This window comes from Anas platyrhynchos, chromosome 13 (assembly GCF_047663525.1).
Source record: "Anas platyrhynchos isolate ZD024472 breed Pekin duck chromosome 13, IASCAAS_PekinDuck_T2T, whole genome shotgun sequence".
In the NCBI taxonomy this organism is placed as follows: Eukaryota; Metazoa; Chordata; class Aves; order Anseriformes; family Anatidae; genus Anas; species Anas platyrhynchos.
This window is the reverse complement of record NC_092599.1, coordinates 17,082,922-17,225,176: the sequence shown is the minus strand read 5'-3', so window position 1 is coordinate 17,225,176 and position 142,255 is coordinate 17,082,922. Positions and strand designations below refer to the sequence as shown.

The following is a 142,255-nucleotide window of genomic DNA, read 5'->3' as shown; positions in this document are numbered from 1 at the left end:
CATTTTAGTTGCGCTGCTACGTGTCGGTATCAGCTTGGCTGAAGTCTGTGTTTGTTCCTACATTTGCCTGGTGCTGTGGTAACTTAATTTGTTTCCTTTATTTTAAAATAAGAACCATTGACTAAGGATGTGAATGAAAGATTTAAAAAGAATACAAACCAGAAAACAATGAACTGTTAAAAATGCTATGAACATAACTGAAGTCTTTTTTAAAAGGTGAAACCATGCCAGGGAGAAAGGTGTCTCATGAAAAGCTTTGTCTCCACCCTTCAAAATAGATTCTTTAATTATAAAAGTGGTTGCAACTCATCGTATTTTATTCTTTCCCTATCAAATATTATTGGTTGTATTATTTATACCTCATCGAGTGTTTATTTCTGATATATGTTTGAACTTGTGTTTTGTTATTTTATTGTGATGGAATTCATCTCGTGAAGAGCTATATGAAGCAAATTCCCAAGAGCCACCAAGGCATTGTGCCTAATAATGAGCCTAATGCAGAAAAGTACTGGCAACGTAATTTGACTATCAATCACTGTCATCGTTGGAGCATGTGAAGCTTGTGGCAGCTGCAAGAACAGCTGTAACCCAGGTCTATTGTCCTTGTGACCATCCCATGTATTTCTGAAGCCTATTAATGGCATTTTTAGGGCTTGAAAACTGGATGGTAGTAATATAAATCTGAATATTCTAAATGACACTGGCTCATTAGGCAGTGCTTTCTACAATAATATCTAATTTTTGAGAGTTCACTTGGCAAAAGAAAAGACATTTGGAATGGTACAAGTGTTACAGCTTTACAAATGCAAGCAGCATTTTCCCATTTAGCACAAAGAGAGAGGAAAACACTCAACAGATGTATCTAATTGCTCTTTCTACTCCATGTACTTTTTCTTCCAAATGCCTGAGGGAAGACTTTGCCTTCATGTGAGGGTGAGGCAAATAGAATATTGCCTGGCATAGAGATCAGGCCCTGAACAGATACAGATGGACCAGTGTATTCCACAGCAAGATAAAGAAGACGTAGCTTTCTGTGTATTTACCTGCTTCCACTAACTGCAATACACAATGAACAAGATCTCTGGTGTGTGTGTGTGTGTTGCACTCCCAGACTTTCTGGATTTAGAAACCACCTTCTTCCTCATTGATTTTTTATTTTCCTGTTTCCTAATTATTCCAACGGTTTTGTACCTTCTAGATTTTGAAGTATTTAAGAGAGTTCAGCCTGGAGAAAAGAAGGCTCCAGAGAGACTTTCCAATACTGAAAGGGGGGTAAAGGAAAGATGGGGAGGGACTCTGTCAAGGAGTGTAGTGATAGGACAGGGGAAACAGCTTTAAACCAAAAGAAGGGTGACTTAGATTAGACATGAGAACACAATTCTTTGCTGTAAGGGTGGTGAGGCCCTGGCTGCCCATAGGAGCTGTGGCTGTCCCATCCCTGGCAGTGCCCAAGGCCAGGCTGGATGGGGCTGGGGGCAGCCTGGGCTGGGGGCAGGGGGCCCTGCCCGTGGCAGGGGTTGGGACTGGCTGGGCTTTGGGGTCCCCTCCAACCCAAAGGGTTCTGTGGTTCTGTGATTCTATGATTCAGTGAACTGGACTTCTCCCAGGCACACGGAACATAGAGCAGTGCCTTTGTTGGATATTGGATTTGTTTATTAAAACAAACAAACAAACAAACAAAAAACCAACAAACAACTATTGAAGGTATTGGAGACATTTGAGAGGGAAGTTTCATGGGAAAAAAAAAATCCAAATTGTAGCTTTTGGGCTAATAATTATTCCATCATAAGCATCATGGTCTCAGGAGAGTTTGTAGCCCTTGTTTGCCTCCTTGCTCATGGTTATTGCATGCATTGAAGATATCTAATATATTTTAGCATTTCTTCTTTCACGTGTAAGCAACTGCTAAATCTTCTGTAGTATTTTGTGTGTGTGTGTGATGCGTAATGAACATGAAAATTCATCAGTACTACTCATTTTCTAAAGTTGCAGTCATTATAATGCAATATTTCGGCTGAGAAATTATGGCGGTTTGGATGAATATATTTTGCTTGGCAGTTGTAGGAAAGTTGAGCCATATGGAGCTCTGTTGAAAGCTGAGACAAGCTCAAGAGTTGTAGTGTTTTTTTGTTTTTTTTCTTGCCTTTCCTTTCCCTTGCCTTTCCCTTGCCTTGCCTCACCTTGCCTCAACTTGCCTCCTTCCCTTCCTTTTTTTTAAATTTATTTATTTATTTTCAATCTAATGTAGCTTCTATTTCTGTTGGGGAATTGGCCTCTCCAATTGACTTTTATACTCAAAGTGAGGGCATTACTGTCAGTATTTGCCTCTATAGAAGACGCTAATAAGCCAGTCATATACAGGTAAGGTCAGCCATGTGGTACAGTTCCTTACATGCTTTCATATCCCCCTCTGCTGAGATTACTTTTGTTGCATAATATTTGTGTTGCAATTTAGACATGTATGAAATCAACAACTGATGTCCTGTAATGTTATTGGTACTAAAATGCAGTGTAATACTATTGGCTTTCTGTAGTAACTCTGACCTATGAAATAATTAAAGTTGGTTTGAGAATTACAGGTTAGAATACTCAGTCATCTGAAGTTAGTAGTTAATTTTGAGTAGACAAATGTTTAAGGGGGGTAGCTTTCAAAACTGAAATATTTCACTTGACAGTAGCTCTAGTGAAGGTCTAAAACCACTGGAAAATCAATGTATATTATATATACGCTACTGCTGTCTGTGAGATGTATCTTAGCTTACCAGTGAGTTTAGACAAAAATAATCACAAACATGATATGAACCCTCAGCTTTGAACCAGCTATGGCTGGTTTTAGTACCTGAAAGGATGTTTGGTCGTGTGAGGCATGGGGTACGGAGTGGTTGACATGTCTACTGAAGTTGTTTAACACTTTTTGAGCAGGAGTGTAAATGGATTAGTGTGTGATATTGTGTCAGGTACTTCCTTCTATCATAAGCATCAGAAATTGTGGGAGCAGAGTTCATGGGGCCATGCGTAAAAAGCTATAAAGTTGTTTCAGGACTGGAAGCATTAATGTGAATTCATCTGTGAGTCCCAGCAAATCTCCACATTCTTGAAGGAGCTCACAAACACAAACCTGAGAAGTAATTCCAACACTGGTTGATACTTTTAATATTTTGACATGTCAAGTCTGAAGAAACAGGCTGCTGTGTTACCAGACACCTGTGAAATAAGGGAATATTTCAGAATGCATATATGCACAGGTAGTGTAAATAGTTCTTCTGATGAAGCAATGTTTGTAATGTTAACATGAATTTTATATTGTAAGGCATTGTGAATAACAGTTAAGATGACTGGGATTTAGGAGACCTGGTTTCTATTTTTCTCCCTGTTGTAATGCTTGTCTCAGTTTTCCCATTTATAAACAAAATTAAAGATGTTTGTCTCTCCTGTGGACTGGTTAAACATGGACCCCTGAATAATACAATAGAGAATTATAGCACTTCTCTCTCATGTATTTGCTGTCGTACATATTTCTTCTGTAACACGTAGCTGTGTATCTCCCCTCTTCCTCATCCTGAAGTTTGGTTTCCCCCCTTACAATGGAAGGTGTTGAACAAATGTCAAGTGATATGCAGCATATAGCAGCATATAGTTGTGTGTGGTACCCTTTTTTCCTATTTTGCTGTATTTTTGTAGTTGTTTTTCTTTATATTTAATATTTTAATAGTGAGTACTTTGAGAGGCACCTAAATACTCATTCATTCTTTTCCCTCTCCCTCCGCTGCTCTGTGCTGTGGTCAAACGGTCAAACCACTGTTTATATCTTTTTCAATGATTCATTGCACACTCTCATTTCACCCATCTAAATACCTCTTCAATAGACAGGCAATTCTCATGATGCCTTATTGCTGAGAGAATCACTTCATCAGCAGCCGTTGCTTGGAGTCAGCTGGAGTTAGCCATGCAGCACAGTGAGTTTGTGCATAGACTTGTCAGCACCTCCTGCATTGAGCACAACTCCTGATCAATACTCTCTGGCATATTTCAAAGGCTGCCTAGAGCCCTGAAATGGAGTGCTTTTTGCAGGTTTCCAGAAAACAGAACGGCCAAGGGTGATGTCATCTTTTGGCTCCAGTGTAAGGAGCTGTTAGTGTAAACAGATGAAATGTTCACAGTGCCTCGCTCTGCGTCGTGTCTGCTCTGACTTCTGCTCTGAGTTTGATTGTATAGCATAGAACCTGTGATGAGCAAGATAACAATGTCAAATACACGTTTTACTCCAGTGACATTGTGCCTATCCAGAAGTACTGGACCATCCCCATGCACTAGCATGGTGTGTGTCCACTGTGAGAAATGGAGAAACGGACTGCAGTCCAGCTGATTCTGTCATCTAGTTTTCAGTTTAATTTGCTTTACCCCTGAATAAATATGAATGCAATTATTATTTTTGAATTAAGTAATCAGAAGTAGAATCATACAAGTATACATTCTGTATCTATCATTCTTTTTAACCTACTGTAAAGCCCTAGATTTACTGAAAAACCTCTAAAATCCACAAGTTAATCTCACAAGACACCCTCCCCCCCCCAAATTTAATTTACCTTCATGTAATAATTCTGCTGTTAACTCCACTGCTATTGCTTAATTTTCAGATTTCTTTCTTTTTCATTTATTTCCCCTTGATTAAAATGTCTTTTGATTAATGTGGAACAGAAAAGCTTTGGCAGTTCAAGAACTGACATCACAAATAGTCTTTCAAATTCCAAAGCTGCCTGGGGGCAATTTTACTCCCTTGGACTTTTTTTTCTGTGGTGGATTGATGATAATGTCTGAATTTCCACATCTTTCTGCATGCACACATTCTCTTATTCTCTCTTTTTTAAAATAAGAGAGATTGTTCTGTTGTTCAGCAAGGACCTAAAACCAGACATATTTACATTTCATGCAAGAATGTGGGAAATCTGTAAGACTTCCAGGGCTCTGATCCTGCCAAAGTGTGTGTGTATATGTGTGTGTGTTTGTAGCATATTTTACAAACTCAGCTTTGCTTGTTGAAGCAGACAAAATCACCTGGACTGCATTAACTGAAGCATGGATGTATCCAAACACAATGGATTTCAGTACTAATGCTGTAATCTACTCTGATATAAAGTGCTGTACACCAAGGAATTTACAGTGATGGCAGGGAGACCTTACTGAGACTCTTCATGGAAGAAATTGATAATATTAGTCAGTGGATAGAAACTGAATCCAGATAAACACAAAATAAAAATCAGGTATGCGAATTGTTGGGTTGTATATGGGTGTAACTGGCTCGTGTACCTAGTCTGCTACACTAGAGGCCAGGTTGGTCCTGAGCTGTATTTATGCTTCACAGAATACATGAATAAATTACATCTATTTGTCAGCCAGGAGATGTTTGGGAATGTTTCTCTTGGCAATCATGCTCTGTGTTGTAAACCAATATGTTAAAATATCTGGCATATCTTTCTGTTTTATGAGAAGGATTTTAATTTTACTTGGTTGATTATTTTCTTTAAAGATTCATTTATGCCAGTGTCACAACAATATTATTAAGACAAATTAGGTTTACAACATTTCCAATTATTGAACTTTACTAGATGAATAAAGCAGCATGAAGTTATATTCCAATAACTGGCTTCCTACAGTTTTGCAGTAAAACTTAATGAACTGATCTTTCTGAAACTGCTCTGTTTTGCTTTAGGTTAGATTCATGTTGTATCAAAACTGAATTCCATTAGCAATTCCTGCCTGCCTCTAGTCTTTTTTTAGGATGCACTGATACTGCAAAGTATTTGGGGAAGGCATTTGTTTGGATAAAGGGGCATAACTTTGTACTCAGTGGAGCTCTGACAGAATACATGACCTGAGAATCTGCTCTTCATATTTATGTAAGATAGTGAAGTTTAAATTTGTTTGACTGAAGGACAAGGCTCTTGCATATCTTAAGGGGATTTTGCTTCCCTCTGCTTTTATTTTCACTTGCAGTGAAACCACCAAAATTCTACCTCGTGGGAGAGGAAACTTGGGGCTGCAAGTTGGTATGACTGGCAGAATGGTGTGGCTTTTGATTTCAAACAATGGCAGCACTGATGTCAAGAGCAGTAGTAAGCTCATTTCCTTCCTTCATCTCATATTGAATGGAGACTTTCCTGTCTTTCAGCTGGCAGCATAGTCATATTTCTAGGCCTAGTCGAAAAGGCAGTTAGTAATATCCTGGGAGTTGTGCAGCATTGATTAAAATCTCTGGTGGCTGACTGATACGACAAATAATGAGATGAAGAACGGTATATGCTAAAAGGTGCCTTTTTGTGATGACACGTTCTGTGCAACACAAACTGCCTGTTGAAAGAGCTTCAGGAGTATCCATTTCAGTGAAAAAGAGAGGTGTCAGTGTTTCGTAAGTAACCACGTTGTGTCTGATTGACCCAAACTATTGTTTTGTGCAATGCTGCGTGTGGCAGCAAAGCTTGCATCCACGGGTTATTGCTTTGACTGCTGTCCCTTCATGCTGGTTGCTGTGCTGTTGACATTAGTTTGTAAGGCTGTGTTACTGGGAGTACAATTGCCATTAAAAAAAAATGAGGCTGAGTTATCTGACTAGTTTTTTTTATTCTTTACTGAGAAGATTTTAATGCAGTGGGTAGTCTGACTAGACTTTGGTTACACCTCCAAGTACGAGGAACCATCACCCTCACCACTGTCCAGTTGCCCTTGCAGAGCAGTGTACCTGATCTGCAGGGGCAGCTGGGGAGGTAGGAGAATCACTGGGCAGGTGCACCTGCTGTGCTTGCAATGCCAAGCAGGGACCTTTTGTCATTGCCCTGTCCCCTAACTCATCACCATCGTAGTTAGGGGGAGCAGAGGAGAGAGGGTTCACTGTAGCAGGAACTGTCTGCATGCTGGTCCCCTCCTATTACCTGCTCGCAAGGCAGTAGGGGGTGATGTGCTGTTCGTGGAGCTTTTGCTGGCTGTCTAAGCCTCAGGGCTGGCTCCACCAATCTATCTCCTTCTCACACTCCCTAATGCTCGTCAGCCTCTCCACCTCCTCCTTCAGGTCAGCCATTAGGCTGAGTAAATCATTCACCTGCTCACATTTGTCACAGGTGTTACCTCTGTCACCCTGCACTGCAAGCGCCAGGCTCCGGCACTCACTGCAGCCAGAGACCTGTGCATTTGCATGTTTGTATGGGGCCTCTGCCTGGGTCTCTACATGTTTCTTGACAACTGCCTTCCTTGTACGTTAGTGTGGGGCCTCTGTCTGGGTCTTCTTGGCAATTGCCTTTCACCAGGGTGCAGCCAGGGCAGACGAGCAGGCTTGCTAGTACTCTATACCGTAGCTTTCTCGCTAAAATTATAATCTGTAAGAGGCAGAGTTCCTAGAGAAGAGGGAAAGAGAAATGGAAAAAGGAAGAGAAGATCCTCCCTGCCCCACACGAACTGCCTGCGCTAACTTCTAAGCCAGCCCTGCGTGCGCGCCCAGGTGGCTGCGCTCCGAGGGAGAGGCTGCGGAGCCCTGCGGCCGCGAAATGCCGGCGGGCAACCACTACAACCGCCCGCGCTGCTGGCTCCGCCCACGCAGCCTCAGCTCGACTCGCGAGAGGTACCGGGCTCGGCTGCTCCTCCCCCCATCGCAAAACGCGAATGGCATGGAGCCGATCAGATCGCTGTTATTGCGATACTCCCGCCAGAATGGGGCTTTGGCCCCTAAACAGACGTTCTGGGCCCTACACTTGATGTCTTACCTCGTAGCGTGAGGATTTGGAACCTAAAAAAGGAGGTGCTTTCCTCTCAAATAAGGCTTTGCATGCAAAAATGCAGCTCTGCACCTTACAGTGAAAGTGGGAGCCCTAAAAATAAGTCATTGTGCCCCGAAGATGACAGCCTGAGCCCCAAAACTGAGGGTGTAAGCAATGAAAAGGCAACCTTGGCTCCAGAGAGCAGACTCAGGGCCCTGAACAAAAGGGCTTGATCCCTAATATGGAGGCCTCGGGCCTGCAACTGGAGGTTTTAGGTGATCAGAAGAAGACTTGGGATACCAAGAGGAGGTTCTAGAGACTTAAAAGAAGTCTTTGGAGCCTACAAGGGAAACACGGGGTCCTACTAATGAGGCTTTGAACCTTTACAATGGGGAGGGATTTGAAAGGTTGTGCGGCCTGGTCCTCAATTTGAGGCTGAGGCTGAAGCTTTTGGACCCGGACCCTGGGCCATTGGAGACTCTGGCTCTCAGCCTGAACCCTAAAATGATGCTTTGTTCCCTCCAGATGGGGCTTCGGACTGTAAAAGGAGGCTTTGGACCCTACAATTGAGGCCTTGCCTCCTAGCGCATGATTTTAACCTAAAAAATGCAGGTGCTTTCCTCTCAAATACGGCTTTGCATGCAAAAAGCAAAAAAAAAAAAAAAAAAAAAAGCGGCTCTTCACCTTACAGTGAAAGTGGGAGCCCTAAAAATAAGGCATTGTGCCGTGAAGATGACAGCCTGGGCCCCAAAACTGAGGATGTAAGCAATGAAAAGGCAGCCTTGGCTCCAGAGAGCAGACTCAGGGCCCTGAACAAAAAGGCTCTGTCCCTAAAATGGAGGCCTCCGGCCTGCAATGTGAGCATTTAGGCGATCAGAAGAAGACTTGGCATGCCAGCAGGAGGTTCTAGAGCCTTACAAGAAGTCTTTGGAGCCTACAATGGAAACACGGGGTCCTACTAATGAGGCTTTGAACCTTTAAAATTGGGAGTGAGTGGGAGGGTTGTGGGACCTGGTCCTCAAAGCGAGGCTGAGCATTTGGGCCTGGAACCTGGGCTGTTGTAGTCTTTGAGTCACGGCTTGAACCCTAAAATGATGCTTTGTTACCACAAATGGGGCTTTGGCCCATAAAAGGAAGCTTTGGGCCCTGCAAATGAGTCTTTGCCTACTAGCGTAAGGATTTGGAACCTAAAAAAGAGGTGCTTTTCCTCTCAAATACGGCTTTGCACGTAAAAAAACAGCACTGCAACTCAGTGAAAGTGAGACCCCTAAAAATAAGGCATTGTGCCATGAAGCTGACAGCCTGGGCCCCAAAACTGGGGATGTAAGCAATAAAAAGGCAGCCTTGGCTCCAGAGAGCAGACTCAGGGCCCTGAACAAAAGGGCTCGGTCCCTAAAATGGAGGCCCTGGGCCTGCAAACCGAGCATTTAGGCAATCAGAAGAAGACTTGGGATGCCAAGATGAGGTTCTGGAGACTTAAAAGAAGGCTTTAGGCCTACAAGGGAAACACGGGGTCCTACTAATGAGGCTTTGAGCCTTTAAAATTGGGAGCGACTTGGAGGGTTTTGGGGCCTCGTCCTCAAGATGAGGCTGATGCTTTAAGCCTGGACCCTGCCTTTGGAGACTCTGGCTTTCGGCCTGAATCCTAAAATGACGCTTTGTTCCCTCCAAATGGGGCATTGGCCCCTGACAGGAGGCTTTGGGCCGTACAGTTGAGGCCTTGCCACCTAACATGAGAATTTGGAACCTAAAAAAAAAGCAGGCACTTTCCTCTCAAATAAAGCTTTGCACACACACACACACACACCCCCAAAACAAAACAAAACAAAAAAAAAAAAAAAGCAGCTCTTCTCTTCACCTTACAGTGAAAGTGGGAGCCCTAAAAATAAGGCATTGTGCCATGAAGATGACAGCCTGGGCCCCAAAACTGAGGGTGTAAGCAATGAAAAGGCAGATTTGGCTCCAGAGAGTAGAGTCAGGGCCTTGAACAAAAGGGCATGGTCCCTTAAATGGAGTCCCCAGACCTACAAAGCGTGAGGATTTGAAACCTTAAAATGCAAGCGCTTTCCTCTCAAATACGGCTTTGCACGTAAAAAAAAATGCAGCTCTGCAGCTTACGGTGGAAGTGGGAGCCCTATACATAAGGCTTTGAGCTGTGGAGATGACAGCCTGGGCCCCAAAACTGGGGATGTAAGCAATAAAATGGCAGCTTTGGCTCCAGAGAGCAGACTCGGGGCCCTGAATAAAAGGGCTTGGTCCCTAAAATGGAGGCCTCGGGCCTGCAAAATGAGCATTTAGGCGATCAGAAGAAGAGTTGGGATGCCAAGAGGAGGTTCTAGAACCTTAAAAGAAGGTTTTGGAGCCTACAATGGAAAACACGGGGTCCTACTAATGAAGCTTTGAACCTTTAAAATGGGGAGGAATTTGAAAGGTTGTGCGGCCTGGTCCTCAATTTGAGGCTGAGGCTGAAGCTTTGGACCCAGACCCTGGGCCATTGGAGACTCTGGCTCTCAGCCTGAACCCTAAAATGATGCTTTGTTCCCTCCAGATGGGGCTTCGGACTGTAAAAGGAGGCTTTGGACCCTACAATTGAGGCCTTGCCTCCTAGCATGAGGATATGGTACCCAAAAAAGCAGAGGCTTCCCTATCAAAGGCTTTGCAAGCAAAAATGCAGCTCTGCACCTTACGGTGAAAGTGGGAGCCTTAAAAATAAGGCATTGTGCCGTGAAGATGACAGCCTGGGCCCCAAAACTGAGGGTGTAAGCAGTAAAAAGTAAGCCTTGGCTACAGACAGCAGACTCAGGACGCTGAACAAAAGGGCTTGGTCCCTAAAACGGAGGCCTCAGGCCTGCAAACTGAATATTTAGGCGATCAGAAGAAGACGTGGGATGCAGGGAGGAAGTTGTAGATCTTTAAAAGAAGTCTTCGGAGCCTACAAAGGGAACACATGGGCCTACTAATGAGGCTTTGAACCTTTAAAATTGGAAGGGACTTGGAGGGTTGTGGGGCCTGGTACTCAAGGTGAGGCTGAGGCTGAGCCTTTGGACCTATACCATGTGCCATTGGATACACTAAATTGCGGTGTGAATCCTTAAATGATGCTTTGTTCCCTCCAAATGGGGGTTTGGGTCCTAGAATTGAGGCCTTGCCTCATAGCGTGAGGATTTGGAACATAAAAAGCAGGCGCTTTCCTCTCAATTAAGGCTTTGCATGCAAAAATGCAGCTCTGCACCTTACAGTGAAAGTGGGATCCATAAAAACAAGGCATTGTGCCCTGAAGATGACATCCTTGGCCCCCAAACTGGGGATGTAGCAATAAAAAGGCAGCTTTGGCTCCAGAGAGCAGACTCAGGGCCCTGAACAAAAGGGCTCGGTCCCTAAAAAGGAGGCCCCGGGCCTGCAAACTGAGCATTTAAGCGATCAGAAGAAGACTTGGGATGCCAAGATGAGGTTCTAGAGCCTTAAAGGAAGGTTTTGGAGCCTATAAAGGAAACATGGGGTCCTACTAATGAGGCTTTGAACCTTTAAAATCGGGAGTGAGTGGGAGGGTTTTGGGGCCTTGTCCTCAAGATGAGGCTGATGCTTTGGACCTAGACCCTGGCCGTTTGGAGACTCTGGCTCTCAGCCTGAATCCTAAAATGACGCTTTGTTCCCTCCAAATGGGGCATTGGCCCCTGACAGGAGGCTTTGGGCCCTACAGTTGAGGCCTTGCCATCTAAAATTAAAATTTGGAACCTAAAAAAAGCAGGCACTTTCCTCTCAAATAAGGCTTTGCACACACACACACACAAAAAAGAAATGCAGCTCTTCACCTTATGGTGAAAGAGAAAGTCCTAAAAATAAGACTTTGTGCCCTGACGATGACATCCTGGGCCCCAAAACTGGGGATGTAGCAATAAAAAGGCAGCCTTGGCTCCAGAGAGCAGACTCAGGGCCCCGAAAAAAAGGGCTTGGTCCCTAAAATGGAGGCCTCGGGCCTGCAAACTGAGCATTTAAGCAATCAGAAGAAGACTTGGGATGCCAAGAGGAGGTTCTAGAGCCTTAAAAGAAGTCTTTGGAGCCTACAAAGGAAACATGGGGTCCTACTAATGAGGCTTTGAACCTTTACAATGGGGAGGGATTTGAAAGGTTGTGCGGCCTGGACCTCAATTTGAGGCTGAGGCTGAAGCTTTTGGACCCGGACCCTGGGCCATTGGAGACTCTGGCTCTCAGCCTGAACCCTAAAATGATGCTTTGTTCCCTCCAGATGGGGCTTCGGACTGTAAAAGGAGGCTTTGGGCCCTACAATTGAGGCCTTGCCTCCTAGCGCATGATTTTAACCTAAAAAATGCAGGTGCTTTCCTCTCAAATACGGCTTTGCATGCAAAAAGCAAAAAAAAAAAAAAAAAAAAAAAAAACAGCTCTTCACCTTACAGTGAAAGTGGGAGCTCTAAAAATAAGGCATTGTGCCGTGAAGATGACAGCCTGGGCCCCAAAACTGAGGATGTAAGCAATGAAAAGGCAGCCTTGGCTCCAGAGAGCAGACTCAGGGCCCTGAACAAAAAGGCTCTGTCCCTAAAATGGAGGCCTCCGGCCTGCAATGTGAGCATTTAGGCGATCAGAAGAAGACTTGGCATGCCAGCAGGAGGTTCTAGAGCCTTACAAGAAGTCTTTGGAGCCTACAATGGAAACACGGGGTCCTACTAATGAGGCTTTGAACCTTTAAAATTGGGAGTGAGTGGGAGGGTTGTGGGACCTGGTCCTCAAAGCGAGGCTGAGCATTTGGGCCTGGAACCTGGGCTGTTGTAGTCTTTGAGTCACGGCTTGAACCCTAAAATGATGCTTTGTTACCACAAATGGGGCTTTGGCCCATAAAAGGAAGCTTTGGGCCCTGCAAATGAGTCTTTGCCTACTAGCGTAAGGATTTGGAACCTAAAAAAGAGGTGCTTTTCCTCTCAAATACGGCTTTGCACGTAAAAAAACAGCACTGCAACTCAGTGAAAGTGAGACCCCTAAAAATAAGGCATTGTGCCGTGAAGCTGACAGCCTGGGCCCCAAAACTGGGGATGTAAGCAATAAAAAGGCAGCCTTGGCTCCAGAGAGCAGACTCAGGGCCCTGAACAAAAGGGCTCGGTCCCTAAAATGGAGGCCCTGGGCCTGCAAACCGAGCATTTAGGCAATCAGAAGAAGACTTGGGATGCCAAGATGAGGTTCTGGAGACTTAAAAGAAGGCTTTAGGCCTACAAGGGAAACACGGGGTCCTACTAATGAGGCTTTGAGCCTTTAAAATTGGGAGCGACTTGGAGGGTTTTGGGGCCTCGTCCTCAAGATGAGGCTGATGCTTTAAGCCTGGACCCTGCCTTTGGAGACTCTGGCTTTCGGCCTGAATCCTAAAATGACGCTTTGTGCCCTCCAAATGGGGCATTGGCCCCTGACAGGAGGCTTTGGGCCGTACAGTTGAGGCCTTGCCACCTAACATGAGAATTTGGAACCTAAAAAAAAAGCAGGCACTTTCCTCTCAAATAAAGCTTTGCACACACACACACACACACACACAAAACAAAACAAAAAAAAAAAAAAAAAAAAAAGCAGCTCTTCTCTTCACCTTACAGTGAAAGTGGGAGCCCTAAAAATAAGGCATTGTGCCGTGAAGATGACAGCCTGGGCCCCAAAACTGAGGATGTAAGCAATGAAAAGGCAGCCTTGGCTCCAGAGAGCAGACTCAGGGCCCTGAACAAAAAGGCTCTGTCCCTAAAATGGAGGCCTCCGGCCTGCAACGTGAGCATTTAGGCGATCAGAAGAAGAGTTGGAATGCCAAGAGGAGGTTCTAGAGCCTTAAAAGAAGTCTTTGGAACCTACAAAGGAACCATGGGTTCCTACTAATGAGGCTTTGAACCTTTAAAATGGGGAGGGATTTGAAAGGTTGTGGGACCTGGTCCTCAATTTAAGGCTGAGGCTGAAGTTTTGGACCCGGACCCTGGGCCATTGGAGACTGGCTCTCAGCCTGAACCCTAAAATGATGCTTTGTTCCCTCCAGGTTTGGGCTTTGACCCGTAAAAGGAGGCTTTGGGCCCTACAATTGAGGCCTTGCCTCCTAGCACATGATTTTAACCTAAAAAATGCAGGTGCTTTCCTCTCAAATAAGGCTTTGCATGCAAAAAATAATAAAATAAAATAAAAAAAGCAGCTCTTCGCCTTACAGTGAAAGTGAGAGCCCTAAAAATAAGGCATTGTGCCATGAAGATGACCAAAACTGAGGGTTTAAGCAGTAAAAAGGCAGCCTTGGCTACAGAGAGCAGACTCAGGACGCTGAACAAAGGCCTTGGTCCCTAAAATGGAGGCCTCCGGCCTGCAAAATGAGCATTTAGGTGATCAGAAGAAGACTTGGGATGCCAACAGGAGGTTTTAGAGCCTTAATAGAAGACTTTGGAGCATACAAAGGAAACACGGGGGCCTACTGATGAAGCTTTGAACCTTTTAAAATTCGGAGCGGGTGGGAGGCTTGTGGGGCCTGGTCCTCAAGGACTGGCTGAAGCTTTTGACTTGGACCCTGAGCCTTTCGAGACTCTGGCTTTGGTCCATCCAAGTGGGGGTTTGGCCTCTAAACAGACGTTTTGGGTCCTACAATTGATGTCTTACCTCGTAGCATGAGGATTTGGAACCTAAAAAAGGAGGCGCTTTCCTCTCAAATAAGGCTTTGCATGCTAAAAATGCAGCTCTGCACCTTACAGTGAAAGTGGGAGCCCTAAAAATAAGGCATTGTCCCTTTAACATGACAGCCTGGGCCCCAAAACTGAGGGTGTAAGCAATGAACAGGCAGCCTTGGCTCCAGAGAGCAGACTCAGGGCCCTAAAATGGAGGCCCTGGGCCTGCAAACCGAGCATTTAGGCGATCAGAAGAAGACTTGGGATGCCAAGAGGAGGTTCTAGAGACTTAAAAGAAGTCTTTGGAGCCTACAAAGGAAACATGGGGAATGGAAACATGGGGTTCTACTAATGAGGCTTTGAGCCTTTAAAATTGGGAGTGAGTGGGAGGGTTGTGGGACCTGGTCCTCAAAGCGAGGCTGAGCATTTGGGCCTAGACCCTGGGCTTTTGGAGACTTTGGCTCTTGGCCTGAAGCCTAAAATGATTCATTGGTCTCTCCAAGTGGGGTTTTGGGCCCTAAAGGGAGTCTTTGTGCCCTAAAATTTAAACCTTTAAGTCTCTGGAATGACCTTATTTTTACCTTAAAGTTCTTGAAGCATCCTTTTAAAAAAGTTGGAGAGCAACTCTTTGCTCCATCAGATATTTTCAGGTGACATTTTAAAATGACATTTAAACTAATGGAGATGAAATTTATATTAGAGGTTATGGAGAAATTCTTTACTCAGGGTGTTGTGAGGCAATGGAACAGACTGTCCGGAGGGCCTGTGGATGCTCCATCCTTGGAGGTGTTGTATACCTGGTAAGATGAGGGAGGCCCTGAACAAACTGGTCTAGTGGGTGGCATCCCTGCCTATGGCAGGGGAGTTGGAACTAAGGGATCTTTGAGATAACTTCCAACCCAAGCCATCACAGATTCTGTGATGCTCGAGAATAAATATGTGCCTATGACTAAAGAAATATTCTCTTACTGAATAGAAAATTTGTAATAGTTCTAAGAAAGTTAATGCGGAGAAGAAATGGCCTAATCTAGAGACTTCGTATGTGATATATTCAAAAGATTAGCAATATAGTTTCAGGTGACAGGTGATAGGGTGTATGGAAACGGTCTCAAGTTGTGCCAGGGGTGGTTTTGGTTTAGTATCAGGAATATTGGATATTTTTCATGGAGGGGGTGGTCAAAGATTGGAACAGGCTGCCTGGGACAGTGGTGGTGTTCCCATTCCCAGAGGTGCTTAACAGATATGTGGGCATGGCACTAAGGGATATGGTTTAATAATGGCACTTTGTAGGTCAGGTTGGTGGTTGAACTTGGTGATCTCAAAGGTCTTTTCCAACATAGATAATTTGATGATAATTATTTTCCTATTATGACCTTATCATATGCATGTAGTCCTAATGGTCTGACTGTACTGTTTTGTACGGTACCATTCCCTTCCTTGTTTAAATGCTTTTATTTTAGTTAATTGCATTCTCAGTGGGGTCATCAGTTGCTATACCATGTGTGTATGTAAGACGTAACCAATAATCCAATGTGAGTATCTAAAAAAAAAGCTTGCTTCATTTCATGCATAAATATATCATAATTTACTATATTTCAATAAATCTATTTTCCTTGGAAATTAACAAGTGTCTTCAAGGACTTGATACTAATCTGACTGCAGGTTATGCTTGTTTCCAGCTCTCTAATGTACCCCAATCAATTTAAAGGTAAAGAGTATTTTGGTCCTTTGCCTTTAAACACTCTCCAGCAATACAGGAATCTCTTGGTGTGTCTTCTCCTTAGGGTTAATACATTTGCTACTAGGCCGTGCAGTACAATCTCTCTGAGGTGCTTAACAAGAGCTCTTTTATTCATTGTAGGAAAGATGGAAAGACCTTGTTGTTCCTGGATTGTTCTGAAGCAGCAAGAGGCATTCTGTGGGCAGTACTGCAGAAAGTGCCAAGCATCCATCTTACTTTCCAATGAAGTGCCTTAGCCAACATTATTCTTTTGTGCTAATGATATTCCACTTCGTCAGAACTACCTAACTATTGGTCACAAAGAGCCTTGTGGCTAAGAAGCTCTTTTGGGAGGCTACAGATTCATTTGAGATCAGTTTTATTCACCTTGGTGCCTTTGCAGAGCTGCAGAGGGCAGATAGTACCATTTCATTGTCCTCTTCCTTCCTCATGCCTGACTTCATGAATCCATGCCAGTAAGTGGAGTCCTGACTTTGGTCAGGCAGTCAAAGGTGAGTACTGAATGTGACTAGATTATTATAGATCCCACCAGCAATAAGTAACTTGATTGTATGCTATTAATGAGATGAATGCTTTTTGAATGAGGTGAATGCTTTATATAGCACATTTGATGATCTGTACTCGATAATCAAGTCCATTGGTGAACAGTAGTTGGCCGTGGAAGCTACATGCTGCCTGGTTGGATAAGCATTGCATTTACAGTCTCGAGGGGATTAGAACTGAAAGTAGCAATTAAATAATAATTATGAAATGTTACCTTTTGGGATGATATCTGCTTGGCTTACTTCCAGAAAAACTGTAAGTGTATTTCTCTGTGTACACTGTCATCCTTTCGGGGACAGCTGATGGAAATAAAACTGGGGCATGCAAACAAGAAACAGTCAAAAAGGTGAATGCTAATCCAATAATAATTTTGATATGTGCTCCAAGTCCTTGTACATGTAGGATCACATGCAAGCATTTGGGGTCTGATTTGACAGTAGTACCTAAAATTCATGGGTATTTGATATCTCTCCTAAAGCATCAGCCAGCTGGTATATAGTGGCAGAACAAAAAGTCCCTGCTCCATAGCAGTTGAACAGCAAGTTAAAAGAGAATCTTATTTTCCAGAGGCATCAGCTCCCACTCAGATACCTGACTGAATGGTCAGTGCTCTCTTGAGTTGACCTGCTCTGACCTTTTTTCTAGTCTCCACCGTTGCCACCATCGTTATTGATCACCACTGTTTGAAGCTGCAGATCCAAAGTGCCTCATAGTAAGTGGCAGCAGAATCTGGGCTTGATTAGTTAGCTTCCCCAATGCATCTGCACTTTCATTCACTGCTCTTGCTAGGATGAATCCTTCCTCAAAAACAAAAGAAACACCAAGCACCCCTGAACATCAGCACATTATCTGCACTGGAGAACATTCTGGGAGAACTTCTCTGCATTTTTCACTTTGCACTTTTGTCTTTCCATTTGTGAAGACACATAGTACATTACTGTACACTTTTTATCCATAAAAAAAAAAAAAAAAAAGTTTAAAAGTGTAATGTTTCTCCAGTCCATTTGTTTCTCTTAAACTGCACCAAAGTGGGTTACATTACATGACAGGTGCCCAAGTATGTTATTTACAAGTCTGTGGTTCCATTCTGGTTTTCATATTGCTTGATCCCCAAAACTGTGAGGAGCAATAGTTGCAAGCTGTTAGTGATGAAGCTCAGTTTCTGAGCACTTTCCTAGGCCAAGAGGACAAGGAAACCTGTAACACATGCTTAGCAATGATTGCAACAGCCTTGGGGATTGATTGTAGAGTATGTAGATTTTTTTTTACTAGAACAGATGCACAAATGGTATTAAGTGGCTCTACTGAGTGGCCAATTCCCTATCTGTCAGGGTCACTTCCTTGAGCACAAAATGGTTCCTCCCCTTGACTCACTTCATCCGACACACATCTGTTTAGCTTTCCACTGAGAAACTGCACATGCTCTTTCTGGAGACTGTTTTTAATGGGAGGTTTTTTAAATAGGTTGAAATCATCAGCTCTTTCACAAAGTCAGGCAAAGAATTGCTGCTTGGCCTTTTTCCAGGTAAGTACTTCAGCCCCTCAGGGCTGAGATAGAGACTGCTTTTGATCACAGGGCACTTAGGTCTACATTCGGAATAGTAGCATAAAAACAAACTCCTGTATCCAAATGGGAGTTACACTTTCAAGGGTGCATAGTGCCTTTTGATCTTCTGTAAGTCAAAAATAGCATTTTAAGATTGAATATCCTCCCCAGAAATGGTGCTTCTGGGGAAGAGTTGCTGTAGAGGAGGGGAAAATATGACCCAGAAAATGACAGCATCTGGAAAAATTCTTTCCTGGAAAGGATTAATCTTGCAACTCACGTTGTCTTTCAGATATATATATATATTTTTTTTTTTCATCTCCAATTAATAGTTAGGAATAAAGGCATGGTTCTCATTCTTGCATTACCGTATTAAGGCTTCATCTAGATAATGTTTTGTTTTAGATCTAATGGAGATTCATGGGCCCGAAATGTCATACAGAAATCACTGTTGCATTCTCTGGTGGAGTATTACCGTTGTCAGACACTAGGAAAGTAGGCATCAGTCAGCACATCCATGCCATATGTTGTAATTATTTGAATGTGCTGTGGTGTCTTGCATACTAATTTACGAGTTATCCAGAAGGGGATATTGGTGGTGGTTGGGAATTTCATAAAACAGTCTAGGATTTACCAGTTTTGAAACATGTTTGTCTTCTCTGTATGATCTCAGTGCCTGACAAGCTACAGCAGTTTTTAGAGCTAATGGGCTCTGTTTAGACACTACTAACCTCAGTAATTAGCACAGATATTTACACATACATATTTGCACAGATGCATTGCACAAATAAGGACATGAATTTTTGCCATGGGCCTTAGACTTAATGTGGAATGAGGGAGAAAACCACAAAGTAAATGATGAAGACTTCGGTCTTTTTAATTGCTGGAGCACTATGGATGCTACTCTAAAGGAAAAAGAAAGTTCCTCACTATTTTTGGTTTGCTTAGGGGCCAGAACTAATGTAAATATCATCCCCATACCAGTACTCCCAGAAGGAGAGATCCTAAAGATACAATTTTTAGACGTGTATATCAGACTTGTAGTTCTTGGAAGAATTTTTGCTTTAGGCAAAGCTTTTGGGGATGACTCATCAAATCAAGGCATTTTTGGGAAATGTAAACGCAGGTGCAGCTGAAGGGCAAAGTCACATTTGCCTGTGCTTAGGGGCCTCCTATTACAAATATGCTCCGGGGTTGTGTTCATTCACCCTCACCTTTAAAAAAAAAAAAAAAAAAAAAAGCCCAGCCCCAACACTTGGCATCACAATTTGACAATTTGCACACATTAGAGTTTATAAGAATTTAGAGAGCTGAAAATGTTGGTAGGATCAGTTTTGATTTAGCTATGGCACAAAAGCCCAGTGATGGGTGGCTTAAGGAGCCCCTAGAAAATGACTTGTCCATTGTTGTTAATATGAGCCATCCTCTTGATGTACCCTCAATCTCTGACAGAATGGTGGATCTGAAACTTATCTATGTTGCCCCTGCAGCTGTGTCCTGATTCAGTGCCTTTTTGGTACATCTCTCATCTGCGCAGATACTAAGTGTACAAAACCAGAGCTTTGCAACATGACATATTACATTAGTATGAGTTATGTATGCAAAGAGAAGAGCAGAGTTGGTGAAATGATGAAAATAAATTGAGAAGGTACAGGACAATGATGGCTATACCACTCTAGGGAAATGTTTTAACTTGAATGTTGCAACAGATACACTGTAAAGAATTGATGGCTTTGGTACTACCTTGATCTGAAGAGATAGAAGTTAGGGAATTGCTGAAGTGTGGAAATACTGTGTTCAGGTCTGTGCCCCTCACTACAAGAAAGATACTGAGTTGCTAGAGTGTGTGCAGAAAAGATCAACGGAGCTGGTGAAGGGATTAGGAAAACAATTGTTATGAGGAGCGGCTGAGGTAGAACTGGGGTTGCTTGGTCTGCAGAAGAGGAAGCTGTGGGGAGACCTCTACAACTACCTGAAAGGAGGTTGCAGTGAGGAGGGGGTTGCTCTCTTTTCCGTGGTGACAAGTGTTAGAATGTAAAGAAACGGTCTCAAGTTGCACTAGGGGAGGTTTAGATTATTAGGAAGAGTTTCTTCACAGAAAGGGTGGTTAGGCATTGGAACTGGCTGCGTGTGGGGGAAGTGGTGTAGCCCCCATCCCTTGAGGTATTTAAGAGTCATGAAGACATGGCACTAAGGGATGTGGTTTGGTGGTGAAGTTCGTAGTGTTAGGTTGATGGTTGGACTTGATGATATGAAGGGCCTTTTCCAACCCAAATAATTCAAGGATTTTAGTAGAACATGCAGGAGCAAGCAAGAAAGGCACCAGCACAACAGTGATCACTGCAAAGCTGGTAATGTTCTAGGCATCCCCTTCAACCACTTGATTTTGCTTGTTGAGTGTGAAAATCCTAGGATGGCATGAGGGCTCCATATTCCACCAAGAATAAATAAGTTAAATAAGATTGTCTGAAATGGCAAATTCAGAAAATACTGGAAAAAAAAAACCACTGAGGTCTCTGCTTGACCTCCATTGACACAAGCAGTCTGTTTAGACATTGTGGAAAAGCTTAAATCTGAGAACTTCCTGGGTTGCTACACAGAACAGAATCACCTTTAACTGTGATCTACCAAAATGGTTGCCTTTTTGGATGGAATGAAATAGTGTCTTGGTTTTGAACCAGTTTACTTCATAGGGTAGAGGCCATCTCAGTGATTTTACTCCGATCTGTGTATTCTACTCTGTGTAACTCCTTTGTTGTCAGGTAACGCCATTTTTAAATGGGCTTGTGATTCCTGAGTAGGGCAGGAGGTACCTGATGATCTAAATATTGGCATGAGAATTCAATTCACAAGGTCTGAGCAGGAAGTTTTGTTTCTAAATTCTACCATACTTACCCAATATTTTGAGCAGGAAAATGCAGGTGTACCAGCCTGATGCCAGAAGGCCCAGCCAATAGCTCAGAAATACTTTCCTGTATTTGATAGTACAGGGAAAAATAAATCCAAACTTAAGAGCTGCGCTGAAGAGAACAAGGGGAACAAGACAGCTTATCAGTAACTGTCAAGAGTACTGATAAGAGAGAGGTTCATTTCCTCCACTGAATTCCTGATGAAGCTGAGGCTGCTGTTCCTGTTCAAGGTCAGACTGAGATGAAAATGTTCTACCTTCTGATTATGACAGGCAGGAGACAAGTTAGCATGGAAAACATCACTGGCAGGAATCATCAGCGTGATGCCAAAAACCAGACCCTGGTGTTAAAAAGCAGTATCTGTAGCATGCAGTTATTTGCAATGTAGAATGTGCAGAGCCTTTGGAATTCCTCACATTTCATCCTTTGCATCCAATCTCTTTGCTACAATGTCTGCCTCACGTCTCCTTTCTTATGACAAACATGGAAGCTTTGGGGCAAATGGAAAGAGCACCTTGCAGAGAGGCTGTTTAAAGGTTTTCTTCTTTCTTAAAAAGCACTGGCAAAATACTTGCTTTACAAAGCTGAGGAACTTCATTATAAAAGGTAACATCTTCCTCAGTGTACCTGTAGGCTTAGTTGATGGTAGGTTAGTCTACTAGTGGTACGGGGTATGCGAACTGATAATAATAGTTTAATTTGTGTGCATGCTTGTGAGTTTTTCATTGCTAGCTCAGTTGCTCTATGTCCTGTTAACATAGATATGTCCATGTGAGGACTCTGAAGAGCTGTAACAGCAGCACTCTGTGTTCTGAGTCCTAGGAAGCATTTTGCTCACAGAGCTATCCTCCCTTTAAACTGCTGGAGCTGTTTAAAAAGAGCTCAGAAAGCTGTGATGTCATTTTCAAAGCGCAGCACTTCCCACTGCAAAGTTGAGCTTTGCACTATTGCAGGCAAAAAAGGCATCTCACAGAGAACACTGGTGAGACACTGGAACAGGTTGCCCAGAGAAGCAGTGGATGCCCCATCCCTTAAAATGTTCAGGTTGGATGGGGCTTTGAGTAACCTAATTGAGTGGAAACAGTTCTAGCAACCCTCTTCTAGTGGAAGATGTCCTTGCCCACAGCAGGGAGGTTGAAACTAGCTGATCCCTTCCAACCTAAACCACAAAAAGCATTCAATAACTGTAAGAATACCTCTTTCCTGTCCTCTTTCTCCAGATTTCTGACTGCTACAGAAGAACAAGCCATGATTTTTGTAGTTTTAAATATCGGAAGCGTTCTTTTTATTTGTCCCCTAGGTGAAGGAGAGATGGGCAGCATTCCTTTCTTCTGGTAAATGTCACGAGAGCTACAACAGTGTAAAAAGCAGGAAGTCAAACATGTAATGTGGAAATAGTTAGAACTCTCAATTATTTAAACTATAAATTGAAATCAAGTGGCTGCAAGCTGCTAGTTGGTTATTTTTAGATCGCTTTGATGATTTGATGATTTTAAGTCCCATCACTGCCTCCAGTATTTATCACAGCAATCTATTTTAAATTTGATCAGAGGCTGTAGAATCCTCCAGAGTTTGTTCTCATGTTATTTAGAAATTGACTGGCAAGGCAGGAGGCTGTCCATATTTTCAGTCTTGCAGCAGCAATGTGTGTAATGTCAATAGTAATTTTGGAGAAATCCCTCACTAATACCTATTTCAGTATGTGAAGGGTATTTATGATAGCAGTGAAGCTTCCATTCTTAGTGATGTGATGGTAAAAACAGTACAGATGCATTGACTGCATGCAGAATCCAAGGCTGCAACAAGTAGGTTGTAGGTACAGGAAGGAGGTTACAGAGATGAATTAATATGGCAGAGCTAACGAAGAGAAAGCAGTAAAGAATCAGACATTAAGCAAGCAGCTCAGGTAGGCAGTAGAGTCAGAAAGGAGGACGTGTCATCGATTGTAAGCCAGGCCCAAGAATTATGCTGCCAGCAGACTTCATTTTCCTGAGGTTTATGAAGAGCCAAAACTGTATAAGGTAATTGACTGAAGCTTTGGTAGAAAATCATAAGGTCTTTTTTTTTTTTTTTTGAAATGTGCTTTTAAGGGCACACTCACATTTCCTTTCTGTAATGCCTCAAGCAGGACAACAATAATATATAGATCTTTATATGAATAGCAAGTAAATAATAGCTTAACAATTTTCAGCTCCAAGTGTCAGTGATGTGACTTGAGAATCAACCCTGAGTCTTATTAAAATGAATAGAATTTGTTTTTAAATTCATGCCTTGATGTCTTTAGTTTCTGTGTTTAAGAAATCAAATTTTCAAGCTTGCTTCCACATCACTGGGCTGAAACCAAAACTTGATGCAAGTTGGATTTATTTTATGTTAATATCCTGACTTTAGAAGCCTGAAGTTTACAAAAAGCACCAGATACTGCTAGCCTCCATAAAACTGTTGTTGGCAGCACTCTTTTTCCTTTTGTGTACAGTCTAGTCGCCTGTTATAGGCTTCCATTACTTGAAAACATGATTCAGATTTTTTTGGTGGAAAATCCCCTGTGTTAGATCAAAATTCCAGAGTCATGCTCATGCATGGAGTTAGGATTTTGAAAAAAATGGGGTGGTTTACAAGGTATTCCACTGAAACAGTCATTAATTTATCTAACCCTTTTTTTCCTAAAAGCTTCAGAATAAATTGGTCAACAGGAACATTTACAATAGATTAAAATAAAACATACCAATTAGAGGCATATTATGCTAATAACATACATGTATGCTTCATAGAGCTTACATTCTAAGTGTACACTTGCGAGAGAAGTTAGCCATATTGCTGAAGATGGTCATATGCTATCGTGATGACTGCAGTGCCATACTTGAAATCTCACTTCTGCACATGAAGCCGCTGCATAGCACTCTGATTGCAGGTTATACAGGAATGGCATTCAGTTACTTCTGACAAGAAATGCAGCAGTAATGTGGTATTTTCTTCAGATGTGAAGCTGAAGTATTTTTTTCAGATGTGTGGTTCTTCTGAAGGATAAAAGGCATATGAGGTTCTTTAGTCCTGATGGACACCCTACTGCAAATCAAAGCGCGCACTCATTGCAGCCTACTGCGTGTAGTTTCAGAATTACTGCGTCTGTTTTTCTCATGTTCTGTACTTTTTCATGCAGTCTAAACTGAAATCATTGTTGCGAGTGACAGAGACCAGGGGGAGTCTGAGATCTGATAAACATAATTTAAGATTGAAATAGCACGGCGTGAAAGAGAAGACAAACACATCTTGTACAGACACTTGGGTTCTTGTTTGAGCCCTCCAAAGAAAGAAGGGGCAGGCTGCAGTTAATGTTTTTTCCTGTTAATCAGTTCACAGAACTTGTTATGTGAAATCGTGTTTTCAGCTGTACAGGATTTGTACAGAATTAAGTGCTCCTATACATGTATAAAAGTAACAACTGGGATGTAGTAATTGTCCTGGTCATCAGCAGCTTTTCTTTTCTTTCTTTCTTTCTCTCTCCTTTTTCCTTTTGCCAAGTCTTCTATTGTGTTTATTGCTCATAACTCAATTATCATCAGATAGCTTATCTATTTTTTTATTATACCTATTATTCTTTTGTAGAGACTTACTTTTACAAAATGCTTTGTTATAAATCGAGCACATTGCCTTCAGCATGCTCATCACACTTGATGTAAACCAGTGTGTATCATCACTTTTTGTGCAGCCGGACTTTAACAGGTGGGCCTTTAGGATTCAAGAAATGCTTCTGCAGTTTGTCTTGGGAAGGTGCATCCTGGAGAAATGGATGAAGGGTTTGCTCTCCTTTCACATGTAGAGGAAGAGTAGGAATGGGTGAACCATTGGTATGGATTCTCTCTGTATGTCTGACCAGAGGACCATCATGTATGCAGATCAGCAATGACCTCTAGATTAGAGGATAGGGAAAGACGTGCTTTTATTTATTTTTTTCTTCTTATATCAGTTTGATAGACGCTTAGGAATGGATTTCCTCTCTAATACAGGGTGTAATTTGTCTCTGAGCCCACTTGAATATGTTTCCTCAAATCAGTTTCTTACCACTACAGGGTCTTGGGCACTAAAGGAGTTTTGGCCTGTGTCACCCTCTACTGTGGCACATGATTGTTGATTTTCTTGAGGACTAACATACTTTGATCTAACCAGAATTCTGGCATTTAACGTAAGTTATTTTGGTGTCAGTGGCATGTGACATTTTAAAGGATGTACTAGTGAACTTTGGTGTGTCTTTATGGCAGTAGGCTCCATGAAAATCCAGTAAAACTATTATGCATAGGCAATTATTCTACTAGAAATAGCCAACAAGTTGCTATTTTTCCTGTCACGTATAGCTGCTTACTTCCTAAGCTGCCATCTAGAGGCTACCCTTTTACATGTGGCACACTCAGGCTAACACTACCCTAAGTGGCCATTTTGTCATTACCATCTGCTGAGATCCGTGTTCCAGCTAGGGAGCAGGTGCTCCAACTTTTCATTTTTGGACGTCATGGCACCTAAATAGTTGACGTGTTTGGAGAAGAATTTTTTTTTTTGCTGCTTTCACATAAATAAATTGTGTGTAATGGAAGACATGCTGGGTCCATGTTAAGGTTTGGAAAATAAATATTTAAAGAAACATTTATCAAATGACTTTACTGGATTCTGCATAGGCTTGAAAACTAGGAAAATATCCAAGACCAAAAGGGATCATTTAGTTTCCACACCTACAGCCAGGTATGCTAATGTTTGAGTAAGCATTAGGACTTGTAAAAAGAAGGATGGAAGATCATGGCTTTGGCTGTATGTTTTAGGCTGCAGATGACTAGAATGAATCTTTGGATTAATTTGGGCCAATGGCTTTAGCTTAGTTTTTAAGTGTTCAGGAAACGAGGAACTTTTTTGTGTGTTGAAGTATGGGTAGGCTGGTAGGAAAAAGACACATTTTCAGATTTTTGGTGTACATTTCTGAAGAATACAGAGAAGAAAGCTTTGGCTTAGAAAACCCAGGGGTTGAGACCAATTCATATTCCTGACTGTTGTTAACTGACTGTTGTGTTAAGACCTGTTCAGCCACATCCTTAGCTTAGGGACAAGAACACTTGTTTAGTGAGTTCCTTCAGCAGAATTTTTTTACTTCTTTATTGAGTGTTTTCCACACTTTGAAGGTCTGGAATAAAGGATGAAATGTGATCCTCCCTTTTCTTTTTCACACCAAATAGGAACTTGACATTGAATCAAATGTTATTTTCAGTTAAAATGAAAAAGGACAAAATGCAAGTGTGTTCTGATCTTAAAATAATCAATTTTTGCTGTTCAGTAGAAAGCTTACAGTTTTAATTCTATCATATGAAAATTACAGAAATCTTCATTTAACTCAGGCTGTGTTTCCATGAGAAATCTGTTTTCTTTTGTAATTTATAACACGGTACAGCAAAACCTTTTTAATTAATTGCAGATTAATTTTGAAAACAGCCGATAGTAACCTTAAAAACCTTCAGTCTTACACATGGATCATGCTTTTTTAAATGGGACTTCTTTAAGGCTGCAATTCCTAAGTGGAGAAAATAGGCTGAGCACCACAGACGTTGAGAGAAATTTCTGCATTAGATATGCAGAATTTTCCCATTTGTTTTATATAATGCTGGAATGAATTCAAAATCAACAGTATAATGTGACCTGTTGGAATAGCTTCTCTTTGATTCTTAAATAGACCAACTCCATGAAGATGAAATGCATATTTTATATAATAGAAGAATAGTAGAATATAGGATATGATTTAAAAAATATATATTTTTTTGGTCTTACTAAGAAACAGAACTGTTGTTTGAGTATTGGTTTTTAATGAGGGAAATAGGCTATGAAATTCTTTTGAAAAAAAAAATGCACCCTGTTGAGGGTAGTTAAAGGTTAAAATTCTAGAATATGAGAAACGAATATTGTGTGAGAAATAGAAAACAGTGGACTCAATGCATAAGGAGGTAAACAGTTTGTAGTCTACCTTGCCCAAGTTAGCTTCTCAATAGAATTCTAATATCTGCCATGCAAATCTGATTGAGTCACGGCCTAATTATTACACTCCAGCTGCTGTTTCTTTCTTTGAGGTCAGAATTTATTAATTTAAGAAGATTATTCCTTTAATTACCATATGTATTCTTAGAGCTTATTAGGAAGCTCTTTGCCCGTAAGTGGCATTACAGCATTTACTATGCATGTTCGAGCTCGCATAAAATGGTTATTTTTTTTGGTTTGTTTTCTGCCATATCAGATGATCTGTTTGAAGATACCTGTGTGAGCGGTGTTGACTCTGCTGCTAAGGTCATGATGTGTGTGACATCAGTGCAGTGTTGCTAAGCAGCAGTTAGTGACTTACATCTCACATTTGGTTCCTTTGATTTTGCAGTTCATATGGAGCTGACACCCTCGTGTTCGCAGCCTGGGAGCGCTGCCTTGGCACTGCGTGCTTCTCACATGAGGTCAGTAGGAACAGCCCAGTCTGTCTGGTGCACTGAGTCCTCTGCAATGGGGTGGACATGAGCAAGGGTATTCGAGCTGCTGAGATGCATATACCAGTGCAGGCTGGGGGAAAAGAAAAAAAGGTGGTAGAAGAGTAGAGAGGACCACTGTATTATCTTTTTGGTAATGTGCCAGTTAGTCTCATACACACCTATTTTAGAAACTCATTTATTTAAATCTGCATGGTCTCTGTACCCTTCTACATAAATGGCAGACAAAAAATGTACTTTTAAAGTTTCTATGCATAAGCGGAAAATGAGATTAATGTCTATATGCCCTACATGTTACATTCAGCTTTGTTTTGAATTGTATATAGTCCTCAACATTAGCTTGTTCTCTGTTTAATTCCATATGATTAAAAGGCAGCAGTTTACAAATATTAATTAAATTTTACTGTTCATCAGTGGCTAAGAATGATTCTTCTGTGACAGACGGGAAAAAAAGTACAAGCAGATTAGTGTGGCCTGTGTAGGTGGTAGATCAGTGAACATAATGCAGTTGTCCTGACTTTTTCTGGTTTTGAATTGCCACTGGCGAGTCTAGGAGCATGTGGAGATGTGCTGCCCATAGTGCCTACAGTCTGTGTGATAGCATGAGTAATGTTAACCCCTGCAGAGCAACACCTTCTAACCTGCTCCAGTGAGATCAATCTCCCTTTCACAGCCAAAGCCAAAGATTATGAATTAATCTGCTCTCCATTGATATGTTAATTCCAAGCTCATACAGTGGTGGATGTCTATCACTGCTAAGCAAGACAGGCAACAATTTCTTCTCCACAGATATCCAATCTAATAAGGAAATAGTGTACTATTAGCTCTGTAGGGGTGGACTGTGGCAAGGTACATCAGAGCCAGCCAGTCTATTTGTTATGTCTGCAATACCTCAGGATCAGCATGAAGTCACCACTGACCAAATCTCATCCAGCTTCTTTAGCTAAGCCATACGAGCCTTGAGCCGCCTCTTGTTACGCACCACAGGAACAATGTCAGTCGAATTCTCAAATGTAAATACTGCAAAGTGCAGTTTGTGAGAGGTATCCGTCCTGAAATACTACTGCTTTGGATGCTTCCTTTTCCAGTAACACTGTAGACCTGCCAGGCAGTAGATGGTTCACCAATAAGGTAGGTGAACTTTCTCATTTTGCAAGGGGCACTCAGCATGCATTTTCAGTAGTGATGGAGTGCATGACAAGGGTTCCTTTTAGATGTGAATTTCCTTTTTGTTCTTGTTTGGAGCCAAGCGGTATACATTTATTGCACTACTAGTATGCTCAAAGGGGTTTGCTTCTCTGGTACCCAAGAGTGGGCACTGAATCAGTACTACTGCATCTCTCCATAGCTCATTTAGCTAGGGAAAAATAATAATGCGTCAATTGATAAATTTATTAATGTAATATCTATATATTTGTCAAAACAGATGCTGTAGTGACACATACATTCCATATCAAAACAAAACAATTTTTGGTTTTATTGACATTTTTGGTTTTATTGAAATTATTTATATTGAAATGCTTCAATAATATCTCTTCTTAAAATATATATAGATGATAGCATGCTTTTGCTTTAAGGTGAGAGTAGATTAGGTTTCTTATTGCTATAGGTATATATAAGTGTACTTTTGCTATTGTAACTGTGATAAGGGTTTGTACAGACATGGATGTGTAGAAGTTGATGGAGCAGAGAGAGCTATCAGCTGTAGGTCTCATAGGAGGAAGTCTGTGGCAGAAATAAGAATAGACATCAGGTTTCGTGAACTCTGCTTTTTTTAATCAAGAAACCAGATTGCTCTTTTACTTTCTTAGCCTGTTTTCATGAATTTTTGGTCAGAGATGATGACCAGCAAAGACCTGCATAACTTCTGGAGTGAAAGCTTATGATGATAAAAAAAAAAAAAACAAAAACAAAAACAAACAACAAAGTCATTCCTGAGTTAAATTTCTCTTAATTTGGAAATAGTATATAAAAAATGGGCTATAAGCAAACCTACTTCTGGAATAAGTATTCATATAGGAAAGTAAGTTGATGCATTCCCAGGTGAAGACAAATGATGAATGAATGTGGTTTGGGGAAGGGGAATTAAATGCAGTGAGGTATGTGCCATAAAGGGATCATCATATGATGATCATTTAGTCTGACAAGTTGTTAACTGCTGTTTAATTCTTTGGGTAATTGAAAGTAGTATAATAAATTTCTTGCTTTTGTGTTCAACTGGATAGTTATGACTGGATTTTGTGGTCTCCTGCCTTTTTTTTTTTTGGTCAAAAAAGAAATTCTGTGTGCCATGAAAAATGGCAAAATGTGGTAGCAGATGATATAGAAGCCTTTGGTTGGGGGAGAGAGAAGGTGGGGGGGAGAAAAGGGTCAATAAGGTGAAGCTAAGGGAAAAAACAGACTAGAGTTCAGTCCAGAATGTCTGTAGACCTTTTACTTTTTTCTTTTTTTTCCGTTTGAGAAATATATTCAAAACATTTTTGAATGGCAAAGGGGTCTTGTTATGAACTTTGTAGATATTAAGAAGTTTTAACAAAAGCTGCTGTAATTAATTCTGAGATATTTTTGATATCTTTAGGAATGCTGACAAGGGTCAGCTTTCACAGATAAAGCACACATTCAGTCTGTATTTATGTTAACATAGACACTGGTGTGAAACACCAGATGCGCTCTCTCACCTCTCCTGTCATGTAACTGATGCTGACTTCATCAGATGAAGAGCGTGGGTATATCCAATCCATGCTCTGCATGCCTCAGGTGAGGATTGCTAGGAAGCAGGTTTTTAGGACAAGCTAGCTCTTTCTGTCACAGCTTACAAAACACATGTGCAGTGAGCAACACTATTAATTAGCACTTGAAAAATGAAAAAAGGTATAATAACTTGCAGGGGAAAAAAACTCTTCAGAGCTCTCAGTTCTCCATGGTAGCAGTACTTTACAAGGTAAAGCAACACTGGGGGATAGCCAATTGACGTATCTTGGCAGAAGCAGAAACTCAAAAGTAAAGTATGCAATTGGCAAGACATTGCAGTGGCCAAATAGGCCCTGGTTATTGAAAATCTACAACTGAAAGGCAAGCTCCACTTTGCTGTTTCCTGACAGTGGCTCACATGTATTTCTACCTTAAAAAGCTAAGAACTTACCAAAGATACAGGCAGACATCTGAAGACATTTGGAAGTAAATGCTTCAGGAAAATTTCCAGTATTACAGGAATTAATATATTATATATGCCAAGACTTGTCAGAGTCCAAAGCTATACAGCAAAAAGATAAAACAGAGTCAGAGACATGATGTGGAAATTGGAAGAGCATGTGAAAGTAGTAGATTGAAAGAATCCCTCGACTGAATAGCACAAGGAAAAGAAAAAGTTGTTGAACTTGTACAGCATGCCTAGGACTGAACAGCAAAAAGAGAGACATGTTGTAGAACACTTCAGCCCTTTAGGCTTTCTGCACTAGTTCTCTGAGAATTCATTTAAATGAGATTTTAATTTTTTTTTCCCCCACTGGGTTTAGAAACATGGTAGAGGAAAGATTCTTTGTTGGTTCATGGGAAGTTGATTGTCTTTTGTTTGGAGACCTAGCAGAGACCAGCAAATAAAACTAACCCTAATTTATTAGCACCTTACCTTCCTTCTTGCAGGAAAACAAGTTGTTTTATAATAACAATAATAATTTTAATATGAAGAGAGTTAATTGTTTTGGCTGTTGGAAGGTTCAAGAAACATTCTCAATTTGCATTTAGCTTTGAAGATTGCTTCTTCAATTCTAGTCTTAAAGAAGGCTTACGGTGTACAAAATGAGCCTTTTTCATAGAATCGCAGAATGGTTTGGGCTGGAAGGGTTTGGATTGGGGCATCCACAGCTTCTCTGGGCAACCTATTCCAGTGCCTCATCCCCCCCCAGATAAATAATTACTTCCTTATATCTACTCTAAATCCACTCTCTTTTAGTTTAAAACCATTCTTCTTTTCACTGCCTGTGTAAAAAGTTGCTCTCCATCTTTTTATAAGCCCCCTTTAAGTACTGAAAGGCTGCAATGAGGTCTCCCCAGAGCCTTCTCTTCTCCAAGCTGACCAGCCCCATCTCTCTCAGCCTTTCTTTGTAGCAGAGGTGCTCCAGCCCTCTGATCGTCTTCCTAGCCCTCCTGGATCTGCTCTAAGAGGTCTAACAGGTCTTTTTCTTTATCCCAACCTTATTGGACTATAATAATAATAATACTAATTAATAAAAATATCAATGTGTCTGTATTTCCTCTCTCTAAAATCCTTGCTTTGCTTAAGTCCTTAAATCATCATGGATTTAACAACTTTATCATATCATCATTATGGGCTCTCTGCAGCCCATAATGTCACATATTATCCATCAGACTTTGAGTAAGCACTGTGTATAAAATCTTTATGTAGTCCAAATCTTTATGTAGTTACAGGTGAACTTTGTACTTTGGTTTTCCAGCATCTAGAAAAACTTATGGGATGTGCATCATCTGAGAATGATTGTGTGTTTGTTTGTTTGTTTGTTTCAATTTATTTATTACTATTATTTTTACCTAAGCTCTGGCACCAGCTAATAATTCAAGGTTGCTCTAAATTACTTGCTTTGCACTCTATGGATTTGTATTTGTAAGCTAGCAGCCAGCTAAGTGGTTATTTCTCACAGTTTATTGCTGAGCAATTTTTTGTCTTTTTTGCTGTGTCAGTTCAATCCCCTAAAACTTCAGAGTGGATGTTCCAACCTGTGTCTACAGGAAAGCATTCCTCAGTTTTATGCATGTGCTTCTTTGTGTGGAGAGAAAGAGAAGGAGAGGGAGAGAATGAGAGGGAGAGAAGCTAATCCAAATACAGTTTGGCATATTTGTTTGCCTAGTAACCTAGAAAAAAATGAGCGCATTTTTGTCCGATTCTGACCTGGTGTTTTCACAGCTTAATTAGAAGTTCTCTTCCCTGTGGTTTGACAGTGGCTTCCCCTCTTGCCAGTATTCATACCAAGAGCTGATAACATGGTGGCAAACAAGACTCTGTCTGCCTGGGCTAGAAAGAGGGGTCAATTGAGTAAGTAAAGCATGGTCTGCCAAAAATATAATTTAGGCATTAGGGGAAGATTAGGTTAATGAAACCATTAGTGTCTTCATTGTTTAGAGTAAATTTGCTGGAAGAACATCTAGGATGCTGCAGTTATCTTCTGCAGTTCGTAAAGTGTTCCACTGCTCCTGAGCATAACTGACGGCTAGCACAGCCAGCGGGCTGAAGGAGCCTGGTGTAAAAAGACAGAGGCCTGACAGAAAGCTGGTGTTATGCCAGTGCACAGGGGGTGGCACCAGAGATGGCTGCAATAGCCCCTCCGGACGGATGAGGGAGGAGTGGCTGTGTGGTGGGGTTGGCACTCTGTAAATCAGGAGTAACTCTTGAAAGGACAGCGCCTGTTTTCCCAGTTGTGCTACCAGGAAAAATCCCACTGCAAGTAGCTGCTTATACCAGCTCCCAAACATTTTGATATCACAGGAGCAAGACAAAAAAACCAAAGCTGTTCAGAATAAGAGTTTGGCCTGTGAGAGCAAATGTCCCTAAGACATTAGAGGAAAATACCATTTTGCACTCAGAAAACAAGTCTTTGAGCCAGGAGCCTGATCAGTGTGATTGGCCACTGAGCAATGAGTTGTATTCATGATGAAATTGTTACATGCATGAAATGTTTTTCATTATTAAAGTGTCTCTCTTGAGATCAAGAAAATCCAGTATTGCCACACTGGATCTATTACAGAGCTGCTGCTTGAACTTGAAGGTTCCCAGCTGAGAGAGATCCTGCTGGCTGTGAAGGGAACTGTTGTGGTGCTGTAAGGAGACTCAAAGTTCATTTCTGAGAAAATCTGCAAAGGGAGCTGAGGGAAGAGTCATTTGGAAAGCTGTACTTTCTGGAGATTCCTGTTCATAGAACTCTTTTGATGCTCCGTTTTTAGCCCATTTAAAATAGTTTTTTTTCAGCATCTGACCTGAAAATCTCCCCTTGAAATCTTAGAGCTTGCTGAATTGCCAGCAGGGAACTACTTTGTATGCTTTGCATACCAGTGGCATGTTTCCTTCTCCCCCTGTGCCCAGTTTAGCAAAGTATAAAAGACAGTGGCTAACTTAGTGCTTCTTCAAATCAGACTGTGTTTCTGCTTTCAGTACATACTCATGGACTGCTGAATTGCAGAGGGAGTTGGCTGACAAAACTTGCATCAGGAGGACTTACCCCTGCTCTCCACAGCCTTAGGATCAGTGTATGAAAGAGTCAGTTGTCCTGTTTGAGTACTATCATGCATTCCTGCCAGCTTGAACTTGTCCCACTAGATTTGTGAAACGACATCTCAGAGGAATAAAGTAAAGCCTAAACCATCCGATCAATGCTGCCTGGCATACTGCTTCTGTAATTTTTGGGAGCTAGCATTGGTAGAAATTTATGACCACTGTGACTTTTATTCAAGGTTCAGAAACAAATCCACTGGTAAAATCACTTGATCTCTTTTTGAGAGGAACTGCCCACCTAGCAGCATTCAACAGTACCCACTCTGAAGTGGCTGCTTCATGGCTCATCCCCAATGCACACACAGCAGCGACATGTAGCTCTGGGTTGTTTTTTAGGGTCATGGAAGGAGAACATTTGAAAGAAAAAGAATTTAACACTCACAGTTTCTCTGAAAGGATAAAAATAGCCTTTAGAAGAGTCATGCTGGAATGTTAATGTTGGAGTATAAAGTATCAATAAATATTATGCTGTGAACATGTAAAGACTATTTTGCATAGAAGTTTCGGGAAGTGAAATGATTTATGAAGAATAAAGTTTGCATTAGCAGTTTGATGTTATAACTCAAGCAATCCATCAGAGTTTACTTTGGTCCATTTGTTTTGTACTTCCCTTGCCCAAGGCCTTGTTTCTCATTGCAGTAAAAGGTCAGCTTCCAGCACCGAGCTAAGCAAGAGTGGTACAGAAGGGAGTTCAAACACAAGGTGACACACAAACCAGAAGAATCCTGATGAGGCTTGGTATTTAAAATAAGTATATTTTAAATGTAAATAGATGTAAAACCAACATATGAACAAATTTCTCCTAGCTTTTAAAATCATCTCACTACAACTTGCATCTGGCATGTCATTTTGGGGACATCAGCAGGTTTGAATGTAAGGTATATATCAGCGTCCAACTTTCTCAGGTGTCAAAGATTTTCCTAAAACCTGAGAAGCTGTTAAAATCCTTTGTAAGCCCTCACTTCACAAATCATTTCTTAAACATAAGCAGAGGACAGTGCTAGTGGCAGCCTTTCGCAGTGTACGACACACATAGGTCATGCAACAATCAAGTCTTTGCAGCTGAGCACTGCTTGAAATGGAATAATTGAGACTGTAAAGAACATAGAGGTTGTGCTGTATGGGAAGATCATGCAGCAACTGCAGATTACGTAGCAAAGATACTGATCGGAATTATTTGTACTACTGGGTAAAGGCTGAGCCTGAATAGAAGAAAAATACGAGTAAGTCCTAAGGGGAAGCTAGTGTTGTGTAGCAATGGAAAATGTGTTTTTATTTTTTCACTGATACTGTATTAGAGTAGTGTGTGGCAAACAAACCAGCTGTGGCTGAATTTTCTGGACATGGCCAAACACAGGGGAAAATGCTTGTGTCACATTTGCTTGATTTGCAAGTGATTTTCTGCCAAATTGAATTAGAGCTTTAATGCAGCAAATAGAGCTCATTTTCACCTGTTACTGCAGCTGCCATCGTACCAACATGATGTCTTTTTGGAATGGAAAAGGCAGTTTGCTTGCGTTTTTTTTTCCCTTTTTGTGTGCCTGGATAAGTGTTGTTGACAGAGGAGGGCAGAACAAACAGGTCAAAAGAAATGAAGTGCTGTCAAGCGTCCCCATCCTGAAGCTGCCATGCTGCTGCTCAGTATTTGCTGAATTCCCAGCCCTCCTTCTCAGTCTCCCTTCAGAGTGGCACATGCCACTTTCTTCATGTCTAGTTGAGCTGGTGTAGAACTGCAGAGCCCTTCTCTTGCAGTCCTGAAAGGTTCAAACTGGGACGTGGTCAAAAAAATTTCTGCTTATGATTTTCAGTTTCCTAGAGAACGCCTACGCTCAGCACACTGCTTGTACTTCGTAATGCCACTGTGTATAAAGAAGCAATCCTTTTATATGGGTTGCTTCTTCAACTTCTTCAACTCTAAACATTTTAGCTCCTTGATGAACTTGACAATGTATACAACAGTCCTAAATAGTTTGCTTAATGTTTGCTTGTTATCCCCTTGTTTTAGTTCCCTAATATGTAGTTATCCTCATAGATTTCTGGAAGGGTTCAGCAGCGAGAAAAAAGGAAATCATTTGCTTTTGGCAGAGCTGAATAAGGACTGCTCTGTTTCTCATGCAGGGTGGAAGGCATAATTTTCCTGGGTGTTGCTCTCAAGACCACTGTTAACAGTGGTGTCTTGACCCTGTACTTTGAAAAGTCAGAGATGGTGTAAGCCAGTCCCAGTCCATCACTGACCCTGAAGAAGGAAAGCTAACACTATTACATTCATTTCTGCTTCTTACCTGATGTGTTTAGGTATCTGCTCTGAGGACTAGGTCAAAAGAGGAAAGCAAAGGCTTTATTAATGCCCTGAGGAAATAGCTAGGGCTAGCTGTGATAGCTGAACAGTTTTGCCATAAATTATGGTGAGTGTCAGCAGACCTGCAGTACCAATAAATTTACCAGCAGAAATGCATGAAGGGAAATGCAAATCAGTGCATACCTACACGTGAGCATTTTATTTTGCTTTAGCAAGCTCTTGGCTTTCTTGTTGCTCTCTAAGTATACATATACATATGTATACATAAAACCTTACAGAGTTTATTATTTAATGCATTGTAGGTACAAAATCATAATTTCTCAACAGAACCTCATCAGAGAGATTCAGAGCAAGAAACCGAAATCACTAGTTGATCGATGAATGAGGGTGAGCGGAGAAAAAACTACTGTAGAGCTCAAAAAAGAATATGGAAGGCATCAGAAGAAGTATTTGTATTAATTTTGACAAATTAATCAATATAGAAACAAATCGATCAATTAAAATATAAAAACTTATAAAAATACGTGCATGCATGACAAGGTTGAGTTCAATTTCTCTTCTACAGTTCTCTGATCTGCATATTGAGACGTGCTTGGTACTCATGATCGGTTATGTTTGTTTAAACTTAGTATGAATAACAGTCCTAAAAAGGTACTTCTGAATATTTGCAGTTGCTGTTTGGAAAGCAGCATTCCACCCAGAGAACAAGACTAATACAGTGGTATTTTAAATGACAAGCTGAACAACTCATAGGAAAAGAGGCGACAAAATAAACACACAGACCACAAACTTTAGGCTAGGAATTAGTCATCCGGATGATTTTCAGATCAGTCAAACAAACAGAAATCAACAATACTTTATGTAAGAAGAGACCGCTACAACAAGCAATCTTAAGGAGCGGTTTCCGTGACCTTGATACATACATAGATCATCTGGACTTACTCTGGAAATAAGAGATACAAATGTCTATTTGCTAAAAAAGCGATTAAAGGAAGAAGAAAAGGCCGTAAAAATCATCTAGTTTGCGACTGCCTTGTGGCTGGGTGCTCCTGCTGCCTCCATCTAGCTGCGGGTTTCAGACCTGCGGGGCTGAGCACCTCAACCTGCCCCCAGCCAGCACCTGGCAGAGTGGGGCTGCACTCGGTGCGAGCTGTCTAGAAGTAGCAGGATTTTAGTGTTGCTTAAGGGTTCAGCCTGCCCTCGTATGTACAAGTTGCAGTGAAGGAGCTGACCTTTCTGTGACACCCTTGATAGAAAATGCCATCATCTATTAACAGATGTTATTACCCAAAGTGTCATCAGTGGATGAAAGGGCAGCCCTCGCCTGTTCAGTACAACACCACTGTTGCCGAGCCTTGGCTGGGCTGTGACATGTCTTGTTGGGACATGAAAATCTCCACCTTAGAATGCCTTCTTCAGAGGAGAGCAGATTAGTGCTTGGAGCTGGTGTTGTTTTTTTACCAAATTTAGTTCCAAAGTTGTTGTTGTTGTTGTTTATTTATTGTCTTTGTGCCTGAGTCAGGATGCCAGGTTACAGGCCAAGGGAGATGTGCACGTGCTGAGAAGCTGCTTAGCAGCTCTCCATACTTTTTTCCTTTCCTTACAGTAAAATGAGAGTATGAGAAAGGAAAGAAGGGTGGGTGCTGATGCTGCCTGTGGTGGAATCTCACAGTATGGTGGAACCATGATGATTCTTCATTGTCCTGCTTGTCCAGCAGCAGAGCCTGCTGTCTCAGACACACAGGCAGCCCAAATTACAACAGGGTCTTAGAAACTGCAGGCTTCTATCTCAGCAGCCAGTGAGCATTTTGGCTGCTAATTGCCTTGGCCAGCCTTACAAGCCTTAATTATTTTTAGAGCGTTTTCACCCGCCCTGTTATTCCTCAGATACCTGAGCATTCATTTGCTAGTGAAATTTATGGTGAAATTTTTGCTTTGTCTGCATTCATTACAAAACAGCTTGTCAGGCCATAGGAGACCACGTGTTTTGTGCACACACACACAGATGGGTATTCTGTTCCTGTGTAATGCAGTAGATCCATTAATGGGTGCATCATTATAATGGAATAAGATAAAGATTATGTGGAGCCTCCCCAGAGTTAATGCTCTCACAGTTTTGTTGAAGTCAATGGGATAACTGGGTGGGTCTACAGAATGCAGAGACTGACAGATGATTTTCCTGATTATGTGAAGTAAATAAGGTTATAGACATGCATTTAAGGACCATTAGCCTTTAGTTTCTCAGCAATGTAAAGAGAATTCAAATATATCACTACTGCAGCTGTAGTAAAATGAGAATATAATTAACTTAGCTTATTAAAGGCTTAAACTTACAGATCCTGGCAGTCCTAGTCTTACCTACCAATGCACTTAGGGAACGAGCATGGCCCAGTTCTGCATCACAGGTGCCCTGGCTGTGTCTCTACACAGTCACTGGCAAGAAAGCTTTTTTTTTTTTTAAAAAAAATACTTTTTCTATTTTTCCTTCCACAGTCTTCTGGTATGGCTTGCAAGTGCCATTATCAACAGAAACATTTGTTCCTGATAGGGACAGCTGCTGCTGCACACCTCCTCGTGTCCCTGCATGTGGGTTTTTCCTGCTCCATGCTGAAGATTTTCTGCTGTGTCCTCTGCTGCTGTTTGCAGAAGTGAAAATGCAGGCGTGGTGCTTGAAAGGTTTTGTTGGTACTAATCCTCTTCTTTTTGGCTTACAGGCTTGTACCCAGGTACTTTTGATTGTTAGGACAGGTGGCTCAGATCAAATATTGCAGATTTCCCAATCCCTAATATTCCGTGATTCTGTGATTTTGAACACATTAGATGCTTTGCTAATCAAGATATGGTTAGAAAGGTCTTTACCATAGAAATAAGTAGAGAGAATGTGATTTCCTGTGAAAGTACAGGTGCCTTCCTTCAACGTTGTTATGGTGTGGAAAGTGAGATAGAAGACAGACACCTTCTGGGTTGACATCTTTGGTCCATGAAATTACTGTCTTAAGATGTCAGTAGACCTGCCGGTCTCCACTTGGATAATTTATTTCTGATGTGGTTTCTACAGAAGATGTACCTTTATAGAAAATCTTGCAGAGGTCAGCAGTAGGCAGTTGTTTTCATTGCTACCGAGAGGTCTGTATGGGAAACAGTTTCTCGAATTTATATAGAGTAGTTCAGAAAGATATCTCTCTATATTTATTGTGCTCATATGGGGGATAACTGTAAGATACACTTTCACATTCTCAAAATCTTCTTCTTGAACTTCAGTTCTTTCAGACTAAACCTATTAATCCTCTAATCACCTTAAACTAGCTCTAAAGGTCTTGTTTCTACCCTGAGTTCTTTCAGCACTTTTAAAGAGCATCCTATCAGGAGTACACAATGGATTGCACTGTTATTTTGAAAGACTGGCTGTGAAAGTGCTTTTTTTTTTTTTTCTTCTTTTTTTTTCCCTGCAAACACATCAATTTCAACCACTATGCTGTCAGAACTGAATGCTTATTTCTGTCCTCTCAGGCACGATTTGTGTTACGCTGTCATTGACTGTGCAGGTGAAACAGAATAGTGCTGTGTTGAAGAACAATGACTGCTATACAGCCAAATGTTTCTCTGGCCTGCAAGCTGAGACTGCTATCCAGAACAGGAAATAACATATATTATTTCTATGTCTGTGGGCAGAGCATCCTAAATCTTTCTCTATTCCTGCTTTCCTCATTGTATTGTACAGGAAATCAAGTATCTATTATGATTCAGTCACCCTTGTTGTGCATTTTTTTAATCCTGTGAATCGATACAAGGTGTTAATTACTCTGTTTTGATATGAGGATGCCACCATGTGACAGGATATAGAGCTGTCCTGTCATGGGGGAGTGATTGTGAATAAACTTACTGAAGTCACCTGGAGCAAGCTAATAGACATGCAAGCTAATAAAACTTGGAACTGTAAATTTGTTTAAGATTTGCATGGCAGCTAGTGCACGTCCAGAGTGGGGTTAGATGCTTGGACTTGGGCCTGATTTTTGAGGAACTTGACACCAAAGAAGAACCTGTGAGGCAAAGTAAATAGGTGCAGGCACTCACACGTCTGCTGATTTTTTTCATTTTATGGCGAAGGTGTGTGTTGATGTCCACTGGACAGTGATCCTATCCCTTCTTCTTCCTCTTTTTATTTTTTATTTATTTTTTTTGTCTTGTATTGCTTCCAGGAGTGGAGAGATTTTACAGTGAGTTGTAGGAATAGGCAAAGGTGATAGAAAATATAACATGGTCACCCCAGGCATGGGGAAGGGCTGACAGTGTAGGACACATCTGTTGTTTTGAATTCTGAAATAGTAATTGTGTCCAGTCATTGTACCATCACACACAGCCAGACCATGATACCATGGGGTATTGGTGTATTGACTGTCACTGCTGTGCTGTGTCCTCTTCTAGTCTTTCAATCAATATCTCATTCGAACATGAATGACTCAGAATCCTCAGAAGATTAGAAAATCTTTCAGTTCAATTAGAAAATTACAGTTTGAATTAGCTAAATTTGTCTTTGCTTCATTTCAGAAGTATGTTCAGGTGGCTTCAGTCAGAGGTGAAATGCTTTGACTCTTGAATCTTGTATTTGATTTGGCAGAAACTTACACTAAGTTTGATTGTTTTATACATAGTTCAGATAGCAAATATGTATAATTTGCTGCAAATGTAGCTGTTGCAATAGCAAAAGTCATTCTCTGCGCTGAATACTGTGTAGTTTAAATAGGGAAAGTAGTGAAGCAAAGTACCCCGTCTATTTTACTGATGTCCAGATGAAGCTCAGGAACAGACTCATGTGCCAATCTATTTCCAAACATGGATCCTTTTATCACTGTTGGGCTGAGAGGCCATGAAAAGTGGTCTGCTGGATGCAGCACTCCTGTAAACCAAGGCAGGTACTGAAGTACAGTACTATCTCACACTTAATGGTATATTAATGAAAGCTTGACACCATGGTAGTTCGCAGGGAAATGCTGAGCACTGAAAATAAGCTACAGACCAAAAAGGCTGGGAATGAGTATTAATAAAGGAAAGCAGAGCATGCAGTTGATCTTATACAGGTATATGTTTTTTTTTACTCTATTCAAATATATTTCCACATGTAAAGTAAGCTTATTTTTTTTTTCAAAATTTAGTTCTGTGAGATTCCGCTCAAATAATCGGATTGCATAGGAATGGAGTAGCATGTAAAAATGTTAACTTTTCAAATGAGCTGAATAGCTTAAACGAATTTTATTTTTATTATTTCCTTAAAATGTTCATAGCCTCTTTGGGTGGATAACAGGAGAGAAAAAGGAGTTCAGGTAGCATTAAGACCTTCCATTAGAAGTAAATGGCAGTGTGGAGGAGTAAAGCTTTATGGTCAAACTGTAAAGCCTTTAATAATAATAAGAAAAGTACAGAAGAGGGACTTTACATTGGTACAGAATACATAATATTCTGTGTCTGTAACCTGTCCTAGATTACCATGGCACATGCAGAATTTCATCATTCATACCAGCAATTATCCTTTGGAAGTCATTATTTATGCAGAGGAAATCTCAATACTTTTCAGCATTAAATAGGGTTCATGACCTGACCTCCTTCCTTCTGCTCCCCCCTTGTCCTCCTGATTTTATTTACGTGTGTGCTCTGAGTGGCCAAAGGTTGTGCTGCTTGCCTTAGTGCACAACGGTGAGACGAGATTTAATGCAGTGTGAAAGACATTGAGCACGGGAGAAAAGGGAGAGAGGAGAGGAAAAAGTTTATGCTCCCTACTTGTCAGCATAATTTTGCCCCTGCAGTATTTTTTTTTTTTTTTTTTTTTTTGCTGTGGACTAGGATTTAGAGCAGTGAGACAGCATGTTGCTTAGCAACTGGAGGTGAGCAACCTGTGAAGAGAAAAAAGAGCAGGGAATGAGGAGGGAACAGGAATATATACGGCCTCTATTTCAGCTGCTCATTTTCAAAACGAGACAGGAAATCTTTTGCTGAGGTTCACTTCTTCTCCTATATTTCTTTCCCCAGCCAAGTAGCACCTTCTCTGCCTTTCTTACAGAGTGGGGTGCACCTGGCTGATGTACTGTCGTGGTAAAGGGGTTCACAAACTCTAGGATCCCCATAGTGACTGCAATGCAAAAATGCACTGGAGTAAATGTTGGTTACTTTGAAAAAAGCTGTGTTGTTTGAGCTGAACTCTGAAAAGTCTGGGATGAATTGGGGTAATAAGGGAAGAAGACTCCTCCCATGAAAATATGGAATGATGTAGCTTGGAACAAGCTCTTTTAATTGCTGCAGGTGTTACAGGAGACAGAGCCTGTTGACAAAGTCCCTTATTACAATTCTGGTCTCAGGAAATTTTCTCCATCTGTCTGCTCTGTCCTGTGTTAAGAGCCATGCAGAAGGGTGATGTGTCACTGCCGGGTTCCCTGGGCAGAGGGAAAACTTCAGCTCACCTCTTACAAATTAGTTAGGGAGAAGAGCCACGGAAGGTATCTATTCCAGGCTCTTCATCATCGGATAACTTTAACTGTAGAGTCACATCTGTGACCATCCAAAACAGACTTAAAACAACACGTGTTATCTACTTACCGCTTTTTCTGTAGGTGGAAGCAGAATAACTAAGTGCAAACTGGCCTCTGATTTCCTAGAAGGCCACTGGCTTTATAAAAACCCCTGAAGAAATAGCTGTTTGGAATTCATGTCTGTGTTTAAATGCGTATGCTGAAATATTGCTCTTCTACCTTGCTACATATAAATAGGAGATGGAAAAAGAGGCTGCAAATAGTATTTGTATGCAAAACACTTCGTGCAGTCAGGTCTTGCAACAGAGTGCTGAGCAGATTAACAATTAGCTCTGGAAGTGCGTATCAGGGAATGCAAGAAGACCTAATGCTGAGATCAAAATACTTAACCAGCTCACAGAATTAGCCCCATTACTTTCTTGCCTTCTGGAAAATGTCTTGGTTTTTACTTCTGAAAAACACATTTTATTTTTTTTCCCAAGCAAGCCTGGAAAATGTAATGAGGTGTGGGCTGTTGAGGTACATGCTCCTGAGCTGAGTTACTCCAACATTCACTCCCTGTTCCCCAGAGTTTCTGCTGAGCTCCCGTTTGGGTGGGAACTGAGGAGGGGATGGTTCCTAAGGTAGATTGTCCTGGTGCCTTTGTAGATCAAATCTGCTATGAACTCACACCAAACATTGTTTCTCATGCCGAGCAAAGCTGAGACTTACTAGTGCCATGTACTTTAAACACAGATCATTGCAAAGTAAGCAGCCAGATGACTTTTGCTACCACTGGACTGCTAAGATTTAGATCCACTAAGGTAAGTAGGTTCCTAATTACTGTTGATTCCAGGAGAGGTTGAGCACCTGTGAAATTCTGGTGATCTGAGCCAAAGAACCTCCTGCTGGCAGCTCTGCAAAGGGCATGAGGAAACCTTACCTTTGTTACTGGAAACTTGGGAAATATTGTGGCTTGAATGACCCAATTTTGAACTGCTTTTTGTGCTGTTGTTCATAGAGAGGTGTTCTGGTGGGCTAGGCCTCCAGTTCTTTCTAATGGTCCAGAATGCTAAAGTTCCCATAGGTATGCAAATTCTTCGAGGTGATTCTCCTTTCAAAACCTGTGTGAATAGCTGCAAAAGTAAATACTCCCTGGGCACATCAGGTCATGAACCATCAGTAGCTGTAGAGCCAACTACTCTCTGCTACCACATGTGTAACCCGTGTCTCTCTGGAACGTGCACAAAGAGCTTTTACCTTCTGCCAGAATATGGTTCATTTATACAGTCTGTTTAAAAACTTTTCCCCACTACAAAGCACATTACCATTGCACTTAGTGGAAGCCAGACTGTAGCATGGATTTCATAGAAAATAACCTTACAAAACATCACCTAGCACCCACAAAGCAGATCCCAGGGCTTCAGTTTGAAAGGAGACTTCCCTTCCTGTCCTGTCCTGTCCCATCCAACAGAATCACAAAATGGTTGAAGTTGGAGGGACCCATGAACATCATCTGGTCCTACCACCCTGCTCGAGCAGGGCCTTCTACATCAGGTTGCCCAGGACCATGTCCAGACAGACAACTTTTCAATATCTTCATGGACAGAGACTCACAGCCTCTCTGGGAACCTGTTCCAGTGGCCGGACACCCATGCAGCCTTACTTCCCTTCCCAGTCTTGCTTGAAACACAGTGAAATGTCTGTATGTCTGTGTCTGCATCATATCATTGCTCTTCATGTGGACAGCTTGTCCAAGCAATATGAAAAAAAAAAAAAAAAAAAAAAAGGTGCTTTAAATTATATATACAAGGAGTTTCTCTGCAAATATGCATGCGGTACCCTGAGTAACCCTTTTCTTGTGATAGCCCTGGAACTACGGCAATTAAACAGGCTGTGTTTGCTTATGCTTGTATCCAGGACAGCAAAAGTGCGTGTTGTAAAAATTTCAGTTTCAGTTTGCAGCTCTTGCCAACTTTGCTAGATTCAGAGACAAGAACTCTTTCTCACTGTCATTTGCCATTTGTCTTGCTCATGAAGAGAGGTAACTCCACAAAGTTCATCACAAATTAAGGTTTTAAAATTATCAAAACTTGTCTGGGTGTTGCAAGGAAAATAATTTGGTCATTTGTTAGAAGCAAAGCAGAAACAATACCATGGAGTCAAGTATTAATAAGTATAGTCTTCATCTAAACTAAAATGTAATTTCCTAGAGAGCTTAAGGACAAGAAGGATACTGCCCATGTAACTGATTTGTAAGGGATGATAAATTCCACGTGATCAAAGACCACAGGCAGCCTTCATTTGGATATTGTAAAATTTACTGACTTACGGCTTATTTTCGTGCCTTTGATTTTAAAGCAAATTATTCTAATTTTCCTGACAACCCTTTTGTTTTAGGTAGAAACCTTAATATGACAACGTGACATGTATTTAAATAAATGACAGATTTAATTAATCCAAGATAGGTTTATGAACAGAACAGATCACACGTTTTAGTTCAAATTATTTGTTCAGTCAACTTAATCTGAAATAAGAACACTGGCAATGTCTTACTGCATCCTTTTTTTTTATTATTATTATTTTTTAAATCACAAGTCTTTTGTGTTTTATAGCCTCTTCTGCTTAGCAAATTATAAATACATTGGAAAGTAATTTCAAATCCTTCCTTACCAATCTTTTCTCCCACTCTTCCCATTTTGCCACTGATATCTTTCTTCCTCTTCAAAAAAAAGAATTCAACAAAATCTGAAACCCAGGAACGGCAATCTTTGTTTATCCCAAATAAACATTTTTCAGAAAGTCTTTCAGAGCAAAATAGAGTAAGTTTTCTTCACCTTACAAGCCTTCTGGCATGGAGTTGACAGCGTACGTACAGGAGGTTCTTTGCTGAACCTAGCCTCTAAGCAATTCAACAGCATTGTCTGGAAAGCTTGAGGACGTACCAAGGTCAAAAAAAGAATACTACCAACGAGGCTCTCCCTGTAAAAAGATGTAACTGCAGTGAAACACTTCTAAAACCTGCACAAAACCAGCATGCCTCTGAGAAAAAAATTCTGTGCTTATCTTAAATGATAACAATTGTATTATTTCAAATGAGAAAGCCATTTTAGATGAAGTACAGCATGGCCTCATCCATCTAAATCTTTAAACAATATCAGCATCAATTTTAACAAAGCTGTCTTTCTAGATAGAGCATAGAGGATATTAGCTAATATACTGAAATTGTTTATGAAAGCACACTGGTTGAATTTAAATCTATAATGGCTATATGTAAAACTGGAAAAATATCTTAACAACAAACATTAGCAACATTAATTGCTTGTGACATCTGATATCACATCACAGCTTTTTGAGAGCCCAGAGTTAACCACTGTATGCCCTTACACACAGGCTGCTTGTTGATCATATGCTGAGAGAGGGACTTAAACAAAACAGCCTCACAACTGACAAAGCAACGTATTCAGACAAAGTTCTCTAGGAATGATACAAATGCAAATAGCAAATAACACATAGAAATACGAACAGGTACAAACAGCTTTCTTCCAATCAATACTTAAACTCCTCACAGCTTTTCAGAGCTCTAACGTAGCCTCAGCTCTGAGCCCCAAAGCAGACGAATCAAACATCCAAACAAATGGCTGGCAATCACATCTCCTGTTCCACCTCTTGCATTTCTGCCTTTCCTCACGTGCAAATGTACAAATGCAATAGTCTCCCTTTTAAGTCCTTAAATTGTACCAAAATGCCAGTGGAGAATTAAATACGACTATTTTTGTATTTCCTTTGTAGTGATTTGTAAACCCAGTGGTTCCAGCCAGCGTAAACTGGGTTCTCACCTGCTGTCAAATGGGTGTCACAAAGCAGTCTTGAGGAAACAAACTGAGTGACAGAGAAGGAAAAACAGCTTGTTACTGACATCTGCCTGGCACACTGCACTGGTGCTCTGACACAGCTCTCACACAAAACACAGGAAAGTCTTGAAAGTGGAAGGAACTTGTCTCATCCTACCATTTCCCATCCTGTCTGCCAGCACCAAGGCAGAGGTGGGGCTGCCTCAGTAAAAGCTAAATGTAGTGCTCAGAACAATGCCATCCTACCCGTCCTTTCCTGGTAGCTGCAGTGGCTTCCTCTATACATCCTTGCATCAGGTCATTATAAGCCAAGTGTCTAACATAAAAGTGAACTACAGCTGTGTGAAAAAGCATGAGTGAAATCAGGGATGTCACAGTTCGACTTGCTTGTTCCATGTTTTGTTAGGAGTTCAACATTTTCAGATGTTAATAGGGTTCATGAACTTTTCACATTAATCTATGCTTTCTTGCATGTGAATTTTAACTTCAAAGCTGACTTTTATTCCAAACAGAGTGAAATTAATGGAGTTTTATCGGTTCAGCATAACAAATAACATCAAGTAGATATTTTTAATTTTTCATTGTCAAACCCAGCATGTAAAAATCTCCAGAGAGGAATGAAAAGAATTTCTGAAGAGAAGCAGGATCCCAAGTCATTGTGACCCTGCTTTGATGAGAAGAGGGATGTGCTTTAAGGAAGCAGTAAAGTAAACACTTCTGAAAGCAGATTAAATTAGTATTGCTTAGCTGTCTTGAAGGCCTTATTTCATATTTGCTCCTAAAAATGCATGCAACCTGTTTGTGCAGGTAGAAGTCTTACTTATACATTTATATTAAAAGTTGATCCTTAAGTACCCCATTAGTCTTGACCTTTCTCAGACGTGTTTCTGTTTCATATTTGTGTAGCACATTCATCTGATATAAATATGAAACACAGCAAAGTACTGTTACTGATCTGAATAACTGCAGCTCCACTAGGAAAAAAAAAATAACCAATTTAGATGAAAACAAGTCACAGCTTTTGGGAGAGAGAAAGATAGAGCCAAGATAGTAAGTGGCTGCAGATTGATGTATTAGAGTTACCACAGCATCATTTGAGCACTGGGCCAGCTTCTGTTGTAGAAATCTGTAAAGCAGATATCATTGATTTACGTAAATCAGTTGCTAATACAAAACTTCTGTTGGATAGAAACAAAGAAAAAAATGCTTAATGTTGTCTACAACAGCACTCCTGCTCTGCTCCCTAAATGGATTATGATTTTATCTTGTCCATTTGAGAAAGATGCAGCAAATTGTTTGTGTTGAGAATTCCTCCACATTTCTCAGATTCTGACGCCCAGATGCACTACTGGCACTGATCATAGTGCCTTAGCAGGTATTTTAACTCCTGCCTCTTGTCTTTGATCCAAGGCAGAGGGAAAATATACTAGAATTCCAGAATATATTTGATTTTCAAAGCAGAATTCTCCATTCCCCTCAAGAGTGTGGGATGAATGCAACTGCATATAGTAACCATCTGTAACAGGCTGGGAGAAATTATGAGAAATGGAAATTCTTCAGCCTCTGGACTTTTTTTAAACACAAGACAAAACTGACAACATGTACTCCAAGGAACCTTTTATAGTGTTTGGTTTTCGACTCCAGCTGGTTCCCAAGACCTCAATTTTGTCCCAGCTGCAAAACTCATATGACATGATTATTAGCTTGATTGGTAGGCAAAACAAGATGACTCTAAGGCAGATTAATGAAGAAAATTATGATGTTGCAGAGGCTAGTTTAACTTATTTTGTGCAAAATGGATTTGCTTGGCATCTGGAGAGGACTCTAAGTGAAAAGATCTATCCTCTCCTTACATTCCTACCCCTCGATCCCCAGACTGCTCCTGAACTTTGGTCCTGTATGGACCCATGATGCATTTTGAAATAATAAAATCCAGGCACCCTTGCTTTTCATTAGGAAGAAGCATGTAAAGGCATATCTTGGTCCTTTGTGTGCTCACTGCCGTTTGAATTTTTCATCTGTGTCCTTGGGGAGATGGCATGTCATGGTGCCCATGCTTTAGTGTGACTTAAGAAGGGAGTTGCTGAGCACAGCCTGTGATCCTCAGGGAAGATGAAGCTCGTCACGTACTGGCCCTGGCTTGCAAGCTCACAATGGGGAGAGGGAGCTGGTGTAACTGTTGCACTGTAAATCTTGTTTATGATGGGCAAATGGGAAACACGCCTTGTAAACAAAGTCAAGAATGTCCTCTTAGTGTAATTAAAATCTTAATGGTCCATTTCATGATTCATTAGTAGTCTAGATGCTATGGATCCTGATGATTTCTTCTTCAGTCTAGAATTCACTAGTGGTGAATCTTTATATGTCTGCTGACATGCTTTTACCTTTCTGCTCTCCATTTCTTCATGTGTCTTCCCATTACATCTGAATTACTATATGTGGCACCTTTCCCATAAGTTAAATTGCATTGTGTCATTCTCTTTGTTTAACCGCCTCCAGGTCTGCATTTCTTGTGGGTCTCCTGTGCCCCACATCTTGCCATCTCATGTCCATATTCCTTCATGCCATGTCCTGGGTCTCCAGTTCTGAAGGGCCCTGCTGTTGTACCAGTCTTGTGTTGCTCTACATTTCACCACTGCATTAGTCCTTAAATATTCTGATCTGTGTAGAATTGCTGCTTTTTACTGCTGCCTCTGTAAAACTGTGGTTATAGAGCACCAAGATAACAAAAGGCAGGTTATCCATAGATAAGCGTTCACTTAGAGAAAGTGCTGCCACAGCGAAACCAAGTAAACCAAAGATGTGGGCACCTCAGGAGAAGTTCAGATGGAGCATCCCTGCCAGGCCTCACCTCCGAGGCCTCGCAAACCCTGTACAAAACCTAGGGCCTGTTACCAGCAGTGGCAATACCTTAGCACAGGGCTGCCCACTTACAGAACAAGTAATGCTGTCTTATTGCTAGTGCCACAGCAGCAGTAAAAAGACACAAGTGAAAGCAAAGCACCATTTTCTTATGTGTATCAGAAAGAGACAACTCGCAAGAACACAGTCCGTGACCTGAAGGGTTTGTTTTGTAAGTATCAAATCAGATGAAGAAGAGACGAAGAAGCCTTTGGCACAGAAAGACAAAATTTCTTGCTCAAACATCCAGGCCAAAGTTTTCTTGAGGTCTCCACGCAGTTTCCTTGTTGGACTCGGCATGTTCCTGCTCTGCTCATTGATGGTGAGACCACACACGGAGTGTTCAGCCTGGTGGCACATCCCTGGCTGAACTGAGTCCTGAAAGGACATGGCTGGCAAGGATCCATCGGGTCAAGGATCTTCTGCTATTCAAAAAAGTGGAAAAGAGCACCAGTATGTACTGCCAGGAGGAGGGCAGGAGAGTGTAGCTTTTCTGTGGGGAAAGACTAATATATTCCTTACGATTTTAAGTCCAGGTATCTTTAGGAATATCATATTAGAGAAACTAAGCACTTTGATGCATTTTTTTTCAAGAGTGAATAACCCTAAAGGATTTGTACCATTGCAATGTGTATGTATGAGGAATGTGTGCACGCAAACTGCATCTGTAAAAAAGCCTCTTCAAGACCTGGCTTACAAGGAAATTGTGAAGATACATTGGTAGTTTTGCCAGTGCAAATTGTGGTCACCTTCACCAGCAGGAAGAGGGCTGAGGATTTTTTTTTTTTTCAGGTAGCTAGCTGGGCAGTTAGTTGCAGTGGCATTTGGAGTGTTGTGTGCATGTGCAGTGAGCTTAACACTGCTAACTATGAGAGTATTTTTTATCTCTACTGGACTGTGGATGTGTGTTGGGGACAAAAATGGTCTGGTAGCCATCAGATGTGGGAGATGGGATTTGCCTCTTCATTTAGAAATGAGGAGCATTATGAAATTGTTAATTAAAAAGTGCATTCTCTGTTTCTAGCACTGTCTAATAGAACACTGGGTTCCTGTGGGGATACAAAGTAGCTTAGTGGCGTTCAAAGAAATGAGGCTAAAGGAAAAATGCAGTGATTAGAAAGAGGCAGTGTTTAGTTTAGAAGTTTGCGGCAACTTTTCTTTTGACAAAGCTGAAACCTGAAAATTACCACCTGTACCAAACAGAGCTTCTGAGGGTAGAACAAGGAAAAGCAGTTCAAATGGGGCTTCAACCAAAAATTCAAGGTCAGAATTTTTCCTCTGCTAAATGACAAAGATGTGCAAAGCAGCAGCAGTCCATTTTGTGGGCAGGTGATGACAGTTAAATGCAAAAACAGTGGTGCATCATCTCTAAAAAAGAAGCTACTTGGAAAACAAGAAAGCAGTGGACTAGGAGGAAAATCTGTTCAAGGATCCTCCTGTCTAGCAGTAACACTGAGGAAATGTTTCTGATTCATATAAACAGTAGAGACCTGGAGACCATACAAAAACAATACTATTTTGTGTTTCTTCACGTCAAATTGTTTCTAATTAAAGAAGATACTACTTTGTGTTTCTTCACGTCAAATTGTTTCTAATTAAAGAAGACTGGTCTGATTCTTTTCCTTGATCCACCTTTCCTCTGAATTTTGGAAGAGGCAGCTTTGTCTCCTTGGGGTCTCAGTTGGCAGCGGAGTCAGGTTGACTGACTTGCCTGAAGTCCCTTCCTCCTCTGGGTGTGCGACAGGACGGCGTGCAGTGCCATGCAGATACCTGTGGCAGCTCAGGCTTCCTTGCTGCAGCCTTAGTGCACTGCTCTGTGGTCTTGCTTAATTTTTCTGAAATGGGAAGCTCTGCTGCTGATCCTCTTGCTGCCCTTTTGTGCTTGCACTGTTCATGGTGTGTATCTGTTGTCTTGCCATTGTCAATGATAACACACTAGTGAATATATGTGCCAGTCCACATAGCTGACTTTCTTATCTATGACACCCAAAAATAGGCCACCTCGTTGTGTTTGTAAGCATTTACAGAAGGCACTGAGACAAAAAAAGAGGGAAGATAGGAAGGAAAAAAGCAAGCAAAATTTAGTTTAATTGTTTTTAGCTGTAAATCAAGCCCATTGTGTCAATGTGTTCATTCTTTTTAACTAGTACAAATTTGAATGGAAACTGGTGAATCTTTCAGAATTCATGTAGATTTTGATAGCACCGTGATTAAATAAATATCAATGATAATGATTTATTTGATCAAAAGAATAATCATTCAATTAGAGCAAAGAAAATCCAACCAGCCATACTCTCTGTGCAATAATTCAACAGCAGAGAGAATGTTATTACTTTCCTCTTTTGTCTCACAAGTTTCTTTGTTTAGTATCTGTGAGGCACACGAATATTGGTCTTGTATTATGTTTTTTTGTTTGTTTGTTTGTTTGTTTGTTTTTTTCCCAGCTAAACACAGGTATCTTCTATATTTCTTCTAAGTGTGAATATATTCTTTGGTTGTGAATTGGAGAAATTCCTTGCTTTTGTGCTTTGTTAATCGGCGCTTCATGTGGCCTGTGCATGCCCAGAAAGCACAGCAGGAAGCTATTTCAGAGTGGTGATGACTAGCTGAGCTTGATGGTGGCAGAGGTGTTGGTGGGAGAATCAGAGAATGAGACAGGGGAAGAAAAGCAGGGAAAGTGGAGAGAGGCAACAGGTTGGCTGGGAGAGCGGGTTTCATAGCTCGTGTTTGATATTTCTGCAGAGCCAGCACAATGGCTGTGAGCTGTTCAGGTGCTATTAACGTCTTGTGACATCAACTCTGCACATCTGAAATACCAGAGCCACTACTTGGCAGCATAAATTAGTCTTTGTTTCTTGTGGCTTCACTCTCAGCTTCCTATGGAAGTTTATACCAGCTAATGTTGTTCCCCCACGCTTGTTGATTAAAAACATGGCCAAGCACTCCTATTAAAAAAAAAAATAAAAAATGTGGTAATAGCTGTAACAGCAAGCCTGGCACAGACAGAGAAAAGCATGGGAGGATCTCCAACTCCCAAACCATGTATTTTGCTACAGAGAAGAATTGCAGCTCTCCAGAAAAGACACTGCTGGTAAGAAATAAGATAGTAAGAAATGTGCCAGTGCATTAAAGGGAAAACACCTCTGATAGCATGTGGACATGCTTTTAGTGTTCGTGACAGAGCTGAGCTTTAGCTTTATGCTGTTCATTTCGGGGCTGTCTCACAGCCCCAAAGCAGCTTTATCCTAAAACAGCCTCATCTGGAGTGGGTAACTGCTTGTGCACGGTGGTGTTTCTTGTGGCTACAGCCCCCGGGGTTTCCACTGTGAGCACTGCCAACCACCAGTGCCCGGCTCTGTGCTGGGAGGCACCCGGTAACTTACTGCCCTGAGAGTCTCATGCCCAAGAAAAAATACTCAGGTGCCTTCTAACTTGCAGTTATGTTGGTTTCGGTGTAAATCAGTGGGTTCTTGTCTCATCAGCCTGGGGGCTATGGACAGAAGCAACTGAAACAGCCTGTCTGCCCAGGGTGCGGGCAGAGCAGAGCTCAGGGCTGTGCTGGCTGTTGACTGGGGCTCCAGCTGCTGTTGAAGTGTAAATACAGTATTGTCCAGACTGAATTTCTCATTTTCTTTTTATATATATATATATGTATGTATATATATATATATTCATAGAACATTATTGTGTATCAACTTTGCTTATAAAAATACCAAGTATAATCTGAATATGTTATTTCTAACACATTTTTATTATTAAGTAGAATTCTGCTTAAAAAAAAAATTGTAGAAAATCGTAGTCTCTAAAAACGGAGCCTGAGTTGATGTCTTTCAACGCAGAAAGGCTTTCTTTAGCCTGTTAACTTTTAAAATAACTTCATAGTGTTTATTTGAACATAATCTCTCTTGTGCCCCAAGGCAATTTTACTTAACATTCAGCAACAAATTAAATTTATCATGTTAAAATCATGGCCTAATCAGGTGTAGCTGGCATGTGACAGATGGAAGATAGCGTAAAGCATGCTAAAAGTCATAGTGATGTTTTTAGCATGTGTTAATATTAGTGAATATAGTTTCTTCTTTGATATGAGAACAGCATGTTTCTAGTTTATTTATTACAGTCTTTTTGACAATTTCTGGTATGGATTCTTTCTATGCTTCTGTTTCTCAGTTTCCCCATAAAGAACTCTTTATCTATCTCAAAATGTAGATATTGTCTAGTCTTACCAAATCTCCTCATGGTGTATTTTTCAGAGAGTGAATGGATAGAGTGGTTACACTAGGTGTTGGTGCTGATAGAAGTATTTTAGCTGTTGTCAAATCAGTAAGTCCAGCTATAAATCATCTTCGCTGGAGGAGACTAACATTATTCAAACAAACATGCTGCACTTGCTATCTTCTTTAGCAGAATTCCTATTGTTTTCCCAAAGCCTTTTTTCTTTTTTCCTCTCTCTTTTTTTTTTTTCTTTTTTTCTCCACATTGTGTGTATAATAATCAAGCTGTTAATAACCACTGGTAATGTGAGCAGATTGCTGAAATTTCCACTGTGCTGTGCAAGGGCCACAGGCAGAGCCATGGAGCGGCGGGGTCTCATCTTTCTGCAGTACAGCACCAGGCCCAGGTCCACTGAGTGACGCTGGCGTTGCAGGGAAGTCCTCCAGCCTGGAGCCTGGTGTGAGGTGCTGTAGGTTACCTCCGGGTAACTGGGTGTTACCCAGTATGGGTGACTAACTGAGCTCTGGTACAATCACATGTGTTGCAGTTTTTTCTCCTTTATAATTCGTGTGAATGCCAGCCAGGCCCATTAGGGCAGCGCTTTCCAGCTGGGCCTGCATGAGGGCAGCTTAACACCGGGGTCAGCTGGCCTGAGACGCGAGCCACAGGCTGTGGGCCACCCAGCTCTCCAGCACGTGCCTTTGGCAGGGATTTTAAGGGAACTGATTTTCCCTCCACTTTGGTCTTCCCTTACTCACATCAGTCACTAAAAAAATGTACACGGCTCGTTTGAAGGCTTAGCCAGTCTTGGCATTTGTACTCACGCTGACAAAACGCTGGTCCGTGCAGAGCATTGGAGGAACATTGTTCTGACAGCCCGTGGAGGTCTGTGTTCCCAAACGCTCCCGGTTAACGCAGCACGGGCTGTGCTCTGCCCCTGGCTCCCCGTGCTGCTGCCGGGCCTGTGGTGCTCCCCGCGGCCTGAGTGCCCCCAGCGCCTCGCTGCCCCCGCACCGCTTCGCCAGCAGGAGCCGCATGCAGGGGGAGAATTGTAGAATCATAGAATGGCCTGGGTTGAAAAGGACCTTAGATATCATATGGGTTCAAGTCCCCTGCTGTGGGCAGGGTTGCCAACCACTACAGCAGGCTGCCCAGAGCCGCATCCAGCCTGGCCTTGAAGGCCTTCAGGGATGGGGCATCCACAGCCTCTCTGGGCAACCTGTTCCAGTGCCTCACCACCCTCTGAGTGAAAACATTCCTCCTAATTTCTAACCTAAATCTCCCCGTCTCAGTTTAAAACCATTCCCTCTTGTCCTGTCACTATCAACACATATAAACAGGCGTTCCCCCTCCTGTTTATATGCTCCCTTCAAGTACTAGAAGGCCACAATGAGGTCTCCCCAGAGCCTTCTCTTTTCCAAGCTAAACAAGCCCAGTTCCCTCAACCTTTCTGCATAGGAGATGTGTTCCAGCCCTCTGATCATCTTAATGGCCCTCCTCTGGACCCATTCCAAGAGCTCCACATCCTTCTTGTGCTGGGGGCCCCAGGCCTGCATGCAGTGTTTCAGGTGGGGTCTCACAAGTGCAGAGGGGGACAATCGCCTCCCTCTCCCTGCTGCCCACCCCTTTTTTAATGCAGCCCAGAACATAGTTGGCTGCAAGCTTGCACTGATGGCTCGTGTCCCAGCAGGACCCCCAAGTCCTTCTCTGCAGAGCTGTTCTCAAGTTCTTCTTCTCCCAGTCTGTATAAATACCTGGGATCGCACCAGCCCAAGTGCAGCACCTTGCACTTGGCCTTGTTGAACCTCATTAGGTTCTCATGGGCCCACTTCTCCAGCCTGTCCAGGTTCCTCTGGATGGCATCCCTTCCCTCTCTTGTATCGACTGCACCATTCAGCTTGGTTTCATAAGAAGTGACTTTTGCAGGAATTATGCTAGCAACTGGTGCTAAAAGGGGGAAATAAAAATCCCTCTGAGGCAGGCCACATGCACGTGTACTCTTGACACAAAAGGGGGTCTTCGTGAAGACACTTTGAGAGTAGCACGGTGGTGTGATAGCGCTCTTGATTTTTGTTACGTTAATGTCAGCTGCTAATGAGGCTATTCCTATAGCAATCATTTATCTTGGGGAAAAAAAAAAAAAAAAGAAGAAATATTTCCTGAAAAGCCAGCAGTAAATAAAAACGAACCTCATCCACTAGTCCTAGTTTCATTGTCCTGGGGAATTTAGTTTCTTAAGATAAAGAAAATCAAAGCAGAATGTGGAAATACAAAATAAGCATGCCAGAAATCCCTGGAGAAGACAATGTGAGTTACAAAGGAAAATTATGAGCAGAAACTAAACCATCTCATAAAATATTGAGTGTTAAGTAATACGTAGTATGTAAAGAACTAAGAAAAACACTTTGAGCATATTTGTGGATGTTTTCTGTTTATAAAGAAAGTGAAAGACTTAAAAGCAGTACCCACAATGCCTCATGCTGACAGGTGAATAATTTTGAATGATTTTTATTAATTATAACTAATTTTCCAACAGCAAAAGGAGGTCAATTGATACCTTAGTATTCTCTAGACTTGCTTTGTTATACTACTTGCTTTTTTTTTTCTTTTTGTTATACTGTTTTGCTTATATTATACTAGTTAATTGCAGACCCTTGAATTTGTGCCTTTGTCTTTCACCAAAAAACCCCATACCATGTCATTAAAATAGTGATTTTGGGCCCATATCCCTGTCACAGTGCACTCTAGCTTTCTTTGTCTTAGCTTGCTCAGTCCAAAAAAACAACCAAACAACTACAATAGATTGATATAGATACTACAGATTTGTAATGAATCTTTGTTAGCTCACTTATTAGCTAACTGATAGCTTTCTCCCTTTACTTTCTCCTTTTAAAAGGAATGTTTTCTGTCATTTCTGTTGTTGCTTGAGACTGGCGGTACCATGTTCACTCTTTTACTTGATGAGTTGCTGAGTTGAACTATCTTTTCTAACGCCTCATTCTTATAACAGAGAACTTATATGGGGCTGAATATAGCCCATTTGATCAGACAAAGCATCAAATGAACACTTTTCTCCCATGTTTTTTACTGCAAGAAGAGTGGCTGCGTGTTTCAGGTTGGTTGTGGGGTGCCGGTGTATTTACAGGTGCTGCAGAAACTCTGGTATTCATGCCACTGTCCTCAGGCCCACATGGCAAACGTGGGCTCGGCTAACTTGAGGCATGGAAGAAGTAAAACACAGTGCATGCCATTGTCAGATCTTAATTACTGGCAATCTTATCCTCCTGCGCCCATTGTGCAATTAACACTCCCTGCTAAAACGTTACTCTGTAGGCCAGTAACAGCAATGAAACAACCTAGCATGGATGATGGAGCAGTTATCTGGTGAGCACAAATCCAGGTGGCTCTCTGTGAGTACAGGTGGCCCTGCAGTGACCAGCCACAGCCCTCGCCCACAAGTAAGTGTGACAGTGAAGAGTCAGCTAAGCAAGAACCTGTCTTTCTTCTCATGCTAGTTCCCAGCCTGGACTTTCTTATTTCAGCTGGGATGTTGGGCCCTATCAACCACTGGGGTCAGCTGCTGGCAGAACAATGCAGAAAGTGGAAAAGGAGGAGCAATATATTTCATCTGCCTGGCATGGGAGGGCTGAATAGAGTGTTTTTTTTAGCCAAAGCCCAAGTCCAAGGGAGAAATCTTGGAGCAGCTCCTGGCAGGCAAGTGCTGTCCCAATACAGCCTGCTAACAGCAGGAGCACCCCAGCTGGGAAAGGTCACCCCTACCGCCCCCAGACCAGGAGTGAACCTGCGGAAAGATCAGCAGTAAAGGTCATGTGTTGCTGATGTATGACAACTGGTAAAGAGCAGGTTAAAAATGTTGAGCTCTGTCACTTCTAGGGCACAGTGAGCTGCCTACGGTGTAAGCTGGTGTGGCTCTCCTGGGTTTTGATTAATTATTTTGGTCATTCATTCAGTGAAATATTTGCAGTGCAGTGCAGTGAACTGAAATGACCTAGAAATAATTCCCTAACAGAACCTGACACTCTGGCTTATATCCAGAGAGAGCTTTACTGTTCTAGTCTTAGCAAGTTATTGTTCACTGTATCTTTTATTGGTTTGCACTTATCCTTTTACTCATTACTTCATGCTCATGCTTCAATCCCAGGTTGCTTTATATACATGAGCAAATATGTAGTGACTCCATCCTTGGATGTTGTGTGTGTTGCGACAGACATTGCACTTGAAGAGCTCTGGAGGACAGAGGCACAGCCACGGCAGCAGGAATCGCAGCTGCTCTTCAACAGTCAATGCTGGCAGCAGCAGGGCCTCAGGCACGAATGTGTGCTGCTGCATCCCCCTGATGCCAAACACCCAGGTACTGCTCCAAGGGGATTGCTGCCTGGGGTTGCTGACTGGTTAAAGAAGAAACAGAACCCTTCATGTAGCCAAAATGACCCTGCCTAGGAGCCCACTCTTCTGCCCCTCCTGGCATTTTGGCCCCAGGACACGTGGTGTCTGCCTGGTTTGCCCCCCGAGATCCTCAGACATTCACCAGGAACAAGTAGTCGTGGACACGGCAAAATGTTTGTGGTGTAGTAATTTGTTTTTAAGTTGTCAGTTTTGGCCATTTTCTGCTCAGTGGTCCTTTATAATGTTTATAAACACTTCTTAGCTATTTATCTATGAAGTCAAGTAAGGCAGATATCCCAATATGACTAAAGCACCATTGCTGGCAAAACACATTAATTGTTGTCCTTGTGACATTGCCTCATGCACCGTGTCCTCCTCTTGGGCAGTGCTGGACACATTTAGCACCATCATGTACTTATGACTCACAAATAACTCACCACATTACTTCAGCCTCTTTGACATTTAAGATAGGAACTGTATATTTGCCTTATTTGCCATAATCTTAATGTGAGACCATTTACACACCCAGGAAAACAAAACAAAACAAAACAAACAAACAAATGTTAGATTGAAAAATAATATAAATTCTCCCCCACTAACTCATAAACTTTAAAATAGGGGGGCAATTTTTGAATGAATGCAGTTGCAATGTGTGCATGCACATTGGTAGGGGTTGGTAGTGGGCATTGCTGGTTCCCTCTGCTGTAACCTGGCTGATGGATGGTGGTGTTTTAAGAAGAGCTCGTGGGCTGTGGAGCTGCTAGAGCTAGTGACCTAAGTGTCTGATCAGAAAACAGAATGAAAATGCAGCAATCGAGATATGCGGCCCCCCAAAAATGAATTGGATTTTGTTCTGTGAAAATAGGAAAAAAAATAATCTCGATGTCCATAAAATGTCAGCAGAAAAGACCGGCAGGATTACTGCCTGGCCTCAACTTCTTCCCGTATAGAGGAAGATGTAAGATGTGGCAATAGTTGCATCAGCATCAGAAGAGTAATCTCTGTAGAGTGATTCAAGTTATTTTTCACTTTACCCTCTCTATTTTCTCTTTGTTTTCTGATCCACCTGGTCTCTCTCGTTCATTTTTATATTTAATTCACAACAAGAGAAGAAGTAAGGCTGACATAGACTAGGAAAAAAAAAAAGGAAAAGTTGCACGTGGGTAGAAACATGACATTCTTATCTGCTTTATTTCAAACAGCTTTCTACTCAGTTGGTGCCACTTGTCATAAAAATAATCTTGTCTGCTGCTCTTTTCATCCTTGTCATCACTTTTTTATTGATTCCTGTACTGAAGGGCTGCTTTGTCTTCCTGGAGGAGATGTGAATTACACCTGCCCCACCACAGCCGCTGTGCAGTCACTGTGGCTGGCTGGGAGAAGACCCGAAGGAGCAGCAAAGCGATGGGTGATGATCAGAAGGTGCTGCAGAAATTACTGCTGCCCATCTCTTCCACGGCAGCAGAGGGCTAAGTGGCCATGCGTAGTGTACGTACGTGCTTTTTTTTTTTTTTTTCCTTCCCATGATTTATGGCCCTGAGTAGTATGAGAAGTTGGGAAAAAAAAAGATGAAAAAAGTAGAAAGAACACAGACTCTTACACGCCTGGAGCCTTCCTTCTTGTTCTGATGAGTGACCAGTGAGACTGGTTGAGCTGTGGTAGCTTGGGTGACTTACAAGCTCCTAGGTAGCAGCTACAGCTTCAGTTAATGCTTAGCTCTGAGCTGAGCAGCCCAGGTTCGTGGGCAATAAGCCTTTCACGCTGAGCTCCTCACCAAGTCCGTCTGTTTGTAGGTAGGCATCCACCGGGCTTCTTTACTGTGCCCCTTCCCTGGAGTGGCTGGGTCGAGCTGTGGCTGTCCGGCAGGCTGAGTGCCACCCGCTGCTGCGCCTGGCTGGCTTCAGTGGTGGCTGCCAAAGGCAGGTGAAGGTGCTTGGAGCTGCTGCTGCATGCTTGCGGCCAGCCTAGGGTGAGACTGTGCACACCTGGACACGGCTGTGCCTCTGGGCTGTAGCTCCCATCCCAGCTCCTCCTCCCTGGAGAACCAGTCAACGGTGGGAGCTGCGTAATTGTAATAGTTAATTGTAATAATGCTATTGTGTCCTGGGCAGAACAGAGCAGAAATAAGCAGGCTTAAAACAAACAAAAAAAAACCCCAAGAGCGACATGGTGTTATTTTAGAATAAAAGCACATGTAGCTGAACTAATACTCCTGACGAACAAGGACATGGCTTTCTCTCAGGGCATCCTGCAGTCCTGTAGGGAAGAAGTGACCTTATTTGCATTTTTCTTGTTGAATTGCTGTCGGGATTTTTGCAGCACGGCAAGAGAAAATTCCTCCAGGAGAACATGGAAATATCACAGCACTAACGCAATATCTTTCAACCAGGTTCCTTTTCTTCAGCCATTCTTTGCCCCTTACATTGCCATCTGGACAACCACCCAGCTCTGAACAGTGCGTCTCCTTCTCTCCAATGCAACTCCTTTTTTCTTACAACATACTCTGAAATACATAAATAAACCTTAAATCTTAATGCCCATGAAATAAACCTTAAGGATGATTTAAATTTTTATCTCTATTTCAAAACCGTTGAGGTTGCTCCTTCACCCTTTTCCAGAAATAATAAACTATAATAAACTGTGGTCTTCCCTACATGCTTCTGCCCTCCCCAGCCCTTTTTTTTTTTTTTTTTTTGAAAGCAGAGCAAGGAACTTCCCTTCCCTTCTACTTGCACATTTGAGTGCTCCTTTTTCAGGGCAGCATTTTGAATTTGAAGCTTATGATTTTGGACGCTTCTATCAGGAACATTTTCAGCTCTAATCATGTTCTCTAAATTGCTCTGACTCTTTCCCAGCATGATGTCCAATTTTCTATTTAGATAATTAAATTCAGAGCATAGGAGCATTCAGCTCTTTAGCAAAGGTATTGCATTAGACCCAGATGTAAGACAAACTGCTGTGGAACTCGCATGACATAGTCTCTGATTACGTCAACTGATAGAGAGAAAAAATGACTTTTGTCGCAGTATCTCCATCTCTGTTTAGCATAATGCCCCAGCCCATTGGCTTCATCTTGGTGTCAGCAGAGGCTTAGAAATCAGTGACTTCAGGTGCTGCAGTTCACACCCCCGTGTACCAGCTGAAAGGTCCAGCAGACATGGGCATGGCTGTAATTACCCAAAGGTCCCTCTCTCCTTAGGGACAGCAGTGTTATGAGGGCTTGCAGGTGCCCAGCAAGCCCCAAAGCCCTGCCTGCCACCAGTATGGGGTCAGAGTGCTGCAGAGGGATCCACTCACAGATCACATCACTCTAAAACGTTTGACATTTAACCACTTTTATGCTTCTCTGTCTAACAGTGCCTCCAGTGTGGAGGTGTGTCTACACCAGCTGCCCTGCTTCCTCTCCTGCCTGCCTGTTGGAGTAATATATGTGATATAGATGCTAGGTCTCAATTCATCAGGTGGTTAAACACCAGCTGGAATTCCTGCCAACCACAGGGAATTTAACAAAATTAAACCTATACTCAGACTTTTCAGACTACGAGGCAAAACTGATTAAGTTTCAGAAATTAAATTCTTTTTTTTTAATGTGATTTTTTTTAGCTGCTGTTTGAGTTGGTAAAATAATATATATATATTTATTTTTATTTTTATTTTTTAAATTGTAGAGTAAGAACTTACTGACCATCTCTCTTCAGTTAGAACCAACAGTGAGTATGGGAGAGGCAGAGATGCAACTCTGAAATCAACATGATGCTGCTTGCTCTTCTGCTGCAGACCATGCATCAAGAACAGTCACCTTATACAGTAAGCTTATAATTTGTGCACATACCTACTGAGTTATAGTAATAGCATTATAGATCAATTGTACACATCACAAATATAATACAGCTCTTGATATTTAAAAATGATACCCAAAACATTTAGAACTTGCTTCACAGAAAGTAATTTAACACACGTGGGTTTTGTCCAATGAAAGACTGCATAATTCTGAATTTAATGTATAATATAACCTTTATTCTTTTTCCTCTAAACTCTTGGAAACTTACATAACAATCGTGCTTTAATTATGACACCATTTATAGACATTTAAAATGCATCTTAATTTATAAATATTTTACATTTGGTCCATAGAACAGGTTGCAATTTACTAAATAATACTGTACTCTTTTAAACAGGCTCTGTATATATTTTTGAATATGTATATATTACATATATATTTTTATATAGAGATAGATTTGCTTGGTGTTCAGATAATTCCTTATTGCAAAAAGCATATATGATCATACAATAATCTTTTCTTTCAGGGCAAGTACTACAAAAAAGATACAGCTATTCACAGTTTACACACAGTAGTTCTACAACACTATTTTGTGCTATATGATAAGTTTGTACAGCTTTTTGCTAAAGAGCAGGTCTGTCAAACATCTGTCATAATTGTTTACAATCAAACATTAAATACTGCATTTTTCTTAGAACAACATGGGACTTGATTACATTAAACAATAAAGTTGGAATTTTTATCCTTAGTCTAATGAAATTCACAATTATAATGTGCATGTATCATGTATAATGGGTGTGTAGGATGTATGTTTTTTCTCTAAATCCCAAAGACTTACAGGACTTCTGCATTTCATCTATAGACACTTAGGATGCAGCTTAGATCTCATAGTATTTTACAATTGATCTATGTATGAAACAGTTTAGAATCTACCAAACATACTCTGAGATTTTATGATGTAGTTTGAAATACAAGTGTATTATATATATTATTTCTACAATAATGTGCTTGACATTCTGAGAATAATACCTTATTGCAAGAACATGTTTGTCACCTTCAGACAAAAACAACGAAAAACCCAACATTCACAGTTAACATGTTTTTCACGTAGTAGTTCTACATAAATTGTGCTATCTAACATTGTACGTTGCACAAAAATTTGCTGAAAAGCATGTTTCATTGCACAGTTCTGTCACAGTCATTTACAATCAAACATCAAATACTGCATTTTCCGTAGTCCTTTGTGTCTGTCATATAGCTGCCAAACAAGAAATGCCATATGGGACTAACTGCATTTTCCACACAGGGCAAAACTTCCATTAGCTGAATGGGGTTTCTAGCTATGTGGCAAATGCAGATGGAGCCCAGAGTAGAAATTTTTATATTATTGAAATAGTTTTCCCTCCTGCCTTCATCACCACAAATAATATGTAAATAAAAATAAGACTGTTTTCAAAGTGCTAATGATCCATATTTTATAATTTGCTTATTTCAAACTGTTCAAGTCCTGTAATAGATTAAAAAGGACAGTTGTGAAATTAAACCCTAAATTAGAATTACAAGTATGAGCTTCAATCTTTAAGCCATTGTTTTGGCTTCTATTTTGGTGGCGATGCAATAATAGTGTAATAATAACAGCATAATAAAAGCTCAAGTACTCTGAGCTTGAATTGCAAATACTTTGCCTTTTTATTTATTTATTTATTATTTTTTTCTGGGAATATTCAAAGAGCTCTTAAGAACTGGATATTACTTCTCATTTTGCTAAAAAAGTTAGAAGTCACATTTTTGGCCTCTAACATCTGTAATTCATATAGTATTGATTCACAGAGATAGATTCTTTTTATAAGACACAGTATATATTTTCAAAAGAAATTCACAATCTTATGTGAAAGTTATCCTGAAAGGCTAAGCACAGGTAGTGTTTACAGCCATTCTATGCTGTATTACTACAAATTGCCATAAAACTTGATTTGTAGTAGGAATGTTTGTAAAGGCTGCATCTACTGTGACTAAGTTAATTGAAAGAAGTCTCTTCCCCCTCAAATGGCCTTGACCAGAACAAATTTTAAGGGCAGACTTTTTCATTGGAAATCACTTGGTTACAAAATACTTCGTTCTTTGTACAAAACAATTCCAAACTTAATTTTACTCCTGCAAAGTCAGAAATAACAGTCTTGGGATTCAGCGGTAAGAAATATTGATAAACTACTAAAAATCAGTAGCACAAAACCTCAAATAGTCGTGCTAAAAGGTAGATTAAAAAGGTCTTGCACATCAATTTACAAATTCCAAGATATGCAACTATTATTGTGAAAGGATAAAAACATTAACAGTCCGTGGATTGCCAGTGAACACAAAATACTGTCAACATCTGAGCTTGCGCAATGGTTGGATCATACCCATGGCGATTCCCTTATAGTGGAGATGACCTTTTTTCTTTTTTTTCTTTTTTTCTTTTTTTTTTCTTCCTTTTTTTTTTTTTTTTTTTTTTTTTGCCACTAGAGGTAGGTAATTATATTCTCAGACATAAATTTGTGGTCATATTCAACCTTTTTTTTTTTTTTTTTTTTTCTCCTGGAGTAGTATGGTTACTTTTGCAATATAGACATTTAGATGTAGGCTTCTTTGTTTGCAGAGTTGCTCTGTTGTGCCTGGTCCGGCCCATTTTCAGGATGACTGATGTCTTCACTTGGCTGAATCATAACTTGGATGCGCTGTTTAAAGAACAAAAGATGTGAAGCAGTCAAAAAAAAAAATGTTCCTAAACTTTGTTTTTATTTTAAGGCCACTCTAAACACTTCTCTCTAGGTATCACAGCTAAAATGAACAACTAAGTCCATCTCCCAATGGCCTAGAAAAGAAGTAAGTCTCATATACTAAAGATGTTATCAAAAACCACTACTGATATTGAGCAAAGTCACAGAACAGCCCACTCCACTCAAATAAGAAAATTTACTAATGATAGGAATGGCTGTTGATAAACAGCACAGCACATCCTGAGAATTGAACACACAAGCTAAGGCTCTCACTTAAAGCCCTTTGCTACATGGCGTTACTGGAATGGGAGCAAAAATGTACAGAAACAATTTGTCTCAGTCTCGTTCCTATGCAGAAAGCAGAGGCACAAGTATTGGATTATTTTGATTTTTTACTAGTTTATGACAGTCAAGCAGGCATAAATGGATGACAGTGTTTAATGCAATGCCTAGTGGAAAAAAATTTGGAGAGACTACAGAATGGAGTAGGAGACTAGAGACTCTGTTGCAAGCCCACAAGTCAAATGCAGAGGCTAAAAGCTTGCAGTGGGCAGCACGGACCCAGCTGGGTCTCAGAAGTGGTGGTGACCCACCCTGAGGGTCCGAAAGGGTGCGAGAGAACTGGCTGCAGCTTCTGGGAGCTACTACCTCCAGGTAAGTAGCTACCAACAGGTAAGGTAAACTTGTATTTAGGATCTTTTTATTTGTGTTTGGTCTCTCCTCATCCTTTGGGGGTCTCCAAGCTTATCTGCCTAGCTCACATTTGTACCAAGAAAGAGAGTCCAGTTTTGAATGTTAAAGCTTTTGAGTGCTGTAAGCTTCTCCTCTAATCTAATGATCATTTGCCAATACTTACAAAAATGGGACCTTAAACCACAGGAAGACCGAGATGAACTTTTGCTGTGTGGTTTTCCATAACCCTGGTCAGGGCAACAATTTTCCCTTTGCACAAAAACGTTTCCATAAGACCAAGATAAAGATACTCAAGAAGTAGGAGCCAAGAACAAGAATGTATCGGTAAGCAGGAATGTTTTGCAGGCTTCTTTGAAGCATGGCTGAATCTTTTCAATTTTGCTTAAGACAAATATTTGGATACAGGTCTGAGCAATTCACGAGGCATTACTCGTCAATTCTGCTTAAGATCATCTGTCTCTTTCAAAGATGACTCTGTCAGCTGATTTTAGAACATTCCAGAAGTTCTCACAAAATTATTTTGACACACAGTCATGGAGGAGAGAGTTTCAACTGCTGAAGATTCTGTGCATGAAGTCTCATGCACAGAATGAGATTATTGCCTGGGGAGGGAAAACTGAGGGTGCACACAGATTTTAAAAAATTAAGGAGGGCAATTGTACATAACTGTCCAGTGTTCTGGTCAATAACTTCATTAGCATTTCACACTCTTTTAGCAGCAATTCCCTGAGGATCTTAAAATGAATTTAAAATGGATTTAAGCCGTTAAGATGCCTCTCACATGGAAGAAAGGTGCCTCTCTCATACCTCCTTTTTAACAGATGGAAAAAGGAATCAGGGAGAGAGTAAGAGCAAAATTCAATGAGAAAATGGCTTCTAATGTTCTTCACTGAGTAACTATTCATAAAAATCCCTTAATTGAAGACCAAAGGAAAGTGCAGTATAATCATAAGATACGCATCCAAGATTTGATATTCACTTTTTCTCAGCTGCAATACACGGCAGCCTCTGCAACTTTGAATAGGTAAAATGTAGAATGACAGCTCAGATATTTGGTCACATTGCAGGAAGGTGCTGAACAGGGTCACTGCATAGACTCGTGGAACCCAAGAGCTACCTTAGTTCACTCCCAGGAGTTTGGCTCCAGTTCCTTAGAGCATCACCTGCCTTGATATATGACAGTATGTCTTGTGTTATTGTAAACTGCTACCTTGATTTTTAGGTCTAAGGAGCTGGGATGCAAAGTGTCTGGAACTGTCAAAACCTGGAAAAAAGACTACATTTACTGTGGGGATTGTGTTGAACTATAGACAAAGTCTTCTTGTTTCTCTGGTACGTGTTTTTGTGTTTTTCATCTTGATGCAAAATAACTGGCTAAGGTGGTGAGGCCACGGAACGGATATAACTAGAAATAACTGCCCAGCCATTTTTTGTCAGTGTGCCCAGGTTGTATAAGATTCAATGATGTAGACAGGAAAAGAAACACTTACCTGTTTTAAGGAGCCTTTCAGGGTAAGAAACATATATGCCATATAGCCTGGTATCAGCACCATAGAAGACAAAGCCATGAACCAGCCAACCCCTTGGCCCCATTTGGGGAAAACATAGCTTCCCATTGTGAGAGGAGTCATTTGGACAGCGCTGAAGATAAACACTCCCTGCAAAATACAGTAGGGGGGAAAAAAAATGTTTGGATGAGATTTCCAGAGTGTTCTATGTTCAAATATTTTTCTGGATTGACTTTAACCTCAGGCCTCCTTCCACATCCAAACACAGAGAAAAGGGTTCCTTTGCTCCCTGGTGATAAGCTACCAGGCACTAGCTTGGAGACTGGGGCCTGCAGGTCAGTCTTCCAGATGGAGGTTGCAGAAAACAGGCAAATGTCAGCACACTGCACTGACTGATTCCCTGCTTCCTTATTCTCTAGCATGCGAATCTGTAAATACCTGAATTTGTAAATACCTGAATTGTAATTCTGCAGTTGTGAAGTTGCTTGTTGGTTTACACCAAGTTTCTGTTTCCGTACAGCTCTACCGAACTGGTTAGCAACAGACTCCTGTATGAAAACTTATTATTTATTTTTTTTTAAAGCCTGGCTCTCCAGTATCTGACCTCTCTAGTATTGCCACCTAAGAGTGTTTGGCCCAAAGGCTTTGATGTTGTTTGGGAACTCCAAGCAAATGGAAATGAAGTCAGACAGAAGGGAACTTATGGTTCAGTGAGTGGCAACAGATTTGGTCTGAAAGAACTTGTCTTATGAAATTCAAAAACCACTGAGTTTTTCCAAAACAAGAGATGGGGAGATAGTTTATCTGGCAGCTTCTTACCAAAATTAATGTCTCAAGTAAACACTATATTTTCACATACATGTATATACATCTGTATCTCAGATTATTCAGATATGCTGGTGTTGGGAATACACTGGTATCAGCAGAGTCCTCAGAAAAGCTGCACAAAATTAGAGGGAAGGGGGCTATTGGGAAAGATAGGGGTTCTGGGTACTACTTCCCCAATAATACCTTCATACACGTGTGTATTGTACCACTGAACTGCAGCGCTCTGATGCTTTTTTGTGGTTAGCAAACAAATGACCTGCCAACATGGTATTCTTTAACTCTAAGTTCCCAAGGCAAACTTCTGTCTTTCATGTCCTGTGGTAATTTGGAAAATATGCTAAATTGAATCAGTAAAGAAAGAAGCTTATTCTGATCCCAGTTTCAGGCCCTGTGCAGAATATTTTCCCAAACAGGAGAAAGTAGAGTGGCAGATTTTATTAACACATCATCACCACCCATGACCTTTTATTGGACAACAAATTCTGTTCAAGACTTTAAAAGAAAGGAGAAATTTAATAGGTTTTATGTAAAGTAGTGTTATTCTCTTTATATCCCACTGAAATAAACAAAATGTATTTTTCATGCTTTCCTGAACATTTGTTTTCAGAAAAATGAAAGCCTTCATTTGAATAGAGATGAATCAAGAAACCTTCCATTTAGTACCTCTCTTTAGTGTTTGTTTTTCTATGGCCTTTGTCTACCTATATGGGAATATCAGAGAAATATCAGTGAGTGAAAGGTATTGTGTGATGTACAATTGTACCTACTTGAAAACATTTTTTATATTGCATTTGGGTTTACTACAGTCTGTGTATTAAACTTATATTTCTTTGCTTATAATTTCCAAAATGTACTGATTGGCTTAAATGGATAAAGCCTAGAATCAGTAAAAGATGGTACTGTGGTTTCCAGGACACAAAATCCTTGCAAGGTTTGCCAGAAAAAGCAGTAGCAATGTCATATAAACTAGCTAGTATATTCCACAGAACCCCATGAAAGATCTTCAGTTTATAATCCCAGTATGTTACCAGAATAGCACGTGTGAAGGAATTCTGTTTGCGAGATATGGCCATTTCTTGTGTATATGGAGAGTTTAGACTTTAGAAAGAATTGTAATTTTTATGTAAGAATACAGAAAGTGGTTAAAGTTGTGTTTCTTACAGTTTTCTGTCTGTGCCAATGAACTGAGCTTTTGACTCGTTACCATTTCCAGAGGACTAATACAAACCTTGAAATTGTACAAGAACTCTTTTCTTTGGGCACAGGCTTCCTGTAATGATACTGGGTTTTGCCTATTGCCTTTAATGATATTGCTCACATACTAAATAAGGAACAAGGTCAAGTTTAGTATGAATTTGTGGGGATGGAAATGACAATACTGTAGTACATAGTGTACCTCATTTCCTCATTTATCTCTCTTAAATCATATTATAAAAGTTTGTTTCTTACTGCCACAATGATAGGAGTAAAAAATGACCAGCAGAGTTTCCACCAGATGCAGGGTCTATATCCCACCATCTCTTGGATGTTGTCATAAAATCTATTAACACCTACATATAAAAATAAGAAACAGTAATAGAAACATATCAGACGATTGATTCAGTTGAAAGACTAATACTTTTGAGAGAGATTATCATAAATGATGAGGCATATTTGGAAGCTCTGTACAGACAACATAACATTTAACCTACTTGAATGGGAAATAAATGTGCAAACTCAGAAACTCCAAAAACAATTTGCTCTCATTTTTCTATATCATAATTAATTAAATCATTAACCAGCAAACTTATTCCCTTGCAAAGGCTGAGGAAGTCTACACATCTGAAGGTCAGATGCAATAAATCACCACTGGTATATTTCACTCTAAATCTTACTAAAATGAAAGATTTAGAATGACATTTTGCAAAGTAGACTAAAATAAATAAATAAACCCATACCAGCCTTAGCCAACAGCACAGGCTTCACTCTGTGTGGGCATATACACACACAATATACATGCAGTACTGCAAAGTACTTCTGCTTCTGCTGTCTGCCAACATTCCATCATCTTCCAAAAGGTACAGCTACTGTATTACTTATAGCTTCAAATTAGATTTCTTCATTACTTAGCTGGTGCATTTTTCCTTTCACTTTTGCTGAATTCATATACAGTACCTCTCCCTTTTATTAAAGCTGTTTCTTTCTCTTGAGTCCATTTAAAGACAGCAGAAAGACTCCAGTTATCTATCTCTGAATCAGTTTTGCAATATAAATGAAAGTTCCTTAGTAATCACAGGTGAAGGTCATTGGAAGGGCTAGCACAGAATTAAGGTCAAATATACAAATACTATGGCAAGAATAGGATCTACATTCATTTATCTTTATACCCAGACCTTGTCAGCTTCTGGCCATTTTAGGGCAATTATGCAAGACAATTGACCTCTTTCTGCAAGATCCTAGTGTGACAGAGTCATTTTTGGAAATGAAGCATTGTGAAGTCCAAGAGACCTAAGTCATTATGTCAAGAACAGCAGTACTTAAATACCTCTGAAGATCCAGCCTTTGAAGGAGGGGGGGGAAATGGGGACTGTGAGGAAGAGGCTGATGTCACCTATTTAGTGTTCCCACAACAATTTGAATCTCCTCAGTTCCAGGCTAATACATAGGGTGTTTTAAAGAGGCAGGAGTACCTTCTACACACCACCTCTGAGTTCTCAGTAGAGCTATATATATATATAAACCAAGGCTGGTTTCAATTCCTCCCTGAGATTTGCACACACAAACGAAAAAAAAAAATAGCAGATGAAGTATCATTATGATAAGCAAAACTTATCAAGGAAAAAAAAATTTTACCATAGCACCAGGATATGGAGATGCACTCAAAGAACACAAGGAACAAAAGACTCATTCCACTGGCAGAATAGTAGTCAAAAAGCTTAAACACATAGATTCCACCCTAAAATATATAAGAAGGAAGTGTTAAAATAAGTAGTAAGGACTTCAAATTCAAGACAGTTAAAATGCAAGCAACAAAGTAACCGTGGTGGATAGGTTAGGAAAATATTAATGTAAGTTAATTAAATGTCAACAGCTTAAAGTCGTATAACACTTGAGGTCAATACTGACAAAAAATAGATTACTGCTAGAATGAAATTAACTGTTTGGATTTCACTTTACTCCTTTTTGTTCAATAATTCAGTCATTTCCCTGAAATAGTTCGCAACATACCAGATCGCAGGAAGCAATGCAGAACCTCTCTAGTTACCGCTTTGTGGACTGTAAAAGGGATTGTAGAGCTGTGTATTTCTTGTCACCTGAACCATTTAGCTGCCCTCACTGCATCCACAGACTAAATAGATTATACACCTGGTAAGCTAATGTGTGCTGCCTGAAGTCTTTAGATAGTGTCAGTGACAGATCCCAGCCACTTCAGGGGTTTGCAACAATTCTGGCTGGTGTGGTGAGAGGGGGAAATAAAGCAGGTGTGGTACAACAGACGTAAGATCACATTCTTCTGCAGAACATACCTGAGTAATATTGGACAGCCCTATCAGATAAGAAACAATGCACACAACAGCAATGAAGATTTCCCTTCGATTGCGCAGTAACTTCGGAAATTCATCCACCAAAGCTGTTATGAATCCTTCTACAGTGCAGAACTGAAAGTAAAGTTACAAATAAAATACAATGCAATGCACTGCAACAACAGGATTACATTTAGGGGAGGAATTTTCAATAGCAATCATCATTGGCCTAAGGCTGCATCCATTAAATGATAAAGGAAAATTCACTTGACTTTAGTGGAAGCAGTGCTTCTGAATATCCTTATTTCTGTCTAAAAAGATCTGTGCAAAAAGATTTCCAGCTAGAAAAACATTCAGCATTCAAAAGTATGACCTATAGCATGTGCTTAATAAGATAAAGTGCTCTTTCTTGTGATGGAAGCCTGCAGTTGAAAGCTTTGACCCCAAGATCTTGCAAAAATTTACACCTCTCCTGTGATTTATTTACATATATGAAAGCCAATAGACTCGGGAAGTCTGATCACATTAATGCTTCAGAGTGAAGACTAAAGACACAAGATTGATTCTCAAATGTTATAAATCGAATACTTTTTGTAGCTCCAGAAAAGTCAGTGCAATAGTAAGATTTTTGCTGAGGATGTGGTCTTCCAAGAGGAAAGCAAGGCAACACTTCCCCCCCTCCCCATATGTGTATGTTCAGATTAGATGTTTTCATTATGATGGGTTAAATAATGAATAAAATTCTGCATACATTCTGACTTTAATTTCCAATGGTGCAATCGGAATGTAACCAACAGTTGCAGTTCTTATAAATTGTAGGGCACAAAATGCTTACTGATGGACAGAAAATGAAAAAGCCATGACAGCATGTAGAAGTATATATTCTTGTTCATAATATTAAGCTACTCTCCTCAGCTTTTACTTGCCTAGAGACAAGTTCTTTTAAAAATATTTTTGACCCAATTAATTTCATAGTAGTTTCCCCCCAGATTAAGCGATAGGTTTTAATGTCAAGCTTGAAGGTTACAGAAAAACAAAGAAATAGAAAACAAATTTGCAGCTTCTTTTCATGTTTTAGGATAACTTTTTTTTTTTTTTTTAATATTTTGAATTCTCATATTCCTGTATGTGTTAGGAAGACTAGCACAGCCTGTGCTTACAGGCTGCATGTACAAAACCACAAAACTGTAAGGCACTGGTTTGACAACTATAACTGATTGCAAGACGATTCACACATCTGTAAAACATATCCTGGTGTTTCTCATGTTCGTGAACACCTCAAAGGTAATTTTAATGTTGTGAATGAATGGTTAACATTCCAAAGTTTCTTTTGACTGTGGAATAATTTTTCCTGCACATTTGGCATATGATTCCAACAATTCATGAAAAAATGAAAGTGTCTTAGCAAAGTTTCTGACTATCACAGGCTCCTCAAACTCCTTCCTTCCTTAGTATCTCCTATTCTTTATCTGATTATACCAAAAATCATGCAACACTAACACCTGGCATTGCAGTTGCAGACAACTTGCCTTTGTTATTGGTACTAATTTTTACACCAATGTTACCTGACTGTCAATTCCAAGCATAAGCAACATGGAGAAGAACAGTATTGCCCACAGGGGAGAAATTGGTAACTGTGTCACTGCTTCTGGATAAGCTAGAAATGCCAGTCCAGGACCTGGGAGGAGAAAAAAGAAGAGAAAATATCAATGTGATTGATGGGATATTGGCATTATTTACTCCAGTTGACACATGGATTTTACATTTATCTGAATGACTCAGCCATGGATGCAGTATCTGACCAGGGATTTCAGCTTAATCAGTGTTCCCTGAACAAGAAGTCAGGGCACTTGTCTTGCTTTAAAACCCGACCAACCAAAACTAAAACTAAAACAAAACAAAAAACAAACCAACCAACCAAGGAGAATACTAGATACAGTTCAGAAGTTGCTCCTGAGAGACACTTCTGTATAGCAGAGTGTTATCCTTGGCTAAGAATGTGTCTTCGGGCATGGTCAGCTTTTTCCCCTTCTAAAGTAGCTTTTGCTGGCTGTAATCTTCTGATTCACACCAAGTAGTTCAGAAGAGAGTTAAAGACAGCTCAGAAATGGAGAAGGCACTTTCCAGAATTTACAGTATTCCCATCTGCTACTTTATATCATGAATTTTCTTATAAAACATATTTTAAATTAGCTATGTAATTGTAAAAAGGCAAACATTTTAATTTGTGTTCCTACTAACTGCTGAGGGGGCAAAGTTGTGGAAGGAGAATATAAATTCTTATTACGAAAGAAGGAGCTTTTTTTTTTTTTTTTTTTTTGCCACAGTGTAACTGGAAAACAACTGATGTCAGATTAAGGATGAAATCTGTAGAAACTAAATAATTACAGAAACACAAATAAAACTAGCGTGCTTCACATAAGGTGGGTATCTGATTTTTCAGTTTTAATTAGAAGTTAGTCTGTCTGTGTTAACTGGTTGGACATATCTAGCTTTCAAACCAGTGAAGCAAGAATCAGCATTAGACACCTGATTTTTTTTTCAGTATCTATATTTTGTTGAAGGTTATTTTTGGTGATTAAATTCTGTTTTTCTAACTAGAAGAATATTTCATCAATGGGATATGTTTGCTAGTATAGTAAGACATATTTTGTCCACCAGTGTCTTCCAACCAAGCTTTCAGTTATCAGAATCCTCCCTGTGGCCAGAACTGCTAAATGAGTAGCTGGTACACCAGCTGGGTTAAGGCAACCATCTGCTCTTCTCCTTTAAGCTTTTTCATCTGGAAGAAAGGCAAAGAACTGCAAAATAGAGCAGAATCCATCTATGGACATCTTTCTGCTCTATATAAAATGACTTCCTTAAAATTCCATAAAATTGGTCCCATAAAATTGGCTCAGAGCTGTAAGTATGGACAGGTGAGAAATGGATCTGACTCAAACGGTTTAACCTCAAGAAATAGTAAAGGGAATTTAAACACCTAACAGAATTTGCGAATATATGCTTCTGAAACATAATGACAATCAGTCCTCCTTTTCAGGTTGCTTTTAAGAATTTCAGTTGCAAGAGGCTCTTAATCTGATAAGGACTCTAACAGCTCACTATGCTGCCACCTCTTGTAAATGCAGTCCCTGTAAGCGGCATTCATTGCTATTCATTGCATCAACCCAGTACGTGTTTCTGGCTGACCACTCTCCACACTGAAGGTTTGTGAGCACTGGGCATGCAGACAGCCTGCTAAATCCGAAATGATGTTGCTGGTGATGCCTCAAGAGATTTGGAACAATGCTCTCTCTCTTGCAATCAGTAAGTGCATGGAAATGACAGGGGTCTAAAGAAAGTTTTGAGGGAGGGATTTTCAATGGTTACATGAGGCAGTTGGATACGACACACAAACAAAAGATAACTGATGTCACTGAGTAACTTAGAGAAAAACAGATTGTATACCTGATGCTGCAACATCTGCAATAGGCCTCTTTGTGACATTAGCCATGAATCCAACAATGGAGAAGATGACAAAGCCAGCAAACATGCTTGTGCATGAATTTATACAGCACACTATGATGGAGTCCCTGGAATAAAGATAAGGTGCTTTAAGAAGTAGGTAAGGTAATGCTACTGGCTCATCATTGTATTGCCATTTTTCTCCAGTGGAAGCATTTGTGGATGAATTTCACGATTTTGGATTTCATAGCATGGGCTCTGTTTCACACTGGACAAGTTATGTTGTCTGTCCTATTAGCGTAAACCTTTCACTCCCACTTAGATATAACATTGAATATTCAGATCAGAGACTACATTTTATTTCAGCAATACAGGACCCAGAAAGACAGAATCCAGCTCCAGCTGAGAGAGGAAAGTGCCATTGTAATTTGTACAGTCATCTGCTTACCTGTAAACATTATTGTGGAAAGGGTTGTAACTTCCAAGGGCAATCAGTGAACCAAGACCCAAACCATAGGAGAAGAAAATCTGTGTGGCAGCATCCAGCCAAACCTGATTGCAGGAAATAATTTTTTAAAAATCTGTTTCTGCACTTGAGGAGATGGTCATAAGTCTGAAAGGTGAACAGTTAGTAGTGAAACTTTTGATAACGAAGACTGGATATTTACCTCTGAGTCTGAAAGCTTACTGAAGTTGGGAGTTATATAGAATAAAATGCCTTCCTTTGCTCCAGGCAGTGTTACACCACGGAAGAACAAGATAAGCAGCATAACATAGGGATAAGTAGCAGAGAAATATACCACCTGATGTGAAGAAACAAGACATTGTAAGTGTGGAAGAAGGAATGATCTGTGCTCGTTAACACTTCAGTAAACACTTGCTCCATAAAAAAATACCATAACGGCAACTAAACCAACTTGTAAAACTGAAGCATTTATCAATTAAAAAGCTTAGTGTGGAAAGGGTAGTGCCTACTGCTGAATTTCCTAAACACCCTGACTACAATGCAGGTTGCTGTTGCTGACTTTCCTGAAGGTGGAATAAGGTGGATTAGGATGCTTCTGCACCAGGGGCTCATGCTTCTTTTTTGTATTCAACAAAGGGAGTGCCCAAATCACAAGGTTCATGGTTCCAGTATTCCTACTCTGCTTGTAGGACAACAGATTATTTCTCATACTCTCACACAGCTGCTCTTATATTTTTTACATCCTATCCTCGTCAACATGATGGTATAATTGCCATCCAGGGTCCCACTCTTTTGTCTTCCCAAATCCCTATGAGAAGTCACGACAAAGTCAGCCTCCAAAGCAGCAGCCAGCTGCCTTCTTTTTGCCACCTTCTGTGCAGATAGGAGAAATGAAATGTTTTGGGCTGAGCTCAGCTGAGCCAAGTTTAACACAAAGCTTGAAGTGGGTCACTGCTGCAGCTATCTCGTCAAAAGTTAACAAGTTGTTCTTTCTGTGTGAAAAATCCTCATCTCCACACCAGGCCTGAGCCCTTGTAACCCCAGCCAGTAACAGCTCCAGCTGCCTGCAGGCTTTATGGCTGTGGTAATTCACTACCCCAAGATTTCTTCCTGCCATTTAGGGGAGAGGTTTATGTGGGTGTCAAATGCTGTCACCCTTTCATTCCTGGAGAAAGGTCTCTCACAGCAGTATTACTTTCGTTAATTCACTTGTGCATTTTATTTTGCACTTGGAAACCAGCCAGACTCGAAGAAGTACAGCGTGCAAGCATGCCTGTGGCAACAACCACCTCTGGGTCTCAGCACAAGGAAAGGAAGGAGAAGCTCCTGTATACAACAGGGCTTCACCACTTATCTAAGTCCAACAAGAGTTCTGTAATAAAGAAATACTTGCCACTGAAGCCAAAATGTTGCATCCTCACTCTATTGCTACCCAAGTGAGCTACAATATCCACCTCAGGAACAAGCAGACACATTTTTAGAGTTTTTTATATATGACAAAGCCAGGAAGTCTATAAATGAACATACCATCCAAAACTGTGGCCAGAGCCAGCTATGGAGGAGCCAACCCTTTCAAAAGCACGGTGCTGTGTCAATTCAAGTGGGACAGAGATGCAATACTTAACAGAAATCCCAGAAAAAAATGTTCCCTGTGCATCTTACCTCATGAATTTTCAGAATATGAGTAAAATTGTCATTTTTAATCAAATTGTATTTACAGTATTTTTTAATCTTACCTTTCCAGTCCAGCCTACCCCCTTCCAGATACAAAAATACACCAGAATCCAGGCAATTGCCAGAGTAATTGCTAATGGCCATCGGATTTGCCCTGGTTTTTCCAATCCATCAGTCATTTGGTGCATGTTGCGTCTAGAATAAGCAAGCAGAATGGTGTATTCAACAGCTGACTCAGAAAACAGTATGAATGATAACAAGCTAATAATCCTTGCATATAAACAGTAATGATATACAGAAAAATTCTCAACTTACTCCCAGAATTCAACTACAGCGCTTGTCATGTTGGTTGTGTTTGCTAAGGTGTAATTGGAGAAGCAGCGGTCAGTATTCCATGGGTTCTCACAGTGCTTCCAAGGAAGAGTCTGTTTACAAAATAGAGAGAGAAAAACCTAAGCAGTCAAAATTACTACTACTACTACTACTATTATTATTATTATTATTATTATTATTATTATTATTATTATTATTATTATTATTTATTACTATTTTTTTTTTTTTAAGTAAGCATTATCTCAGGTATCTCTCGAGTGGAGAAAGAACATACTTTGAGTTCTGCAGCCTACTGATCTCCCTGGGGTTCGTGTTTGCCACTTACGTTATTTAACTTTATATCCACTATGTTAATACCCATGAAAACGTTTTCTCCTTTCTTTACCATATCAACTCAAATGCTTTAGAGTCTGCTACGTCTTTCAGCATGTGATAGTACCTTGAGCATGCTTCAAGAAACAAGGGCAGCAGAAAGGACCTCCTGGAGGTCCTGTTACCTCTTGTTGTGCTGGAGGTCATAAAAAACATGATGGCTATCGGTCAGAGTTCAATTTTTTCCTTTAGTTAGGGATTTACTGTAATGCATAGCATTTATATCTATTTTAGATACAACGGAGATATACTTTTGACGGCCAACCTTGGAAATGCTTCTCATATGAAACAAACAAAACCAAACAAACCAACCAAAAAATAACCCAGCCCTCCAAAAAACCAAACAGGTACTCACTAGAATTTTTCTCAGGGGAATGACTGGCTGCCTGTTGACTGAAAGGCAAGGGGATACCGGTGCACTGCCGGGACTAGCAGTCCCAAGCATTGAGCACTGAGTCTTTGCAGCTGTCTGTCAGAGAAGCAAGCAGGCATGCTCATGATTGCAGACAGGTAATAAGTGAGACTAAATGGGCACAGATGAAAGATCTGTGGCTCTGAGGATTAAGATTGGAAAATTTAAACATATCAGTAAGGAAGGGAAGCCTGTGGCTCCAAAATAAGCTTTTATCATGTTTTGCTACTGACATTCAGTTTTCTATTCTATATTTCTCATGGAGGAGAAAAAAAAAAGTTTTTTTTTTTTTTTTTAAAGTAGTTTGCTTTGAATAAAAAACGGCTTATCCTATTGACTTTTATGCATTTTGTGTTTATCGCTTGCCTTTACATTGAGATACATTCATAAGCTATTGATATCACAAACAATCCCTCTGTCCCAACCCCATACTTACAGTAGTAAAGGAATTATACAGGTAATAAATTGCCCATGAAATAATCACAATGTAGTAAATGTTTAGCCAAAATGAAAGGACTGCAGCAGCTAGTCCCACACCTGGAAATAAAAGAAAAAGGAACAAAATAAGGTAACTTTTAGTAACGTTTGTACAGGTGTCAGTATAAGTGCTGCAGCTCAGTAGGGCAAATGCTAAGTATTGTGCAGAAACCATTTACTAAATCCTCTAAAAGTGAAGTTCAAATTTTAGAAGTACAATTATATTTTTTTTATAATTATAATTATAATTTATAATTATTTTTGCACACTAATTTGTGCAAGAGTTCAGTCATCCATAGATTTGGTTATAGTGACCAGTGCTTTGTGCGTTGTAGTGAGCAGACACATCTGCTGCTGCTGAGATTTTACAGGAGGTGTTTCTAAGGAAAAGAGCTAAATCAGTTAAATCTCTGAAGCAAGAGTACCATAAACTTCTGGCAGATGCAGTCAAATTATGTAAGAGCTGTAAGAGCAGCTAGCTCTTAGTGCACTGGTCAAAGTTCTTGATTTTTAGAATAATGTTATCATATCATGAAAGCATGGAGCTGCAAGTGGGGAGGGTCAGGCTGGCTGTCAGGCAAAGATTCTTTGCCAAGAGTGTGCTCAGGCACTGACGTGGGCTCCCTAGGGCAGCGGTCATGGCCCTGACCCTGCTGGAGTTCAAGGAACATTTGGACAACGCTCTCAGACATGTGGTCTGATTTTTGGGTGGTCCTATGCGGAGCCAGGAGTCAGCCCCAATGATCCTCATGGATCATTGTGGGATTACTGTAAGCTCACAAGATTTGTAGTGCCACAGGATTTAGGAATAGAGGATGGAAAGCACAGTTTGTGTGTTTTTTGGGTCTGTGCAGAATCTAGACTAAAATCTTAAGGTTCTAGCAGTGAGAAATCCAAACTAGCTGGAAATCTAAGCATGGAGTGAGCTTATTTTAAGCAACTCTGCATGTGTCTGGCCTCTGCATTTCAATACAGAACAATAGGATACAAACCTCCGTGACCTGGAATAGAAACAGCGTTTACCAAACACTATGAACTGAGGAACCAAGTTCCTTACCTGCTCAGACAATATTGCTATATTTATAATGCTATTTTGAACAGTCTATATGTTCTTATAAACTTATGTTTATAAGTAATGTGAAAGATTTTAAGCTTTAAAAATAAGTTTGTTGAGATTTTGATGCCTAACTCTTGCTATTTTTAAAGGCAAATGAATAATATCCAAGATTGGTTCAATGTTGCTAGCTACCTCTCGAAGATGGGAGTTTCTGTAGGATATTATAGTTTAAGTAAAATACATAAAAAATGAAGGTGTAAAGAAGTGTCCTTGCCCTGTCACTTTGTGTAACTTCTGTAACTTGGAAAAAAATAGAAAGAAGTACCTTTGAACATTGGAGCAAGCTTCCACACTCCAAGACCTCCTATAGATGTATACTGACCAAGGGAACACTCCAGAAGAAATAGCGGCACTCCAGCAAAAATCAGAGTTAGGAAATAGGGAATCAGGAATGCACCTAAAAAGAAGTAATGAAAAGGTCTAGTACAGTGGGGGAACAAATAAACAAAACCCACGACTGTTTCCAGTATTTCCACTGCTATTATATCTGAAAAGATATACACATTTTCCTCCGAAGTGTAGCTTTCCATAAAAGCTAGAGAGAAGCACGCGTACATTTCTGAACCAGTTTCTCAAGATATGATGATAAGAGGAAAAATATGTCTCTTCATCATATAAATATTTTCTGTTTAAATAAAAAGCTAAAATACAAAGGACTGTGTATTTTGTTGCCTCCGTTTATCACAGAAGCATGCAGATATCATAAAGGCTTTAACCAGAACTGGCTGCTTTCCAGCTGAAGTCAGCCTTTGATGGTAAGCTCAGAGTCAGTGTTACAAGCCTTATGCAATCCTCTCAAAAACTCAATCCAAAAGAGGGCTCTGCAGGGTTAGAGGGGAACGTGCTTCAATTCTGCTCTAATGCCTTAAGGTCTTTTCGAAGCACCTGCCAACTGGATGTTGGAATAAACTCGAGGGCGTAGCAGACTTCAAAGCAGCCGGGATGGTTCCAACCCTCCTGAACTAGATAAAAGCTATCAAATAAGAACATGTATACAGATGAAAAAAAAAAAAAAAAAAAAGCTATTAAAACCAAGTTGTGTTTTCCTAATGGTTTCTATGGTGAGTTCTAATATCCAGGTGTAGCAGATGGGGTAAGAATGAAACAGCAAGCATACCTCCACCATTCTTGCCACAAAGGTATGGAAATCGCCACACATTCCCTAGGCCAATGGCATAACCTACACAGGACATAAGAAAGTCAAATTTTCCTTTCCAGGTGTCTCGGTCTGGAAGATCCGTCTTCTTCTTCTGCACTTTTACTACCAAAGTTTTAGGCTTGTCATTGGTGATTGAAGCATCGACTTCTGTGGAGATTTGTCCATCTGCAACTTTTGTTCCGTTTGTTGCCATGTCTCTGGGTTTGGCGGGGGAGGCTCTGGCAGCAGCCGGACGGGAGATTTCGGCAGTGGTCCACGTGGACAGCAGCTTTGCGGCTCACCCTCACCCAGCCGGGCGGCAGCCAAAGCCAGCAGCGCCCACCCCAGGTGCCGGCGGGCTCCGAGTTGCTCGGTGCTCCCGTACAGTTTCCAGGTCAGTCTGCAAAACACGAGGCCACACAGCTCAGAGATGCTTCAACACTACCCTGGGCAACTGAAAAGCTTAAGTGGCCCTTGCTGCCGAAGGAGCTTTGCAATGAGATGGCTGGCCTAAAAGCTTGGCTCTGCCCCCGGCATTTTTTCTTGCTGACTCTGTAGGAAGAGAAGCAGATCTGTCATAGCCCTCCAAAACAAATGCCAAGCCACAGTTACTCATTTTTTCTTTCCTTATAGGTCTACCATGACTCTAGAGAAACTAATCCTAAAACCTAGGATTGTGTTGGACATGGCATATGTTTACTACATGTTATGCTTAAAACACATAACGGACAAGCAGCAGCTATAACGAAAGCTGGAAAAAGGAAGTTTTACATGTACATAAATGAGGACCACTATGCTTAATCCTAATTCTTTGATGCCAAGAACCTTTGGAACACTTCTGTCAAGACTAGAGTAATTTAACTCATTTTTACAAAGATTCATCAACTACATGGGCTCAAGTACATATCTCTGATTCTTGAAAAAAAAAAGTTAGTAATAAGATTTCTCTTTAACAGTCTAGAACATGGACCAATGCAACCATTCCGTGTAATCACTCTGCATTCAACAAACTAAAGGGTAATTCCCACAAGTGCAGAGTTTCTGTATTTACGGGAAGGTGACACTATTATTATGGTTATCAAGAAATAGTACTTGCCACCAATAACAGTGAACTGAAAAAGTTACAAGTAGTATGCGTTTATCTAAAACATCTTCATCTTAAATACTCCCAAAGGAATTCAAAAGAAAACAGCAAAAGATTAAGCAGCAGGACTTAATGCTGGGTAATGATGTTAGGTTTCCTATGTAGTTATAATTAGTTGTTAATACAGTACAGATGTTTCACTAAGTTTAGATTGTAAGTGCTTTAGGACAACAGACTGCAATAATCACTACTCAGTTTGTTTCCCGATTCTTGCACTATTTCAATACCATCACTGGTTTTATACAAACTTTCAAAGTCTAAGTAAACAAAGGAAATAACAAGGAAGAGAACATGCATTATGAAAAACAACCTAGGATATTTCAGTCAACTCGGAAGCATGTGTTACTCCTGCAGACTTCCACAGCTTTATTTCAAGAGGGGAAAAAACACCATGAGCTAGTCTGTTGCATGTCAGCAGTATGCCCATTCATGATAGATTTATTGGCTCCTCCTCCTTTATTAGCTTCTTTTACCATTTTCCAGTCACTAATCAAACCAAACACTGGAAAAATTAAAATATTTTCCAGTGTGAAGCTATGCATTGTAGTAATGTAGTCAACATTGGCCATGAACTCATGCAAAGATCAACAATAATTCTAGTTATAGATTTATGTAAAGATAGATCAAGACTTTTAGCCCTTTACTTCCAATAGTAAATTATGCCAAAAAGAATCATAAATCACTTAAAGACTCTTTTACAGAAAGTGCTTTTCTTCAACATAAAGTTCATTTAAGTGAATGAACATAGAAAATTAAATGGACATAGAGTTCATAGAAATGAACACAGATCTCATTTCAGGTTGCTACATGATTAAAATGCTTTCTTTGTCCTCCACAAATTCAGGGTCATATCAAACAACTAAAAAAAAAAAAAAAAAAAAGACTTCTGTTGGAAGCTGAGGAATAGAAGAATCAGCTGTAGGATTTGGGAGAAAAGTACAGAAACAAGGGTCATGCTTTTAAAATTCCTTTCTGTTCCACTTCAAGACTGGACCCACAGACTGAAACTCAGTCTGTGTACTTTCATGTCCTCAAGTCCTCCTGAATGCATACATCTTCCCTTCATAAAACCATGGACTTAGCTTTCCACATTCCAGTGCAAGCCTGTCCCATTTTGTATACCAATAAATGCTATTTCTGCTTATAATTTAGGTTCTGCTTAATAACTACTCCTCGGGAAATATGTACCTGTTTAGGACAAATCCTGAGAAGTCCTAAAAGTGAATTGAGATTCCATGTGATTTGAGAACAGGTTTCATCTTGATTTTTCCCCATCCTGTACAACGCTCACCTTGATGCTTCTACTGGGGGGACAGCGTCCTCTGACCTTTCATCTCCAGCTTTCTACATCAATTAGATGAAAGTATCTACGACTGTTTTGGGGCTTGGGAAAACTTCCTTCTTGTGAGACATGGCTGGCACTGTGCCCCTATCATAGATGATGAAGTAGAATAGAAGAAGCTTAGCACTGTCATCTTGGAGGAGGGGTGGGGGGTGCAGATGACGCACAACACTAGCCACCCCTCTGCCCCTCATACACCCCAGTTCCCTCAGCCTGCCCAACGTTTTTCTCAGCCTGGCCAACGCTTTTAAAGAGAATGACATCACAACACCATTAAAAAGTGCTGAAACGTTCAGAGCAGTAATTACAATCACTGTTGCACCCCCCTCAAAAAGCGCAGCACAACGTAGTTCTCCAGTGTGTCATTAGCCAAATCCAGAACCACAGCCTGCAGAAAACCATGCGAACAGGATTTGTGTTTGATTCCTGCTATCCCCCAAACAAGAATAACTCTTTTGCTCCTTAGAAGTTTGAGCGTTTCAGGTAGTCATTCAGAAGCACACTAATGCTTGCCCAAGGTAATAGGGATCGTCGTGTGGGCAAAACTGGGCTCCTCTTCTGAGGCTGGATTGAGACCCAGTTGAAACTTTGCACGTCTAAGTCCGAGGTGCAGGCAGCTGCAGGAGAGCAGTAACACATGTGCAGTTTGCCAGCACCACCTACCGATGAAGATACAGAACTGAGAGCATTGCTTTTGGCCAAGGGAGGCTGTGCAAGGCAAGGATCATCAGGGCGTTCTAGCGCTTCCACCAGATCCCGTACTAGAGGAGATATTTTCATTATTATTTGTTTTGGCATTTACAGCATCTGCCAGAGATTTCAAGTAATGAAAAAGGCCGTGCATTGATGATGGGTAGAAAAAGCCATCCAAACCAAAAACCAACAAATAAACCAACATTATATGTATATGGGTGATAATAAGGGAGAAACTCATCCTCAGAACCGGCAGTCCAGGAACAGCCCTGTGCTAAGACTCCAAACTGGACAGCTGATCGCTCCCTCGTACCCACAAACTGGCTCTGTGGGTGAGCGCTGGGCTGCCCTTGCTCTTCCAGCCACATCAGGCTCCTGGGGACTCTGGGTATGCATTAAAAGCTCTGCTGAATAAAGGGAATAACTTGGTCCAGGGTCAGAGTCCGTGACAAAGACAATTGAGAGGCTTAGTTAGAAAATCTTCAGGAGTAAAGCAAAGAAACTGGGAGTTTGAGAGTCCTCCTGGAAGAAGGTGCCCAGGTCCATTTCAATGCTACTGTAATGCTGAATGTAGGGCTGAAACTTCACCAGACAGCCAAGAAAGTGTGCATGTATGTGTAGAGGGTGAGGGGGCTTTGGCAGCCAGCCTGGTGTTTTAATATTAAAAGAGATTGCAGGCTTTGGTTAAAACAATCACTTCCTCATAGAGCACAGCTTTGGGCAAGCTCCACACTACACACACTACAAGCATTCAGCAGCGGAGGCTCATTTTCCGGGGGTGGAGGTGGGGACTGGCCAATTCGCCTCTGTACTGCCCTACCACTGCTGATGCCATTATCCCATTTGGAGATCATGCTGGAAACTTTAATGCCTGTGGTATCAGGGCACAGACTTTTTTTTTTTTTTATATGGTGATACAACAAACCAGCATCAGACAATGGAAATCTAATTTCATTCCATAGGCTTGAAAGTATGGTTTTCCCCATGTTATGAAAAACATTTTTTCCCCAAGCTTAAGAAATTGTAACGACAAACAATGACAGTAGGAGTAGCCCCTAGCCTGCAACCAACCCCCTTTGTACACTGTATTACTTGACAAACCAGGACTTACATAAAACAACCCAGAACATGAGTAAGCGCTATGGTAGTGAGGATACTTGGTACACACCCTCTCATCTGATTAGACAATATTTCACATCACTGGGATTTAAATTCAAAATTAGTTCGACACAGAATAGGACAGATATTTGTGTAAGCTCTGTGGGTTGGCTTGGGCAAAAGGAAGACAAATTATAGTTGGCAGCCAGCAGAGCAGGTAAGACATTTGCAATGCAATGTTTCGCCTGGTGGGAAGAAGATGGAGAGGTCCTTTAAATCAGTCCTTGCTCCTGCAGTTGCTTCATGCCAATGCTGAGTGCACTAGGAAGGGCAGGGTAGCTTCCCACTGCATTCCCCAGTGCACAATAGAGCTTCCTTGACTTCAGTTACTAGGGTTGCTCAGCCAAGAGGAGAAAGCCCTCTGAAACAGGGTGGGTTTTGGATACCATCTGGTTGTCCTGCATCACCACCATGTTAGAGAAGAATGACTTGAGAGAGCCAAGCACACATAGCAGCCAAGGTAATAAGCACAGCCAGGGAAACCGGGACAAAGAGACTGCCACAATTAACAAAAGCATTTCTCTCTCTCCTGGCTTGCATAAAATTGGATTTGAAAAGTTTAGAACTGGTTGCATAAAATAAAAGTGCACAGCAATATTACTATCATCTTTCACCAGTGATATCAAAAGGCTACGAAGATCAGTGCAGAATCACACACTGCCAGCTGGAAACCCTGGCCCCCTGAACTGATGAACCTCTGTTGTGTTCAGAGCTCAGCGCCCCTCTACTCCAATCCATCGTGTGCCTCCTTCCCTGGAGGGCAGCAGCTTTGAGGGCTCCACACAAGGCAAACCTGGGGCAGCTCCAATCAATAAATTCTGAAGAAATGCTGTTACATAAAATGCCACATTGTCTTCATGAAACACCAAAGGTATTATTGCTCTAACCTCAGCAGGACTCCTGCTGAGCCCAATGCAGCCAGGAGTTATTGGCACTCACATTTCTATTTGTATTTAGCAATCAAGTCAACAGAACACCATATATATGCCAAGTCTCATCGCAAAACATATATCCCATGTCAGCAACGTCCTGGAGCATGCAAAATTAGAATGAAATATAGGAAGTATAAAGAGGAGTACTGAGCTCACTGGACATCTGTTCTGAGATGTCTACAAGGAGAGCTTTGTTCTACTATTTTTTTCACAGGAGGGACACTGTTTGGAACCACACAGATAGTGCACACCAGGTGATACACCACACGTGCTGTTATACCACATACAGCAAAAACTGTGATGAAAAACACTCCCACTAACTTCTACTGGTACTACTGATATCTCTTAAAAATCTGTCCCTTTGAACTGGAACCTCTACAAAATGTAGGAAGTGTGAGCTGTATGTAGATAAGAAAGAGTAGGGAGATGCATATGTTAACTATTTATATAGCATATATTTGCTTTGTTGAGGTATTTCAGAAAGCTATGCACATTTAAATATGAGATGGAGATCCGTGAAAGCTGCCACATCTGCAGGTGGTGTAAACTGTTGTATCACCAGCTGAGAGAAGGCAAGCTGTGTGCTGGAGAATCTTCAGAAGGTATGTAGAAGCATAAAAGATGCACAAAAAATGACTTAATGCACCAAAAACACTTTATGAACAATATGGTTTGGTTGGGGAAAAAATGTATGAGGATTTGGTTAAATAGAAAATCATGAAATGAGCCGAGTAAGAAGTACTTATTGTACATTTAGGAGGCATACAAGCACGTCATGTGCATCAGACTCTCTCTTCCACCCCCCACCAGTCACCTGTGCTTCAAGAAAGTTACCCAAAAGTGTTGCTTGGGCTGGAGGTTTTTCTGGTTTTTAAACCCAGTAACACAACTTAAACAAATATTGTCACATTACCTACCTGATGTACCAAGCATAGTCATCCCAGCAACAAGAGCCAAGGCTGGCTAAAAAAAAAGTTTTGAAGACAGAAATGTACCTCTGAACAAATTGATAATAATGAAGCTAAAGCAAGGTGTTTGAAGAAAGTAGCTCTGAACTCTTTTAAACTGCTAAAGATTGGTCCAGCTTGCAACTTGCAGCGGGATTTAACATGGGGAGAGGAAAAATGGAAGCAGCAATAGGTTCTTTCCCTTGCCCATTTGTCAACACAGGTACTTACAGACAAAGATTTTGCCCCTACTGAAAAAATGCAGACATCTAATCCCTCTAACTCTAAGACATGACGTGGAGACTCATCTACTTGCTCCCAGTTCTAGCTACCCTTAACAGAATAACTTTCCTGTCTTTCTGGATACCCGGCAAAGTCTACAAGTGAAGGAGAGCAATGAAAGCTTCCTAGTTATGTTTTCTTGCCTGTTCTCCAGGTGTGCCGGCACTTTTCTGTCTCTCACAGGACACACATGTCCACACAAGAATGCAAAGCAACGATAAGGGATGGGGCGTATATCCGTGACTTGAAGACGGCCACACCACCATGAAGAAGTAAAACCAGCAAGTTTTCAATTTCCTGATCTTCCCATGCAAGAATAGCTCAGACCTTCAAAAGGAAAGATGAAAAACAAAAGCTAAACAACATCACTAGCACTTCTCGCATTTCTGTGGCATACAGAGCTCCCTGCTGAGATGATCTGTGTAATTTTGAGCCCAAACCATGAGCATTTATTCTCGTAGTCCAACTTCAGTTCAGCACTGAGCCTTACTTCATCTTCAGAGTGCACGGAGCTCTCCTGGTGTGAAATTCTCCCTTGATGTAACACATACTGAGCTCACAGCCTGTCTGCCATTTTGCTACCAGGACATATCATGGTCAGATCCTTAAATAAGGACATGGCCCTTAACCCTCCACAAATGTGCTTCATATTTCTTGCTAGTTCTTCCCTTCAGAAAGAAATGCAGAATCATGAGAAGCAATGGCCTTGTAGCCCAAAGCAGGGGTCTTTTTGCTGGGGGACAAGTGGGGATTTTTGTTGTTATCATCAGAGTAAAGATAAAGGAAAACATTCTTACACTACAAGTGCAAAACTATCCTGACCCCCTTGGGAGCCTGCTTAACAAATGGCAGTGTTTCCTTACAAGCCTGTAGCGATCCTGCAGGTATCTTCCCACCGAGACCCTGCGCAGTTTTACTTTAAAACAGAGAATTGATCCTGGAGGGAGGTGCAAGAAGACATAAGCTTTTCTCATCATTGTGGAATGATACCAAAACTAAGCAACTGCTGATCAGTCTTTTACAAAGCTCTTGTGCTAACACTACTTCCCCATCAAGCCCACTGCTTTTAGTAAGGCTATGGGCAGTTAAATATTTGGGCATGCTATTGCTCAGCTCCCGGTAGCACTATCTGCCCCTGCTTCTCAGTAGTAACCCAAAGGCCAGGGTCTGAACAGATTTTTAGCATTTACAATCAGAACCAAGTGGCCCTCACAGTCTGGGGTAAGTCCTTGGCTTAGATATTTTCTGTGATCCCTACCTTACTGAAGGTGGCATTTTCTCTGTTTCCTTTGTTGTGTTTCTTTGGAATAATGTCATTATCACAGTCTCTTACCTTCCTCAAACTGACTACTGTAACAAAGTACAACCACCATCTACCACAGCCACACCTCCACTTCCAGCTTCTCCACAGTTCCACCTTCAACAAGATCTGATCTGTTGTACAGCAGGGTAATAACCTTACTGCTGTATAACAGTGGTTTTGTGCATTATCTTCACATCCGTATCATTTTTTGCCCTAATTAATATTTAGGAAGGTCCAGCAGGGCTCAAACACAAACACACAGCAACCACCCATCGCAGGACCAGCTCCCTCTGTACCTCTCTTTTTTGTGCCCACCATTTGGGCTGGGCAGAGCCGAGCCTGCCTGGGAGCCCCGAGCCCGGGGCCATGCGGGGACCTGGGCACGCAGCAGCGCAGGCTGCCAAGACAGGGAATGGCATCAGCAAGCACACCAGGAAGGTAAAGTCACTTGCCCATGCAATAGGCTGGAGCAGAATTTAGAGCAGCCTTTCTCTGAGCGCCAACACAACCCCCTAGCCTTCAATAACAGCATCGTTGCACTTTTCTAACAGCCTCTTCTTTTTTCCAGCATACACAAAGGATTGTGTGTGTGAAAGGATTGTGTGACTGCCTGCCTTGGAAAGGCAAATAGAAACATACAAAGGCTCCAGAAAAGCATTGGAGCTTGGCTATGAAAATAAATAAATAAAAAATCTCAGTGTAATTAACTGGAGGTAGCATTTTTATTTCATTTTTACCAGCCTGGTAAATCACAGGTTGTTCTTCCCAAAGAGAATACCCTGATCTGCCGTAGCCCCACCTGCTGGAGGGTAGCCTTCCACTTCCAAACCTCCTTCACCACTCGAGACGTAAACGAAGGGTTTCATTCACACAGCCGACCAGAGCCACAAAGGCCACCACCACGTTTCCTTCAGCTCAGAAGCAGTTGCTACAGGCGTGCAGCAGCTACACCCCACAGGCAGGAAGGCATCGCAGGCAGCAGCCAGGACTTGGTGCCATCTCCCCGTGCTGCCATGAAGGGAGCAGCAGCCTGGAGCCCCCCCGAGCAGCCACCCCAGGGGAGCAGGATGAGGTCTGGGGGCTGCCAGGGAGGTGGATTGGGGGAAGATGGGTGGATGCAGCAGTCGTGCAGGGCTGCTGGAAGGGCAGCATGCACGAGTTGGAGCAGAGCAGGGCAGCAGCCCCTTGGTGAGGCCAGCAGCTATTCAGGGGGCTCCTTTGGAGGTGGCTGGGCACCTGCCATTTGCCCAGGCTGGGGGACCTGGGTGAGAAGAGGTAACTGCATGAGGCTGGTCTGCCGTGACAGTGCCTAGGGGCTCAGGCCAAGCCTGCCCCAGGTGGTCCTTGCGTTACAAACATTGTTAGAAGGCTACAAAAACTGGCACGCTGCCTATTTCTCTGGCACCTGGTACATGCCCAAAGACATACGTATCTCTTTTAATGAAAACACAATACTAAACACTTTGCCTTCCTTATGTATGTGCTGAACAAGGCTCTTGGGATGGAGATTTGTTTGAGGTCTGCAAACACATCCCATCTGTCACTATGTTAATTTTTTTTTTTCGAAGCATTATTATTTTGGGCAAGAATAGTCACAAACATGTTAATCTACATGCCAGAGCACATCATAAAGAGCATCATTCAAGCCTGAAGCTTCCCATACGTAATACGTGCACAGACTATTGATCACCACCATGAAATTGATCACTCAAGCCCACTGCTGAAGGGGAAAGTTGCAGCAAAGGCGATGGGATTGCAAGCTACATGCCCTGACCAAGCTTGCAAAACCAAAATGGACAAAATCTGGTACAAACATCCTGAATTTGACCAAGTGCACACTGTCCCTAAGCCTATAAAGTTTTCCATGTAATTTCCCTTGCCAAATCAGAACAAATTTAGAGAGATACCATCTTAAACTGGACATCTACTCCAAAGAGGCTATTGTTAATGAGTGGAAAGATTTCTTCAAGAACAAACAGTGTTTGTTCTTATTTGCATATGATTCTTTTTATTAGCCTAAAAAAAAATAAAAAAATAAAAAAATTGCTTCACTATGAAGCCAAAAGGACTAGAAAAACCAAAGATAAGCCACAAAATTTCAAAAGCTGTTGCTTTATGAAGTGTCAGACTTTGTGTAAGAAAAAAAAAAAACAAAAAAACAACACATTGCATTTTTGTCCTAGATGCTTCCCTTAGTTTGTTTTCTTCTTCTGCCACCTCCAGTTTCTAGATGTTGGGACATTTGGGTTTGTTTTAAATCTGAAAATAGTGCCTAAAAGCTTCATGCCCAAGTTCTTCACAGGATGACATCTTGGCACATCTAAGATCAGATTTTTTCTGTGTGACTGGACAAGTCACTTTGGATGCATCCAGAGCAGTACGTTGTCTAAAACTTATAGAGAGTCACCCAGAAGACAGGACCCACAGAGCTCCATCCATCAGGTTCAGGGTAGAAATACATTTTGACAAACAAAGGTAACACTCTGCATTTTTAAATCTGTAGATGCCATCCTCTTGCAAGCCAAGCTTCCTGTAATTTGCATCACTTCATTGCAATTCCTATTTTTTCTCCCCACAACACCCACAAAAACCCTTATCCAATTTTAGCAGCCACACTCAACATAGGACTGAACTTCCCCAAGCCTGGTGGAGAGGAGGCAGCTATGGCAGATGCTCTTATTTCCTAGTTTACAAGCCTATTGACTGACAAAAGCAGCTGCCAGCACTGCTAATTCAAAGTGATTCTAATTTTGGTGCTGCCTCTAGATTTTAGATCATGGCTTATTTTAAATAGCCCTATTTTCATCCTAAAAATTAAAAAAAAAAAAATGCATTTGATTCTTACATGTAGTTGTACTGCAAACCATGCAAAAAAAAAGGTTGCAGGCACATGCACATGTTAATGCAGTTTAGCCTCTTTCGGAAAAAAAATGCAAAAACAAACAAAAAAAAACTAGAGGAAACATCCTTTTTGGAGGATGGGAGGTGGGAAGTGATAGAATGAAAAGAAAAGCCCTAAATCTGAGGCTAGTCTTTTCAAATGCAGCTCCAAGCTGAAGCCACACTTCCTTTCTGTTCTTTTTTTCTTTGATCTCCAAACTTCAATTCAAACCTTTAATTTTAAATGGGATTTCTTTCTGAACTCAAAGCTATTTAAATGGAAACAAGAAATTCTCCACTCTCCCCTCCTGCCAAATCATGAATTTGAGGCTGCAATACTAAGGTGCCTGGTAAATCCATAAAACTTTCTGGCTTGAAGCGATAAGGACAATCAGGAAGCTCACTGAAGGTAGGAGATAAATGGAACAAATTTGCTTTCATTTCACTTAAGCATTTTTTTTTTTTAATGATAAACTTGAGAATCTGCAAGCAAAAACCTGTTGTTGCTGACTGATGGCTCAATGGAGTTATAACAGCAACAGGACAAGGTTTCACTCCCGCCCAAAGTGATTTTAAGCTTACTCTGTAAGCCTGTCTCAAGACAGTGAGTCGGACTCTAAAAAACTGGCTGAACAAAACACAAACACATTTTGTGTTCTTTGTGCCTACACACCTAAGTCCTAGTTCCCCTAATAACAGTAGGGCAGCAACTCAGGCTCAACTTTCTGTAGCTAAATATCCCGTAAGACAAAAAAACCTTCTCTTTTACTCTCCATACACTCATGGTAGCGGGTCTTCTATGCAAGATACTGGAGGATCATTGACCAGGTACCACTGTTCTGACTACAGTGATAATCCTAGCCAGCTTTTAACACAGGATTATTTTGAAAAATGTTTCCAGTAGGGACTATGTGTATACTATAACCCAATCGCTGTAACTTAGCTTTTACCTGTTTCTAGCTTTCTAACTGTTAAGAAGCTTATGAGCTTTGATGTTTTGGTCAGCAGAAACAAATTTAGCAATCTTCTTGCGCATCCCCTGCGCACTCACTAATCTCTCTACTTGTTTTCTAGGGAAGAGCTGGGACTAAGAACGACTAGTTGTCACACAGCCGGTCAGCCAAAGTAGGAGACCAAATACCCATTTTACTTACTGCAGAACATAGACTGTGTTCTACCACATGAAAGAACTGATTATTAAATAACAAATTAAAAAAAAAAAAAAAAAAAAAAAAAGATTTATTTACAAAATTTTTAAACTTAGCAGGACATATGCACATAACAACACTGACATTACTTGGAACTGAAAGCCAGCTGAGAGGGTCGGGAAGCCAGGTAACAACAGATGTTGCCTTCTGTCATGAAAGAAAGGCTGCTGTTATTTATCATCAGACCAGACACTATCTGGTGAACATCCACTTACCAAGGAGAACACAGGACAGGTTGGAACTAAACCGTTGTTCTTGATGACCCTTGTGGGTCCCTTCCAACTTGGGATTTTATGATTCTATAAAGACTAATGATGCAAGGCAAAAGCTACAGCCAGTATCTGGGACAGTTTTCCCCTCAAATGTTGTGTCCCAGAACTAGTACCTGTCGGTTTGGCTTGAAAGAACTGTTTATGCCATGCTTGCCCAGTAATTAACTGGGGTAATTAGGATGATCAGGAGTCCAGACCCATGAGCAGGCCAAGTAGAAAGCCTGAATGTCCCATACAAAATAAGCCATCTGTGTAGGCTAAGTGACAGGTTTCTTCTTCACAAGGGCTAGGCAAATAGGCTATTCTGAGACACTAGAGGTGCTTGAGAAGCCTTTATAGTAAAATGTCAGGCCTTGTCAAAAATAAAATGTTAAATTTTCAGTTTCAATCCACCGCCTGTTTATGTTCTAAGAGGAGAGCTGTTCATTCAAAGGCAGGAATTTAATTCTTGACTATCAGTCAGTGCAAGACGGTTTTCCTTGATATCTAGGGGTACAAAGACATCTTTCAGTATGAATTCCAAGCTAGAGTCTTGGAAGGCAAAAACCTTTCTTGAGGAGGGAAAGGAGGGGGGTTATTGGTTTTATTTTCTTTGAATAAGCCATCTGAGCAAATACAATACAGGTGGGAGAGATGATTTACTGTTTTTTCCTCCAAACTTGTTTTTGCTCTCCAAAGGGACTTTGACATGCCTGAGAGGTGGACCCGTGCAAACCTCATGAAATTCAACAAGGCCAAGTGTAAGGTCTTGCAACTGAGGCTGGCAATCCCAAGCACAAATACAGGCTGGGCAGAGAATGGATAGAGAAAAACCCTGAGGAGAACGTGTTGGGAGTGTTAGTTGATGAAGAACTCACCATCAGCCAGCAATGTGCACTTGCAGCCCAGAAAGCCACCCGTACCCTGTGCTGCACCAACAGCAGCATGGCCAGCAGGGCGAAGGAGGGGATTGTCCCCCTCTGCTCTGCTCTTGTGAGACTTCACCTGGAGCCTGCTTTCAGCTCTGGGGCCCCAAGAAGGCACAAGGACACAGAAGTATTATGATGAGTCCAGAGGAAGCCACGAGGATGATCAAGGGGCTGGAGCACCTCTCCTGTGGTGACAGGCTGAGGGAGTTGTGGTTGTTCAGCCTGGAGAAGAGAAGGCTCTGGGGAGACATTACAGTGGCCTGCCAGTGCCTAAAGGGGGCTGTAGGAAGGCTGGGGTGGGACTCTGTGTCAGGGGGTGTGGTGATAGGACAAAAGGTAATGGGTTTAAACCAAAATAAAAAAAATTCTTCCTTAGCTGTAAGGAAGAAATTCTTCCCTCAGAGGGTGGTGAGGCCCTGGCCCAGGCTGCCCAGAGGAGCTGTGGCTGCCCCATCCCTGGCAGTGCCCACGGCCAGGCTGGATGGGGCTGGGGACAGCCCGGGCTGGGGGCAGGGGGCCCTGCCCATGGCAGGGGTTGGGACTGGGTGGGCTTTGGGGCCTCTTCCAACACAAACCATTCTGTAATTCTATGATTTTTGCCTGCAGATTAGGTGAAGCTAGATCTTTTCTGAAGTTATGCACTAAATCAGGTTAAAAAAAAAAAAAAGTGTTTTCATATCAGGTAAGTGCACACGCGGCTTACCTTGTTCACAGAAAGGATGAGCCTGCACCAGTCAGCAAGATTGTCAGCTTTATTTCTGTCTACCTGACCTGAACAGCAGCACATGAAGAAATACTTTTTTCAACCCCACACTTTGGGATTTGAACATTCATACCAACACCACTTTAATCCCATCTGACTGTCTAGAGGAAAAAAAGTTATATGCATTTAATTATACCAGTAAAAAGCTTATTTGCTGCAGCAAATAATTCGGTGTGTCTTTTTTTCCTTTAGGAAACTGCCTCCTGCTCACCCTCTCCCTCAGCCTTTTACATCCTTACAGTTGCAAGGTTTGTAGCACTTGCCAAGGGTGAAGGAATCTAATTTGCTAATTCAATCATCACTTGCAAACTAATGAATGTAAGCATGTATAGAAACTACATTAAAATATCTGGAACACAAGCTACGTTGATGAATGCATTCTCAGAGTAAATAAAGTCACCTTTCCACTGAAGCACATAAAACCTGTGCATATTTTAGGTTCAAGAATTTAGTACCTTTCTGAACAATAGGCCTATTATAAATAAAATTAACAGTAACAAACATGGCTCAAACTTCCTCCCTAGATGGACTGCTCCAAGAACTCTAGCTACAGCCAAAATTTTGGTTTGAGCCCATGATCAACGACCCCATCCCATGCGCTTACAAAAGGCCGACCTACCTTCTTCTTGATCAGTGGAGTCTACTTCAGATTCTCCCAAGAATCAATATTTTTCTCAGTTTCTCTAAAATTACTCAAGCCCCACAAATGCTAATACAGCTAAAAGAGCATATATGGATGGGATCCAGGCAGAGAGGGGGGGAACCCCCAATACAAACAAACAAGCAACTGACACCACAAACCAAATCCAAAAGACACCCCAATGTGAACCATCACCCACAAACCTGTACTACTCACTTCTAGGTTTTAATGCCACCTTGAATCAGGTCCATAACTGGCATTTAAGCACACAATGATCCTAAAAACAGCAGGAATTCAGTTTCAGGTGTGATCTTAAGAACATCCAGAAATTAATTCAGTCTTAACCCCACCTGTAAAATATGCTTGTCCCCCAGCTCTGCTCTGAGCCAGCGGAGAGGACTTTCACTGGAAGAAGTCATGCACAGATGTGCTACAGAGCACATTTCTGGTATTCATGCACTAACAAATGACCCCTAATTTCAGTGTGTCCAAATTGGATTATCATGCCAGGATTTCTCAAGTGAAGATCTGAGAAAGGTGTCCTCAGGCAATCACAGATGCAATAGCACTCTCTTAATTTGAGAAAACAGCCTGAAAATTGGGACACTTATTTTCTTGCCAATCTAGTATTCTCAGCTGCTTATGGATAAGAGATGAAGAATGCTATTAATCAGCATGTTTCCAGTCTCCTGAAGTTATTTAGGTTGGACTACAGAATCACAGAATGGCCGAAGTTGGAAGGGACCTCCAAAGATCATCTAGTCCAACCCCCTGCCGAGCAGGGTCACCCCGAGCACATTGCGCAGAACGGCAGCCAGGTGGGTTTTGAATATCTCCAGAGAAGGAGACTCCACAGCCTCTCTGGGCACCTTGTTCTGGTGCTCTGTCGTCTCCCAGTAAAGAAGTGACCTCTCATATTCAGCAGGAACCTCCTGGGCTTCAGTTTGCGCCTGTCACCTCTCGTCCTGTTGCTGGGCACAACTGAAAAGAGACTGGCTCCAGCCTCCTGACACCCTCCCCTCAGATATTGATACACACGGATGAGGTCTCCCATCTCCTCTTTTCCAGGCTAAACAGGCCCAGCTCTCTCAGCCTGTCCTCGTACGACACCTGCTCCAGTCCTCTCATCATCTTCGTAGCCCTCCTTTGGCCTCACTCCAGCAGCTCCATGTCCCTCTTGTCCTGGGGACCCCAGAACTGCACACAGTGCTCCAGGTGGGGCCTCACCAGGGCTGAGCAGAGGGGAAGGATCACCTCCCTTGACCTGTTAGCAACACTTCCTAAAGCACCCCAGGATCCCGTAGGCCTTCTTGGCCACAAGGTCACGTTGCTGGCTCCTGGTCAGCCTGCTGCCCACCAGGACTCCCAGGCCTCTCCCTGAGGAGGTGCTCTCCTGTACTTGTGCTTGGGCTTATTCCTCCCTAGGTGCAGGACCCTGCACTTGCCCTTGTTGAACTGCATGAGGTTCCTCTTAGCCCAACCCTGCAGCCTGTTGAGGTCCCTCTGAACAGCACCACAGCCCCCTGGGGTATCAGCCACTCCTCCCAGCTTTGTGTCATCAGCAAACTTGCTGAGGGTATGCTCAGGATTAGCACCTATCCCCCTGCTCCTATGTCCTAGTACACATTCTAGTCCACACTTTTCTTCAAATATTCCATTTAATCCTTCCATAGAGACTCCTCAGAATCGCTGCATCCCACATCACTTCACATCTTAGTTCTGTCCAGTAAACCTTTCAAAGCACATGCAGATTTCTAGGTAAAATGTGGAACAGATCTTAGAAAAACACGTTTTCCCCACTGGATCAAATTATGGAAATAATGGTTTCTGTACAATGCCTATGAGTTCTCTTACCAGCAATAATCCCTTGTTTGAATATTACACACAACGGCTTTTAGTCATTCAAAAGCCATATATGATTGTCTGTCTACTTTACAGCAATATAAACAGACTCAGGAAGATAAGATGACCACAACCATCTAAAAGAACCACGGAAGGGCTGACGTTGAAAGATGTCTGGATGTCACCTGCTCAAGCAGGGACACCTGGAGCCACTTGCCCAGGACCAACAGGAACCACTCAGCCTGGAACTGGAACCTTCACAGAGGCTGTCTCTTGCTCTACACCATAAAGACTTCCACACAAGTCAAAATACATTTTCTAGAACTTGATGATAGCTGGTTGAGTGGCTGTAAGCACACCAAAGTGCAACCACTTTGCACATAGAGGTCAATCAGTCCATGAGAGATAACATTCAAGTTTTCGAAGGTCAGTAATTTTGTTGACTATGAACTTCAAAAGAATAAATGTATAAAACACATCTCTTTCCTCTCACAAAAAGCAAGTGAAATTTGTAGAATCCAAAAGACTTGACTCACCAAGTTCCATTTACTTGAATGACCACTTTAATAGCAATTGGGCATCCAGACTCTTGGGCAGCTTTTAGCGTCTGGCATTTCTGTGGTGGGCTAACCTCCCCGGGTGGCTGGGTGCCCACCTCACAAACCCAAGGCACTCGGCCGCACAGGACTTCCCTCTTCACCTATGGAGCTTGATCACAGGAGGGGCAAGAGAGGAGTAAGCCCAAAACTTAAACAAGTAGAGGCTTTACCCAGAACGGACCTGGAAGGATCCTGAATATCAAAACCAGCTAATCACAGCTCTGGGCACAGGCTTCAAATGCAAAGCAGAAAGACTCGGCTTTTGTTTCAACTATTGCAATCATCATTTCTGCTTTTCTAGCATAGAATTCTGCATTTATTTTATGTAGCTATTTAAAATTAGTTCAGAGCGGACTAAAGTCCAGATGGCACCATTGCAGATTCTTCACTCTGGCATGGATGAGGCCAACTCAGGGTGCTAGTGGTAATAGTCCTATGAATCCTACATACCACATAACTCAGCAGAAGCCACAGGAAATGGCTACACTAATATATGTGGTCCAGCATCAAGACAGTTAAAATAACTCTGTAAAACAAAACAAAACCCTATCTCAGCCACCGGATGCAGCCCAGTTAAATAAGCTCATCAGCTAACGCACTGTAGCATGTCTAGTACCCAGGCTCATTTGCTGAGTTGGCTTGATTTGCTCGACTATGTTGGCACTGGCAATTTCCATGTTATTTGCATCACTGCAGTACACAGCTTGTGTTGCCCTCCGTTAGTTTCTGGCAGTTTCTCATCACAGCGTTACAGTTTAGCATACTTTAGCAGCATAATTGAGCGGCACGCTGCTGAAGAATACTGCACACTGTGCAAATACATTGGGACAAAGGAAAAGGAAAGCTTCCTAACCTGTGGTCACCACCTAGGTATAGATGAACCACTGACGTTTCCTCGGTGTTGTTGATGCTGTTCCTTATGACGCTGTTGTGCCCACTCACCTGAGTACCCGTTCACTGCCTCGTTTTTGCATTTCCATTTTCACTAACTCCTGCCCTACAGAGAAATGACTGCCACAGTAACAAGGTAGAAAGGTGAAAGGAAAGTTGAAAACTCCTCTAGCTGCTGATGCTATGATTAAAAAGAAAAAAAAAGGTATAATCTAAAACACCTTATGTGCATCTCGTGTTCTTTCTCCTGTCTCAAGTATCTAAAGTTTCTCTGAATTATGTTTTCTTTGAGGTAGTCAGCCTTTCCAATCATACTTCAAGGGCATATGTGTATATAATTGAAGAGTATTTTTCTTCTCCCTTTTGTCCCTTATGCCACATAAAAATCACACATCATTCAATACCAAAGTATGTCATTACTGAACCAACTCCTACGGGACAAAAGACTTACAATAATTACCACAGAATATCTTGATATCAACTAGCAAGTCAAAAGGCTGTGGGATACAAGAAAAGAAAAAACAAAAACCAATCCCATCCTTAATCTGTAAGCAGACCTGCACGCTATTTGTTACAGAACTGAGTTCCTGGTTTGGTTTTGTCTGCCGTACAATAAGTAAGCCTGAAAAAATACCCCACAGATTTTCTCCCACTTCAGCTAATAGCTCTTATGGTTCTTTAGGCCAGTATCTGCAAAATCTCTCCCATTAAGACCATCCTTTGTAGTGAGTTTGATCCATTTGATTGAAAAGACTTGCCAGAGCCTGTAAGCAGGAACCCTCTTGGTGTCTGATGAGTTAGATAGCCATGGCTAAGAACCTTGGTTCCCCTATTGCGTTATAGAACTAAACAAGCAATGCTGAAGAGCGAAGTAAGACTTCTGCTAAGAACGGGCTTTGTGTTTAACCAACAATTATATTAACTCTATGTCATAAAGTCGAATGTACTACTGTAATTATACACATACAAAACACTACTTAAAAGTCTGTAATGAATGTATTCCCTTTCCTTCCTCACTGCCTCACCGCTTTAGATTATTTCCCTTTAAAAGCAACAACAAATATTATGTTCAGACCAAGGAAAACACTGAAGAAGGCAAAATCTCTCCAAGCTCCAAATATCCTGAATATCTCTCATAAAACAGCACTTTCAGGTCCTACCAAGCTGAGAGCAACCTAACTGCCTGCAATTGCAATTCCAGCCACTGCAAGCCATATACAATTCTCCCATGGAAGCATTAAAAGCTAAGACTTAATTAGCATCCCTGATTAAATAGCAATTCATACAGCCATTACATCTTCCATCTAGGGTGTGCAATTCTTTGAAGCAGCAACAAAGGGGAGGCGGGGAACAACAAGAATAACACCATCAACCCCCAGAAGAATTATTAAAAAAAAAACAAAACAAAACAAAACAAAACACCACATTCACACACACACAGAAAACCCACCACACCCTCCCCAAAGCCACCTCCACTCACTTTCTTCAAACCTTATCATGGCAAACATTCATGATTTATGCCGGAAAAGCTACTGCCAGGTGCACTCTAAGCACTCCTGTTTGTGGTTTCCATTTTCAGACCTGACCCAAGAGGTCCCAGAGGCCAGGAGAAGCCACGGCAGTTGCAGTGACACGAAGCAGCTCAAAGCGGGCAGCACCAATATTAAGCATGAGCTGACTTCCATAAGCAGCTGTGGTTCAACAGCTGGCAGTACTGGGGGTGGGAATGAGGCAAAGAAATACATGTACGTACATAGTTGATAAGAATTCAAACAACAAGTACTTTTGAAATTTGGCTCAGCTCAAACACATCACAGAAGATTGAATCCTCCTTGGGACAGCTGAGTTTGCAATTCTTCACCCGTTGTTCTTTGGGAATCCTGAACTGATAGAAAAAATGTGAGCAGGAGCAATACTAAGAGGCAGAGTATACATCCATACAGTCAGCCTCTGTGTGCTGCTCACACAGAGCTCAAGAATACGCTCACTTTATGTTGCCATGCCAAGTGGGATGAGGCTACAAGAAGCAGTGAGGAGACACCACTACCAAGAGCAGATTGTGGAAAGGGAACAACAATTACTTAGGAGTTCATATGCAACGACCACGGAAGAAAGATGTTAACAGTATCAGAAGCATACATATGCCAGAGGTATCAAGATGCTTTCTCTATGGGAGCACAGGGTGCAAGTTCTCAAATCCTGCAGACAAGTTGATTTTGGCTTTTAAAGATAGGGCACAGTGTCAAGAGAGAATTTATTAATGGGTCCCAGGCTACTACCCTAACTATGCTAGGGGCCCACACTGACATTTTTGGAAGCATTTCAGATAGCAGAGGGCAACACTACAGCATTATTCCTTCACTCATTCAAAATGGAAACCTTATATAGGTAAAATAAGTCTGCAAAGAGGAAAAACACACCATCATATGGCAACACCCCCAAAGTTACCCAGCCAGCCAGAGCAAAGGCAGGCCGGATACAAGAGAGTGAGCGAGTGTGTTTAGCATCTGAAAGGACATTTGAATAGGTTTCACTACTAGCGTGTCCTCTAGGGTTTGACAAGTCCTTTTGCGTTGGCCTTCAGAAAGTCAGAGGTCAAAATAACATATGAAAATCTGAATGAGTATTCAGTTCCAAGTATTCCTTACTCTGTACTAAAAAGAACCTTCCAGAAAGTGCATTAAAGTGCATTAAAGAGTAAGAGATTTGTCCTTTGAAGCACAGCCTAACAGCTCATCACTTTCGTACAATACTCAGTCCTGTATTTCTTCAAGCACTTCTAATTTCTGCCTCTTAGCCCATTTTAGCCTCTTTTCATTACAGAGGCTGTGGAAAAAAAATCCTCTAGAACTGAAAAATAATAAAACCAAGATTCAAAGTATTTCTTGTTTCACGATGCTCAAAAGCTTCACAAGTGGGATTTGTTTGTGTCACAATTTCTCTAGCTTAGGCAATGCCTCCTGTTTTATCTGAGAAGGTGAATAAACAAGACTTTTGGAATAAACCCTTCACAGTCCCAAGGAACTCAAAGCTATCAGTGGGGTACCATTGAGCATGTGAGTTAACGTACAGATGAATCCAAAGCAGTTTCAGCTATATGCATTGCAATACACAGATGCTCAGTTGAAGAAAGAAGCTTGGAACAACATACAGTACTAATTCCCTGTGTCATTCCATAACCAACACTGTTCCTGTTCAGACACAACTCATCCAAATTGCTTGGCAGCTCAGCTGTCTCTCTCCTCTTGAGGAATACCACCACAAGTGCACTACCTCATGCAAAACCAATCTATATGCCAGGCAAATTATTTCTGTGACTGTATTCTTCTCAGTATGCTTATAGTTGCATCCCATCCAGAAGGGGAGTGCTGTGATCTGTGACTGTTAAAGATGCAGTTTGAGAAATATAACCAGAGTCATGGCATAATTTCAATTTTGGTAATTGCATTCTGTACATTTGTAGTTGTTTTCTAACAGCTGATGAATTTTACCCCAGATGTGACTGGTGTCATATCCCAGGTTCCAGGAAGCTGTTAAATCAAAGGACTAGCTTAATAATAAGTACTTACAAGCTTTACTTCTCCTGTCTTTGCTCTGCAGGTTTTTTATGCTCTCTGCAAGCTCCTAAAATCCCATCCCAACAATAGCTGGACTCAGTAGAAATCACAGGAATAAGTCTCTGAGGACATTTTCCTCTTTGAAGTACTGGTCAGGAACCCAGAGAGAATACCTAGGGTACATTAAAGCTCATTTCCCTTAGTCTGCATCAGCTGCAGTGTTTAGTTATCTCCCATTTAAAAGTTTCAGAAAAGTAGTTTAAAAAAAAAAAAAAGTCCCCACAGCCACAGAGGTAATAGTGTCAAATTCTGTCTTCTGTCAAACAAATTTAAATGGAATCAGAAGTCTTATCTATTTTGGAATAATGAATTATGCATCGTTTCCTTTTGCAGGGTTTTCATAAGGTATAATTTCCTACTTTAGAGCAGAAGTAAAAAAAAAAAAAAAAAAAAAAAAAAGGTTTGAAGATGCAAGTAACACAACAGCCCTATCTAGGAAAAGCACAAGGGCACCAAATGGACTGACACACATGGACAGCATTACAAAAAGCCCCCCAATGACATAAATGGCTTTCTATCCTTGGGTTGTGATTCAGTGTCCATTAACTTCAAAAAACTTGGAACCGAGTACAAAATGTTATGAAAAGCACTTCTTAAAAAGAAAGAGAAAACCTGCATCGTTACGAGGTGCTGTCTTCATTGTATGCCAACGGAACATCCTTGCTCTGCTTATGGATTTCCAAAAAAACCCCAAACATGGCTTTTGTAGTGTTAACTCTGCAAGCTCGCCTGAGATCTGGAAATGAATGGTGTCCTGAACAGCTCAGGTCTTGCTCAAACCCCCAGGCTGAGCACTTGTCAGTGTCACATATTGTCAGGCATTTGGAAATTTCCTGCAAAGTAGAGTGCTGGATGTTTAATAACCACCCTGAATTTTTTTTTCTTAATTTCTGAAAACAGTTTCCTAGGCAAGGTAGTTGGGAAGGTGACCTTCCAAAAGTGAAGCAAGCAACGGCTGCCTCCTCAAGCTCCTGGAGAACACAGCTTCCTGCAGCAGGGCATCACTTCTCCTTCTATTGGGATGGCACTGGCAAGATACAGGACTTTTATGTTACATTATAAAACGTATAAGGTTTGCTTTAAACCAGTGAGATTATTGTGATATGCATGTGATTGAAATTAAGGTAACACCCAAGAAGTTTAGCATAACTGAATCAAACACGGCAAAGTCACTTTGGCCAGTATGCTGGAGTTCAGGAGATGTGGACGGGATTGGCATCTCTGCTCCATCTGCTACCAGCGTTTATAGAGGTCAGCGGCCCTCAGCCACATTTCCTTTTTGTTGTTAGCCATCTGAACACAGCAAACACAAAGCCAGGAATTTGAGCAAGACCCACAGGAAAAAAATAAAAGCAAGCATGGTCCGTCACCACCCCCACGGTTTTTCTTTTCCACAGCTGTACCACACAAGCACAATAACTGAAAATAATATCAACTGGGGGCTGCTCTGTATTGTCTGTTGGTGTTGCGATGGGAACAGTTAAAAGGCGGGGAAGGAGGGCTGGCAGTCAAAAATAGCTTCCTATTTCTGGGCACTCACTGAGTCCACATGATTGTCGTGCTTTATAGTAGAGGAAGAGGAAAAATTGTGGAACAAGTAGTTTTGAAATGCCCACAGTGAGTCCATCATTACACATGAAACATTTGCAGTGAGGGTGGAAGAAAAATTTTAGCCCCTTTAATTATATAAGAGGGGAAAAAAAGTAAATGCAAAGAAAGATCTTGATGACTGGTTCAAGGCTTAACAGCAACTAAGGGAGAAAATCCTAACAAGTAGTGCTCTTTTTTGCGACTAGGCAAACCCTAACAGAGATATTCAAGAGACTATCATACTTCAATGATTAGAACAAACAAAACACAAACAAACCAACCCCAAAATAACATTCAGTACCAGCATTTTTAGGAAAAAATAAAAGGAAAAGTGTGTATTCATACAGGCAAATGCTGAGCCTAATGCAAGACCTCTGGCCAACAACACAGAGCTCATTGCAGAACTCCTAGATGGTAACTGCAGCCATAGGGAGCACACCAGGGAAATCCCTTCCACTCTCTCCACTGTCCCTTGTAGGAAGAAGTTGGAAGAAGCCCACAGCAGGCAGAATATCTCCTTACTCACCACAGAGAGCCCCAATCTCCATTCACAAGAGGCTGTTATAAAACTTGGTGACCAAACCACCCCCATACCCTACGGGGAATGAGTTTGTAGAACTCGGTATTTTACATTCATGGCTTTTCAAATTACTTTTCTGTTCACTAATTTATAGGTGGTGACTACACAGACAATTTTCCACTGCTTAATTCATCTACCGAGACAGAAGCAAACCCAACACAGTACCAGTTGGCTTTAGAAAGGATCCACAGCCACTCTGATGCTGGATTTCAAGCTGGGAACACATTGCACTGTGCTCCTACAGAGTCTCAGTACTTCTGAAGGATCTGAAGTTGTCCCTCAGGCTTCATTCCAGCAAGCGCATCCATCCACCCACCCCAGGAGCCCAACCTCATCCACCAAGAGCTTGACTGAAACTCTGAGATGTTTGCAGTAGTTTCCCTATTATACAGGCCTCAAAAGTCTCAGCTGAAGGAAGACAACGTTGGTCCCACAATCCTCCCAGTCTTAGGGAGGGGACGCTGAAGAAATACAGGATCCTTTGGGGAACGCAGAGTTAACCTCAGAAGGGCGAGCATTCAAGAGAACGAGAGCTGTCCCAAAACAAATACTGACCTATATAATATAATAGGTTTTATTTACTGAGGCATGAGCAGATACCACTTCACTGATTTAAGTGAATAGGCTCCGTGCCAAAGCTATCAATGGAATTATATCTGCTTATGCTGCTGGGAAGTTCTGCTCTTTGCACAGCATTCACTGAGGTGTAAAATGAGGACTTAATGTTACTTGCTTGGACTCATTTCAAGAGCAATTGCTGCACCTGTTCATACCAACACACGCACACTCATTTCCTTTATTTTTCCCCAGAATCCAATACAATAAAACCAGGTTTTAAATAATAAAGCTGTGATTTACATTCCTACATATTTTTTCGTTCCACTAACCACTTCCTTTCTAAAAGGCATCACTTGCCTAAAGACAAAAAGAGAAAAAAGAAAGATCTGTTTCTGCCTATTAGACAATAGCCAATTCCTTGCATCTTCCCTCCACAAGAAAAGAAATCTGCGCCGCATAGCAGTGAAGCCAAGCCACACGCCTAGACTCCTCTGAAACAGCAGCTCCCGGTGTTAGCTAGGGAGTAGGGGTCCCTAAGAATAATGTACAGCTGTTATTACCCTCAAGTGGTCCCAAACGGGTACAGAATTCAAACAGAAAGTGGCAGGACAAGAACGAACATTTATGAAGAAGCCTGGCTTACCTACACAGCACAGCTATAGTGGAGTGTTCTCTCCTCTAATTTAGCTCTAAGTTAACCCAAATCAGTGGTAATGGACTTGCTCCAAATACACTTTCAAACTGTAGACATTGTGCAAACTGAGGGCTTGGCCGTGTTACATGGTGAATATCCTCAGCACCCACTGGGAGCCCACATTATGTGCAAGGCACAGAGCACTTGGCTGCATTGAGCAAGTTCTAGCAAGCTTAAACAAAGTGCCATGAGGTTGTTACGGCAAGGAGAGGAACGGTCATCTCTCCACAGCTACATTCAATGCTTTGCTTGGAAAATTGGCTTTCAATGACCAAATTGGACAAAGCAGAGAAAGTGAGCAACCTACGTGACATGCACAGAATCTCCCAATTTGTTCAATTTCTTTTTTTTTATAAAAGCCTTTCAAAGGTAGACAAATAAAACCATCACTTTCAGTGCACTCGCACAGACGAGATTGCTTCCAGGGGTCCTTCCCAATCTAAGTTTTATTTGATTGTGTACCAAGAGTTCCCACGTTCCCCACCACATCTCTGGAGGTGGCATGCTGCTCAGAGATCCTGGGGAATGCGGGAAATATTGCAAGGCCCAAGGACTGCAGCTTCTCTTGCTAACCCCTCAGGTGCCCTTGCCCAGTAGCACAGAGGTTACAAGAATACATCCCCAGCTCTAGGTTCCTTTCATTCCTATCCTCAAGCCTTATTGCCTCCTACACAACTACCTCTTAAAAGAGAGGCAACAGCATCCATACCAAACTGGGTTAACCACCCCGAGGGAGGACTGTGTTCTGGGTAAGGGTGGTACAATGCTTAACAAGGCAAATATCTGTACTTGCTTGCCACAATTTAGAAGGACCAATGCTACCTCGTACTTTTTTTTTTTTTTTTTTTTTTACAGTCCTGTGTGTGCATTTAGAAAAAAGAAAGTAGTAGGCAATGGCCATCAGCAAGCCTTCATTTGCCCCAGTTAAACATAAGGAGAAACTCAAGAAAGCTGCTTTCTCATGCTTAGGAAGCAATTGCAGGTATCGACCAGTGTAATTAAAGAGAAAAACGCATTTATTTCTTACAATTAATGTATTAGGGAAAAACAAAACAAAACAAAAATTAAAAAAAAAAACACATAAAATTATGGCAGCATTCTTTTTAAAACAATACATGACCTCTCCCATCCATTCATTATTTTTGTAAAGGGAATATCAAAGATGTATGTGTTATTAAGGGTGTTTATAAAAGATCACCACTGGATTATGATAAACAATGGGACTGAATTTTTCAAAAGAGCCAAAAATAGAAACGCGCACATTCCAGTGGGATTAAGGTGTCTATCTTTCTTACACTTCGAGGAAAAATAAAGTACCCTGAATGATTTATGTCTCCTTTGGTTCTGAAAGACTAGATTTAATTATGTTTTGGTCTAATGGCTGGCACAGACTAGGAATGGAAAGATGTAGATGAGAGTGGGAAAGGGATTACTTCTGCCAATCACATCCACAAATAGCGCTACAATTTTTAAGATCCATTGGACCAAATCTTGAAGCCTTTTATTAGCAGAGAAATTCCCCTTTACTGAGAAAGCTGCACCCAAGACAGCACTCCATACCTCACCTCACTCAGCTGCTGAATGCAAACTATCATTTCTGACTCTTGCAGCGCTCAGTTTTTATTATGCATAACACACTCCAGTGCATACAACAGCTCTTTTTAGGGCTTATCACTGCAAGATGACAAAGTGTCAGCTGTAAGCTACCCTTGAAGATCCCCCCTCCCTCTAAAGATACCAATCTCAGATTCTACAAGCAAAGGCATGTTCCTGTTCTATCACATGTCAGCAGCTATAAACAACAGCCTGAAGGGTGCTTCCCCCCCTCCTGTAAACAAAGGAAGTCTTTATTCCTCTAGTAGTAGATCTTTCACAAAAACTGTGAATCCCGACTGTTACATGGCAGTGATAACTCATGCTCCTGCTAAATAAAGCTCCCTAGAAATAAACCGTGATGTTGAAGACATTTGTTTGCAAGACAGTTTAGACATCCTCAAACACAAATCATTCAATGGAGTATTAGGAATTTCAGATTCCTCTGCACGTTCAACCAGAGAGAGTGTTTCACCTCTGCTTTTATGGAAGCTGTCATCATCATTCAAATGAAATATAGAGCCTTGCTCTAAAGTGAATGCAGATTCTTTTGGTTTGCTGTTCCAGAAGGGGAAATAATTTGTGGCAGCAACACTGACACTAGGTAGCAGGGAATGAATCAGTCCTCCCCAACCCCCCCCCCCCCCCCACCTCCCCACCCCCCCCCAAAAAAAAAATAATATGGGAGCAGCATCCTTTCACGATAGCCATATTCATCCAGACGGAACACTGATCGATTCAACGTTCCTGGTGAAAATATGGACCCAGAGCAGCATGGCAGCACAACTGTGTTCCAGCCAATATTTTATGCTCCCTGTAACCACATCTAAAGGCATAGAACTGCACTGGCCACTGCTCTAAGTGTATCGAGGTCAGTGGAGTTAGAGCTTTCTGCAGAAATCCCTGGGCTTTCTCATTGACACTTCCAGCCTCCCAGCTGGAGCTTCTTGCTGGAAGAGCAGCACTTGTTTCTACCATGAGTAAATCCTCCATCCCAAAGGCAGAAACATCATGAAGAAACACCATCAGACACCTAACATGTTGTTAAACACTTCAGGAAAAGCAGTGCTTCCCACAAACCTACCAACTGCCTTTCTGCTCCCGTCCCAAGCAGAAAAATGTCAATTATTCACTCCAGCCCCATAGAAAAGGCACGTGAGCATAATGAACCTCCAGAAAGACTCATGTGGTGTTTCACAGAAACCACCTCAGTGTAGTAACTGATAGCATGAGTACAGCAGAACATATGGCACCCATGTAAATGTTAGAGCAGCCATTATCTTCTTTGTTGAAGTGCACGAATGCAGCATTGATGAAAAGCTATCTTGAGACAGCAATACATTTTGCTCTCACACAAGATAGCATCTGGCATGTGCCAGCCGAAGTGTAGCAATCACTTGTGTGCCACATTTTGACCCAATGTTAGCTCTCAAGTAACAACTTGGCTTTTTTTTTTTTTTTTTTTTAAAAGGCTACAGCATTTCTGAACCCATTTTTTCTTTTTGCTGCTCAGAATCCAAAAGCAAGCAAGAAATAGTGGCGAGCCCAATGTACTGCCATTTGGGTTGTTACCTGTTGCCTGCTGCTATTCAAAGCTCTTCTGCTGCCAGCTCTTCACTCAGAACTAACCTCTTCAAGACAAGCAGCGACAAATCCCTCACCTCCTGGGAAAGGCTAAATTACTTACAGCAGTCTGTCCTTTTACCATAAAGTCAAAAAATAGGAGACCAAGTGGAATAAAACAGTGAACGAAATGTGAAGAATGCCTGCAGTTCTGCTTCTTGGCTATTCTTTCAACCCAACAGGTCCAAAGAGGAGCAATCGCTCTTGCAGCGCCAAGCAGCGATCATTCCAGCACTGGTTTGCATCGCTTCTTCCAGCGTTACCAAAAGCTTCCCATGGGCAGCAAGACAAGCAGGTGTCCTTTAAAACACTGGAGAAAGCTACCAAGGCCTGCTATAGAATAACCGTACACTTCTCATTGTGGCCGTTCCTGTGTAGTGTTAATTATTTACACGTCTTTTTACCCCCAAGGGACGCACAACTGATACATCTTTGTGAATTGCAAGTTCAAACGCTTGGAGAATAGAAAGCTATTTGTGAGCAGCCTAACTGTCCTTAACCTGCACACCTCCATCCCCCACGATGGAGAAAAGTGCTCGTAAGTCCCCTGCACACTTCTGTTTGCTTTACTGCATGTTTTCCCGTGTTACCCATCACCTGTGTGATTTGTAGCCTGTTTGCATGGAACGAACAAGCAGCTAATCTTGACTGGAATATACGAATGTGATTAATCCCCACAATATGTTGTAGCAAAAATAAGCTGCACTAGCTTCTGAAGGTGCCTGAATATAAGGCACTTCAGGGCAACACCTACATAACCTGTAAAGGAAGGTTATTCGCCCACCTCCCATCTCACCCCTGATATAGTGGGAGCATCAGTGCGGCTATAATGAAGAGAATAAATCCGTAGCCATGATACACATGGCTTTTAACTAGCAGGTACGTGGGCATTCACATAGTTAGGTGTCACATCTTCAGCACCTCTGAGAACTTTTCTTTAACTGCTTGAAGCAAATCACCACATCCGCAGCTCTGCCCTTGCGATGCATTTCTGTTGCAATTTTCTACAGCTTCCAAAATAGCTGCAAAAGGAAGACATAATGCTTTCATGCAATGAAACCAGTATCGCAGAGGATTCGCTCAGACAGCATGTATTTGTCAGTAATAAAAAAGCTTTTGTGTTACTCAGAAGACAAGGCAGCAAGTCCTTATATAAAGGACAAAAGAAAAACTGAATAGGGTTGCCTTTCTAATACTGCCAGTGCTAGCAAGACATGATCTGCAAATAATAGTGGTTTATAAAAAAGCAAACAGAAAACCACCCCACACACGGCAGTTTAATTATCTTTTTGAAGTTCCACCTAAGGCAGTACCTAAGGTACACCTAAGTTTTCCCCAAGCCCATTATTGTCCATTATAAACTTGGCTAAGATGTACACACTCGATTAAAAGAAAACCCATTCTTTGGTAATTTCCATTTAACATCCCTAACTCCTCCCATGAGTTTAGCTTCATAAACTACCCATTTATTTTTAAGCAATCTGCTTTACCATGAAGACACACTGAAATGGAACATAATGCTGAAGCTCATTTAATTATAAAAAATGTATAAAGCTATAATAAATAAATTCTACCAGTCCCAGTTCAATTCCCTTTTGTGGGGAGCCAAGCTGAAGTGTTCTATGAGCTAATTTGCTTTTTGGCATTGTCCTTGAACACCTCCAATTCTTTATTATTTATAATCAAACCAGATTCCCACTGAAACTATACAGAGGTATGTCACAGGTCTGTAAATCTGTCAGGTCCCCTGGAGACCCTTAGCAACTGTTTGTATAAACCCAGCACCTTCTTGGAAACTCTTCTTGCATAAAATCAAAGTAATCCTTACGCTCAGTGGAAATGGATATCCTTGGAGTAACTGAATGCAAACATGGCAAAACGATCTTCCTTAAGCAGTCCTGCGAGTGTCACTGCAAAGCAGGACCATCAATCTTTTACAGCCAGCCACAAAGATGAATTCTGCCAAGCATATCTATGCCCTGTCAGCATTACCGCTTCCTCTTGAAGGCTTAATGGCATCAGCACTTGGAGATGGAGCTCTGGATGGTACAAGCCAAAGTAGTCTCCGCTTGGTTGTACGTGTATAAACAGCAAAACCCCTTCCTCTGTTTCTAGATGCCATGGGTCAGATTCACAGCTAATGAAAACTACTGATGGTCCATTGTCCCTGACCTTTCCAACGCAAGGGTTTGGCTGACTTCCCTGCTCTTCTCTTCAGAAAATTCATACTTATTCCCATCTCAATTGCACATGCCTTTTATTGGGACATTAGCCCAATCACCAGCCATCACACAATCAATCCACCAGCCATCTCACACGCCAGAGTTTTTAGTAAGTTTTGGTGGTATAGGGGAGGACAGATGCATTTCTTAGTGGATCTGCACCCCTAAAATCTGCTCACCTTCAGGGTGTTAGTCATTCCTTTAGCATCACTCAATTTCTACAGCTTTAGGAAACAAGGTAGAGTTACAGATGTTGTACACAAAGTGCTACACAGAACCAGCCACTGCCAGAATCAGCACACTTCCACCAAGTCACTTAACATCACACTGATGTTACAGTAATGGGAAACTTCATACACTGGGCAATCAAGGCAACAGCAGGAGGTTCCCTTTCTTTCATGTGTGTTTGTAATCCAGCCTCTCAAGTACTCCTTTACTCAGGGAAAAAAAGGAAAGCATCATACTACAAACTCAGTCCCCACCTTTATCAAAAGCAGCAATGTTTTGGCACGGAGAATTCCTGGGACCAAAACAATAGACTTACAGCCATCAGCACCATAAAGCACTGCAAAGGAGAGCAAATATATTCACCTGTGTTCCTCACAGGCACTTCCAGCCAGGCTGCTGTGTTCATTTCTAGACACATATATGCCCATAGTTAAAATCTGAGTATTTCTTTAAAAAAAGATGCATTTTGTTTCATCCAAGGACAAACAAGTGACAAACAATAATTTGCCACTGCTACACATTCACCCAGAGCCATATCACCACCTCATTACTGTGACACTCCGTTTCCAGCTGGGTGCACAGCAGAGGTCAAAACAGAAGCTACAAGTGACACTTAATTTCAGTCTGTTCACATCTGTCTTAACTGAAGCACAGTTTAATCCACACAATCATCTTAAACATCAGCAAATGATGGCAGGAAATAACTAACAGGAGGAAAAGATCAGTATTGTAGAGTATATGCACGTAGAGCATGCGTACATATGTACGTATACACAAGTGGCTAATTCCTGTTCACACGACAGGTCTGAAGCTGTGTTTCTGCAAGAGCTGCCTGCGAAGGGCTCGTGGGGCAGGAGAAGCCCCAGGTGTTGTGTGTGGCTGCAGTGCTTCCCAAACTGGTGGGTGACTGATGCTGCCAGAGGCAGGTTTCACTCAGGCAGGAGGCTTACAGGCATCTAAGGCAATGCCAAACGTCCAGGTTCACCTGTTAGGTCATTTGCTAAATTCAACATACATTTTGTTTCCAAAAAGACTGAAGACTTCAACCGTGAACTATTACATAATCCCAGAAAACGTTAAAGCATTATAGGAGAGATGACAAACTGGCCGTGAGGAATTCTGGAGGAGCTGATCCTGTACGAACAGGTCTGTGAACTGACGCAGCAGGGACATGGTGGCAGGACCCAAAACCAGGAATAGTGAGCAGCACAGAAAAAAAAAAAAACAACAAACAACCCTGAAAGGATGTTTGAAGAACTACATTTGAGTTGACCTGTACTGATCAAATCCACACTACCCTGCAATCCATGCCCCCAGGGCACAGCAGCCTGGTGTTTCTAAATGTGCCCAAGTTTCTGACAAATATCATCTCACACATACTGTGAGTTACCTGCCTCTCCTTCAGGATAAATACCTTTAGCACAGACCCAGAAAACCTCACCAACTCAGTTCCTGAAGTTCTCATGCATTCAAGTTAGACACAGACAACAGCTGGAGATTCAAATAGCGTGAAGCAGGCATGAAGCAGCATACATCATCTCAAAAGACCCCATCAGATCAGTAATTACACAGCTGAGGAATGAATGCAGCACAGATCTCACATGAGAAAAGGAAGAAGGATCCCAAAGCAGAATATGAGCATTCATTGAGATCACATGCAAGAGTTTATCTGCAGTGATGCTGCACTTCACTAATGAGACCACTGACAGACCTTCGCTCATTTATGCCAGCAAGGGGCTGACCTATTTGGTTAATTATTACAGGTTTGGTGTTGTTATTCCAGGAGCCAGAAAACCTAGGCTGCAGAATGACATTAAATCCAGTCCTGATTCATTTATTTATATAGACCACTGCAGACAATTCTATCAGCCCACCAGAATTATGCCAACCTTGTAGATAGTGCTACCTCAAAAAGTGTGATTTTCAGATATTTATAGAGGATGACGACCCTACTTCATCCAAAACCATAACCAAGGGTGATCATGCTCACTCAGAATTCCTCCAAATTAAAACACCTGGTTTATCTTCCCCCAATGGCTAGTACTGCCTTCATCCTCCTGACAGTGACTGACCCAGATGTTTTGCACAGCTACACCACTACTGAGACTCCTCCTCAACAAGCTGAAACAGAGGAATTTTTCAGCTGCTTACCAACAAGAGCAATCGAGACATAACATACTGTGCAGGCGTCCCGGGGACAAGCCACTCTGAAACACTGTACAGGGAAAAGCTCAGTTCCAGTGCTGTGAGATCATAGGACAGAGTAGCCTCCCAGAGCTGCTTCTTTGGGGATGCAGCTTTCAGGCTGCTGGTACTGGCACTGTTGTCATCCCCAGGAAGCCTAGGCCAAAGCTGGATCTATCAGAGCTGGTAAACAGAATGGCATGGTGTCGTCCTTATTTTCCACACAAACCACGTACCAATCTGCAGACTGGAAGCTCAGTCACAGGCAGAAATGTGGGTGACACCCTGCACAAGGGGCACGTGGGGTCTCAGGTCCTTCTGTTGGCACCCCGAACTCCTGGCACCCACCCACAGCACCTCAGCTCCACTGCTTCAGTAATCCCATTTAACACAACACTTAGGTCGCAGTCAGCTCCACAAGGACAGGCTGCAAACCGAGCAATCATCTCAAGCATTTGGGACCCTCTCCTCTCCCCTCACATAAAAAAAGCCAACTTTCTTCAAATCAGCAAAAACCCCTCTGGATTTAGTCCAGCTGCTAAGCTCCTCTTACTTGCTGGGCGGAACAGAGAGCGCAAAGCCCCACATTTATAAGGAATTGAAGAAATCTTGCAATCAATATGCAGCACGGATCTCTGCACTACAGCAGTTACATTATCTTGTGTGGCACATGCACCGTTCCCATGGCAACCAGCATCCTTCATCCAGCTCCCTTATTATGGCTATTGGAGCCTTTCAGAATCTCTGGTGTCCAAGCCACGGCTCAGAGCTACTTTGTGCTAATAAGCCTCAAGAATAGATACAAGAAAAGCAGAAAATACAGCTAACTCTGCTTTGCTAATCTATAAGCAACATGGAAAGCAAGGAGTGGCATGGGAGATGCAATTCAATCAGCTAAGGGGAAGCAACGCTTACATAACTGTCTTCATTAGGGCAGATGAACGTAGCGCCAATGCGCTCGAGCCTTTTAATTCCTGACAAAATAACAGTCAGCTCATGAAGTTTGCTGCTGAAGAATGGTTCTGTAATGGGCAATCTTCTATCTGAGTAATGTTGCAATAGATGGATAGCAAGATCTGTCTTTATTGTTGGAAAGGATTGCATTTGTCACTACCTGCAGAGTTCAAGAAAATAATTTCACTTCTAATTTTTGTGTCCAGTATTAAAGTTCTAAAGGGCTATTATCAAAATTTATAGTCTTTATAATGCAGTCTCTATTTACTTCATATAGGAATTCTCCCTACATATTTTAAAGCTGCTTTCTCTATCAGTAACCCCACTCTTTTTTGGGGGTGGGGAAGGTGGGAGGTATCCAGTATTTAAGCATTTCTACAAAGCATTACAGCAGCATCGTTATGCTCTGCACAGCTCGGTGCAAAGTTTCTCTTAGTCACCAACTGGGGAATGTCAGGCAGAAAACAAATAACCCAGTTTGTTAAAGTGACCCCTGACAAATTATCCCTAAGTTGCTAGCTAGTGGTTTCGTCACCCTGAAATACCCATGGGTCAGTACAAACAGAAAGGCTTCGAGGTTGGAGCGTTTCAGGGCTCTTAAAAAGAAACGTTAAAGACACTACACTAGGAAGTGCCCTTCTGACTGACAAAGGAGGCTGACAGGCTGTTGAACACAGTCCAGCTCAGCTATGCTTCAGCTTAATTGTGCTCAGCACCTTTTCAGAAAGGACAGTAAGCTTTAAGCACCTTGGACACAGTCTTTTCCAGCTGCCTTGGCCCCGGTCAGTAGCAGGTGTCCCTCTTGCAGTTGAAGGCACACAAGGTCAGGCTTTGGAACAGACACGTCAGTGAGATGAATGAAGCCAGCCAATACTGGGTGGAGGGTTGTAAGAGCATTTAGAAAGCATCCAAGCATCAAGATCAGCAAAGCCCAGTCTCAAGTGGCCTCTGTGAACAGAGGGAAGAGCAGGTCTCACACATGCAGGAGACTCCAACCACATCTCCACCACATCTCCACCTGGAGCCTGGAGGGCCCCAGCAGGGCCTGCTCTTTTGGGCTGGTGAGTAGTTCGGGGAGAGCAACTGATGTTACTCTTGAAGAAGGATTTTAAAGCAGAAGCAGTATACATTCTACAGAAAATAGAAGAAAAACTTCCACTGTTTGCCACCTGAAAGCCTCCTGACCTGCACCACAGCTCGTGCTCTCACCTCGTTGTTCCCCAGCTGGCAGGTGCATGCCACCATTTAATCAACTGCACGCCTGACACGGGCAAGCTCCTTTCTGAAAAGTGAAGGCAACACAATCACCATCCAAGGATGTAACTTAAGGTTTAACTGCCTTTATGTTTTAGGCTGAAGACATGCTGCTATTTAGCTCTGGACAGATTTTGAATTGTTTACTTGTGTTTGACAGCTCGTGAAATCAATGGAACTTGTATCGTTTAAACCCACAAAGAAGCTGAATATTTTAACCATGTGGTTTGGTGTTATTATGTAGTTTGCAAGAGCAAAAGGGAGGGGAGTTTTCCTGCTATGTTTTTCCCTTCAGAACACGCATAACAAGTTTATACAGCCCCAGTTCTCTTGCTTGTGAGATTGAGAAGCTTTTAGTCCTTAAAAGGAAAAGAAGAGGTGCTCCAAGAATGCTTAAAATGCTCCTCTTGTCTTGTGCTTCGGCCCAGGGATGGCTGCTTGCTCCCAGTTCAAATGCAGGCTCTGTGCCACCCTTGCACACATGACCGGCAGTGGACTCTAAGCTGGGACTGCTGGGTGAAGCAAGCCAGGTGCAAATGAGGAAGAAGATGACATTGTGTTATCTTGAGACACGTCTGGTAAGCTAGACATGATCTATCACACTAAAGGCAAGATTCCTGCAGAACGATAATCTTTCCGAATGTAAGAGCATATTTCAGATTATCCCAGATAGTTTTATTTTCAGAGGTTAACTGGTCCTAAGAATTTTATCTAATTGCACATTCCTCAGAATAGACTCCTCTGGCTGTTCTGTAATCAAATCATAATTAAAGCATCTGTGTCACTTTATCTCTCCCTTCCTGCTATGTGTAGCATTTACAGAAGGCAAAGATGCAGCACGCAAAACCTCCAGCATCACGGCTCATCATCAGTGCAATAATAAGGATTTGTGCTCGTGTGGTTTTGTGAACATCTCCTTAGGCTTTCATTAGCCTTTAAAAACAAAAGAGGTAGAGAAAAGAATACTAAACAGTGCCCCCTTGTTGTAACCACAACTGGAGGCCATGTTTTATTCGCGTGACACTTGTTTTAAAACAGCTGCCTCATTTCATCTCAGCTTCACTGAGAAAATAGTGCAGTGGTAAAACAGTTGGCAGAGCCTGAAATTAAGATGTGTTAAATAGCAATATCACCTAGACAGAGAAAAATATTTTCTTTAAGCAGCCTATCGGTTGTCAGGCTCAAAACAAACAAATAAAAAACCCCAAACCACCACGAGAAGCAAGCCCCTTCCCCTAAACTCCACCACTGAACCCCAAACTAACCAATTCCAGGGCTCAGGTTGATGAAGAGACGCTGGTGTGTGTCCTTCACTTTCAAGGGCAAATTGAATGAGAAAGGTGATATAAGGAGAAAAGCGACCGCACAAACTTTCTCCCTCCCCTCCAAAAACTACTCAGAAGTGATGAATATGCTGAGCGAACTTCCTTGAGAAAATAGCTTGCATCTTGAGCTTAGCTGTATCTATCTTACTTAGGGGGGAGTAATTCCTTGCACAAGCAGAATTCAAGGGAATTATCTGTCTGATATTAAGAAATTGTAGTTTCTGTTGAAAGAAATACACTGATCAGTAACTGAAGAGGTATATTTTTACATGAAAACGTTGTGTATTTATTCACAGCTGCCATGATTTTTCCTTCCCATCTCCTGCCCTAGATTTTGGTCTCATTACACAGTTTTGCAAAGTTCCAGAATGAGCCTCAGTTTGTGTAGGCATTGCTTGGAAGGCACATGAAAACGCTTGGTATCAGAAGGGATGATTTTTCACTGTGTGCTTTCCATTACAGAACCATGGAATGGTTTGTGTTGGAAGGGACTTAAATACCATCTAGTTCCAACGCCCTTGCCCTGGGCAGGGATAATTATAACATCGCTAATTAAACATTAAAATAATTAAGCATACTTTAAGTTTCTGTACAAAGTAAAGATTTAATTTATGCAAAGACAATTTTAAGATGGCACTTCAGACTAAAATCAGCATTAAGTTTGCTAACAACATCTCTCTTAAAATATAGAAATGTGAATAAAGATATAAATCAGGATTTTTCTAGCTTAAAAAAACAAACAAACAAACAAACAAAAAAACACCTCTCTTGATCACCCTTAAGTAATACTTCTATTTCTAGACAATGAATTTTCAGAAGTGATTTCATGATGTGAAGTGATTTTTGGAACAATTGATGCCTCAGCAAGCCTAACTTAAATCTTGTCATATTTAATAAGGAGGGTTAGCTACAGCATATAAGGCTGACATCTGGATTTGATTTTATTTCTTTTAGATTTCTGCAGATATCAGTGGCACATCAGAATTCCTACAGAGTAAGACAAACATAGGACTTCTGAGACACCGAAGTGATTACTCAAAGCAGTTCAGCAATTACAGCTGAAGTCAAAGGACTCGCACCTGCTATGCCTCGTGGGTTCCCTGTAGCATCTTTTGTAGTGAAAAGCTGTAATTAACCCAGCACAAAGCAGAATTATTGTCGAGGAAGTGGTATTTTCTGCACATTTAAGTCTGATTAGAGTAGTACCATGGAAATACCAGAATTTAAATATGAATGGGATGGGTCTCTTTCTGGGGTAAAACCAGAGCATGACCACTCACACCAATGTTGCTCCAGCTCCACCAGTGCAACTGAGGGCAGCCTTTAGCACTTGGCCTGCAGGGGACGTGGACATCATCTTCTGCATTCTCTACCTGGACTGTCGGACAGATTTTGAACAGTTGAGACTACTGCAAAATACATTTGGGGGAAAGCCAAAGGGTTTCTTCTTGGAAACAGTTTGTTCTTCATGCTACACCATTGGATTTTCTTTCTTCAAATTCCCTCATAACTAAAAGGAGAGTACAAGTACAAAGATATTTTTTTCTTGTTTGTCTGCTCTTATGTCAGGGGCCAAATCCTGCCTGCATTGTTGAAACAGCACTCTTTGCAGCTAGCAGAGATTTTTCAGTGGTAAAGGAGACCCAGGTGTGGATGGATTTGCTTTTCATGATCTCTTTCAATTTGACTGAGCAAATCACATTTCAAGTATGTAACTTCTGGCATTTCTTTTATAAAACACTCACAAGTGACCTGTGAAAGTCTCAGGTATGTGTGCATTATTTTCCCCTTTAAAATATAAGTAAAAAAGGTCAATAATCCACTTGGTACTTCAGTCCATTCTGACACAAAGCTTACAACAAAAGACAAAGCTGAGGCATGAGCTATCCTTACACCGACAGCCAAAGGACATACCTCTGGAAGCAGAGGAACAACAAATCTCAGGCGCTAGAATTTCACTAATATCAAATGAAGTGTTGTTTCCTAAAGCCAGATACCAGATAATTCACCTGCGATTTGAACACAGCTTAACCTTAGAGCTGATAGCACAAGTCTGAAGTCTGCATTTCTTATTGCTATTTGTACAACAAAAGACTTCGTCGCCTTGTCCATTGCTTTACCGAACCACTGCAACAATTGACCTTGTCTTTTAAGGCAATATCTGTCATGGCAGTGGAAGTGCTCACCATCTCTCTGCTTGGCCACGTCTCTGCTGTCATCGCCTGTTCAAAGAGGTCAGAACTGCAGCATCAACCTTGCATTACAAACGTTCGCAAAGGCTTTGAGGTGCACCGCTTCCTGCATTTTATGTAACCAAATGTGTCACCGTATTAAAAGCACAACCATGCAAATGTCACAGATGACCATCTAACATGCAGTTGAAAGGCACAGATATGTCCCCAAGTCCAAATTCATTTTTCACTTCCAACATTCAATGCAAGCCTGAGTTAGAAGTAGTCATGGTAAGTAGAAAATCCTAAGATAACATGAAAAGAAATTGTCACCAAGGATTCTCTTCAGAGATAGTATTTTTTTCCAAATCACTTGTTCATACTTGAGTCATCTCAGAAAGCATCTAAAGCTTGTGGAAATTTGTCACTGCAGATAGGACGATGACTGCAGAATTCTTAAAGATTATTTAGAAATTTCCTTTTGGCATCTGTAGCTCAGATTGCCCTTACACAATGAATAGATTCAAATATAGTCAAAAACCTCTTCCCCCACCACCTCCCTACTTCACTTGTTCACAGTCCTCATGTTCAATTACTACTGTGCTATACTTAATAGTGCCATCAGCGCTGCGGTACTTTAGCAATAATAGAAGCATCACATCAGCAGCCAGAACCTTAAGCAAATACATTAACCACTGATTTGCTTGCTATGAAATTGGTGCTTACTTTCGCAATGCATTTGTAGTGATCCACAATATTCAGGAATCAAACGAGATCAGAGCATGCAGCCCCCAAATGCCATAGACAGACTCAGCATTTAACTTCACCAAACAAAACTACTTATTGAACAAGGCAGACATGAGAATTGCTTTGTTTTTCCCCCATTTCCATGTTCATGTGAAATAGGAAGATTTACACCCATAAAACCTGCACAGCCCTATCTGGAATATTGCAGACTCTTTGGGTATGAATAAGTCAATTATCACAACACAGCTATTTATCATGAACACAAGTGCCTAGTAATTATGCAGACCCCAGCTCATATGAACAAAAACACGATAAAGATAAGCTGTAAAAACACCTGATCATCACCAAATGACATCGTTCATACCTTTAGCCTCTGAAGAAACACAGAACACCAGGTTGTTACACATTCCACATACTCCAGAGATTTAGAACTCTACAAGGAGTTTCTTACGATGGCAATGTTCATGTTAAAATGCCCCAAGCTTACCAATGCTTAAACAATGTTAGCTTAAAAAAAAATAAATAAATCCTAACAGTACGGCAACATGGCAATTTCTGACTGATTTCACCTACTTACCCTTATGACTAAATTTATTTTAGCAACTGAAGATATCAGCTTATGTTTTCCCTGTCCCCCTGCCCCATCTAAAGCATTCAGATTCACACACATTAAGTGACTTGGTCCTGAGAAGTGCTGAAGCTCCACATACCCAGTTAGAGCCAACTGGAACAAGCTGGGCGTCTTTGAAATTCAAGTCCCCTTAGCACCTGCAAGTCAATTTAAAAACTCCAAGTTTTATATTGCTGTCCTTCATTTCTAGATTTCCACACGGAAAATATTAGCTGCCAAGTTCCTCGGGTTTGGAGGCGACCAGGATCAGCCACTGTCCCTTTAATGTTCCACCCGGTCTCCAGAGCAATGTCTTTTTACTAGAGCTCACTGCGATTCATTGGAATTTGCCAGGCAGGTCAGGAAATCCCCTGAAGCAGAGGAAGAATATTAAGGAGATGGGACATGTATATCAAATCTCATTACTGTTCTCTTATGAGAATCAATCAAGTGAAAGGACGTGGTGATGTCATTATGACATCATTTACTTTGGGATTAGAAATTCATAGCTACTTAGCAACCAAAGCTGTCCAATACAGAAGTACAAGGTCCAATAGAAGATGTTATCATCTGACCCACTTACTGGGCGAGAAATATTTGTCAGTTATAGGTTGCAGACTTCACAAGACAGACAATAACTTAAGAACTCCATTGTGTCCAGCCCAGAACACTGAAAATAAAACATACCCCTTAACCTTTTTCAATTAATATCCAAGCTCATCATTTCTCCCCAGCATGCTCCCTCACAGTCACAGTCTTTTCTACAAATCTAAACCCTAAAACTGTGAAGAGAAAAAGCTTGCGCTAAACAGAGTTTACTATTTTAAGACCAACCACAACCCCTACCAGAACCTCAAGCCCCTTGGAGTCAAGGACGACTAATACAATTGCATAAGGACACAGGCTTAGAAACCATGTTTGTTGCAGAAAACTAAGCTGAAACCATCCGGCTGAGGGGCTGCAGGGGCTGTCAGAAACGCCGGCGAGACACGAAACGAGCCGTGCGCGGGGAGCAGGAACCGCGCTGCGCCCCAGCCCGTGTCTGGGACCCGAGGAGGGTTTGTTTGATGCCCAGGATCTTCGCCTGACCCCGTTTTCTTTTAAGTTCACCCTCCTCTGTTGAAAACGCCGTTTAGACAAGTTCCAAAGGAGCTATGCAAACGCAATACGTGAGCTGAAATTGTAACTCAACCTTTAAATGCGCTCTCAACAAGCTGGAAACGCGGACCGGCGCTTGGCGTTTGCAAACCCAGGCTCCGTTCGGGGCTAGGAGCACACCGGCACATTTAAGGCTAAACGAAAGAAAAGAAAACACTCCCCGCCCTGGAAACAACTTTTATTGGGACGAGGCGAAGCCCTCCGCTGGAACGAGGGCGCGGAGCCGCGGGGAGCGCCCCGCAGCCCCCAGCCCCCGGCCCCGCCTTTCTCCTCCTGTCCACGAGCAGGGGCGCACCCGCAGCTGGGAGAGCTCCGAGGGCTCAAAGCTCTCGGGCAGCGGCGAGAAACGAAGCTCCCCGACCGTCACCGGCAACAGGCGGCCGCCCGCCGCCGCCACCCGGCTCCCTCCCCGCGCCCCACGCCTCGCCTCGCCTCGGGGAGCCGCCGCGGCGGGGAAGGCTGCGAGGCTGGAAGGTGGCACGCCAGACGCGCACAGCCTACCTGCCGCCGTGGCGGAGGAAGGTGAGGGTGAGGACGAGGTGCCGCCGCTAACGCCGCCAACCGGGCCGAGCCGCCGGCGCTGCCCTCGCCGAGCGCCGGTAATGTTCATTTGAAGCTCGGCGCCCGCCGCTCCCTCCCCGCGCAGCAGCGGCCGCGCAGCAGCGGGGCCGGGCCCGCGCCGCCCCTGCCCGCCCTCACTCCGCCCCTGAGGAGAGGGGGCGCTGGGGGGGCAGCGGTTGCCGACGGCCCCCCTCAGCCCCCTCATCCCCTGGGTGGAGGTGGCCCCGCTCATCCACTCGCCCCTGCCCCAGGTGAGGCGGGCGGGGCGCCTCGGGCAGAGCCGCCGCGGAGCTCCGCTCCCGCACGGCTCGGGGTTGCCGGATTGCCCCCGGCTGAGTTTCCGAAAGTTGGGCAGAGAAGTCAAGAAACGCCACTCTGGGGTCTGCTTGGCGCGCTGACCGCTCTCCGACCGAGTTTTTCAGTGTTTCTACGTGGAAAGTTGTATCAAACAGGAGAGCTTAGAACCGTCTTTTGGAAATGCTGAGACAGCCACGTTTCCAAACTTCTCGCCAAACCCCGAAGTGTACGAAAAGAAATGGTCAGGCAGGATCACCCCCTTCCTAGGAGGAAGGGGAGAAAGAAAACCTCAATTTCAGTGAAGCTGAAAGCATCCCTTTCAGCATGACACCTCGTCACTGGAGGATTTCCAGTCCCCGGGCAGCTCATCCCTGAGGGCATCTTCACCGGCGGGGTCGCAAGCTGGCGAGGTCCCCACGGTGGGGATGCACTGGATCGATGCTGCCTTGTCCCACAGCTGGCAGAGCAGACGCTCTCCTGTGTCCCACCAAGGACAGCCAGCGTCTAAGTGTTAACAGCTAGAAGAAAAGACATTGGACTTCCCCAGGTAGCTGTCTGAAGTGAGTGAGTGGTGGTGGTGACAAATGCTCAGAGGACTGAACCCCCAAAAAAAACATTCTCTAGAGAGTTTTTCAAGACAAACTGGTTTCTCTGGCTGCAGGGTTAAAGTACTCATCTTTGTCTTACAGGAGTCAATCCCATGTCCTGCCCTGTACAGTTTCTGCACTAAAACACAGCTTCTGTAAGTACCTGCTAACATCTGTTTGTTACACAGAACTGTTGGCATCCAAAGATGGTAACAGAAACAGCAGCGTGCACTGTAGTGTTGTGTATTTAGCAAGTCAGGAAGACCTGGCCCTCTTTTCCTCCCAAGCAGGCCCTGGAGGGTCGTTATTTATTTATTTAATTTTATTTATTTATCGTTTACCATTTATGTGGATTATGAACCCACACCGTTTTTTTCCCTGTTCTCTTAATTTCTACATTGCTCTTGTGAAGTTAAGTATTATGCGTGAAATAACATTTAACACATGCTCATCACATAGCAATACAAACAAACACTTATGTTTACTACTAGAAAGTGCAGGTAGAGAGGATACATCTCACAAAACAGCTAATTGCCATTTTGAAACCCAACTAGTTATGGATAGGTTGCCAGATTGCTCAGGATCGTGAATGATTTTCTTGTGAATTTTAATGTAGAAAATATGTTAGTAGAGTTTAACACTCATTAATTACAGGGAATACTTATGCTAGGGCTATACATTTCTTTTTTGCATGAAAGTTCCAACTTTGCAGAATAACTCAGCATTAGGGAAATAAATTCTGCAGCAAATTCCATTAACAGCCAACGCTGTACAGAGCGACCTAGCACAGTTGTTTCCAAATTGTTGTTGGTGAGCTGGTCACTGCATGTGATCTGCATTTCAGTGCAAGTTATTAGGATGGGAGATCTCAAGATCACCTTGATTCAGTTTGCTCAGGTTATGATCCCTGAGACTTTTGGAAAGTTACAAGTACCCTAAAAAACAAATGTGCTTCTGTACTGTAGTATCACAGAGCCAAAATGCTAGCCCATACTGCCTTCCCTTCTGACCCATCCTTACAATCTACTGCTTTCCTGACTGCATTCCTTAAAAGGAAGAAGTCTGTAATTTGTTTTGGAGGCAGTCATAATCTCTAACTATTTAAGATTTAGTTGCTAGGAAAGCTGTGACAGAGTCAGGTGGAAAGTTTTGCTCAATACTGTATGTCATGCTACACAGTTCATTGACTTGAAAAAGATCTGCTATTGCTCTGTCATCATAACCCAGAGATTTGGGAGGTGCAGTTATTCTGACTCACAAGGCACACAGACTTGTCCAAGTTAACATTGAAGTATCAAGTCTAGTCTAACCAGCCAGTATACACCATGAATTTCAGTTCAGACTGCACAAGCTTGTGGTACTATTGACACTTGGTAGCTATCCTACCCTTGGTACCTACACATAAAAATGTCCATCTCTCCACTGAACTTACTATCTGATTTGTAATTCTGTTGTATCCTGCAGAATGCCTTATAAACATCTAAGAAAAGGGAACTTCTGTTTAAAGATCTTGTGGGGGAGGAAAACTGTGAGGTTTTCCCTGAGTTTCCTACAGATTATTTATAAATGTGCTAGGCTTCACCTGCTTTGTTGGCAAGCTGGCGATTCAGAAGCAAATAGCTAGAGGAATCCATTGAATGCCTGGTTCCTGGATGCACAGACCTGTCCCCACAGGGGTGTGACTGACCACTGACACCCCTGAAGTATGCATTGGGTGCATACATGTTCTAACATAGGCATTTCTGGGAGGAGGAAGGGAGTAAATCTAGGTGCCTAATCAATTCAGAAAACAGGCCAGAGTCTTACATGCGGGATAAGTATTCCAGTGGGACTGAACTGCCACTTCCTGGAATTTGGCATAACCTGGATGATCTGGAGGGTCTAAGTGTGCATTTGGCAAGAAATGTTGTGAGGCAGTGTCTTAGCAATCTAATAAAGCCAGTATTAGGGGGACAGGGGGTTGAAGGCTGAAACCTTGAACATATGATTGTTCTATTGAGGAAAATGAAAATGAGTTTAAACTGGAAGCTGCTATCTGCAGTCCTGAAGGAAGAAGACAGTTACATTGGTAAGTACAAAGCAAGTCAGTACTTGTTTTGGCAGGTTTAAGAGCTATTGCTGTCACTGTGCTCGCACCAGTTTTAATACTGCTAAACCTTACAAGCTACAGCGTTATATTTTTAATGCTGTTCTAGAAGACACAAAGAACAGATCGTTGCTCTGATCATTCTATTTGTCAACTGCTTAAACAATTCCAGAGTGTAATCTTTCAAAAATGTAACATTTATACTTTTTTTTTTCCCTCCCCCAAAAATACATCCCTGTGGTCAGCATTTTCCTTTCCTTTCCTTGTTATTTTTTATATTAGAGCTTTTGACAGCTAGATATCAGATAGCAACTAACTTATAGCAAATAGAGAGAAGGCTTCCGGTTATTACATTTTTGGCTATAAGTCACCAGTTCTCAAAAGCTTGAAAAAGGTTATGTCTAGCCAGGACTAGGATAAAAAATGTAATTACACAGGTGTTGCGCAGTGTAACCTTACTTACCGAGCAGAAAGGTGTGTGAAATGTTGGTACTGGATCAGCTGAATTCAGGTTCTGGCTAGAATTTTTAATGCAAGATCCCATAGCGTCCTATCTGTACTAGCTAACCTAAGTCTAACTCGTATTTTCCTCACCCACTCATCTAAGTAGTAATTTTCAAGTACTCACCAGTGTTCCAGTTGACTTTTTCAGAGAATCTTCTTGCTGTTTCTCATTGCATGGAACAACGCGTTCTGATGAGCAGGTGCTGCGCTCCTTCTTGAAAGTGGTCACATTGCAGAGGTTAAAGGAGGGCCACCCTCATTTGAATTCAATTGCTTGAGTGTAATTTTGCACAGCACTCAGCCAATGTTTTATTGAGAGGTCTTGGAGTCTTTGGGATAAAACATACTATTATGATCATAATTTGCTATTAATCATCTGTTGATTAAAACAAGCAGGAATATGTGTGACTACTGAAACTACCCCTATCCACCTTTTTGTGGGGTCAAAGTGCAGAGAAAACTTTATAGCATTTCAACAAACTTGGTTTTGATTTGGAAATACTGAGATGTTACAATTTAACTTGTGCTCCTTATGCCTTATTCAAGAATGAAGTGGAGAAGCTGTGAAAACGGGACGTCTTGCTGCCACTATTCAGTAAGCTGCTGTCCAAGCTGCAATGCATTTCTGGCCTGCAAATCAATAGTCTGTTTGAAAGATCCTCTCGTGCAAACCACAAAACTGATTAGCATCACCACAACTGTTAAGGTGACAGTAAGGCATACAGCAACCTGATGTAGTGAAGGAAAGGACTGAACTGCTGTTTAAATCTGGTTAGTCAAACTTCCCTAGGTAGTACTATGGAGATTGCTGCCTTGAAGTATCTCTACCACCAGCAACCTCAGTGCTGTGAGTGTTGGCTTTGAAGGAGCAGACAGCTTCTGCAGGATTAGACAGTTTAGGGCCTCATCCAAAGTACCCTGAACTCAGTGGGAAAAAACTTTCTCATTGACTTTGATGATGGTCTTTGGAGCAGGTCCCTGATAATAATTACATTGGAGCCTAGCCATAGTGATTGCTATTAGAGCTAGGATTTGGCCTTGACAGATGATGATAAATAATCTAATGATTATTATAGCACTTATTTTTGTATTTCTATAGCATTAAAAGGCATTCATAATGTTTCATTATATTTTTACATCACAAAGAAAGAAAGTTGGCTTGAACTGTGTTTTAAAAAATAGCTTACATCTGTCTTGGCTCTCAAGACCAGTTGTTGGACTTTGATAACATCTGGAAGAGAAAGAAAACTATTGAATACAAGGACAGATACTAAGTATAGCAAGGACAAAAAGATTTGAGTCTCTCATCACAGCATTCAAATAAAGGAGAAAAGAGACTATAGAAGCCTTGTATGGCTGAGGAAGTACCAAAAGCCAGTTTCATCAGGGACAATAGAAGTGAAGATGGTGACAGTGCCAACATCTCCTGTCATCCAAAAAAGTTTTAAAATCTCTTTCTTCAACACACTGTGCTTCAAACCATCAGGGATCCTACCATTAAGACCAATCTTTAGAGTTCATTGATAACAGCTAAAGAGAGATCATTTTAAAATTGCAATTAACATCGTTTTCATACTGCAAACCATGTCAAATTCATCTGAGAGGAGCCATGATTTTTTTTTTCCCCCCATTCCAGAGCAATGTACTGGGTGCTTTTCTGGAAAGAACAGTACCTTGCTGTCTAAGAAAACCTCTCTTCACACAGAAGCACATTATCTTACACAACCTAACACATGGTGATATTTCATAAGGCTCCTGTGCCACTTTGCTGCAACAGCACAAATCCCAGGACAAGATGGTAGTTCACAGACGGTATGGGTGCAGTACAGTGGGAACTCACTCCCCTACTCTATGGGAAGAAAAAAGCAGCTCCTTAGGGCTTTTTCACATCTAAACTGCTACTTAAGTTATCAGTGAAGAGCACAAAGGAACAAGTGAGACCTTACACCTTACTTCTCAGTAGAGGCATGCAAAACACATTGCTTGAAATATGTGGATTGCTGATTGCTGGTCACTTGTGCAAGGACTTTGGCATGTGCATAATGTTCTAGTCTATTCCGAATATTGTGTCTCCTTTACCAAATGTCTTTCAGAATTGATTGGATTTTGAGGATTTGAGATATCCAGAGGATTTTGTACTCAATTCATTGATCACTGCACTCTTGAGGGTTTCTGGATTCTTTTTTTTTTTTTTTTTTTTTTTTTTTTTTGTGGGAAATGGGCTTAGAAATGCACTAGGTCAATTGAATGAGTTCTTTTATACTGCTTAATTGAATCTCATTAGCATGTTTCTCCTGTTTGTGCAACTGACATCTTGCTGTGTTGAAGCAGTGTGAGTTGTTGAGCAGAATCTTAAGCTTTGTGTGCATACTGCTTGGTTTGAAAGCAGTTTGCTTTCTTATTAATACAGAGGGGAATCAAGATCTGTAAAGATGACTGTATAAGCACAAGGTCCATCCTTCACACACCTTTGAACAGGCTTAGAAAGGTCCAATAGCAAAGTAGCATCATTTTAGTTTTCCCCTGTCAATGTTTTCTTCCCTGTGAGGAGAACTTCTTACATTTCATATACTTCTACATAGCCGAGCCCTCATTTATTCATAGTGTTCCTTAAAGACAAAGGTAGTGTTTGTCCAATACATCAGTATTACCTGACTGGTCTGCCTTCAGATTTTATACCTCAAGAAGTTAGACATCAATACAGAAAAAGAAAGTCACCTGAAGAATCTGGATTCCCAACAGCCACTTGTTTCAGTGGTGCTTTGCTTTGCAGTTTGAAAGCATGTCCCTTTAGATTACCTAGAAGATTGTGCTGTCACTTCTAAATCAATTTGGCTCTTTCCTCAGTCCTTATACCTAATGTAATGAACATCAAAAGGCAACTAGTTCCTTTGGAGCAGCATCAGCCCATGGCTACTACAGTGCTGGAACTATGCCATGGGATGTGCTGTGGCTCAGATAAAGCAAAACTAGACTCTGGCTGTTGTGGTACAAGTATCCTTGTTGTTCCTTTCACAAGAATAAGAAGGACCGTTAAGCCCCAGTGTTCTGGCCATATTCCAGCCTGCGTAATTACATTTTGCCTGCCCTATATTTCCCCTGCAGCTGTAATTGTTCTTCATTTCCTACCCAAATTGTTGTGTGGTATTGCTCTATGCTATTGAAAATTGCCTCATTTCACTCTCCAGGGTGGGCAGCCTTAGTGTAGAGGTTAAGATAATCCAACTCTACAGTGTCTTGGAGTTGTCGAACCATGCTGGGCTCTTGCAAGATGAAGAATGGTAGAGACATATGTATAGAATGGTAGAGACATATGTATAGATGTAAGTAAATAACCAGGGCATGGGTGCTTTGCTCTGAGGAAAGCCTTATGAGTAAGGCATGAGAGGAAAGATTGGTAAGCTCCATTGATCCCAGTTTGTAGGGTGGAAATGCCACAGCAAAAGTCACAATTCTGAATAAGCGAGAACCACATTCCACTTCCACTGGCACTTACAAAGTTTCTGTTTGATTCGTAGAAAATACTAGCTATGGGTTTGTATTTTTTTTCCTCTCTGGTGTGATCTCTGTAAGGAAGTCCCATAAAGTAGGGCTATTGAAAGCGCTACAAAGATAACAGCAGATACTTGCCACTTCATGTAGCTTAAGAGAACAGCTGTCCAGTTAACATGACTTTGAATTTGAGATTTGATTTATGTGAGACAGATCCACAAGGGAGGAAGAGACTTCAGCAGCTGGAAAAGTATTTTGATTGCATTCTGATTAATTTCCTGGGGAGACGGTAATACACTATCATTTTGGAAAAATGTACTCCAGATTTTTTTGTCCTCTTCTGAAGTTTTCAAAGCTGTATCTTTGAAAATACATAAAAGTCCTCCATAATGAATTTTCAGTTGCAATTTATTTTATCACCTAACTCTAACTCCAAATTTGATATTTGTAGCCCACTAACAAAACATTTTATAAATAGCTTAACTGCTTTTCAATTGGCCAAGGGTGCCTGACAAATAGGAGACCCCTTGCAAAAGCATTTCTAAAGTCAGTCTTAGCTGGCAGAACTGTAGGGAGAAGGAAGAAATCAATTAAGCAGATAAAAAAAATGTTTTTCTCTAGGAAAACAAGTAGACATTATTTATTCCTGTTTTGACTTGGGTTCTACTGATGATGATGGTTGCATGCTCCTATTAGCACAGTGTTTCATTTATATGTATATAAATTTATCCAAAAGACATTTCATGTGTCAAAAGAAGAGAAACCAAACCAAAAACTGTATGTGTGCACACAGACACATACACTTCCCAGTAAATGTTAGTGTTGAAAGCACACTGGAAGACAGCACTGCTTTTCTTATGTGTGCTGAGAAAATCAAATTTTAAAAGTCTGTTTATAATTTCCTCATGGTCACACACTCCTATCTTCTAGCAGTGGCTGGTAAAGCAGCAGTAAAGGACATCTCTCTTCCCCCTGCTGCTTTGTCAGCCCAACTTGGGAACAAGCTAGTGGTATAAAAAGAATGTCCAGTACAGAAACGTGACTAATTTTTCTAAAGTGGCACCAGTATCTTATTTGAGGGTAAGAGTATTTTAACCAAGTTTTGTAAAAAGAAATGTGTGGGTCTGTGCCTGCGTAGACGTTTGGAATACGGCCCATCTGTTTGACAGCTGTCTGACTGGCTTACACATGCACAGTAATTTTGCCTGGTGCTTCTGGAAAGCACTAATTCTTGTGCATAGGTATGTGGCAGCAGTGCAGGGCAATCCGGACACACATTTCTAGTGCTAGGAAACAGCCAATGCCCGCATGGATTTCTGTGTATCCTTCTAACATGTGAGGAGTTCAGGATGAAGACAACTTGTATCTCCTTCCACCAATAACCCTTGAAATCCCATTCAAGAAGTGTCCTCAAATCCCAGGCAAGGCAGCTTGTCTGAGCAGAACCCATAAACATACCCTGGGAGCTGCAGGTATTTGTCAGGTTGTTTTGGTACAATGCTCTTTGCTAAACTTGGTAGACTTTTCCAGTCTGTTAGGAAAACGACGCAGTAGATCTTAATGTGCTTTCTCTTGCTCTTTCTTCAATGAGTAAAGTACCTTTCAGCACTCACCAGTCTTTGTCTCCTGTAGACAGCCTAGAGGAGAGGGGTAGTCTCACGATCCCAGAAAGCCCTGCTTTCTCACAACCAGACAGTGGCTCCTCTTAGTCCTTCACAGAGACATGCACACAAACTCTTTAATTTTCTTGCCCTTTGCAGGGTAGCCAGTACCATACAGCAGTGGCACAGCTGTAGCATCCTCTTAATCCACCACGCTTCTATGAATGAATAAAGCTGTAAAGTCAACCTTGTTTAAGCAGTCTTAAAGTCCTTCCAAGTTCATCCATAAACATTTTAAATATGTCTTCTGACCTCCCTCGTGTGCCCATGATACAACCACATCATCCTCACCCACAACAGCCAAGCCACTTGTGTTACGGAGTTCCAACACTGTGCTACTAATACTACAGATTCCTAGAAATTATGGTGTGCATTTTTATCAAAGTGATGCTGGTTGACATTCCTCTCTCTTGTTATTAACAATCATATGTTCACTTGCCACTTTCTAAACTATGCTTCTACAATACCAATGAAAATGCCTGAATATTTATTAATTTCCACACTGCAGGCTGGCCACATTTCTTGATCTTGTGATTTATGACAGCACAGTTTTTACATGGCCATCAACCACATATAACTTCTTAGATATCTCAAGGTCCATGTGGAAGGAAACTTCAAGAGAAGGTCACAAGTGAGGTGTGACATTGCTTTCCAGCAGTCTCAGCTATCCATGGCTGCAAATCAGAAAATAATTTCTTTCTAGGAAATACTGAGCAGCTGTGCTCTGAAAACCAATTTAGTCTTTTAAGTTGGAGACCCAAGATCACTATGTTCTTTTGAAAAACTTTTCCGTGTTGATTTTAGAAAGAGCAACAAAGAGTTGTAGTCAGTGTGACAAGTGACTGTAGAGTATCCATTTACCTCTCTCTTGCAGGACATATTTGATTACTTCCACAAATTCAGATTCAATGTAGCTGTTAGAAATTATTTGAAGAATTCAGAGTGCAACTTACTAAAATTCATTTATAGTAGGAAAATAGAAGTGTTGTCACCATACTAAAGAGACTGCCAACGTGAAGATCATTTCTGTTTTGCTCTGATAAGAACTGTTAAAATAAAGGTGAGTACGAGATAAGTTAAAACCTAAGTTGATAACATAAATTAGCTATTCGTGTAAAGAAAAAGAATCATAACAAGAACATAGAAATATGCTCGAGATTCCAGACTGTTCTCAGGTGTTGATGGGATGGCTTAAAATTCTCATATGAGATCAATTTGAAGATTGATAACCGAGGTAGAACAATGAGGTTCTGTTTTTGAAAGCCAAATAATTTAAGATTGATCCTATCCTCAGATGTTTAACATGGTACATCTTATCTGTAATTGTGTGTACCCTTTATAGTGGGTAGGAAAATACAATAGTCTTGTGACTCCAAAAGATCTTGTAACTGCAATTACATCCTTAGAAGGGTGAGTGAAGGGAGAGAAGATAGCAAAGCTGTTTATGCTAACACATGTTTGCTTCATGTGGCAGCACAGAACAGATTCAACTGAACATAAATTATATTATATATAACGTATCTGGCTTCCACTATCCAGTGATGGTTGGAGTTTAGAAGCATTTTAGTTCTTTAAAAATTGTTTTGGTTTTATATGATCTTAATTTTCTAGTGACTTTCCTCCATTCTCCTGTTTGCTTTCCTCTTCATCAGTCATAAAAGCAAGACTTGGCAATTGCAAATGCTCTCTGATAAGATAAGTAATGTTAAGCACCTGCTCCTCTTGGTTACTGTCTGGAGAAGTTTATTAACACTTTCTAAAAAGACTGTTCAGTGTGTTTCTGGTGGGTGATGTCAAATGCCAGCTGTCAAGATGTCTAGTCCCATAACATAATAATGATGAATCCTATTCAGCCTCCTCTAAAATCAAACGAGTGAGTCAGTCTCCCCTTTTCCAGTGGCTAACCTGGGAACTTTACTTTTAGTTTCTGCTGGGATCAACAGGCTAAAGAAGTATTGTACTTTTCTTTTATGCTTTAGACAGTGATATTTCACAGAGCACAAGTATTAACTTTCTACTGTATTGTTCATACGACTTTTGGCACTGACTTCAGAGTGGCAGCATTAGACAAAGAACATCACTCAGATTGCATTAGTGGCCGCAGTACTCAGAGAGTCATAGAATCATTAAGGTTGGAAAAGACCTGCAAGATCATGTAGTCCAATCATCCCCCTACCACCAATATTACCCACTAACCCATGTCCCTAAGTACCACATCTAACCTTCTGCTCGGAGCCACAATTCACAGTCCTGACATAGGTTAATCATTCTGAACTGTTGCTAGCAGCTGTTTAATTTTACTTCCAGGCTTAGAAGAAGTCATCACATAAAACAGCACATAAGCTTTTTTTGCTCAGAAGGGCACACTTTTCTATGTGAGCATTATTGTGTGGCAAATAATGTCTGTCAAGACATAGACGATGGCAGTTTCTTAAAAAAAATGTAGCAAGATTCATAATCTCACTTGTAAGAGGTGTCAGCGAAGGAGCTTTTATTCAATTCTTAGTGCTTCTTATATTTTTAACTTGAGCTCTGGACCTGGAGGTGAGAGATGTAAGTACCCTGGAAACATTTGCAAATATCAGCAATTAGTGACAGGCAGCTAATATTTCTACTTGTGATTTGAGCTCTCTCATGTGTACTAGACTATTTGAAGTGTCAAATGAAATTCATGATAGGAAAATCAAAGGAGAATTTTCATATCTATTTTTTTGCTAGAAAATATCCTCAGTTCACCTCAGATTAAGGAATCATTTGGGCATTAACAAAACCTTAACTATTTGATGAAAGCAACCAGAGGCTTTTAGATAGGGTTGCTGAATGCCTCTCCCTAGGAAAGACTGTCCTGCAGCTAGGTCCATCCAACACCACCATCTGTGGTAAGGAATGGCAGTCTCCACTGAGTGAGTTAGTGAAATCACATTTTAAATAAGGTTTCCACAAATATCCTGCTGTTCCTATTGATGTTAAGCAGCAGTTGCAGTTTTAATACTCTGCTTTAGCTTCCTTTATTTTGCCACCATATGAATTAACTGGCTTTAGATAAGAAATTTGGAACTGAACCTACTTAATTCTATTTCCCCTTCTCTGACCTCAGTAGCTGCATGCATAAATGCACTCATACAGGAATTGTGATGGGAAAATAAATATAGTAAGGTGGTAGTTTCAAAGAAACATCATTGAGGTTGATTGTGTTTTTACTGGATGTCAGAAGCTTGTGAATTCCTCTCCAGGTGCTGACAGGTAAGAAATGTTTTAAGCAAAGTACATGGCTGGAACAGTAGACTGCAAGAATAGTACCAGAGGGGAGAAAAATGTAGCCTCAGTGTGACCCATCTGAGGGTTGTAAGCAAAAGCTTAAAATACTTAGAATTACCATAGTAAGAAAATATCATGTGGAGGAGGACATCTAGAATCACAAGACATAATAATAAAGAGCTATTATGTAGTACTGACAGTCACTGTCATTTGAAACAATAGCAATCATAAACTTATAACTAAAGATGTTTTACCAATGCAAAGGTCACGTCTGTATTTGTTGTACATTCTGTATTATACCTCTAGAGATGCCTTGGAAGCTGTCCTGACAATTGTACTTGGACAATATTCCTAAAGCAAAAGAGAAATGCCCAAGAGCATGGAAGTACTTACCCGTTCAGGAGGATGGTGTCCTGATTACACGGAGTATTAGAAATGATGCTCCTTATTCAGATGCTTCAGCATTACATGGTTTCCCTTGAGGGATCATTCCCTAGTTAGCATCTCCTGGAAGAAACATAGAGCTATGCAATTAGATAAAGCAAACAGGTTAGAGAATTACAGTTTCTAAGTGTCTCTTGCAGAACTGGTGAAGGCATTCTGATTCAGGTTTGGCGAGATATGCGAGACAGTTTTCCACTAAGTAAGTTCCAAATGCTGAAATCAAAATTGGATTTTTTCAAAGGTGTCTAGGAAGACCAGTTGGCCACCTACTGTTCACATTAATGTTAATGGATTTTTTTTTATTATTATTATTCTTTTATTTTTAAAGCAGATTACATAATTTTCCACCTTGAAAGTTTTGACTGGAGTACATCACATAAATAAGAAAGCTAGTGGTGCTTCACCTGTCCCTTTAAATGTAGGATCAAATGCCTAATAGTGATTTGTCATTTGAAATCCATTACAAAATCCAATTTTATATCTAAATACCAAGTTAACGCTCAATTATATGGTCTGAAACTCTTTCAGAAAGGAGAGAGCCCTGGCTTTATTTCAAGCAAGGCAAGTTTGGGGACATTTTGTCTAAAAAAGGAAACATTCCCTAAGCTCAATATTTTTGAGCTGCCAGTCTAAATGACCTTGTTTCTCTCCGTTACCAAGAGACCCATACAAGTAAAATGCAAATTGTGTACACGCCAGCAAGGTATCAAGACCACATGGAGTCCTTAACACCCAGTGCATAGGGCCAGTCTCAGCAGCCCTTCGGACCTCAAAATGCTCATCATGGGCACTGAGAGTACTGAACGTGAATCTGTGTGGAGCTTAGGCTCTAAGATAACCTCTAAGATAGGTGATGAGTAAAAATGGGTAGTAAAATGCAGAATTAGTGGAAATCTTACCTGTTCCAATGGAATGTTCACAGCAGTCAAAGCTGCTTTAATGTTATTCTTGTGAATTGCTTCTTTAGGAGTTGTTGCTCCCCTGACCTCACAAATTAGCTCTCCAGGAAAACGTACTGCCATGTTATTAGAAGTTTAGAGATGTATTCAGGTACTCAGATTCTTTAGCTGTTGGGACACAGAAGTATTGGAGAGACTGGAAGATATGAAAGCATGTTAATTGAAAATAAGCAGTGGGTTGTGCTTTCTTCTTTTCCTAATTGTTTAGGAAAAAGGAGTAAATCTAGCAGCATGTGTAGCAGACTCAAGAATACTATCAAGGCAGAAACAATCAAGGTGTACTTGGGGTATCTAGGAAGCTGTCAGCATGAGTGCCAGAAACCATGCCTTATCTTTCCTGCCACTGCCATCCATGCTTGCTAGATTAGGCTGAATGAGGTACATGCCAACAGGGACTTATGCCTTTGTTTGCTGTGCAAGCATACGATCAATACACTAAAGATGCAGGGCCTCACCATACCCAACAGAGGAAAGGGAAGGATGCTTGAGAAAATGAGAAAGATTATAAAATTGTTAGTCATATACATCTCTGAAATACCAAATGTTACACCAGGCACAAGCCATATCAGATGAAGCTGCCTATTACATTAGAGATACCAGACATCACCACTGAAATAAAGATACCTGATTTTAATTGCACCATTCAAGTAGAGAGGCACAATTTATGCACAGGAGGACATTGAGACACTGATGAGACAGCTTGTGAACTGCTCATTTGTTTGTTCTTCCTTGCTCCTTCTACACTGGGCAGTCCTGCAGGCCAACATGAAAAGTAGAAAGGGGTTATGTGGGTATTTACCTTGCTTGACTTTTTTTTTTTTTTTTTTAATTTAATTTTTATTTCTAATACCTCTGCAATTTTGGGCTGGCTGAGAGTTCCTCAGCTAGCTGAAGAGACAGTGAAAGCTAGGATGGTGACTGGCATATTAAAAGATGCGTTATGATAGGTTTTCCCCCACTTTTTCATCACAAGCGGTCTTTCAGGTCTTTCAAAGGGCTCCTAGAATCAGTAACATACATGTAAGCTCTGGGGGTTATAGCCGTGCTTAAAGCAAGTTAGAAAACAAAATTCTGCTGTATTTGCTGTTGAACATTCATCTAAATGTCCCCTTGTATGTAGGAGACTAACAAGAAGATTTTTTTTTCCTGCTTTAAATGGAAAGTAGAATATTTATAGAATAAAAACCTTACAATCTAATCACAATGTCATTAATGTAAATTTTGATAACTGAAGAAATGTGTTTTAAAACACACCATGTATCACGTAGAAGTTTGCTTTCATGATCGTCTCTATAGAAGAAAAAGTTAGCCTGTACCTTTCAATAACTGTACTCAAAGAAGTGCAAGTGTTATTTCTCCAATGACAAATATTTTATATTGGTTAATTGCATTTAAAAAATAGCTTGTGTGGCAGTGCTTTTATGGTAAGTAATGATCTTCAAAGATATGCCCTTGCTGGAGGGAAGGTGAAAGTGTGGTCTAATTAAATTTGTAGTCTTATTTTAAGAGATCTGCATTCAAATTTACCTAAGTTAGTTTTTAAAGTCTGCTTCCTTCATCAAATTGTTTACATTATAAGTACAGCATATAATAATGGTACAGTTGGAAAGCCCAGGTACTGGTCAGCAGTGGAGCATGTTAGTTAAGATCAGGATGACCTAAGTAGGTAGTTCTGACATCGTAGCATGCTGAATTATCTGCTAAAATTCATGAAATTTCACACTTTGTGTAAAGTCTAATTTGCTTTTACATACACTTGAGACAGGGAAAAAGAAGTTAAAAAAAAAAAAAAAAAAAAGGATTGTTCTGGGAGTTATTGAAAACCTCTGAAAGAAAGGTGGTCATTGGTCTCAGACAACACAGGTTCATGAGAGGAAGGTACTGCTTAACTACCTAAATTTCCTTTTATGCCGTCCATCTAGTTGACCAAGGGAAGCCAGTTGTAGCCTTTTGCATTTCAGCAAGCTTTCAATACTGTTTCTCACAGTATCATTCTGGATGAAATGTCCAGCATACAGCTAGACAAATACACAATACAATGGGTGAACAATTGGCTGATGGGTCAGGTTCAAAGGGTTATAGTAAATGGGGTTACATCAGGCTGGCGGACAGTCATTGGTGGGGCTCCCCAAGGCTCCCTTTGAGGGCCAGTTCTCTTCAGTGTTTTCATAGATTACTTGAATGAAAGACTTGAAGCTATACTAAGTAAATTTGCATACAACACTCAACTGGGATAAGCGGTTGATTCCAGCAGGGGCAGAGAGACCTTGCAGAGAGATCTGGACAAATCAGAGGGCTGGGCAATCACCAAGCATATGAAGTTCACCAAGAGCATGTGTTGGATTCTGTACCTGGGAAGGGGCAACCCAAGCTATGCATACAGACAGGGGGATGACAGGCTGGAGAGCAGCCCTGAAGAAAGGGATCCAAGACTTTTGGTCAATGGCAAGCTGAATATGAGTCAGCAGCAAAAGAGGCCAACTGTACCCTGGGGTGCATCAGGCACAGCACTGCAGCCAGTCAAGGGAGGGGAAAGTCCTGCTCTGCTCTGGTGTGGCCTCACCTCAAGCACTATGTGTAGTTTTGGGTGCCACAGTGTAAGAAAGACAGAAATTTCTTTAATCAGACAAGAAATACTTTTTCCCCCCCGATATGCCGATTTCAAAGCAGCCAAGCACAATTCTAGAAGGTACAATTTTACTATGAAATGCTTTGGGGTGCAGATGTGGTTTTAATATCTATGATTTGAAGAAAAACACCTAGTCCTAATTTTCTGCTGACTAGCATGAGAGAAAACTCTGTCCTAAATAGTACATTGTTTGGAAGTGTTTTTCAACAGAACCAATAAGCTCTCTCCCAAACTTATTTTCTTTTCCAGGTCTAGCCTCATGCTGTCAGTATTGTCCTATTGTTCATCAGGAAGATGTAGACTTATGTTTTTATATGAAAAAAATATCTTACAATTTCCATATACTATCTATATTGACAAATGATGAACAATTTATATAAGGTTAAAAATAAGGTTATTTTTGGAATTATTTGATACTGTTTGGAATGAGCAGAAGGAGGTGACTGAACTAGAGTAACTGATCTGTCAATTTTGCCTCTGATAATGTTTCTGGTATACCTAAGGTACCATAACTGGTGCTGGTCAGTATGGGGAAAAACCTATAGGAAAATGCCTATGAATACAAACTTCAGTGAGAGCACAGGCTTGGCTACAAGGGCCATCCTATCAGCAGCCGAAGCTTCATTGCATTTAATATTTCCACACAATCTCTGGCTTTCTGTTTGGGAGAGTAACAGGGTTGCTATCAGCTCTGGCTCTCCTTCCATCTTATATTGAATGGAGAATTGAGAATATAATAGCAAAAAGACATTTATATCATATTTTAACTGGGAGTCTCTTCTGCCTCTTCTGGGGAGGTGTACCTCTCACAACAGGCCCTAGCTACTAGGATGAGTAAGCGTAGCAGCTGTATGGAGTTTGGCCACGGGGACATGCATTTCCATTAAAATTTAACAGAATATTTAGCTTTGATCCAGTACTGCAACCTCTCACTCAGGAGACTCAACCTCACTGAAGAGGTTTGTCTCTTTGGCTCAGATGGAAAGCAGCAGTGTGGAAGGGTTTGATGTCTGAAGATGAGATGTGACTGCTGCTAGTGGGGGAGCAAAAAAACAAAGCCAGGAAGAACAAGCAGACATTAACAGAGATTCCCTGTTAAATCTATGTAGAAGCCCAGGAAAAATGAATGTAGACCTTTCTAAATTTTATAGAGCTCCATCAGAAACTGGGAAATGCCATTAGATATCTATAAATACATATATAGATGTTTAGTCACAAAATCTTAAATACTACGAGAACTGCCCAAAAGCATGCCCTTCACCTTTGTGAGCATGTGAATGACAGAAGAGGAAAGGAAATGCTTATGTACATATGCATTGCAGTTCATAGCAACATACCTCAGTGAAAAGGCCCCATGCTAAAAGTACTCATTCACTCATACTGGATATTGCTCAAGAGAGAGGAAAAGATTTCCCTGTGATATACTGCAGCACTAACATTCTCTGATCACAGCTGGTGATTTGATTGTTCTCAAAGATACAAAGCTCTTTAATTCAGCTGTAGGTGGTTCTGTTGTTGACAAATTAAAAATTGCCACTTGACTCTTACAATATCATGTCTTAGCTATGTCCTGAGGCTGTGACTGCCATAGGATCTCAGACTATGCAATGCCTTTGCTGTATCTGTTTTTATTCTCCTTAGATCCATTTCTAGCTTGTTTAAGCTTCTTCCAAATGAAAGCTATCATCACATTTTACCAATGTTTATGTATTATTTTGGAACACTGATAATTTTTGCTAAATTGAATTGTTATACAGAATATGAAAGACTGTGCCTGCTGAAAAAGATAGTTTGACAAAATCAACCCACTTTTCTTGAATGATGTTTTGATGAAAGTACTAACTCTGTGGAAATGTCATTTTCGTACAGAAATATCCTTTTATTACTGTTTGTTGTAGCAGAAGAGGCCTAAACACATGAATAAGGCAAGGCATGCTGGGAGACAATATCTTTTATTAGACCAGATGATGCATCTGGAAAGGAGTCAAAGAATGTTGCTGTTTCAGACCTGAAGCAGAAGCTGCATGCCCCCAAACCTGACTTGTTTACCAATAATAGCAGCTGGTATAATAAAATTTACTGCTTTTTCTTCCAAACCTTGCCTAGATTTTTAGTTTGCAATTTGCAATGACTCGATGCTTTGAGTTCTTACTATTTTTTCTAGGGAAGGTAGACAATAATAGGCATTTATAAAATATCAGATTCAAAATGTGATTTTCAAAATGTAAGGATTTCGTTCTATTTAGAAATATAGCCAAAATTTGAAATCTCATTATCCTTCAGAACATAAATTGTAATTCCTTTTCCTTTCACATCATTACCTGATGTCTTAGCGAGAGAATTTCTAAGATCATCTTTGATGCATAAATATGCATCACTGGAACTAGAACTGAACATACTGGAACTAGGTCCGGTAAAGGATGCTAAGAGTCTAGTCTGCAGATAGCAGTATTAGCTCTGTTAAAAGAGCTGAGTCCAACAGTAGGGAGATGGAATGACCTTCACGCACCTAGAAGGAATGTTCTTACTTGGGGCAATCACATTGGCCCTGGAGGAATGGTAGGAAAAGCAAAGTGGACAGTTAGGCCACACAGTCTGTTAATCCCAAGGTACCAGGTAAGACCTTTGAATGTAGTGACCCAAGTTGGTCCGTAAAGTTATTCCCCTAACAGCAGTATTACACAAAATCAGCTTGACCCTTTGAAGCAGAACATGAAAATGGAAGAAAGATGGAGGAGCTTTAAAGAGAAAGAATATGTAGTAGGCCTGTTTAGTTCAGCAACACTTTCTTAAATTTAGCACTTAATGAGAGAGTTATCTGATGTTCCCATTGTGTAACAGAGTTGTAATGCAGTAGTGGGATGTTGCCTTTGAAATAATGAGATGCTGCATGGCAATGAAAGGATACTTTTGCCATAGTAGGGGACTGTTTATGCAATAGGAGGATGAGAAGGACCCTATTTGCTTAACGGTAGGGTGCTGCTTGTGTAGTGATATGACTGTTTTGATAGTGGAGGAGACTGAAAAGTGCTGGTAAGATTTAAGAAACCCCAGCTGCTAAGTGACTTTGTTTTTGTTCTCATTCTTTTTACTGAGACATGGAGTGAGAAGGTCTAACCTTTTGTTCCAGTTGCATTTTTTACATTTTATGTTGTTTTGTATTATGTTTAACAAAATGCTGGCATCTGGAGTCACAGCAGTCCTTGGCCCTGAAGCACTGTTTCCATTACTGCTTAGACCCCCTCTTTGCCTTTTTATTTGCACAATAACACAACACCCTAATTCTGTATCCCTCCATGCAATAGCTTAATCTCATGAAATCAATATCAGTATGTCTTACGCAGTCTTCTGGTCTTTTAATTTTTTTTTTTTTTGCCATAAGCATAATCGATTGACACGACATTTATGATGTCTTACTATTATCAGCAGGTTTCTCCCTCTTCAAGGACTTAATTCAGAAGTTACTTTGATATATATAGAATCGCAGAATGGTTTGAGTTGGAAGGAACCTTTAAAGATCCTCTACTTCCAAACTCCCAGCCATAGGCAGGGATACCTTCCACTTGATCAGGCTGCCAGATGGATAGATGAAACCCTTGTAATAGATTTATATTGTGCCTATTTTGGTATGTCATCCTATTCAGATCCCATTCCTTAGGCTCAATCTAGCTAAATTTTATAACTCTGTGTTGTACAGACTGGGAAAAGGAGGCAACAAGGAATTAAAAAGACATGGCAAAATCTACAGCAGAGTCCCTGGCTTAATTCTTACTCAGATTCTTATGACCATGTCTCTTTCCCAGCTATGTGACGACATGCTTGAGTTCTGTCTGGATAGAAATGACAGAATCTCCACATTCTTACATGAGTTCTCCAGCAAATGCAACATCAACCTTTTCTTGCTAATTATGGTTTTAAAAAACCTTTCACTTACTCTTTTAAAATAACCTCTTCATCTTAGATCTGTCCTTGGATTTTTAAGTAGCATAAAACTTCAGTTTAAGGAGCCAACAAGCTATGAATTTGCACAGGCTAAAGAAATTAAGTCATTGCAAACAACAAGACCAGGATCCTGGAAAAGAACATGAGGGGGAGGAGTTGGAATTTAAGCATCTGTATGGGGGAGAAGCTGTGTTCTGGGCACAGCTGGGAAGGCAGGAGAATAATAGAATCATCCAGGGTGGAAAAGACCTTCAAGATCACTAAGTTCAACCAGCAACCTGATCTACAGAATCCCATCACTAAACCATGACCCTTAGTGACACACTCACACGTCTCCAACACCTCAAGG

The 142,255-nt window shown here is 41.4% G+C and overlaps 1 protein-coding gene and 2 long non-coding RNA genes across 4 annotated transcripts; 1 reads left to right on the top strand and 2 right to left on the bottom strand.

Annotated features, from left to right (window-relative positions):
* Positions 1-56,746: 56,746 nt before the first annotated feature.
* On the top strand, positions 56,747-62,103 carry LOC140003586 (uncharacterized). Its single transcript, XR_011812478.1, has 3 exons — positions 56,747-58,034; positions 59,368-59,557; positions 61,738-62,103. It is a non-coding gene; the product is annotated as an uncharacterized lncRNA (long non-coding RNA).
* Positions 62,104-64,277: 2,174 nt separating this feature from the next.
* On the bottom strand, positions 64,278-122,146 carry SLC6A1 (solute carrier family 6 member 1). 2 transcript variants are annotated; one of them, XM_027467648.3, is made up of 15 exons: positions 121,988-122,146; positions 80,554-80,974; positions 79,702-79,833; positions 78,279-78,379; positions 77,041-77,150; positions 76,788-76,920; positions 75,254-75,388; positions 75,034-75,137; positions 74,589-74,713; positions 72,707-72,819; positions 71,145-71,276; positions 70,471-70,573; positions 69,088-69,188; positions 66,793-66,960; positions 64,278-64,567 (listed from the first exon to the last, which is right to left on the bottom strand). In XM_027467648.3, exons 2-15 carry the CDS (start codon positions 80,786-80,788, stop codon positions 64,463-64,465), a joined length of 1,797 nt encoding a protein of 598 aa, XP_027323449.1. In that variant the 5' UTR covers positions 80,789-80,974; positions 121,988-122,146; the 3' UTR covers positions 64,278-64,462. The 2 variants fall into 2 exon arrangements, with proteins under 2 accessions (XP_027323449.1, XP_027323450.1); XM_027467649.3 differs by lacking the exon at positions 121,988-122,146 and adding an exon at positions 120,429-120,711.
* Positions 122,147-134,325: 12,179 nt separating this feature from the next.
* LOC140003594 (uncharacterized) lies at positions 134,326-136,091 on the bottom strand. The gene is made up of 3 exons (XR_011812503.1): positions 135,960-136,091; positions 135,276-135,443; positions 134,326-134,439 (listed from the first exon to the last, which is right to left on the bottom strand). It is a non-coding gene; the product is annotated as an uncharacterized lncRNA (long non-coding RNA).
* Between the last annotated feature and the right edge of the window lie 6,164 nt (positions 136,092-142,255).

Coding starts and splice junctions, on each gene's coding strand:
- SLC6A1 (XM_027467648.3), bottom strand. CDS start 80,788: ATGGCAACAAACGGAACAAAAGTTGCAGATGGACAAATCTCCACAGAA. Junction 76,921..77,040: donor GCTGTAGTTGAATTCTGGGA/GTAAGTTGAGAA, acceptor TGCTTATTCTAG/ACGCAACATGCACCAAATGA. Junction 66,961..69,087: donor TTACTCCTATCATTGTGGCA/GTAAGAAACAAA, acceptor TGTATTTTGCAG/GGAGTGTTTATCTTCAGCGC.